Here is a 142,183-nt window from a genome sequence, read left to right as displayed (position 1 = left end):
ACTAGATAGAAGCCCTATGTCAAGGACCATATTGCTGAAAAACTCATATTGCTACAGAACAGAGATATGGAATACCTGTAAAACATGTCACATTAATCTTGAAGGACGCAATCCCAAATTAAAAACTGAATCTGCATTATAAATGCCAGTTTAACCCACATTGCGTTTGACCCTCGCAACATCCCGGTCATATCCACATCCTTCAGAATGTGCCAGAAACCTAAAGGAATCTCACGTGGGAAGACTACGCAAGAGTCATTTTGATGCAAACACAGACCATTAGCTACATGAGTAATATCTTACGGTCAAGGCATTTGCAGGCAAGAATGCATTGCCATCTCTGCTCCTGCCAGCTACAGACAGGAAGCCTAGGTCTCCGAAGGTCACTGTCCAAATCCCACTCACTGAACAAAAATTCAGAAAAACTAATAGAACTTTAGAAGTTCAGTGACGAAGTTGTTGCCCTAAAAATGGGCCAATATTCAGCTAATGATAATAATAATAATAATTTATTATTTTTACCCTGCCCATCTGGCTCGGTTTCTCCAGCCACTTTGGGCGGCTTCCAACAAAATATTAAAATACAAGAGATGAGGACAGGACGACTGAGGGAGCAATGTGACAAAGTGGTTCGAAACAACAAAAAGTACCTTGTTCTTTGCCAGACACGGCCATCTCGATGCCTGGCACTACCTAGGCTATCACAGCTGTGTCCATTCAACACCCACCCATCCCAGCTAGCTCCCACACTGTCCTGCACTGCTATAATTCATGTGGCCTCTCCAGATGGACATCCAGCCAGTCACAGTTCAAGTTAACTCACAAGTCAACCTGTGATGGCTTCATGCAGAACATGGGTGAAGGTCAGAAATCAAAGGATAAGGGAGCATTCAGGTTTCTGATTTGCTGATTGTGGCCACATACTGGCACTTAGCTGCCTTGAGAATAGGGATATAATAATAATAATAATAATAATAATAATAATAATAATAATAGAAATAGAAATAAATAATTTATACCCCGCCCATTTGGCTGGGTTTCCCCAGCCACTCTGGGAGGCTTCCAACAAAATATTTAAATTATAAAATGGGATGGGATGCCAACATCAGTTCAGGAGTGTGTGTGTATAGGTAAATGTTCCTCAAGGGGACAGATGGACATGCCCATAAATAGATCAAGTGGACTCAGGAAGGGGGAAAGAAGTGACCAAAGAAAGAAAGAATTTTCAAATGTCTAGATGTTCGAGATGAAGTCGTAGCACAGAGGTACAGCATCTGCTTTCCACACAGAAAGCCCCAGGTTCAACTTCCAGCATCTGCAAGTAAGGCTGGGAAGGAACCCTGCCTGAAACCCTGGAGAGACAGTTAAGTGTCGCAAACACTGAGGAATATGAATGAATGGTCTAACTCAATATAAGGCAGTGACAGGAGTGAGCCAGCAGTAAATCACACCGAACACATTGGAGTTAACTCTTTTATTAGCAAAAACAGGATCTGCACAGGTGTGCCAGGCCTAATCAGCCCAGCAATTCATCTCCGGCAGGTCTTGCCCCCAAGGAAGCGGCTGCGAAGACTGAAGGTCCCTGCCTCCCCACAGCTGCCTAAGGCCCCTCCTCTCCAGTTTTCCCCAAGCAATCTGAGACTGTGCCTGTGTGAAGTTAACTTTTCTGCCCTTTTCATGCCTCTCCTGGTTCTGGGAGACTGGGGGGGGGGCAGCTTGTCACAGCAGGAAGGGGAGACACCTGTGCCTCTTCACTAGCCAGACTCATCTCTGCTTCTGGGCCTCCCTTCTCTCCTACATCAGCTTCTGCCTGTGATTCTGGACTTCTCTCTGCCATAGACTCTCCCCACTCACTAAGCTGTGTTACCTCTTCAACTTCCAACACCACCTCCTCCCAGTCTTTTCCCTCTTCTCCATCTAACCACTCATCGTCATCCCACGCACAATTCCCTGGCTCTGAACCTTCTTCCATTGGGGCTACCCCCCAACACATTCCTCTACATCCAATCTGTCTGTGACATCCAGCTACCTATGTTTGGCCCAGTTGCTTTGCAAGACAATGAGACACACTCGTGTGTGTGTGTGTGTGTGTGTGTGTGTGTGTGTGTATTCATACAGAATAAATATGTGGTAGAGTGCCACATTCCTAGCTTGCCCATTTGCCCCACTCAAGAGTATTCCATTTATTCTCTCTCATTTGAAGCCCAACTTAGAAAAGAAATTATCTTCTGCAGGGATACTCTTATGTTCAGTTCCTTTCTCCACTCATAGCCAGACATCACAACCTAAAGGGCCCAAGGGCTGCAAATCGAAAAACCTTTTCCATCTCATGCTTGCTGGAACTGGGGGGGGGGGTGGTGTTACACCAATATTTAAACCAATTGGCAGCAGTTTCAGGACTGACAAAAAGAAGTACTTAGCGCAAAACTCGTAATTCACTTATGGAATTCCTTACCTCCAAAATGTGGTCATGACCACAAGCTTAGATCACTTTTTTAAAGGCTTAGACAAGGAGAACACTGCCAATGGATATTAGCCACAATAGCTAAATGGAAGCTGTTGTGTACTGAATACCAGATGCTGGGATCAAAGGGGGAAACAGGCCATCATGGTTGGCAACGTAATACTGCACTAAATGAGCTTTCAGTCTCACCCATAATGCTCCCTGTTAATAGACAACAGGGACAGGGAGGGCGCTATGAGAAACCAGCCATGGGGAAAGTTGTGTTTTCTTGGGATTATTCTATGCTGGCCCTCCAGCATCTATTTCCTCTTTCCCTGGTCATTTAGAGGAGCTCCTTATAGAGTCTTTTGATCTTCCCTAATATTGTTACTAGGCTCTTATATTAAGCGCTGGCAGTCTTAACATTGCTGCTGCATAAAAGGGCACCAAATATCTCTCTGGACAGGACAGATTGCTGCTGGAGGCTCTGGGATCACACATATATGATTTCCAGGACTTTGGAGGAAACTGTTTATGATACATTAAATGGATGCTTTTATATCTGTGTCCCACCTCGCATCTCCCCATACGTCTTCTTTGGCTGAGCAGGGGCAACACGTTCATCTGTAGCGTATTTAATCACTGGCCTGGGAATGGCATATGTGACAAGGAACTGCATGGCAGCGAGTTGGCGGAGGTGAGACAGAGGCCCCTCACTTCCAATCCTCTGCACTAAGCACAGAAATGCAGCAGGTTACTGCAGAAGGGACTAAACTTACAAAGCTGGTCTACAGGATAGCATCCACACTGCCTTGTCCTGCACAAACATTGCAGTTTGTTGCAGTCATCAGCACTCCTTTGAGTATCCCTGCTCTTGAAGGTTAGGCAGGTGACTACTGGAAATGAGGAAAAAAACTAAGAAAAAATATTTTTTTAAAAAAGGAAATGAGGTGCCACAACTGAAAAGGTCCTGTGAAAAACCCTCCCCAAAGAGGCACACCTAAGGCCCAAGTAAACACCTCTTTATTTTCCTGTGCCTTCCCCAATAGAGTTCTGTTGCCAGTTTTTTTTTTAATTCAAAATTATAACTGTTGCCAGTTTTAACTCTCCTAGTGTTTTGATGTTACTGTTGGTTTTTATTACTGTTTTTGGGATTACGTTGTTTAAAATCCAATAAAACACAATTCGATGTAAGGTGCCTTTGACAGCTAATTAGAAAGGTGGAATACAACATTTAATAAAATAAAATGTATTTATTTGGGGATTGTTCATCCGTCCTTTCCATTCCAAAGGTGGCTAAAATAAATTAAAAATGCTTGCCTAGTGCCTCCTCTCCAAGTCAAATGGTTTTAGACTTCATTAACCATCATTTAATTGGACAGGAGGTACTGGATAGGTTATGTCATCTTACTGCAAACCATCACAGTTCATTTTGATCCAAAAATACACTTTTTATTTTAATCTCACCACAAAAATACACAATGAAACCATGGAAACAAGGCACTGTTTATGCTTTAGGCACATCCCTACACACCAGTGCCTGGTCATTTTGCACTCCCAGTTGACTTTGATGAACACACCAGCTTGTTGGGTACAGGCAGCGCAGCCACAACCAGAAGGGTGCTAGCATAAATAAGAACCTCTCCCAAAGCCTGTCGCTGAAGTCATCCAGAGGTGTCTGAGCAAGGAGCACAGGACCCAGTCCACTGCCGTAATCCCAAATTATGAATCGGAGAGCCTTCAACCACACTCAAGGTGCAGAAAAGATTGTGCAGGAGTCTGTCATCGACGGGATAAGTCTTGATCAGAATGGTAGCCTTCAAGCTGAGCTACCCGGACATCCACAGCTCTGCAAGGGAACAGAGCAGAAATGCATACCACCTTTAAGGGCTGGAGGAGACCAAAGCAACACAGCCATACTGTCACAGAATAAATTGCCCATCAGACCAGGCAGCTGCAATTTGTTTGGAGCAGTGGGGAAGCACTCAGCAACCGCTCATAGCTGAAAGCAAAATGCCCTTTGCATTAAAAAGTGCCAACTTATCATGAATTCTAAGATATGCATAAATTAAGCAAATTCTATTTCCTGCATACTTTATTCTGCTTCTCTCACATATGAAAAGTGTCAAAAGAGCATGTGCGATGTCTAAATCCACTAAAAAAATAAATAAACATAAGCCACACTTCTGACTTTTGAGATTACTAGATATTTCCTACATGCTTTCAATTGTCACAGCTGTAAAGACTAGAAACATTGCAAAAATGAATACAGGCCATCAAAAAAAGCTGAATTCTGTGCTCTCTATTATTATTGATTGCTTAGAATCACTGAATATCCACTATCCTGTCCATACCAAGACTATAAAGTCTTGAGTTCTTGCCTGGTGCTAAAACATAAACAACCTCTTACAGATCCTTATGGAGAGACAGTGTGGTGTGATGGTTGCAACATTGCACTAAGACCAGAGAGACTCCAGCTCAAATTCCTACCCAGCCACAAAACTCACCAAATGACTTTAGGCCAGCCATCATTTCTCAGCCTAACTCACAGGATTGGTTGCGGGGACAGAATGGGTGAAGGGAAAAACTATACACATCACCCAAACTCTTTTGAAGGCGGGAAGAATATGTATCAAACAATATGAATTCTAACGACCTCTTTTCATAGGAGCTGCATCTAAAGCTGGGGTGGGTGGGAAGAAGACACATGCGGAGAATGTGTTGACACTGCAAAGGCACCAGGGATGACGACAAAGGAGACAACACTTCTAACGATCTGCTCTCAGGTATCCATTATGCTTCAAAGCCAAAGGAGAGGGGCACAGAAAGCCTGGCAGGACATCAGGCAACCGTTCTCAGCAGCTAGCAAAGACTTTGAAACAACAGCAATCCCAAGAGAGAATGCCTCTAGAGAGTTTGCAATGAGCAGTGACCCACCTCAGCTGGCTGCGCAGCAACTCCCTCTGGCCCCTTAGCACCTGTAACAGGGGGTCGTCCTCAAACTCTGTGCCATCCGAGTCTGCAAAACAGAAAAATTAACTCCACTTTAAGTGCTCTCTCCTTTCCCTACCAGTCAAGGCTGTGGAGCTCTCCAATAAATCTCTGCAGGGATGTTCCAAGCTGTCTGTTGTTTATTTGCTTAGAACCAAAAGATCTGTGCAAACCTGTAAAATAACCCACTTCCCAAGCGCTTACCAATTCCTCCTGCTCAATTCCCGCTTCCACATATTCCCCTGCTCTTGCTCCAGCCTTCTTCACCTTCTACCCCCTCCCATAGAGCCCACACAGTTCTCTCTCCTTCTGGGCTGTGCCTGTATTGTGCCTCTGGCTATGCCTGTACTTTGACTAAAGGCATGCGGCAAATAGCTCCTGTTACAGCACCAACACTAAGACACACAACATCTGTAGTTCTAGGTCTGTGCAAAAAAAACCCTCGCTGGTGTAGGTACCTTTAGACACCCTGTCTCTTGCTTACTCTGTTCCTTCTCTAGCCACATCTCCATTTCCATTCTACCCATTACTGATTTGGTCAATGTGTTTAGAATAGTTGCAAAATCGGAATTAAGCTCATGCTTGCCCAGTGGAAACTGAACAGAGCATCATCATTGCCCATTGCCGGTGACGGCCACCCGTCCAGACTCTGGTCCAGAGTCCAGGTCTAGGCTTCCTGTCCAGAGTTTATGAAATGTGAAGCCAGGCAGGAACATGCTTGCGCGGGTGAGACGAAATGGACCCTGCCATGAATGTTTAAAGCCCTCCATAAAATCCACATATCTGCCATTCCCTCAACTATCCTACCTTCAGCCTGCTCCAGCAGCTGAGCAGCCATGTTCAGGAGCTGGGGATGTGAGGGAGCAGAAACAGCTCTTGGCGGAGCTTCGTCCAGGCTTCGGCTCTTTGAATTCCTCTTTGGTTTGTCCCTATGAGGACCTGGAGAATCAGGTGGGGAGAAAAGTCTTTCGGCAATCACCTGGATGAGAGAGAAAGCTAGTTAAATCTCCTCCTGTCCTCCTGGGAAGGAAAGCAGAAGTGGAAGAGCCCATTTCAGATTCCCCCAAGCAGCTAAATGGAGCTGCTGGATGATGGTTCATCTTCCTTTTCTATAGTAAAGTCATTCCCACAACCCACTGGGAAATCTGCAAGTGTGCCACTTGATTACATTTGCTTATCTACATAAACTTTCTGAAAGTGCTTTTTTTCCCTGGCACAGTGGTCTTCAAGGGACCACATCACGTTACCTACTGAGAAACTCCTTAACATCTGCCAAGATGTCCATGCAGAGAAGGCCTGATGCTTGCCTGCTGTCTGAACCAACCTGGCTGCAGCCTCCAGTGCTTTGAGATAATGTTACAGCAGGCTACAAGTCAGTCTGGTTAGCCTGAAGGGAAGCAGTTGGGGAGCAGGCTGCTAAACCAAGTTTGATAACTGAAGGCATTAAAGTTTCCCATGCGAGCAAGAGGGACCAGAATCAGGCTTGAGCAGCACTAGAGAAAGGGACCCAAGAGCAAACCAAGTCCGAGCAAGAGATGTGTGTGTGGTGCATGCATTTGCAGCTCCTGGAATCCAGGTGCTGATGATGTTCCTCCTTCACCTTCAAAGGGGCAGAAGCCTCCCTAGGCTACCATGAAAGTGGAAGGAACAAACGAAAAAACTACCTGCAATAAAGAGAGGAGCACAAATACTCCTCTTCCAGCTTTAAACACATTGTCTCTCGCTCCCATGGCTGCCCCTCTACCCACCTGACCAAGCCCATCACAGGCATGCACTAGGGCAAACCCTTCATATGGGCCACTCGCCAGGCCGGTTGGGTCCCACTGTCACTCCTGTCTGAATTCACAGCACAGCCTGTGAATTTGTTTTCTCTCCAGCGGCTTTGCAGAAGGTCAATAATGATGAATAAGCCGTCAATTCAAAATTCAAATGAATTTTCTGTCTGCCAGAACTGATCGTCACTGCCTCCCACATGAAGGGCCTCACATAAACTTCCCTGGAACACAGTTTGATAACCACTGTTTCAGTGAAATATAATGTGGGGATACTTCACAATTTAGCATTAAATTTTTGTTAGCCATAAAGGAAGTGGGGGCAATTGGAACACATGGGGGGGGGAGCAGAGGGCAAGAAAAGTGTTAAGGATAGAAAGTGTCTGGGTAGAACTGGGGAGGGGCCTGCACTGAGTCAAGGAGCCCTGTCTGAGATTAATGGAAACCTCAGCCTAGTCCTTATTCCTAAATCTTTAGCAGTAGCTGCCAATAAAAGCATTCCCATTTGTCTCTGCAACCATGAGGACTAGAAAAATCATCCGGACTCAAGTGCTCACTATTCTGCATGATAAGCCTCTACATCACACTGTGATGACAGCCACAAAGATTGCCAGATCATATGTTTATACCTCTCCCAAGACGTGTTGAATAGAATCTTTTGTGCGACTGACTGGTGGCCCCCGGAAGTCTCTGACTGGTTTGGCTTGGCCCTGCTCGGTTCTGAATGCCTTCTGGTTCCCTCTGGGCTCAGTGTGCACTCTCTCTACAGAGTGGGCTGCCTGTTGATCCTGATGCAAAGTGCTCTGGCCCAAAAGCTTGCTGGTTCCTGCAGGCCTTGGTAGGGGAGGAGAGTCTCGGTATGCAGGGACATGATCCTCTTGCAGAGTTACTTCCTTCACTCCTTGCTCTCCCTTTGGTTCTGAACTTCCATCCAGTACAATCCCACTGCTGAAGGGAGCAGCTTCTATGAGCTGCATGGAGCTTTGTCCATTTTTCCCAGAGTCTGTGGGGCAGCAGGGATGATAATCACGGAGGGTGGATTTCACATGCAGCTCGGTTTCCAAAGTTGGCTGCACTCTTCCACCTTCACTCTTCCAACTTGCAGGTTCTGATGGCTTCTGGGCCGTTCTTTCTACCTGCACGGAACAACGATTGAAAAATATACATGACTCAGACTGCATCTACTGGACTTTCTGAGATGGAGTAGTGAGATGCTTAGAAGCAGATCCACTCCTCCCTGAATGCTTTGCCATACTGTATAGGATCAATACTATGATGGGAAAGTTGTTTACCTCATCAACTCCAAAACAATTGAAGTGGGGTGGGGTGGAATAGCCACAAGCATCTTGGAAGTTATAAAGATGAAGCGGCCTGAAACGGTGCATGAACTTTGCAAGGTTTCTTCCACTTCAGCTCTCAACTACAAGGTAGCAAGAGCTGTGGTCCTCTCATGCATCACACGCTGCCTATTGCTTCTGCTTCTCCATCCTGTTGTGCGCTGAAAGCATGGCTCCATCCCCTGCTTCCAAGGCTTTTGCCTTGCAGCTACACAGCACAGAACAATGGCAAACTTATTCACCTCAAACTCTTACCAGGCTAGAAGCACGGGTTGGCTGGATATGTGGACTCCTCCAAGCTAGAGGGGGCATCACAGCAACAGCCTGGCTCGCTTCCTCCATCTTTCGCCGCAGGCGCCACTGGAAAAGGATATCATCCTCTGGTTTTGAAGAAGAACGCGGCTGAGATCTTTGAGTGATATAGTAAGGGAAAGCATTCAGACTACCTAGGGAGGCACGGAGAGAGAGAGAGAGAGAGAGATGCACATGAAGTGTCTGCAGTGAACTTCTGAAAAAGATCTGCAAGATACAGGCATTGTCCATTGTCATTTTGGGATCATCATCTTTGAAAAAGTGTATATTGATTTGTCTCCTTTGGTGATGGCTTGTATCAGTCACTGGATCTTTTACAGAAGGGTGGAGGAAACCATGGCTCCACAGATGTTGAGTTCCCATCATACCTCACCACTGGCTATGCTAGCTAGGGATGACGGGACCTGGAGTCCAAAAGAGCCCATTCAACTCAACCAGCATATGATAAGGCATGTGTGCTTTTGAACAAGAATTGATTTAATATCAAGACAACATGAATTCTATGCCAGTAATTCTGTGACCTCTAGAAATTTAGCAATAAAAAATTTGTACAGTTGCTGTTTTGCCCAGTTTATTCAGCTGCTGTTACCCTGTCCATGCGAGATCCTGCTCAGCAACCCCTCTGGCCTTTTGAAAGTTACAAAGGATTGCCTGAAGGGTTAGCAATTTGTTTGTAAAGGAAAGGGGAGATTACTGGGATGCCCCTTACCAAATTCTGCCTTTGAGTGATGCACTGAAAGATAGGGCAGTCTAAAGATTTGTACTAAAGCAGCCATCATTCTTCATGAATTGCCAAATAAGAACATCCACACTGTTTAGGAGGCAATCAGACTTGCACTCAGCCAGCTACTAGTCCAGCCAACTTTCTTTTCCTCACTCCCCCCCCCAACAACACTCACTTTCTGTCATTGTCCACAACACTGGCATTCCTTCAAGACAGTTTCTTCAACCTTGGGCTTCAGATGCTGGGACTACAACTCCAATCACCCCTTACCAGTGTCTAAGCTGGCTGGGGCTGTTGAGATTGGAGTCCAGCAACATGTGGAGACCCCAGGTTGAAAAACACTGCCTTAAGAGGCAAGGTCCTGGATCTCATGTCTTACCTTGCAGATTGCCAAGGCCAAGGTGATGTGGAGCACGACCAGTCATGTCTGTGTCAGCATTTGTGATGGTGGACGTGGGGGTAGAGCTTGCATGCCTGGAGCTGCTCAACGGGGATGTGCTGCATGCAGAGAAACATACGAGGACAGGCAGGTTATTAGGAATGAAGGGCAGCTGAGGAGAGAACAGAAAGAGAAGCTGGAAGGCCCATTAAACATTGAGGAAGGGCAGCCTAGATGATGAGTGAAATACAAGGGAGGTTAGTACCTTCTGTGTAACAGCCTGGCTGCTCTCTCCTGGAGCTTAACAGTCTCAGGGTCCAGTGTGGGAGAATCCTGTGAGTCCCCCTACAAAAAAGCATACAAAGGAATGGGTCAGATAGGAGACTCTATAGCTGGGATGAGGGACTTGTGGCCCACCAGATGTTGTTGAACTCCAACTCCCATCAGCTCCAGCTCATGGGGCAAATGGTCAGAGATAATGGGAGTTGTAGTCCTACAAAATCCAGGGGGTCACACATTCCCCACCCGTGCTCTATAAGGAAAAGAATGTCAGGATTCTGGCAGCAGGGCAAGGGGAGAAGCTGCAGCACTTATGGAGTGCCTAGTGTTAGCAAGCTCATGACCAAAAAAATAGAAGATGGTCAATCCAATGGGACAAAGGTACTTTGATCCTCTGGTGCAGACAAAGTAGGGACAGAAAGCAGAAGAACACCAGTTAAAATGAAACAGTCACCAGCAATAAAAAGCAGGGAGCTACTGAGACAGAGGAAATTGAAAATGGTCTTCGGATCTGTCAAAGTAATCAGCCAAACCAGGACCAAGCAAGACTCCTGCAAATTCTGAAAATTTAAGGTCGCGTGGTTCTTAATAAAAGATCCAAATGGGAAACCAAAAACTAATCATCCTGCTGAGAAGTGCTATAGTGAACATCACAATTTTATCCACCCAGAGCACAGTCCTCAAAGCAGGGCCAACTTTACGTATATGATTTCCCCATTTATCATGTTTATATTCTTCAAGGAGACCAGGGCAGCCATGTGTGGTTATTCCATATTATCCTCACAACAATCCTGTGTAGAAGGCTAGGCTCTGAGATATGACTGGCTGAAGGTCATTCAATGAGTTTTATCACTGAGCAAGGAACCCATGCCTCCAGATTCTGTACAATATTCCTCAACCCTGAGGGTTGAGATTAACAGTGATCCGCAAAGATAACATAATTATATTATCTCCTTTTCTGATGGACAGAGTAGATCCCTCCCCACTCCTAGAGAGAACCTCCTTACTCACCGAGGGAGACTGGTCCAGAGCAGGACTGAAAAGAGACTGCCTCACTTCACTCTGGCTACTGTCTGCAAGGAGACACCTTCATTACAGATTTCTGACTCACACAGTTCAGACATCTTTGCAAAGAGCCTAATCTTTAGATCTTGGGTGGCTCTAGGCTCCCTCCCTCCTTCCCTTCCCCTGAAAAACTATGTGCTTGACTTTAAGTTATCTTCTAAATTATAGGTGAAGAACCCTGAAGAAGGCCAACATGAATCCACCCTTTGGATGGGTTGCTTGGTTGTGAGAAATGGGTGCTAAAACTACACAGAACTTCCAAGTAATAATGGGGGCCGTTAGAGCCCCCCATCTCACTTTGGATTGCTTTGATAACTTAAAGAAAATACCTTAGAGCATATGCAGAGTTATCTGATAACTACAGAGAAGAGGGGACAGATTTAAATACAGTGATTTTAAAAATCCTGGCACACTCCTATTATTTATTTTAGGCCCTCTTCCCAATTGATGCCAGATGGGCACCTGCAGACTGTGGCACAATGAGGAGGGCCTCTGAGATTATCTTACTGACCAGGCGGGTCTGTGTAGAAGGCATTCTCTCAGATAACCTAGTCCCAAGTTGGTCTCATATGTCTCTCTTATGGGACAAGCTAGGACAGGAGTGACCTGTGAGCATTACCCACCGCTGCTAAAAAGTTCTATTGCATAGGAATTAACAGGTAAGTGCTGGACAAAGACACAGCTCCAATGTGTGTGTCCATATCTAAATTTGCAAGTCTTCAAATCTGAAGTTTTTCCTACCAATAGCAACCACTCTTTTGGCTAGGGCAGGTACTGCTCCAACACAAATCCAATCTTTCCGCGTGCCCACTCATCCTGGTCTGCCTTGATAAAAGTGTTCCCCATATCGGCACCCTTCTTGTTGGACTCAAGTACCTGAAGTTGGCGATGTCTCCATCTTGGAGATGTTGCATTCAGGGGGAAATGAGTGGCCAAGCCACCAGAACTGTGTAGAGTGACCATTTGGTGCCCAGCGCTCCCTGCGGCTTGTGGGCTGCCCGTAACGAAATCGCTCCATATACCTGCCAAAGGATCAAAGGTGCCGCATCACAGACATGGACAAAGAACTTTACTCCAATGTAGTGATCACTCCCAAGCTAGACTAGAGACTCAGTACAGTGGTACCTTGGTTCTCAAATGTCTTGGTACGTAAGTGTTCCGGTTTTTGAATGTTTTTCGGAAGCCGAACATCCGATGCTGCTGTTGGCTATTGTTTCTGGGGTGCTTGCAACAATCAGAAGCTGCGCCCTGGTTTTCAAACATTTCGGAAGTCAAACTTACTTCCGGAACAGATTAAGTTGGTGCTTTTGTTTTTGCTATTTATTTTGCATTTTTGTTTTGGAGGCTTTTTCAGTTAATTTGTTTTTGTGACTGTGTGGAACCCAGTTCAGCTACTGGTTGATTGATTGATTTGAGTGTGTGACTGTGGAAATGGATAAAAGCCCCCCATCCAAACAATGACTATCATCAGTGCAGGTAAGATTTTTTTCAAAAAATTATCATCTACAGTACTGTCTTATTTATTTTATAGTACAGTACATTGATTATTGCTTCCATTTTATGGACCAATGGTCTCGTTAGATAGTAAAATTCATGTTAAATTGCTGTTTTAGGGATTGTTTTTAAAAGTCTGGAACGGATTAATCTGTTTTGCAATACTTTCTATGGGAATGTGCGCCTTGGTTTTGGAACGCTTTGGTTTTAGAACGGACTTCCGGAACGAATTAAGTTTGAGAACCAAGGTACCACTGTACTCTGAGACAAGCCAGTATGGGAATTTGCATCCTAAAAACAAACTTGACTGAGGGTATCAGATGTGTTCTTCTTCCAGGTAGTATTTGAACCCAGGAGTCCCATCCCCGCACAAGTCCAGTAAACTCTTGCTGCTATGCCCACCCACCTGAGAAGAAACCTTTAGCTAGCAGGCTTACCTGGCAATAACTGAATCGTTGTCTGAAATAGATTCTGGGGGCTTTGGCGAAGCCAGTGCCTTGGTCCCTGTTATCTGCTCTGAGGGAAGGCCCTTTGCTCCCTCGGGAGTCAGAGAGGAAGAACTGCGCTCAGTCGAGGGCCATGATTCATTGAAGGGGCTTGTGGAGTCGGACTCTGGGGGTTTCACCTCCTGGTAGCTGGACCCAGGAAGCAAACCTGGGGTTGGAGGACTCTGCGTTTCTGCCTTCTTGGGAGAGGTGGGGCAATTCTTGTGTCGTAAACGAGACGGGCTCAGAGCCTAGGAGCAGGAAAGTGAGTTTTCAGAGTTGGTGGGTCCAAAGGGCTGACATAAACCTTCCAGAAACATTCAAGCCAAGATGTAACACCACTGCCTCTTCCTATAGCTCCACTTGACAACTGTTTAGTTGTTACATTTTTATCCTACCCTTCCTCCAAAAAACTGAGGGCATCAAACGTGGTTTCCTACCCCCACATCCTTTTCCATCACAACAATCCTGCGAGGGAGGTTAAGCTAAGAAAGGATGAATGGCCTGCATCATGGTTGAGAAGGGATTTGAACTCCCAGCATTCTAATCAATATACTTCATTGGCTCTTTCCAGGCCTAGCTCAACCCCCAAGAAAACAGAAATTACCCAAAGAGGAGAATTCATGTTCCACTGGATAGCCAACACCATGGAATTTTTATCCAGCTCCCAAAAGGGACTGGTTCAATAGAGATCCAAAAGACCTGTTTGACTCTTCCTGCTAGCAGCTCTGCTCCATTTGATTCTTGTCTCCCCCCACCCCCCATCTCACCGTATATCGCTGCTCCTGCCTCAGTGGGTGTGCCTGGGAAGGGTGGTAATGGCTCCGCGAACAAGATTGCTCCAAAAAGGGGCTTCCCAGAGTGGAGAAAACAGCCATACTGCGGGCAAGCAAGGAATCCCAGTTAGTGAGCCCCTGCCCTGCCTAGATTGGGCACTTCTTAGCAGAAGAAAACCGTTTTCTTTCTCTAGCTCCCATACCTGGAATCCATTATTCTACACCCAGGTGTTCAGCTTTGATGGCTGTGGATGTGGTCTCCACACGCTTTCCTCATGGGATGATCGAAGGCTTCCCAAAGTTTGTGCTGTAAACAAAAGAAACAATAAATACATACATTTTGGCATAAGCTTTACTTCTTTTGCATAATTTATTTTGTTTCCAAATGTTCATAGGCTTTTCCTCCACCCTTCCCTTTTGTTTTTTATTGGTATATCTCTGGTAATCATGATTTAGCTGAAGGAGGGAAAGGGGGGCAAAAAGAAGGCATGAAAAATGGGGGCAAAAATATTAAGATGCAGTTTTGCCAACATAAGGATGGGCACTCAGAGAACTCAGGTCACTGCTTTTTCTAAGTGCTCAAAAGCCCTTCATATACAGTAGCTCAGTACAGTGGACGCTCAGGTTGCAAACGTGATCCGTACGGGAAGCACATTCGCAACCCACAGCGTTCGCAACCCGCAGTCCCGCTTCTGCGCATGCGCATAGTGCAATTTAGCGCTTATGCGCATACGCAAGCTCCAAAACCCGGAAGTAACCCATTCTGGTACTTCCGGGTTTGGCGCGGTGCAAACCCGAAATCGCACAACCCGAAGCGTCTGTAACCCGAGGTATGACTGTAATCTTTATAAACAATCATTTAAAGGTCAGCACTATTATTCCCACATTGCAGGTAAACTAGGGGACAAGAGGCTCAGAGATTGTGGTTCATCAATGGCTCCCGACAAACACATGGCTGAACTGAGAAGCTCTAGCTCATACTCATCATCACTATTACAATGGCTCTCAAATACAAAGTTGGCATGTGGACCTGGAAACTATTTCTCACCCCCTGTACCTTGCCACTGTCAACATGTAACTCAGGACAATTAAAAGATAAAGTCAAGGAGTCATGTTCAAAGTCTCACCCTCTTCTAATTCATGCCACTCTCTGCTTCCATCTGCCCATCTATGCCATCTCAAGTACCATCATGGAGTAAAGGCAGAATATAAATGAAATAAATTAACAGAAAATTATGTCCTGCTACTTCAACACCTGAAATTGCCTCCTTGCACATCATCAGTCTGCTCCTTGGACTACGCAGGCTCCAACCACCTTAACATTTCTCCACAGCCAGGAATTTGGCCACCGTTTGCCTGGCAAAGAAACCAACCACAATGTTCTCTCTTTGTTTTTTTTATAAGATATTTATTAAAGTTTTAAAAGTTTATATAACATAGAAAAAACAAAAAACAGAAAACAGAAACAGTAAAAATACAAAAAAAACACATACAACAACAAGTATAATTTCAATCCCTTATATTCATAAAACTTACTTTCCCGACCTCCTCATACCTCCCCTTTCTGTATTCCAATCTCTAATTAATTCAATTCAGCAAATCCTTCCCCTAATTTCTATATAATTTTTGACCTTTCCTTTCTTGATTACATAATCATTACAGCTTATAACCACTTAATTTCTGAATCAACATCGTTCTAACATTCAATAATTTTACAATGTTTCTTAAGATAGTCCTTAAATTTCTTCCAATCTTCTTCCGCCGTCTCTTTTCCCTGGTCTCGGATTCTGCCGGTCATTTCTGCCAGTCCCATATAGTCTATAACCTTCATCTGCCATTCCTCCACGGTGGGTAGATCTTCTGTCTTCCTATACTTTGCGATGAGTATTCTTGCTGCTGTTGTGGCATACATAAAAAATGTTCTGTCCTTCTTTGACACCAATTGGCCGACCATGCCCAGGAGAAAGGCCTCTGGTTTCTTCAGGAAAGTATATTTAAATACCTTTTTCATTTCATTATAAATCACTTCCCAGAAAGCCTTAATCCTTGGGCATGTCCACCAAAGGTGAAAGAATGTACCTTCATCAACCACAATGTTCTCAACTGTGGGAACGTTAAAGAAAGAAAGAAGAGCCCTGCACTGCAGAGGTGGGATAAAATCATCCTTCATACAAACTTAAGGCCTCACTCTATGGTATGTGTAGTCTATCTGTTAATCCAGCCCAGGGAACTTTATATAAATCCATTGACACAGAAGCAAAACAATTCCAAATTGTGACAAGATCCAGACCTGGGAAATGTTCTAGAGCAGCTAATCTGCTGCACGATATTATGAATTTCCAACTTAGCTGTGGTTCAGAGCAATGAATTATTTGCATAAATGAATTCTTTCCTTCCTGCAGCTAGGAAGGAAATTTCCATGGCACTTGTTTGCGCAGTGTGCAGTTGCCAAGGCAACAGTTTTTGTTCCCGCCCCCCCCCCCCGTGAAAGTACCCCATTCACTGACCCTGCCATACTATGAAACGATGAACAGCATGAATTCCATTGCTCTGGAATAAAATGTTATGACTCCAACTAACATCTGATCAAAAGGTGGAGTAATTCCTACTATAGCAAAACAGAGCAAGCAACTGGATTGGTTGGTATGGGATAGAATAGCCTTTAGGGCTATCACTGGAAGATCAGAGTTATGAAAATTGGACAGAATAATGAGGAAAGAAAATTCAACTCTTTAAGTGCACCCATCAATTGACAAATCTGTGAGAGCATCTCTGTGCTTTTAGAGCATCTTCCTGTGCTTCTCCCAGCAAGGCAGGTCTGAGATGTCCACCTGCAAAAATGAAGTTACACTGTAAGAAACGCTGTAGCCAAAGCGAGTTCTTTCTTACCGTATTTTTCACCCTATAGGACGCACCGTCCCATAAGGCGCACCTAGTTTTTTTGGGGGGGGGGAATAAAGGGGAAAAAATTATTTTCCCCCCCAGGCGCGGGGCTGGGGCGGGGGAGGCCAGAGCTTCCCCCAACCCCAGCCCCCAAACAGGCAGCTCTCTGCAAGCCGTGGGAGCCCAGCGCTGGCTCCTGCTGCTTGCGGAGAGGTCCGCAAAGCCTGGACGCGCTGAGCTCAGCACGCGCAGGCTTCGGCATGCAGGCAACTCTCCGCAAGCAGCGGGAGTGCTCCCGCTGTTTGCAGAGAGGTCCGCGAAGCCTGGAAAGCGAGAGGGGTCAGCGAAAGCCTGCATTCGCCCCATAGGACGCACACACATTTCCCCTTCATTTTTGGAGGGGGAAAAGTGCGTCCTATAGGGCGAAAAATACGGTATTTAGGCCCACACATCAGGCACAGCTGCAGTAAATGCTGGGAGGATAGTTCAGAGACTATCATTCAAACACAGAACAGTGAAAATCCGTTCATAGCAGAACCGCCAGCCTGAAATGGTTACCAAGACAGCCTGTTTTGCTAACTATTGTGACAATTTAACAGGCCGCTACTTGCAGCCAACACGTCAGATCTCACCAATGGCAATCTGTGGCCCTAGGGGCAGGTGGGGACAGTCCATTCCCCTGAGCCCTTCTGCCTGGAGGATAGAACTGTGCTGACTGTGCCAATCCTGAGTCCTCATTTTTTGCACTGGCCTGTGCCTTTAAAGCCACACTTGCTCCAACACAGTACTGAGAAGGAGGACAATGGAGCTTCCCAGCAGACACATGAAAACAAATTTCACTATGGCCAAACAAAGACAACCAACCATACCCTAGGCCAGGCAAGTCACACAGGTAGATCGTGATCTACCAATAGATCACTGGTAGATCAGTGGCTCCCAACAAAGAAGCTGAACAACTCTGGCTCCCCTACAAAAACCTCAACATTCTTGTCCTGCACCCCCCAAAAATGGGCCTTCCTCCTCCCTTTGACCTGAACCCCCCAAAAGGGGGTATCTCACTGCCAGTTTTTAACTGTGAGTAGATTGCAGTCTCTTGGGAGTTGGCCATCCCTGCCCTAGGCCAACCCCAACCTCTCTCACCACCAAAGGAATACAAGTGAATAGTAAAGAGAACCCACACAAGTGATGCTGACACAAAACCCCACACATACACTAAGTAGAATAGAAGCATTGCCACTCTACACCACCCCACTCACCATTCCCCCCTCCACCTCTTTTCCTTTTTTATTCCTAATATAACACTAATGTCTCAACAAATGAGACTGATCAGTAGAAAACGTAACTTGAAAAGTGAGACATAACACATACATTTGTAAACCAATATATTTTTAATAAAATATATATTTAAAAACAACAACAAAGGCCTCTGACATGCTAATGTCAGCAGATGAACAGGAAGCTGGTTGTACACATGTGAGGTACCGTATATGCTGACTGAAAGACCTCTGGACTTTGGTGCATTGAGAGGGCTCAGCCTCTCTAGGGGAAAATAATCCTTCTCTACACATTTGTTCCCAGAAGCAAATGCAGAATTGAAGGCATGGTGAAAATGAAATTCCTTACTTAGGCTGCATTCCTACATGAAGACATCTGAAGGCAGTCCTATATCGGGAAGCTTTTAATGTCACCATGGTTTGTGTGTGTTTTCATATATTCCGTTGGAAGCAGCGCAGGATGACTGGGCAACCCAGTCAGATGGATGGGACACAAGTACCGGTAATAAATTATTTTTTGTTGTTGTTGTTGTTGTTGTTGTTGTTGTTACACTTAGGGATCAAGCCTCAGTGACATCAAAGGGATTTACTTCTGAGTAGACATGTATAGGCTTGCACTGTTAGAGAATGTGCACACCACAACTGGGGTTGCCATAAGCAATTCAGGCCCGGGCTTCTATGCCTTATCAAACAGAATACAGTGGAACCTCGGGTTGCGAACATGATCCGTGTGGGAGGCACATTCGCAACCCGCAGCGCCGCGATTCGGTGCTTCTGCGCATGCGCAAAGTAACCCATTCCAGTACTTCCATGTTCGGCGTGGTCCGTAACCCTAAAATGCGCAACCTGCAGCGTTCGCAACCCAAGGTATGACTGTAGTGATTACAGCTAACAATACTAAATATGGTGTTACCAGAAAAATAGGGGTTCACTTTAGGGCCAGACCCCTTACCTGAGTCACAATGGACATATAACATATAGTGGAAAATTTGAAAGTTTTAGCCCTGCATAGGCACCTAAACACTGGCAAGGAATGGAAAGTATTTTTTCCATGCCAAACAACATTCTAACTGGACATCTCTTCCTGCCAAAGGACAAAAGGATTGTCCTCTTTATTTCTCCCCGACACTGCACTTGTACATGAAATTCAGCTGGCCAGGCCCATTTCTTTATAATGCTTGAGGAAGCATTAATGATTTTTTTTTAGTGGCTACAATCTAGCCCAAACGCTGCAAATGCAGAACAAAGACCATTAGCAAGCATGAATACTATCTCCTAAAACAACTTCACGTTGCATTAGCAGCAGATGACATACAGAAAGGGTGATCCAGTGACCGCTTCCATTACCGCTTTCCAATAGACTACCATGCACTTTGAGAAAGTACAGAAATGCTAGAATTCATTCTTCAAACTGTACTGGTGCATTATTTAGTTCTCTAATTCTTTAGTATGGCACATGTGAAGAGAGTCAATGAGAGACAGACAGCAGTCTAAATGGAAAAAGGTCAAAATGGATTTAGAATGCATTTGCAGTATACAAGAACAACACAATTTAGGGAACTCTCAGTGCAGTTTTCAGTAATAGTAATAATAGTAATAATAATAATAATAATAATAATAATAATAATAATAATAATAATTTATTTATACCCCACCCATCTGGCTGAGTTTCCCCAGCTACTCTGGGCAGCTACCAATCGAGTGTTAAAAACAATACAGCATTGAATATTAAAAACTTCCCTAAACAGGGCTGCCTTCAGATGTCTTTTAAAAATAAGACAGCTACTTATTTCATTGACATCTGATGGGAGGGCATTCCACAGGGCGGGCACCACTACTGAGAAGGCCTTCTGTCTGGTTCCCTGTAACCTCACTTCTCGCAATGAGGGTACCCAATGAGGGTACCACCAAAAGACCCTCGGCGCTGGATCTCAGTGTCCAGGCTGAACGATGGGGGTGGAGACACTCCTTCAGGTATACAGGACCGAAGCCCTTTAGGGCTTTAAGGGTCAGCACCAACACTTTGAATTGTGCTCGGAAACGTACTGGGAGCCAATGCAGATCTCTCAGGACCGGTGTTATGTGGTCCCGATAGGTGCCAGATATGTTGATTCAACATATTCTGCTGTTCTATTTTAAACTGTAGACTAGGGAACAGCAGAAGTGGCAAACACACACACACACACAAAAACTAAAGACTCCTCTGAGATCACTATGCAAAAACACCCCCACAATTATTTTTCTCATAATTTCTGCCACCATTCCAGTTTAGTGCTAAACCATGTTATTTGCAGAGCCTTGATGCAGCACTAGAGGGGTACCGGTAAATGGGAAACCAGGCAAGGATACAAGGACATAATCAGCTCCACTTCCAGGCAATCACTAGGTCCAGTTTGCAACAATTCCATTCACTTTTTTGTGTGTGGCTAAGAAAATTAAAGAACAGAAGCAGGCCCCTCTTTAAACTGCTAAGCACAGTAAACATGCACTTGAGTGGATTTCCATGGTCTTTCGGTGCCAAAAAGACAGATCAGATGAGTGTTTTGTATGCCTCAAAATAGGCCACTCATCTGCCACAAATCTCAAATAAGGTCTGGAGAGGAAGCAGCAAAGCCTTAAAACAGAAGCAAAGATTTAAATATCTTAATCCATGCTGCTGCTCAAAAAGTCTTCCCTGGCCCCAAAGATAATCCTCCTCTTGCAATACCCCCAGCAAGCACAGAGATTCTTCCTTGAATATTTGACACCACAGCACTTGACAAAACATGGGCGTGCATAATTCATAATTTAACCAAGCGGTGATAATTTAAGCAGACAGCTACGAGAGACCTGTCTAGCATTGAGAGTTAGCACAGAACTTCGCCATCTCTGCAGTGGTATGGAGGTTGCTTCATTAGCTGGAGATGTCAACTTCCCTTCCTTCTCCAGCACACCACCCATCCTGCTTTTCCACCTTGGCAAACCAAGATCCTACTTCACATTACCTACAGATATGGCAGGAGATATTGATTATTCTCACACAGGTCCTGGTGCTATGAGCAGTGCATCTCCGAACTGCAAGCTTGGGAGCCTCGTCATGTGCTGGCAAAAAGGGTTAAGGCTGCATCAATGTTCCTTCGCTTGGTTTCAAACTGGCATCTTTAGGTTGGCAGGTTTAAAGAATGCCACTGTGGGTTGGCACGTAAAGCAGGCTGGCTTTGCATTTTAATAGGGTGGCACAAAGGAAGAGAAAATCTTCAACCCAGATGGATTAAATAAATTGCTTGTGGCTTACTTTATGGCACCTGCTCAGGCTTGAATCGGTCTTCACTGAATGTAGATGTTCTTGCCTGTTTTCTGGCTTGTCCTGCTTTTTGGCATCAGAAGTCCCAGTTGTCAGCATTTACGGGATGAAAGAAAAGAATCCCAGCATTTTCTGTTACTGTTTTCTTTTCCCCCTTCCCCTTGTGCAATTACTGTAGCTGCTACATACACCAGGGGCTACTAATGCAAGTCAAGCCCCACTCAAGTTAATAAAAAAGGTCCACGTTTCAGTTGGTCAGGGAGACCATCATAAACACAGTCCTTTCCTCAAAAGGATCAAATTCAGTATCTACGATTTGTGGTTGAAAGTCCTCCACATTAGTATGTGACAGCTCTGCTTTTTTAACAAAAAAAATTCTTCATATTCCTCTTTACCAGATCCCCAAAATTACATGCATTCTTATACCATCCAAAGTTATGTAGTTTGCAACAGTTACACCAAAGATTAGTGATACTTTTTTAAAAACTCAGACACAGTATATTACTATCCCAATCATTTCTATAGTTAGGTCATGTTAGCTATGCAACTTAGCTTCTGAACCACACAATTCTTGCAATATGGGCATTTAAGTATTTTGTTTCTTATGTAAAAAAAGCAAAAAAAAGGTGTTATGGCCTTCCGGCTAAAAATTAAAATGAACCTATTAACCCAATAAGATTAGTGGGGGGGGGGTTAAAAGAAAAGTGCTTCATATATAGGTAAAGGGACCCTTGACCGTTAGATCCAGTTGCAGACAACTCTGGGGTTGCGGCGCTCATCTCGCTTTACTGGCCAAGGGAGCTGGCATACAGCTTCTGGGTCATGTGGCCAGCATGACTAAGCCGCTTCTGGCGAATCAGAGCAGCGCACGGAAACGCTGTTTACCTTCCTGCCGGAGTGGTACCTATCTAACTATCTGCACTTTGTCGTGCTTTCAAACTGCTAGGTTGGCAGGAGCAGGGACCAAACAACGGGAGCTCACCCCATCGTCGGGATTCAAACCACCGACCTTCTGATTGGCAAGCCCTAGGTTCTGTGGTTTATAGTCCTCTACTAATTAACTTACTAGATTTTAGTACAAATCAGAAACATCATTGGCATTAGAACAAGAAAGCTGAATATTATTTCTTTCCGTTGTTAAGGTTTCTAGAAGCTACAGGTCCTAAGATTATAATTCTGTGAGCACAAACACAAAGGGCCCTTGCCTTGCGTGAAATAAAACAAGTGCCACTGAATTTTCTATGTCTCCTGCAGAAGATCAGGATAGGACAAACCCAGAGCATAGTGAAGGACTGCTAGGAAAGAAAAAATATATTAACCATTGGAGGGGGACAGGTAAAGAAAGGGCTAAATGCAGAAATAACTAAGTACACCACCCTGGTCACTGAGACATTAAGAGACACGAATAGCAGCCTCTCCTAGGGCCTTCCCGAGAGATCAGGACATTACTCTAAAGAGATGAGAACATACGGATGTGCAATTCATACTCTCACCATAGGGCCCAACCTATCCTATTACACAGGAATGGGCAGGGACGCACCCCATCAGTTCTCTCTTGCACTGGCTCCCAGGACACTCCCTGCGTCTGCAGGTGAGGCCACAGCTGGCTCACTCTGCTGACAAGCCAGGTTGCATTGCTTTCACTTTGCCAGAAAGCGTCAGAGAAGGAAGGTAGGATTAAGATTTCCAAATAAAACCAGAGAGATCTGTATACTAGTGCAAAGAGGTCCATTAACAGATACAACAGCCATGCTCTACAGCCTCAGAAACTATAAGCCCTAGGAATAGCTAAACTAGGCACATATTATAGACTTACACTCCACCTTTCTAATAAATATGTATTACTCCCTGTTAGTAATGGGAGACTGCTGCACCTGGCAAGTATGCCTTGGTCCAATGTTGCAAATAAGGCCATAAAGGTTGCTAATCCATTGTGCTACACATACCACTGTAATGATACAATCCTAACCTTGTCTGCCTAGAAGTAAATTCCGTTGAACTCAATGGGGTTTATTTCCAGGTGAGAAAAATTGCAGGATTTCAGTCATTTGCAACATCCCACTAAGCTTGAAAAAGAACAATACTTCCCATTTGCCAAAAAGTTACATGGTTATGCGCTATTCCCCATAACGTAACCCCAATGTAAATTGAGTGTCACCTGTATTTCTAAACTAGCCGCAACCAATTAATTGTGGTCGAAAGGACAAAAATGTTTGCTCCTAACCTCAGCTCCATCTTCATGAGCTCTAAAAATGCCAGATGCTCAGAACTATGACTGAATTTCCAAGTGGCAACTTATTTGGAAGCAACACTGAATGAGCAACTGCAGTTTAGTACATATAACAGCTGATTGCAGAAATGAGTACTACTATTGTTACATATATATCTCGGTTTTTGAACTTAATCTGTTCTGGAAGACTGTTCGACTTCCGAAAAGTTCGGAAACCGAGAATCAATGCACTGGCTGCAAAGTCAATGGAATAAAATGAAAAATGTGCCTCGGAAGCTGTTTGGCTTCCGAAAATCGTTCAAAAATGGAAGCATTCACTTCCTGGTTGTCTGCATTCGGCTTCCGAATTGTTCGGCTTCCGAAGCATTTGAAAACCGAGGTTCCACTGTGTGTTTGTGTGTGTATAATATTTGTATACCACCCTTCATCCAAAGATCACAGAGTGATTTACAACATAAAAATACAAAGTGAGAACACAAAATGCATAATAAAACAAAAACAAACCAATAACCCCTTACCAGAAGAGTATGACAAAATAAAGGCATACACATAATGGTTTTGTGTTCCCAGGAGTAATAAACCTTATGAGTACAAACATACATGTGACCATTAAGAAGTCATAAAGTTAACTAACTGGAGGAGAAGAAAGATTCTGAAGGGGGGGCGGGTAACTTAAGTTACCAGTGGTAACTTATGAAGGACTATGAAAGGGAATAATGTTTCCTCTCTGTCTATTACCTGCCCACCCCAGGTTCAGATTACTGGTTATAAGTAGTGGTGCTTTGCTTCCAACATGAACTATTACAGTGATACCTCAGGTTACATACGCTTCAGGTTACAGACTCCGCTAACCCAGAACTAGTGCTTCAGGTTAAGAATTTTGCTTCAGGATGAGAACAGAAATCGTGCTCCGGCGGCGCAGTGGCAGCAGGAGGCCCCATTAGCTAAAGTGGTGCTTCAGGTTAAGAACAGTTTCAGGTTAAGAACGGACCTCCGGAACGAATTAAGTACTTGACCTGCGGTACCACTGTATTAGAAAAGAACAATTCTTGAAGACTGCAATCTAACACACTCTTACTTGAGGGTAACTGCCATTGAAATCAGTGTGACATGACTTCAGATAAGCATGAATATAGTCAACCTGTAAGATTGCCAAAGAAACAGGCAGAGGTAGTTGAGCTATTAAGGTGCAAGGAAGAAAACACCTTCAATGAACAGACAACCGCTCCTACATTTGTCATAAGAATTTTCACTCTTAGGTAGAATCTACATACATATTAAAAAATGTTGTGAAAATACTTTATTTTAAAACGTTTCGAAAAATACATTGAATTTTGCATAGCTTGCTCTCGCCATCTAGTGTCACATTTGTATATTGCACTTTATAACACATTTAAAGCGTTTTATTTGTAGTTGTGTAGCTAAGTTGGGACCCAACTAATTGCTCAGCTAACATCACAGAAGAAAGATAGCTGATGCACTGTGCTCAAACACATTTCATTATTACACATAGCACATGCAACTTGGCAACTACCCTCTTTTTCAGCATAGCATTTCATGATTAGCCAAAAGTTCATCACAATTTACAGCTCTATGCCACGCAATTACCTAGGATGCAGTAAGTGCTTTGATCTAGGCCATGGATGGCGACCAACTTGTTTGGGGCTTGAAAAACAAAACTCATTTCATTACAGGTTTCACCATCCACAGATTCACACTTCTGCAACCTGGAGAGGTAGAAATCTAGATCTTTTTAAAGAGAAAGCAGGGGTTTCCCATAATTTTAACAAAGCCTCACAAGTCATTTCAAAGTTTTGGAGCTGTGTCAGTCGCTCACTTCCAACTCAAAACCTGATCAGAGCCAATTTACAATTCGTGTAAATTGCTATATATATATATATATATATATATATATATATAATGATCCCACAACCCAAGGCAAATCTGAGGTACAGAAAGTTCAGCATCAACAAAAGTCACATAAAGCCAGAAGCCACAGGGGTCTTAAAGACCCATAACTACAAGAGTAAAAGCCTCTGATGAGCAAGAGGCTCCAAAGCAAACACATTCCAAACACTGGTTTAAAAATAGAGAGGTCCTGCAGATTATAGCCTGGAGCAATATTCAGATAATAACCAAATGTTTTCAATGTGTTTATCAAAGCACTGCAAAAAATGCAACCTAGGTGGGACCACTTTACATGTCACATCTTTAAGGATATGCATAAAAAAACAACAACATATGAATGCAACAAGCTTGTAAGCTTGTTTGCAAATACAAATAGGTACACATCAGAAGCAGCTGAAGCTCCCTCTTGAAAGTACATGCACAGGGACAAACCTAGGTCTGTTGCCAGGTAACGTGTGAAATGGCCTAAACTAAACGTGTTAAGTTTTGAGAATCATACCAAACGAATCCCAAACAAGCAAGTCTAGAAATTAATAAAGCTCTGGGATGGCGTCTTTCAATGCACAGCGCAATCTCTTCTGCTCTGCGGGAGTTAATTCCGGGATACTCTCCAACCTAAACTAGAATTCACAGGTAACGGGGCCTGCATTACTGAAAACAATATTCCCTGAACACAGGAAAATCTAGCAGCCACAGCTGAAGGGAAGAGAGCTGGCTTCATTTACTACACAAACACAAACAGATTAGGTTGCCCGTTCCACCACCACTCCTTTCCTTTTTCCCCCCCTGGCAGGGCCCAGCTCACGTGCCCTTAATAGGACTGATAGAAGCCAAACCTTAGCAGAGGAAGCTTCTTCCACCACTGAAATCTCCATGCCTGTTACTTTCTCCAACTATATAGGCAGTGCTTTTATTTCTAAATAAATGTTTAGGGGTACAGTGGTACCTCGGGTTACATACGCTTCAGGTTACAGACTCTGCTAACCCAGAAATAGTACCTCGGGTTAAGAACTTTGCTTCAGGATGAGAACAGAAATTGTGCAGCAGTGGTGCAGCAGCAGCAGGAGGCCCCATTAGCTAAAGTGGTGCTTCAGGTTAAGAACAGTTTCAGGTTAAGAACAGACCTCCAGAACGAATTAAGTACTTAACCTGAGGTACCACTGTACTCTCACTAGACTCAAGAATATCACCATTTTCTAGTTCAAATCGGGGAAAATAAGTACAGTAAATGGACAAAAGTACAAAGAGTCACAAAACGTTTAGGCCGGGTCCCCAGATGTTGTTGGACTACAACTCCCATCATCCCTGAGCTCTGGCCTTGCTAGCTAGGGGTGATGGGAGTTGTAGTTCAACAACATCTGGGGACCCACAGGTTGAGAAAGGCTGGTTTAGGGATATGCGTCTCCCCCCCACCCCCAGGGGAAAAAAACACTGTGTATAGGTGTGTTTTTCTCTGCCTCTAGCTGTTCACGGCTCAGCATTTTAGCAGCCCCTCCTCAGGGTCCCTTCCAGCTCTACGATGACACTGACAAGCCTAGGCTGCGACCCTAAACCCCATTACCAGGAAGTAAGCCTGCGTAGGATTACACCGCTAAAACACACTTACCTGACAGTGAACCCCAAGGAATACTCCTCTGCAGCAGTCCCTCGGGATTTTGCGCCTGGAGAGCGGCCCCGGATTCAGTGACCTCTGGCGCCCCTTCCCCGGGGCCTAAAGCCCTTCTTCCCGCTCAACCCGAGATGAGCTTGCCGCCTTGGCCGTCACCTAGCAACCGAAAGAGGAAGTCGCTGCCCGCGGAGGATGTCGGGTGCGCGGCTTTTTCATCGACCTGTCGGCTTCAGTACTACGATTCCCACAAAGCATTGCGCGCCGAGCCCTCCGGGAGGAGACTATACGCCTGGTGGATCCTCAGTTCCGGTCGGGCGCACAAACTACAAATACCGTCATGCTCTGGTACTACTTGATTGGGTGCGAGTCTCACCGGCGAAGCCAAGTGAGAGGGGGGGCAAATCCTCAAAAAGTATTGAAAAGCATTTAAAATACTCAATAAACTGAGGTTCTGCACCCCCCCCCACAGCAGAAGCCTGCGCCGCGTAAAGGCCTCTTTTTTGGGGGGGAAGGGATTTTTTACCCGTGATCTCCCCAAAAAAGCTCAACTGTTTGCCCCCCCAACAAAAATCCTGGTTACGCCCATGGTAAGTCCCATTACACTCAGCTCGACTTATTTTTAAGCGGGCGCTGCAAGTACGTGACAAGCTGCAATAGTGTCCTGAAATGTATTTGTAACACTAGGGCTGAGCAATTCTGAAAATTAGCACGTACGCTAGCTAGAGTAATCCTGTGGCCTGCTTACTTGGAAGCACTTCAGAAGTATTTAAAAGGGTTATCGGGAAACAAGTGCACTCTGGGCAGCGACCGAAATAAATCGGTTCATTCATTCATCGGGAAACAATTATTCTTCCCACCCACTGAGGCAAGGAGGACACAAATCATTAGAGTTGAATATTATTACTTTTAATTATTAAATGTTAGGAAACACTATTCTAGCACTAATACAGCCCTCCAGCAATGATACCGAAAATGCAGGTGAGCATTTCTAACAAAAGGCAGGGCGGGCATCTTGGAGGTGTAAGTTCTTCGTAAAGGTGTCTACAGGCACTCCGAGTGCCAACCATTTCTTGCCCCATAAAAATATGCATCTAGAGTTGCTGTTTCATAGGGTGGTGTCGAGCAAGAGTGGGAGAAGAATGCCTGCTGCAATGAGTGACAGTGTATTTTATGATGCTCAGGAACAAAGGATACTCCTTTCACACCTACATGGGCGCCCCTACAGCACTGTGAGCACCTGTAATTACCATTTCTTGGATCAGCAAAAATTCAAGCTGCAGACTAAGGTAGCAATCCAGAACTGGTGCTCCTGCTGGGGGCCAAGATGCTGTTAAGCTTGCGCATAAGGTAGCACTCTTCACAAGGATGCACGACCAAGGGGGGAGTGTGGGAAGCAGTCAGTCGGGTGGGCAGGGGGGAGTCCCCCTTTGATGAACTTTCCTTAGGTAAGCCTGAGAAAGTCCCACAGAACCAAAACTGTCGGTTTTCTCTGCCAGGCAGCAGCTGTTAAAAAACACACAGGAGCCCAAACTAAAGGGAGAAACTTGTCAGCAACCACAGGATGGGCATAATGGAAACTGGAATTTAGCTCACCACCATAAGCTGCACTTAAATAAATAAATAACCATAACACAATAGAACATAATAAAAAGGTAAAGGGACCCCTGACCATTAGGTCCAGTCGTGACCGACTCTGGGGTTGCGGAGCTCATCTCGCTTTATTGGCCGAGGGAGCTGGCGTACAGCTTCCGGGTCATATGGCCAGCATGACTAAGCCGCTTCTGGCGAACCAGAGCAGTGCACGGAAACGCCGTTTACCTTCCCGCCAGAGCGGTACCTATTTATCTACTTGCACTTTGACGTGCTTTCGAACTGCTAGGTTGGCAGGAGCTGGGACCGAGCAATGGGAGCTCACCCCGTCACGGGGATTCGAACCACCAACCTTCTGATCGGCAAGTCCTAGGCTCAGTGGTTTAACCCACAGCGCCACCCGCGTCCCTCTAGAACATAATACAATATCACAAATACAGCATGAATTATATTGCGAAACAATTGCAACCTATAAAACACTCTTAAGAAAGCAAAACGTAACAATTAAAGCAAAAGTCCTATTATATGATTAACAAATCAACACGGCATTTTTAATCTATAAAACAATATTAACAACACCAGTGAAAATTATTCTTAATTATTTACAGCAAAACAAGACAATAGAATTGAAAATTTGCAAACCTGACCCTAAATTTATTAAGCGGAAACAAGTTCCACTGAGTTCAATGAGAGTCACTACCCTAAAAATACTTATTACTGTCGTTTAGGATGCTTTGATTTTTAGGGAAAGCATTAGCAGCAGGGCCTCCATTAAGGACCTAGACCAGCATGGGGATATACAGAAGGGGACCCAGGTAGGGGTTCCACCAGGGACCCCTGACCGTTAGGTCCAGTCGTGGACGACTCTGGGGTTGCGGCACTCATCTCGCTTTATTGGCTGAGGGAGCCAGCATACAGCTTCCGGGTCATGTGGCCAGCATGACTAAGCCGCTTCTGGCGAACCACTTTACCTTCCCGCCGGAGCGGTACCTATTTATCTACTTGCACTTTGACGTGCTTTCAAACTGCTAGGTTGGCAGGAGCAGGGACCGAGCAACAGGAGCTCACCCCGTCAACGGGATTTGAATCACCAACCTTCTGATCGGCAAGCCCTGGGCTCTGTGGTTTAGACCACAGCACCACCCGCTTCCCACCAGACCTGGAGCCAGCCCTATTTTCCCTCCCTTCCATCCTAGCAATCAAGAGGCTTTCCTGCGGTGGGATCAGATTCTCCATACGGGTCAATTGTCAGCAACTGCTACTACTAACTCAGTATGCAAAAATGTGAAATGCGAAAACTTTGCAGAGAGGCTTAGGAAGTTTGGTGGTTCGAGCCCACCCAGGGGCAACAGCTGTGGGCAAGATTCCTGCATTGCACGGGGTTGGACCCTCAATGTCCCTTCCAACTGGACTGTTCTACAAAAAGAGCAACCATAAAAAAAATAAACTAAGCACTGTTAAGTTCATAAATACACTCTTCTCCACCAACCCCATGACTCCCAATCTTACACTGTGTCCTGCTCCTTAAAATACACACGCACAGAACGCAGAGATCAATTCAAAGAAGGGAAGCGGGCAGCCCATTGGCCGAAGCTTGCCGCCCCCGCCCCGCCCCCGGCAAAAAGTCGCCTACAACTCCCAGCATGCAGCGGGCCAGAGGCGGTTTTTCTGCATTCGTGCGAACTGGCATCAGGGAAGGAGCGATTGGCAGAGAGGTGGCTTCTGCTGTTGCTGCTGCGGGTGTTTTGCTGCTTCTTCGCTTGGGGGTGTCCGGGATCGCGCGAGGGCGGGGCGAAGGGGAGCAAGGGCAGAAAGGCCAGCAGCAAAGCAAAAAGCAAAGTCCTTTGGTCCGGAGAATCGGGGACCGGCTTCTGCCCTCTCTCCTGGAGGCAACGCGGTCCAGCGCAGGAGAAGCAGCTCCGAAACGTCAGCTGCAGCAGAACCGAAAGCCTTTCCGGCACCTTGGAGTTCGGGACGAGCCGGGCAGTGCAATGCTGCGCGTGTGTCTACTCGGGAGTAAGCCCCACTGAGTTCAGTAGGGCTTGTTCCCGGGCAAGAGCGCACAGGGCTGGCTGCCTGGCAAAATAAAAAAAAAAGATCCCAGAGATCCCGCTTCATCGATCACGTGAAGGGTCGGTAGAGAAAGAGGAAACTGCTGTAAGGTAAAAAGGTAAAGCTGCTGTAAACACGGAGGCCAGAAATGTGCGCAAGAGGCACAGTCTTGTGGCCCTTCTTTGCAAAATCCCATGCTTGTTAAAGGTACCCATCCTACCTTTAAGGTATTTTCAGTTTGCCTCCTTAGTTCATACAATATATCTTCCCATTTTGAACATTCGGTATCACTTGGTTGTAATGGCTAGAATCCTCTGTATCAAGTGAGACACAGGTTTATTTTTTCTCTTGCAGGGAACTGTGATTCTGGTAAACATGCTGCACACGAAGGTGAAAACGGAAAAGCCAGGTAGGGGGGCTCTGAAAACTGCCACAAAAGTCAGGGGAAAGCAGCAGCGGCCGAAAGGGCAGTGCAGAAGTGACCTCAGCATTGCAGCCCCACAGCACCCACTGGGCACGAGCTTGGGGACAGCCGCTATGGCGAGAGAAGAGATCCTATGTTGTACTGTAAAGTGGAGGGGGTGGGTAAATGCTTTCTGCCAGAATAATGATTTTCTTACCTGCGGACCTTCCCCAGATCTAGAGACGGCCAATGCTCGAAACCGCCTCGATGCTGTGCTGCAATGCCTACTGGAGAAGTCTGAGGTTGATCGGTAAGTATTGCCAGGTTCTTTTGGGTTCAGGAGTAGGCAATATGTATGCTTGCAATTTCTTATCTACCGTCGCCTAGAAGAAGAGGCCTTAGATTCCTTGTGGCGTGCTTTGTGACTAGCTCCTTCTCCTGCAAGGAGTACAGTGATACCTCAGGTTAAGTACTTAATTCGTTCCGGAGGTCCGTTCTTAACCTGAACCTGTTCTTAACCTGAAGCACCACTTTAGGGGCCTCCTGCTGTTGCTGCGCCGCCGCTGCATGATTTCTGTTCTCATCCTGAAGCAAAGTTCTTAACCCGAGGTAATATTTCTGGGTTAGCGGAGTCTGTAAGCTGAAGCGTATGTAACCCGAGGTACCACTGTAGTTGCTCCAAGAGGTGGGTCCTCAAGTGAGATGCCAGTTTTCCTCCCCGGACACGGCTGCTGACATCCTGTTCCCCTTTTTCCTGACTCATCTCCGCAGGGAGCAGATGGAAGAGGACTCTGGGAAGACTCCCTCAGATGTACTCAGCAAGTAAGACACTCAAGCATCCCCTAGTTGCCTTCGCTTGCCCTTGATCGCTGTGCCATGCCATAAAATCTTTAGGTGGGGAGGAGGCTGTTGCCAAGGGCCAGCTCCTAGATAGCTATAATAATATTGTAGCTATGTCTGCCAGCCAGGGAAAACTGGAGTGGGTGGAGGAGATTCCTGTATTGAAGTAGATGACCTTCAACACTAAAATTCTTTGATCCTGTGGTCCTGCCACTTTGGAACTAAGAATTGCCCTTCTAGATCAGACCAAGGTCCATTTTGTCTAGTATCCTGTTTCCGGGATCTTGGGCAGCAAACAACACCATTCCCTTTATTTCTGATTGTTGGCCTGAAGGTGCCAGAGTTGCCAGAATGGTACCACCCATGCACAAAAGTTAGACCTCTAGGCTTGCAGAAGTAAAATATATTTTAAAAACTCCTGTGGCAGTGCAGAATGGTAATCACCAAAGCTCATTGTTTATTCCCAGCAGTTTAGGGTTGGGTGGATGAGACTGATATTGTAGCCCTACTTACCTGGGAGTAAGCCCCATTGAATTCAGTAAATCCCCTATGACTGCACATACTTCCTGTGTTACACCGAATGTGAACAGGTGGGCAAGACTCTTGCCCAGGCATATGTTGAAACTGAGTAAAGGAAAGATTTCTCCTTTTCCCCCCCTTAGAAGCCCACCTCTGTTGAGAATCATGCGTTTAGACAGTTGGCTTTTGTTTCCCGCTTCTTCTCTGGGTTTCTTTCCTTTCTTTTCTCTCCAAAGTGTCTAGGACAGGGGTCAGCAACCTTTTTCAGCCATGGGCTGGTCCATCGTCCCTCAGACCATCTGGTGGGCCAGACTATATTTTGAATAAAAAATATGTACGAATTCCTATGCCCCACAAATAACCCAGAGATGCATTTTAAATAAAAGCACACATTCTACTCATGTAAAAACACCAGGCAGGCCCCACAAATAACCCAGAGATGCATTTTAAATAAAAGGACACATTCTACTCCTGTAAAAACATGCTGATTCCCAGACTGTCTGCAGGCTGGATTGAGAAGGCGATTGGGCCGCATCCGGCCCCCGGGCCTTAGGTTGCCTACCCCTGGTCTAGGAGAATGGAAGGAACCTGTGAAAATGAGCCCCACAGCTTTGCCCTAAATATCCTAATATGTTAGGGATATAACAATTTGCAGAAAATAAACAAACCTAGCTACTAGGTTTTGTGTGTCTGTATTTGCAAAGAGGGCTAATAGAAAAGATCTTAATTTGTAAAGTTGCCGTGGGATATTTATTTTTATATAAGGGCTTTAAAAATGGTCCCGACTTCTACTGAAACTCATGGGAGAGGAGTGTTCTTGGGGGCCCCCAAACCCTAAGAATGGTTAATCCTCTCCTGGGACCAGCTATCCTGGGGAGTAGGTTTTTCCCCCCTTTTTCTTCTTGCTGGTGAAGCTATTGCGTTCTGGGCAATTCCTAAATCCTCTTGCTTTGCGGTTTCAGGGACTCTTCTCCTACTGCCACAGGAAAGAGGTATGGTTCTTTACAGCGTCTTTCCCACCTGTTGATAACAATAGCATGGGAGATTTCAGATTTCGCCATTCTTAGCTCAGTTGGTAGAGCACGAGACTCTTAGTCTCAGGGTCGTGGGTTTGAGCCCCACACTGGGCAAAATATTCCTGCGTTGCAAGGGGTTGGACTAGATGACCATCGTGGTCCCTTCTTACAATTCTGCGAGTCTGTTATTCCACTGTACTCATTCACCGGAAAATGGCATTTAGGCAGTGTGGATTGGCCAGTTGATGCTCCTGAACTGGATTTCAAATGAGCAAGTTAAGTAAGCCTATCACTCAAAATACACCTCCTGGAGGTTCTCTAGCACAGGTCTCTCATGCTTGAAACTATTGCTGCTGCAAACATCGCACTGTTGGTTGTATCCTGTGTTAGTCCTACTCAGTAGATCCGTTGCCATTAATGGACATGACTAACTTAGGTCCATTAAGTTCAGTGGATCCTACTCTGAGCAAAACTGAATTAGCCCTGTGTTACTTCATGGGCTCGCACATTTTGGTTGTCTTTGTTGGCCAGCTGTTGCTTGTATTTGCCACCAACACCATCCACTGACATGCAGGGGGAACTTGAGGAAAGGTTGGGATCTTGTGCCTGAGCACACACTGAGACTGAGAAGCAGTGCACGTCCCTCCAGGTGTTGCTGAATGAACTACAGCTCCCAAAAAGCATGGCCAATGGCCTGGGATGATAAGAGTTGTAATTCAGCAACACCTGGAGGGCCAAATATTCCGGCTTTTAAGGCTTGCGCTACGCAGCATTCCCATCAGATTTTGTGTTTTTTATATTGTAATTTTATGCTGTCAACTGTGCAGTATACAAATTTTATAAATAATAGTAATAATAATAATAATAATCAGCCAGGGTTAGCGGCTTTTGGTTTTGGTTGCACAAGCGATGCTGTGGCTTGCCCCCAGGGCTTGGAAAGTGCCTCCAGGCCTTTCTGACACTTGTGCAGCGAGTCGGCTAGCTGCGCAGTTTCTAAACTGTGGCGTTGCTCTCAGGCCGTCCAGCCGGTTCTCTCACCACCGCCGCAAGAAGAGGAAAGAGACGGACGATGGATTGACGGAGGGTGGGCAGCAGAAACAGAGTGAGTAGAAACATTGGGCTGCTCCAGCAAGACTCCTCCGAAAGATGTGGTTGATCTCAGAGTTGGCCGAACCAGGATGTGGGTGGAGCCTATCCCCTCCTTGAAGCTGGCAATCCTTGAAGCCAGTGCAGGCCAGCTTATCCAAGCAAATGGGGCACTGCCCCATCAACCTCATTCTGCCCTTAGCCATTCCCTGCCTCCTTCCTTACAACTGGTAAGGTCATGGCTTTGTGTGTCATTGGCTCTGGCTCCACCTATTGTTACCAACACTGGCAATAATAATAATAATAATAATAATAATAATAAATGGACATGTCTTTAAGTTAACATCTTACATTAAAAACCTGACAATACCAAATTATCGAAGGTTTTTCACCAAAGCCAGACTAAACGTCTTTCCTTCTGCAGTGTTGGATGGCAGGTTGAGAGGAGTTCCCTACCAGGACAGACTTTGCTCGTGTGCTCAAGGCATTGATTCCCTAAAACATATTTTGCTGCACTGTGCGAAATATGAGCAAGCCAGGGCTGAACTGATACTACCCTTGCTGGTACCTTTCCCGGGAAAATCAGAGGCTCACTAGGTCAGGTTCCTATTGGAAGACCGGACAAACACTAGAACATTAGCAGTGGCGAAGTTTTTAATCAGTGGTTGCAAGAACCAATGATCCATATTTTGAAGTCTGAACAAAATGCTTGTTTAACCTGGAGGTAGGCTGTCTGAATTGTGCATTGCTTTGTAATGATTTGTTGGGTCTCTGGACCGTAATAAAGATTGATTGATAATAAATGGAGCCCTTAGTGGCTTCCGTGTAACCCCAAGAACTGGATGGCATTTTTAAAGGGCTGCTTTGCAGAGCTGTGTCTTGCTGCCTTGTCCCCCGCAGACACCTATGTCATCAAGCTGTTTGACCGGAGCGTCGACCTGGCTCAGTTCTCCGAGAGCACCCCGCTGTACCCCATCTGTCGGGCCTGGATGCGGAACAGCCCCATGGTCCGGGAGCAGGAGCGATCTCCCAGCCCGAATCTGCCTGTCCTACTGGAGGATGAGGAGGTACTAAATAAGAGGCCCTCGCTTAGGAAAGGGTGCGGCAGGGCCAGTCCTCTCATTGGGCAGAGTGAGCCCTTTGCCACAGGTGGCAGACAAGGGGGAGGTAGCAGACTGGTATTCCTCCCCCCATCCGCTGCTGCCGCCATCTTGTTTCAGTGTGGCAGGGCCTGGCAAAGGTGGCCCAGAAAACTCTTACAGCTTACTATTACCTCAAGGGATCTAGGAATGCCTGTGCTACTACCACCTAATCCAACATCAAAAAATATTACCACAAAACTTCAGAGGGGAAGGGTTGGCTGTGGTCGGTCTGCACTGACATTGGGCAGAATTCTACCCGGCTGCCATGAAAACAAAGCTCACTCTTTTTGATTAATACTCTTTTGTGTGTACTGGCCAGGTTCAACATGTTAGGCCGCACCTTGGCTCAGCAAGACCACACAAATTTGCAGGCCTCCCAGAGAGGAGCTCACAGCCGCTTTGCTTCTGAGTTTTAAATAACCAATAATTTGCTGCCACCTTACTCTGCCCAATGATGAGGCCAGCCCTGCAGTGTGGCATAGTGGTTAGAGGTTTGGGCTTGGCTCCTGGCTCAGAGATGGAAAGAAGATAAAGTTCCAGCCAGAGAGGAATGGCTGATGAAGGTGATGGACTATGCCGAAATGGCGAAACTGACTGGGAAAATCAGAAACCAGGAAGAGAAGAATTTTAAGAAGGAATGGGAAAAATTTATAATGTACTTAAGAGAACACTGTAGACAACTAAAAACTTTGGCAGGATTTGAGTGGTGCTTATAATGTACGAGAAACTATGGGAAAATAGATTATTATTCTTTTAACAAATTAGAGAAAATAAGATAAGCACATGAAGGGGGGAAAAGATTGACAGTGGTAACAATGGAAGGGCAGAGGGAAGTCAAGAGATTCAGAGGAGTCTAAATGAGGAGGTGAAAGATGTGTTTGAATTTAAATTTGTTATGTAAAACTTAATAAAAATATTTTTTAATAAAGAGGTTTGGAGTTGGACCTCAGAGACCAGGCTCAAATCCCTACTCAGCCCCCCACAGCACACAATCGTTGCCTAACCTACCTCCCAGATTACATTGTGATCATGAAATTGGAACATTCCCATGTATACTGCCTCAAGCTGGGAAACGGGTGGTGTATAAACATAGGAAATGAATGGGGGGGGCGGACTTCTCAGCGTGGCAAGTCCACAGTCGAAGAGATACTGAACCTGTGCCTCTCTTCTTTCCCTGTGCTTTTGATCCTAGGGCGCCGAAGGTCTGAATGGGAAGAGCCAGGATGTGTACAAGCTGCCGCCTCCTGCTCCCTGCCACACAAATGCCGCAGGGGAACCAGTAAACCTGCGTATCCCATCCCCGCTAGAGCCCGAAGACAAGGCGAAAGTAGCTGCTGACACGGTCAGAGCACCCCGAAGTAGGGAGGTGGGGGAGAAGGGAGAAAAGGAGTGTGGGAGCTCTGCTGATTTGAAGCAATTTATATTCAGGGACGTGGGTGGCGCTGTGGGTTAAACCACAGAGCCTAGGACTTGCCAATCAGAAGGTCGGCGGTTCGAATCCCCGTGATGGGGTGAGCTCCCGTTGCTCGGTCCCTGCTCCTGCCAACCTAGCAGTTCAAAAGCACGTCAAAGTGCAAGTAGTTAAATAGGTACCGCTCCAGCAGGAAGGTAAACGGCGTTTCCGTGCGCTGCTCTGGTTTGCCAGAAGCAGCTTAGTCATGCTGGCCACATGACCCGGAAGCTGTACGCCGGCTCCCTCAGCCAATAAAGCGAGAGGAGCGCCACAACCCCAGAGTCGGCCACGACTGGACCTAATGGTCAGTGGTCCCTTTACCTTTACCTATATTTATATTCAGTTCTTTTTTTCTGGGGGGACACAGGGGACGCATACCCCTAAACATTTTGTGAATCTAAGTTTGGCCTCTTTGAGGGGCAGTATTTCAATATGAGTAGGAAAATGAGAGTACCCCTAAACATTTTTTTTAGGGGGAAAAGCACTGTTTATATCTTGCTCTTCCTTCTGCAGGAGCCAAGAGCAGCAAACACATCCACAATAAAACAGTTTAAAAACATTCTAAAAACATTTGAAGGATCCAGTGAACTGTAGTGCTGAGAGCTGTCAGGAAACCCCAGTGGCGTAGCGTGGGGGGTGCAGGGGGGGCGGGCCGCACCGGGCGCAACATCTGGGGTTAGGGCAAATCCATGGGTTAGGGGGCGCAAATCCACGGGTTAGGGGGCGCAAATCCACGGGTTAGGGGGCGCAAATTACTTGCCTTGCCCCGGGTGCTGACAACCCACGCTACGCCACTGGGAAACCCCATTCCCCTCACAGAGCTGCAATTTCCAGGAAGAGGGTCTGACTGTGAAACCGCTTTGTGAATTGTAGCTCTGAGAGGGGAATTGGGAGAGGGGTCTCCTGACACCTCCCAGCATTAAATCACAGTTCCCAGGACTCTTTGGGGGGAAGGCGTGACTGTTTAAAGTGGCATGATACTGCTTTAAACGAATTGTGCAGATGGGGGCCTCAGCCTCACCTGCTGCAGAGTTAAAATCCGTGGCCAGGCTAGCCAGCCGCGAACTGCAATTCACCACAGCGTTCCCTCGGTTTCTGGAATACCTGGGGAAATTTGTAAGAGCTTGCAGTTTGCTCTAAGCAATATTGAGTGCTGTTGGGTTTTATTATTGAGACTGGGGACTGAACTCTTCTTTCTCCTTATTGTTGCACTAGTATGACATCTCAAAGTTGCAAGCTTCTTTTGAGCTATGTGGGAAAGCTGAGTATAAATAACTACAAAGGCTGAACAACCATCAACTAATGGTTACTGAACTAGAATTTTCTGGCAAGTTTGATTCTATTCACTAGGGGCTCTGTCAAGACCAGGGATTTCCCGCTGTTCACATTCTCTCTCTTCCCCTCCACCTTTTTTTTAACGTGTGTAGATAGAGTTGTCAACTGAGGGTGGCATTTTATCTGAAGTGGACAGCAGCCAATAAACATATAGGAAGCCTTATACCAACCAAAACATTGATCTCTGAAGCTTAGTATTGTCTGCTACTGGTGGCAGCTGCACTCGCATAAATACACAAATTTTACACGTGCAAATATTGAATGTATAGGCCATTTTAAACATTTTCTTTTAACAGGTAAAGATAATTATTTAAGGTCAATGGACTCTCAGCATGTTGACTGTGATTTCCGCAAGAAAATATATCTCTGCATTTTTATTTTCTCCAACTAAGGGGGTTACTGCATCTTCATTTCATTTGCTTCTTGGCCTTTGGATAGCTTTTGAGTCGATTGGGTTATTCTGCTTGCCAGGCCGCTGTGTCAGCCCTTCAGGGCTTTAGGCCAAGCAGAGTGCTGACGAAATCCCTTCTCTCTCGCTCTCCCCCCAACTCCAGGCTTCTGATGCCGTACCATCAATGTCCTCCCTCATCTACAAGAACATGGAGCGGTGGAAGAAGATCAGGCAAAGGTAGGATGCTCTGCTCTGGAAACAAGGAGGAGGAGGGCATGAGTCAGAGAACCTTTTGCAGCGGAGGCCGGTCCATTAAGGCAAATTGGGGCAATGCCCCACAAACAGCGCCAGATTCATTTATGACCATTGTCCTTTATTAAATGTGTTTAGCTCCCTTCCTTGGTAGATCTCGGGGTGGTTCGCGAGCATAAAAATACTAGATAAAAGCTCAAAATACATAATAAAAACAGGAATGAAATAAACCCATAACCGCCCCTCCCCAGCATGCCCACAAACACTTTTTCAGTGATTTAGGATGTTAGCCAAAGGCCTAGTTGAAGAGGAATGTTTTTGCCTGGCACCTAAAGGTGAATAATGGTGCCAGGCAATTTAGGGTGGTGCAAGCTGGTCTCCCACACAGGGCACCAAGCTGAAGGGATGCCAAACAACAACAACACCTACATATGGGTATATAAAAAAATCAACTGTACCAAAATGAATTATTCTGAAAATCAGAAATGGGGAGGGGGATTTTGTCCTCCCTCAGGGCACCATATTACCAAAGTCTGCCCTCAGCCCAGCCCCTTACCTGCCTCCCTCCTTACCTGCGGCCAGTCAAGGGAGCGTCCCTGGCTTCCTCTCCTTTGATTCCTGTAGAGCAGAAGAGCTTTCCAAACTCTGTGTCATGACACGTTAGTGCTTCAGTTGCCATGTGTAGGCGTGCTTGTGTGAATGCTCTTATAAGGGGTTAGTTTAACCTCCAGCTTGCTAGTAAAACTGAATTACCATGTCGTGAAACGACGCATGTCTAAAAAGTGTGTCGCTGACATGAGAAGTTTGAGAAGCTCTGCCGTAGAGCTTAGCAGGGAGGAAGTCGGAGACGAAACTAGAACTAGGTAGCTCCGCCCACCATAAGACTCTAGCACCACCTACCATTGGTCTCCCCGCCTTACACCCTACCAGCCTCAAGGGGCACCAGCGACCGCTGTTTGTGGGGATCGTGGGAAACAACTGATCTGAGAGAGCCATGGGTACAAAGAGATGTACAGGGCTGTGTGGCTGACTTGTGGCCTCCGCTATTCACAGGTGGAAAGAGGGATCACACAAGAACCAGCTGCGATACTCGGAGAGCATGAAGATTCTGAAGGAGATGTACGAGCGGCAGTGAGGGACACACCTGACCATGGCCAACAACCTTTTGTAAATCTCCCCTTCCCTGGAGTCCTTTGCCTTGGCATTAACTGGCTTCAGTTTTATGGAACAATAAACACAGTATTTGGAATAGGTCCACATATATGTGTGTATATATCCGTTCCTTGGAGCTGAGGAGGACCCACACAGGTAAACCAGGATGCTATGAATTGTCTAGAGGTGTTGATAATCTGTGTGAGGTTGGGCAGCTTCTTCAGACCCTAGACTTGATTCCTTTGTCCCCTTGGCTCCCCCACCCCCAGGCTGCCCAATGAATCCTCTTGAGGCAGAAAATAATATAAAGAGTTTTCTGCCTCAGCAAGGATCTTCCTTAGCCCTAGCACTTACCTGCACCCTCTGTTCTTCTGACTTGCACTTTGAGCTTACCCTCTTGGCCATGGGTAGGCAAACTAAGGCCCGGGGGCCGGATGTGGCCCAATCGCCTTCTCAATCTGGCCTGCGGACAGTCCGGGAATCAGTGTGTTTATACATGAGTAGAATGTGCCCTTTTATTTAAAATGCATCTCTGGGTTATTTGTGGGGCCTGCCTGGTGTTTTTATATGAGTAGAATGTGTGCTTTTATTTAAAATGCATCTCTGAGTTATTTGTGTGGCATAGGAATTTGTTCATATTTTTTTCCAAAATATAGTCCGGCCCCCCACAAGGTCTGAGGGACAGTGGACTAGCCCCCTGCTGAAAACGTTTGCTGACCCCTGTTCTTGGCTTTTCCTGAGTACCGGCTTTGTCCTATACCCCCTGGCTCACCTATAGGCGTGGTTGTGAGGGGAAAGAAGAGTTTCTTGGAGAAAAGGTTGGCTTTTTGTTGTTGTTTAGTCGTGTCCGATTCTTCGTGACCCCATGGACCAGAGAACGCTAGGCACTACTGTCTTCCACTGTCTCCCGCAGTTTGGACAAACTCATGCTGGTAGCTTCGAGAACACTGTCCAAACATCTCGTCCTCTGTCGTCCCCTTCTCCTTGTGCCCTCAATCTTTCCCAACACTAGGGTCTGAAAACTCCATGGACAAAGACAACAGGCATATAAAAGGTGGGCTAAAGTAAATGTAAAGGGACCCCTGACCATTAGGTCCAGTCGTGGCCGACTCTGGGGTTGCGGAGCTCATCTCGCTTTTGGCCGAGGGAGCCGGCGTACAGTCATGTGGCCAGCATGACTAAGCCGCATCTAGCGAACCAGAGCAGGGCACGGAAACGCCGTTTACCTTCTCGCTGGAGCAGTACCTATTTATCTACTTGCACTTTGACGTGCTTTCGAACTGCTAGGTTGGCAGGAGCAGGGACTGAGCAACGAGAGCTTACCCCCTCACGGGGATTTGAACCGCTGACCTTCTGATCGGCAAGTCCTAGGCTCTGTGGTTTAACCCACAGCGCCACCCGTGTCCCTAAAAGGTGGGCTAGAGACCTAATAATTATGAAAAGGAGGATGGTGAGAACAAAGTCCAGCTAAATCGCCTCTTGAGATTCATTTCACGGACCTGGGGGGGGGGGGAGAGGAATGGCCCTGTACAGCTGCCGTGCCAGGACTTGGCAGCTCCTGTCCTTTTTCTCAGCGATATCAGGCTGGCAGCAAAAATCCGCTCGGCGGGTCGCCAGAGGCTTGATAGGCAGAGCAACATTTGGGCCCGGTGAGTCAGTGGAGTGTGACACAGCCGGAGATCTCCAGAGTGGCTTTTTATGGGCTGGATTCGGAGAACACCCGTTGGTGCGAAGGACTGTGATGCAGTGGAAGAACACCTCCTTTGAGTGCAGGTTGCCCCAGGTTCAATTCCTGGCGTGCCCTTGTAGGGCTGGGAGAAAATAATGCCTGAAATCTTGGACAGCCTCTACCAGCCAGTGTGGAGAGCTAGGGACCTTGCTGGATGGGGCTCACCCAGCCTAGCAGCCTGTTCCTTATAGCAGCCGACCAGATGCCGAAGCCGGCAAGCAGGACCTGAGTTCAAGAGCACTCTCTTTTTCACCGCATCTTCCTGTGTTGCTGTGATGTTTGGTGGAGAGGGATGTAGCTCAGTGGTTGAGCACATTTTTACTATTAACATTATTTCCTGCCCTTCACCAGCAGGTCTCAAGAGCACATGTATGCAAATGGCCTCCCCAGCATCTCCAGGTAGGAGTGGGAAAGACGCCTCATTGAAGCACCAGAGAGCTGCTGCCGGTCAGTGCAGGCGATGCTGAGCTAGACTGAGCAGCGGTCCGCCTTGACCTTCAGGGACTTGGCTTACTCCCCGCCCCCTTTGGCAGTAGATAAGCAGAACAAAGAAAAGGAGTCTCTTACCATTTGCAGATATTAATGATCACAGTGAGAGAACAAAGAATCCATTCCTAGGAATGAAGGTGCTCCCAATTAAGGGATCCCCCCGCTTCCCCCCCTAGTCACCCATGTCAGTTCCTCGTCTTGCAACCATTGTCTTTCTGTGTTGCCACCCACTCTGTTCTCCTTGACCTTGGGCTGAGCGGATGGATGCTTACCAGTGAGAGAGAGTCTGTTAACTCTCTCCCAGTTCTTCTCCTAGCTGTTCACCACCCAGTTCTTCCCAACTTCTGTCTTCTGAACTATGTCCCTCTGCAAACCACTGTTCCAAATCTATACTGTCCCACTGCTCCTGGGAAGATTGAGGATCCTGATCCTCAGCACGGTCCCTGTCAGCTGCTTCCTATGCAGAACTATTGTTGTCCCTCTCCTTCACTGGTCAGCTCCTTTGGAAGGACTTCATACCACACCGAAGCCTTCCTCTGCTAGCTAGTATTGTCTACTACAGTTGACTCTCAACTTATGTTCCAGGGATAGAGCACAAAGCCAAAATCACGCATAGTCAAAGCACTTTGGGTGCAAAGGCAGATGGGATTGCCAATGTATTTTTTCCCAGATGCCTGCACCCTTATTTTTATTTTATTTTTTTATTGCCAAGTGCATAAAGCTGAATGTGCACAGGTTAAATGGGTGCAAGTTGCAGCTCTCCTGCAAATCAGGCATGCACAAACTATCCAAACTGTTGGGTCAATTTCGTTTTTCACTAGAACCTCGAGATCTGCCAACCAGAACCAGGTGCAAACAACATACAGTCAGGATTAAAGGACAAGGCTCACATCTTTCGCCTAGGAATTTGTCTCCAGAACTGAACTGAGCTCACACTCCTTTCGCACTCAAGCCCACAGCTGTCTTCATTTCATCCACTTAACTGTAGTGGGGAAAGACATACTGGGTTGCATCCACTATTAAGCAGTGTAGCCTCATAGACGTGAATGGACATCACTAACTTAGGTCCATTAATGCCATAGGAACATGGGAATCTGCCTTAAACAGAGATCAGTGGTCCATTCTAGCTCAGTGGCTCCCTGACTGGCAGTAACTCTCCAGGATTTCAATTGGAGGGTATGTGCTTCTGGCCCCACCCACCACTGTCATGTGACCTCTGGGAAGTTGCCCAGAAGGGAATACAATAGGGTTGCCATATTTCAAAAAGAGAAAATCCGGACACAAAAGTCATTGAGCTATTTTCGCAAGATCTCAACAAGAAAAAGAAGTTTCAAAGCTATTTTTAAGGAAATTTGCCTAAATCTACACTTCCAACATGGGTTTGCCGTATGTCCAGATTTCCCCGGATGTTTAAGCAATTTCTGCCCGGACACTGTTTCCGACAGCCGAATCCCGCAATGTCTGGAAAATTCTGGAAAATATAGCCCTCAGGCGGGTGGGGAACTTATCCCTATTCTTGAATGTGACGAAGCTGAAACCAGCTCCCTCACACACACACACACATAGATATATATATAGACTATTAGACAATTGTGTATCCTACCCTTACTCCAAGCAGCTGGGGATAGCTTACATGGGGTTCTCAGTTTACCTCTGAAGTTAGGCTGCCAGCCAACAGGCTCCATGACTGAGCAAATATTTCCCCTGGCGTTTTCCCACGTCCAAAGCCAACGCACTCTTGAGATGCACCACCGTGGATCTTTCTGTCTTTGCCTTGCTGAGAAGAGTCACAAGAACTGCTGTGTCATAGCAGCGAAGGTGACCAGGATACCAGGGGAAGAACTTAAGTTATAAGATTACACGTTGGGGACAGTCCAATGCCTTGTAGCTAGTGCATCAACATCATCATGTTACAGTGGTACCTCAGGTTAAGTACTTAATTCGTTCCAGAGATCCATTCTTAACCTGAAACTGTTCTTAACCTGAAACACCACTTTAGCTAATGGGGCCTCCTGCTGCCACCGCGCCGCCAGAGCACAATTTCTGTTCTCATCCTGAAGCAAAGTTCTTAACCTGAAGCACTATTTCTGGGTCAGCGGAGTCTGTAACCTGAAGCGTATGTAACCTGAAGCATATGTAACCCGAGGTACCATTGTATTATTATTATTATTCACCTTCTGCACTGTGGTTCAAGGCAATGCACAATAAAAAGGAAACAGCAGATGCATTTGAATTAAAACAAAAGAGACACATATCACTAAGTTACCCAGCCGGGAAAGCCATTCAGAACCAAACTGTTCAGTTGCTTCCAGAAAGTGCAGACCATGGGCACCTGTTATCATGATGTGACGTCAAACGCATGTGTGCCACTGGGCACCCACAATCTGGGGCACAAGTTAGCACCTCTGAGTGAGACCATTGGTCCATCCAGTTCAGTACTGTCTACTCTGACCGGCAGCAACCCTCCATGGTTTTTGAGGCAGTGATTCTTTCCCAGCCCTCCCTGATGAAGCCGAGATTTGAACCCAGGACCTTCTGCACGCAAAGCAGATGCTCCACCACTCCAGGAATTTTGTGCAGCGTCCAAATGACCTCCCCCTTCAAAACATCACCCCAGATTCCCCCATTTAATGTGGGTTTAATGTTTCTTCGGGAAATTCAGTAAGCAAAAGTAAATCCAGATTACATGGGGGAGCGGGGGAGCGGAATGGCATTTTGAAGGCGACGATATGTAGAGGCTGCAAAAAAAACTTGTGTGCATAAGCAGGGATGATCTAGGATTCTATAAATCCACAGCTAGCTTGCCCTGCAGAAATATCCCTGTATTAATGTAGCAGATCACAGTGCAATAAGGGCAGGGGTTACCAGTGTTTTCTGGGCCAGTAGCCACATTTGCAAAGCAGAGATACTGCAAAGCAGAGACACTACAACCTATTTTCTCTTGGTTACAATAGCGCACTTCTTTCAAGCCTAATTTCAATGGGGCGGGGAGATTCTGCGGGCACCACATTGGCAACCTCTGATTTTGGAAAAGGCAAAGCAGAGGAAACTTGTGGTTTTCCGTTTGGGTGGCTGCCAGCTTTTTCCCCCTTCTTTTAACTTGCTTTCTGAACCAAAGCTCATTAAGTTTTAACACAGGCAAGCACTGACAACTTGAAGAATGTGTCCCTTTTTATTCCGTTCTTTAGGAGTTACACACTGGTGCAGAGGGTTTTCTGTCCAAACTAGCTGTAATGGTACTTTTGACTCTGCTCGAGTGTTGTTCTCTTTATTTGCTATTTTGTGGTCACTGCCTTCGCTGAAAAAGTCTGTTTCTTAGGACACAGTGGCGCTAGAAAGAAAAGTCAAGTGTGAAAGATTTGTCATGTTTGCTTGGCGGAGCCACAGCCCACACCTCCACCTCCTTTGTTAGTGGGCAAGAAAGCCCTGTTGTTTTTAAGCCTCCAAATCTCTGTACCTGGGCCAGGGGACACTGCGAAGTCACACCCTCTTTCCCTGAGCTAACTAGCCTGCTCCTCATCCTTCTTGCCTGGCTAGAATACATCCTTGCACTCTGATAATACCTCTTGCTTGCCCAGATGGACGAGTAGAGCATATCCTCCAACTTTTCAATAATAAAAATAATAAAATAAAATACTACCCAGCCTATCTGACTAGGTTGCCCCAGCCACTCTGGGCAGCTTCCTATACATACATACATACATACATACATACATACATACATACATACACATAATAAAACATTTAACATTAAAAACCTATACAGGACTGCCTTCAGATATCTTCTAAAGGTTGTATAGCTACTTATCTCCTTGGCTCGGGGGGGTCGCATAACTCCACACCCTCCAACATTTCTCTGATGAAAATAGGGACGTCCCAAGGAAAGTGGGACATTCTGGGATCAAATCAGAAACCGGGACAGCTTCTGTAAATCCAGGAATTGTCCCTGGAAAAAACTTGGGAGGGCAAGAGAGCATGTGTGTGGATGTAGAAGCTAGCCTTCTATACAAAGTTAAATTTTATTTTCACTTTTCTGCCCACCTTTGCATCTAGATTTGCTCACTTACTGGCTTATGTACAGAGAGCTAGCCTGGCTGAACCAACCAATTATATCTTGGTTGTGGGAAGTGCATGAAGTCTTGTGTTTCCTCCTCAAATTGCTTGGGAAAATCTACAACACTTCCTCTTCCATCAATAAAGATTACCATCTAGTTTAGCAGTGTTAAAAAAAATAATACCATCCTTTGCAGCATTAACACAGAAACCTGGGACAAAGCTGTAGAGCTTTATCTGGGAGGCTGTAGGTGGCCTGCATGTAAAGTCCCTCTAAAAAGAATGACAATATGGCCCCCGGAAGGTTAATGTGGCCCTTGGGCTAAGGAAGAGATTCTCTCCACCTGCAGAGATTAGAGCTTCAAGGCCCTGTCTTCTTGACCATCATGGCGAAGTCAGTACAAACTAAGCAAATTAACAGATGTTAGTCTAAGGGTCCAGTAGTGATGTATGGAAGTGAGAGCTGGACCATAAAGAAGGCTGATTGCCGAAGAATTGATGCTTTTGAATTATGGTGCTGGAGGAGACTCTTGAGAGTCCCATGGACTGCAAGAAGATCAAACCTATCCATTCTGAAGGAAATCAGCCCTGAGCGCTCGCTGGAAGGACAGATCCTGAAGCTGAGGCTCCAATACTTTGGCCACCTCATGAGAAGAGAAGACTCCCTGGAAAAGACCCTGATGTTGGGAAAGATGGAGGGCACAAGGAGAAGGGGACGACGGAGGACGAGATGGTTGGATAGTGTTCTCGAAGCTACCAGCATGAGTTTGACCAAACTGCGGGAGGCAGTGGAAGACAGAAGTGCCTGGCGTGCTCTGGTCCATGGGGTCATGAAGAGTTGGACACGACTAAACAATGACAACAAGTCTAAGGGTGATGTGCTAGGCTGTTTAATATATAGATTTTATTGCATTAGCCGTGTGGCCATAGCACAACATACATAGAAATAACAGCATAACATAAAATGGGGGTGGGGAGGCAAAGGCAGACATCGTCCTGGGCAAATACCCAAAGGGGGGGGAAAGGAGATAACAGAAACAACAGGGGATCCAAAACACCGAATGACCGATAGTTCAAGAACAAAAAGACAAAAAACTGCCGAGGCTGGAGGAGGATCATCAAAGGGGTCCTTCAGCTCCCCGGATCCGTCCCAGCTCCACCGTCCTTGCACTACAAAGCTACCTGGAACCTCATCCGACTGTGCAGAGTATCGACTACAGCTGTGGTGCCGAAAAAGAAGCCAGTGCAGCCTTCCTCCTCATCACACTGAGCAGGAAGTTAGCTGTCATCTCGGTGATCCAACAATCAGAATCTTGCAAAAAGAGGGACACTATCCAGGGCTGGATTGGGAGATGAAGCTTGTTCATGAGAGGAGTTAAAAACCGAGATCTTTCATCTGTCCAGTTGGGACAGAAGAGCATTACATGTTCCATAGTCTCCAGGGCCGAGTCATTACAGTTGCATGTTCTGTTTGCGATGGGGACTCTGGAATAACGACCCTACAGAACTGCTGTAGGAAAACAGTTGAGACGGGCACAGGTAAAGGCCCTTCGCTTAGCCTCCGAAGAAATTGTGAAGCAGTATAGAGGGATTCCTTCAGGGGGAGGAATAGCTAGGGCTAGGCCTGAACACGGCCCTCTTGCATCGGCAGCTGTGTTAGAGAAGTCAAGTAGCTGTAACTTCTTTTTAATTGAAGGTAGGGCCGCCGGACTGATACACTCTAATTTAAGAACAGTTTTGCAATTCAGATTAGAAAGAGAGCGGAGTTTGAGGTTGATTGTAGTTTTCCAAGGGGAATTATGAATATCTCTTAGGATCAGGTTGGAAAAACCACCTCTAATTCGAGCATCCGATGCTAGTAGGTGGGAGCTATAGGAAATGGCTCGACACCATGCTCGTTTTACAATTGAGGGCTGGGCGAACTCAAGTCGTAGGGCTGCACCTGAGACGCATCTCGGGACACCGGAAAGAGATCTCAGAAACATATGAAGTGGGCGATCCAAATTACCTGATATTGCTGTAGTCCATACTTCACAGCCATATAATAGTTTAGGAACAACTTTAGCATTAAATATTTGAATTGCTGCTGGAAGGTGTTTGCCGCCCTTCTGGTGGTAAAATCGGACAATGGCATTGGAGGTCGTGGTTGCGGCGAAAAAGGCAGATTGTAGATGGGTAGTCCAGGAGAGATTATAAGTGAATATTAAGCCTAGATATTTAAAGGCTTTTACCTTTTCTAAGTAGCCACCTGTGATCTTAAGCGGCTCCAGCTTGAGTTTGCGAGAACGAGTGAAGTGAAGGACTTTTGATTTTTTATAATTAATATTAAGAGCTTCCGCCTTACAATAGGCGATAAATGCATTAACTGCATTTGCTAGGTCCGCAGCTGTTCTGGATAAGATGACAGCATCATCTGCATAGAAAAGGGAAGCAACGGGGTGACCTGCTAAGTGAGGTGGATACTTAGTTGCTAGCTTCAAAGGGGAAATTGCATCATGAAGATAGAGATTAAACAGTAAAGGGGCCAAGAGACAACCTTGTCGGACGCCCTTGGCCGTTGGGAATGGGGTGGTAAGGGAGCCGTTGGGACCACTTCGGACGCAAGCTGTGGTGTTTGAATAAAGGGAAATAATTAGGGAGAGGAGGTGTGGATCAATTCCCAGACGGGCAAGTTTGGACCATAATCTCTGCCTAGGAATGGAATCAAAGGTGCTAGGCTGTTTAAATACTAGACTACTCGCCACAGGGAGGCAAGGAGTTAGAGGCAGGCAGGCCAAAGAGGTGGAACACTTTCTCCTCCATGCTTACTAGAGAAAGTGAGTGGACTGACAAGAAAGCCCACTCCTCAGTACCAGGGCATAGAAATGTAGCAGGCAGCCATTGAAGCAGATTCTGTCCCCCATCTGCAAGGGCAAAGAGAGTAGTAACATTTTGCAACCTGGTAACTCTGGGGAACATATTGTTAGGATTTTTATTTATCCGAGCTGCTCCAGCGAGTGGTACTATTGTACTGTTTTGTGGACATCGTGTGAGTGTCTGAGAGAGCGTGAGAAAGGAAGTCTGTATTATCTCTCCCTGTACTGTTGGAAATTAGTTTCACTTCTGTATGTGTCGCAGTTTTCTGTACTGGTGTTCAAAGAGCACAGACGTGCTGATGGAGTCTTTGAGCATAGACTGTAAATAAAGTAGTTATAGAACTACGAATCTTTCTTCTGCCATGAAATACAGTGGTACCTCGGGTTACATGCGCTTCAGGTTACAGACGCTTCAGGTTACAGACTCCGCTAACCCAGAAATAGTACCTCGGGTTAAGAACTTTGCTTCAGGATGAGAACAGAAATCATGCTCTGGCGGCGCGGTGGCAGCAGGAGGCCCCATTAGCTAAAGTGGTGCTTCAGGTTAAGAACAGTTTCAGGTTAAGAATGGACCTCCGGAACGAATTAAGTACTTAACCCAAGGTACCACTGTACCAGAAGACTAGTGTGCTCTTCTCAGAAGAGAAAGGTCACTTATCACTGGTCTCTCTGGACTGAGGGTGATTTACAGCCAGGGAGGACCACCGGAGAGATGCTCTGAAGACTTGGGAAGGTGGTAGCCTTCTCGGGGCATGTTTCCAACACTTATTTCCATGGCTGAAATAAGGCCACACCTAGGAGATCCCTGCTGAATCACACCAAACTCCTGACATACCCAGTACCTGTAATAGCCATCCAGACAGAACCAGGGAGCCGCCCCTCAGCAGAATGTTCTAGTATCAGATGCACCCAATAAAGTTGGTACTGTAGCCAGCAAAAAACTTCTGCCATAACCAATTTCTTAAGACATGCCAACTGACATGACTGTTTTGCTGCAAAAGCCTAACACCACAAGACTCCTCTGCAAAAATAAATATATTTAATCCATCGGCACAACGGGTTAGGCAGCCCGCCAAGTTTCTGTCCTTTGTGGAATGCGTATTGCGTGTCTCCACCGGGACTACAGTGCCCACAGATGTTAAGACACGGTACATTTTAAGCACGTTTGCTACTTGCCTATACATGCGGAGACATCTGGAAATGTGGAAGGATTCACGCGTCTTAAACACTGCATGCAAAGCTGTTTTGTAATTAGAGTTTCAAAATCAAAAGCTTGAATGGCAATTAGGACGGAGGCAATAGGCCTTTGTTCTGGGCATTGAGGAGTAATTAAAGTGAGTCTGTTAAGCTTCAAGTTCACATGGCTGCAGCTGCACAAAACACAGCTTCATGGTGCTACATAAGCCAGAGTGTGAGATAAGCTCTGCTGAGAGTAAAGGTAAAGGGTAAAGGGACCCCTGACCATTAGGTCCAGTCGCGGATGACTCTGGGGTTGCGGCACTCATCTCGCTTTACTGGCCGAGGGAGCTGGTGTTTGTCCGCAGACAGCTTCCGGGTCATGTGGCCAGCATGACTAAGCCGCTTCTGGCGAACCAGAGCAGCGCACGGAAACGCCGCTTACCTTCCCACCAGAGTGGTACCTATTTATCTGCTTGCACTTTGACGTGCTTTCGAACTGCTAGGTTGGCAGGAGCAGGGACCGAGCAACGGGAGCTCACCCCGTTGCGGGGATTCAAACCACCAGCCTTCTGATCGGCAAGTCCTAGGCTCTGTGGTTTAACCCACAGCACCACCCGCAACCCACTCAAATTAATGGGTCTATGTTAGGTCCCATCTGCACTTTGCACTTCGAATCATCATAGCTTCTCCCAAAGAATTCTAGGAAGGGCAGTTTGCTAAGGGTGCCAAGAGTTGTTAGGAGACTCCTATTCACCTCACAGAGCTACAATTCCCAGGGGTTTAACAACCAAACCCTCTTGCCAGGTTCTACTGCAAATATTGGCATCACACAATGATGCTCTAGGCGTCCTCAACCAATTCAAAAGAAGTCATTGGGTCCAGATGACAGCCCTCAGAGCATTCTTAAGAGAAATCAAATGCGAAACTGCTGATCTAACAAGAACATGCAGCTTGTCGCTAATAATCAGCCTTTGTACCCGAAGAGTGGAAAGATTAAGTATTTGGGAAATATATTGGGATTTGGACTGTTGCAGACCAGTTAGTCTGACATCTGTCCTGGGAAAACTGGTGGAAAGCACCGAGAAAATAGAAGAACAAGCTTTGCTAGAGAAGAATCAGCATGGCTTCTGCAAAATAACTATCCTTTTTAGAGTGTTTTATGGATTTGCTAGGGAGAGGGCGCTTATGGCCATGTCTTGCTCCTTCACTTCCAAGATGTCCACTTGAAGGAATATGCTACTGGATAGGCCTGATCCTGCCGGGCTCTTATGCTCTAATCTGGAATACAGCAGTCAATGCCATGGTCAGTGATGTGGAAACTTGCTACCACCCACCTTCCCGGCTGGTGCCGCCTTAAGGTTCATTGCCCTCCCACGTCCAGTTGCAATCACACACTCAGAAGGCAGAAACATCATGTTTATTAGCAAGTATCAATGTGACATCTGTTTTTTAAGCAAGTACATGTACCCAAGTGGCATCTGTATTTATACAAAGCAAGGAGTCTGGCATAAACAGTGGTGCACAGAGTAAGCCTGCAACAGAAGGGTACTCCTAGCCAGAAGAAGAAAGGGCCCAATCTCTACTCCAGGAAGGTCCTACTGGAGTGTAGGGAAATTGCACTACAGGATCACCACCCTAGAGGCAATATATAGTCTCTGCTGCCAGAACCTCAGCAGGGAGGGGGCAGAGGGGAATGTCACTTCTGTGAAGAGTGAGCAGCCCTTGCAGCTACTAGCGAGGGGAGAGCAGGCCTGAGATGCTTGCTGGCTTCCGGTAAAAACTGAGAGCAAAAAGCCAAGCTAGGCTGCTTCCCTATTACTTTCCGGTGACGGCAGGCTTTTCCTGGCGGCTGATGGGGATGCTGCGCTCCACTCCAGGAAGAGCCTGGGTAGTCGGTGCCGTGATGGATAGCACCCCGTCGGGAGACAGGGCCGAGGTGATGGCTGCGGGGTCAACCCCCTTGGGGATCATGTAGCGGCGGTGGAACTCCCGGGAGATGTAGCCATGCTCATCCTATAAAGAGCAGAGACGCAAAAACAGGCAAGTGACTAAAGGGGGTCCAGAAACCAGCACTCTCGCCAATAAATTTATGTATTTATTTCAGAAAATTTATACACCGTTTGATTGTTTAAAAGGAAAAAGGTCAAAGCAGTTTACGGAAAGATAAACCAGTAACCCCAAGTAAAATTTTAGAACCCTACTTCTAGAGATAAAATACTAAAACACTGAAATCGTCTCAGCTTCCTAAGTATCTAGGTAAGCTTGTTTCAACGGGAATGGTTTTAGCAGGCACTGAAAGAGTGTGCAGTGAAGGCACCTCCTTGATGTCAACAGGCAGGGAGTTCCAAAGTTATTTTATTTATTAAATTGGTTAGTCGCTTTATATTGCCTGCCCAAGGCAACTCAAACAGGAAGTTCAGGCAGCAACACATGCCTTATTATTAATAATAATAATAATAATAATAATAATAATAATAATAATAATTTATTATTTATAACCCGCCCATCTGGCTGGGTTTCCCCAGCCACTCTGGGCGGCTTCCAACAGAATATTAAAATACAATAGTCTTTTAAACATTAAAAGCTTCCCTAAACAGGGCTGCCTTCAGATGTCTTTTATTTACAGATGCATGTAGTTTTTGCACATTTCAGGCAGGGCTTGTGGGGGGGGGGCAGGGCGGGATCTGTGGCCCTTCCAGATGTTGCTGAACTACAATTCCCTGCACCTCTGGCCATAAACCCTGTTGGTTGGGACCAATGCAAGCTGCAATTCCAACAACATCTGGAGGGCCACGGATTCTGCTCTGGACACTGGTGGTGCAGCAGCAGATGTTTTTCCAGGCAGTTCCAGCTACTGAGGTTTCCAAATCCCTGTGTACAGACTAAGTGGACTCCAGAGTTCAATAGGATTTGCTTCCGGGGTTGACTTAGGATGGCAGCTTTAATTTCCTGCTTTTGGATATGCCAGTGTTCTTCAACCTCGGGTCTTGGAAGTTGCTGAACCACAAACTCCATCATTCTCAGGCAGCTTAGCCAATGGCAGCTTAAGGATGGCAGGTGCCCAGATTTTGCTGAACGACAACTCCCAAGGTTGAAGAACACTGGCCTACGGCCACCACAGGGATCTTTTAGGTCAGGGCCACCCCACAAAGAACCCATGAAGCCACATACCGGCCGTTCCTCATGCTTGGCATGAACTTCGATGTAGTCCCCAATCACCTTCACGCTCATCTCTTCAGGTGAAAAATGCTTCACATCCAACAACACAGAGAACTTGTCTTTGTCCATCTTCACCTGGGTGGAAGGGGGAAAACAAAGTAAAAACTGGATTCAACAGACAGCATCTTCTGCAGGCCAGCTGTCCCTGCGCCCAGGGGTGCTGTTGTGGACAAGTCAACACCCTTTTACTGCTTTCTTCAACAAGCCACAGGGCAGGCACTAACACCACTGGGCATATTTAGCAAGGATGATTATAACTCATTGAACTTGTTAGTTGCCAGCTGAACAAAGTCTCCCAAAAAATAGATACTGAGAGCACAATAAACACAAGTACAGTTGTACCTCGGGTTAAGAACTTAATTCGTTCTGGAGGTCCGTTCTTAACCTGAAACTGTTCTTAACCTGAGGTACCACTTTAGCTAATGGGGCCTCCCACTGCCACTGCCACGTGATTTCTGTTCTCATCCTGAAGCAAAGTTCTTAACCCGACATACTATTTCTGGGTTAGCGGAGTCTGTAACCTGAAGCGTCTGTAACCTGTGGTACCACTGTACATTACAATAAAAACACGTCTACGGGGGGGACGGACATCCCCAATAACAGAAGCACAACTAATAGCAAACACCACCGCAGTCCATCAAAAGCCTGGGGAAGAAAGTAAGTGCTCTAGTAACATACGCAGCCAAAGCGCAGTGCTTGCTTTCCTCTTCCCTCACCATGCCTTCTTCCTTTTATATCATGCCTTACCAGACTGTGAACAACAACTGTCTTAATCCAGGGATCGGATGCCCAGGCCCAGGGGCCAAATGCTGCCCTCCAGGTCTGTATCTGGCCCCGAGACTCTACCCAGATCACACGCTTCTTCCAAGACCACACCCTCTTCGAGGGTTTGTGCCTGGGTGGAATACGTCATTGAATTCTGCTGAGGCTTCTCGTTTGTCTGGATGGAGGACCAAACAGGTATGCCAGGGTGTGCAGAGACTAGCTGACTGCATAAGGCAGAATTCACATTCGCTGCTCTGCTCATTCTCGGCTCTGGCCTCACCTACCAACACAAAAGGTTGTCCAGAAGGGAGCAGTGTCGTTGGGCTGACAAAAGTTCCCTGCCTCTGATATTATCTTTTAATATATGCACAGTGTTTAGGAAAGAAATTAGCCACTTTAATTGTTAAATAATAAGTTAGAGCCAACATGAAGCCGCTTTATGAGCACTGGGTAGCAGTTACAGAAACCAACGCAGCAACAACCCCTCCAGGCTAAACACAACCCTTTACGATATGGGCGAGAATGCTCTGTATTTTACACCCTTTTGTAGCTAGCTAAGAATATCATAGAATTGTAGAGTCGGGCCACGAGGGTTATCCAGTCCAACTCCCTGCAATGCAAGAATCTTTCGCCCAGTGTGGGATTCGAACCCAAGATCAAAGAGTTTCAGGCACTACCGACTGAGCTATCCCTCAGGGTCTTCTAGATTGGATCACTGTATATTTAGAGCCAGTGCGCCAAGAACACAGGAGCAATCTCCCTGCCAAGGGGTGTGATGAAGCACATTGGAAAAAGCAAGACAGAAAAAGCCAAAGTATCCCAGTCATGCATGGGGAGTTAAGTGGCGGCGGCAGCAGCAGCAGCAGCACAAGGCTGTGCTGAAATCTCCCCAAGGATGAATTCTAACAGTTGAGTCTTAATGCCACAGTCCTTAAAAGCACCCCTCGTTTCCCAGATCCGATTACATATTATTTAGTCATTATTATTTATGGAGCTGATGACTACAGCTCCTTTGCATGCAGAGAAAGACCCTGGTTCAACCCCCCCCCCCGGCACCTCCCGTTCTAAGCAGAAGGGACTTGGGGGTGGGGGAAATTCTTTGGATTCCCCACCAGTGTGGACAGCAGGAACAACAACCAATGTCCGACTGAGCGAGGAAGCATCTCTAATATAGGCAGCAACTATCTGGGGTGATGGAGGAGGTCCAAGGTTCAGTTCCCAACTCCTCCAGTTCGGGATCAGCTATCTGGCAGCAACGTGGGTCTCCCTGGGGACCCTGGAGAGCCACTGCTGGTCAGAGCAGCAGGTGCTGGCCTAGAGAGACAAATAATCTGATCTGGGGCAAGGCCACCTCTTATGCCCTCATGCTGGTAAGTAACTCCAGGCAGCTGTGGGCAGAGAGCCAACAAGACAGTGCGTCTTCTGTATAGCAAGAGTCCAGAGGGCGGGTTGAGCCCTGCATGCCAGCCCCTTCCCCGCAGGGCAAGACAACCCAGCTGGCATTGTCTCCCCACCCTGCTCCCCCATAGGGCCAGCTGGGGAGGCTGAAGAATGTTACCATAATAGGTAAGCACAGCCCGCCAGCCCCTTGGCACCCTTTCCTCTTCCAAGCGCGCACCTTCACCAATTGGCAACAGCAGCACCACTGCTTTAGAGTCCGCAGACCGCTTCCCCGCAGGAAGCGTCACATTCCCGACACGCAGGCATACCCATTCCCACGACGCAGGTCCAGACACCGAGCGCTACCCATCTTCGGGCATTTCTGCTCCCTTTTAATCCTAAGCAACCCCCTCAGCAGCCTCCGGTTAGGCGGGGGACCTGCTGCGCTGTTGCTCGGCCAAAAAAGCACTCTGCATATGGCCAGAGGCATCACGACATACATGGGGGGCGGGATTAGAAAACTAACTTTCCCCGTGATCTTTCTTTTCTTTTCTGGTGCAATTCCGCACAAAAGCCCCAGATGCGTTCAAAACTTAACGCAAGGCGCACCTACCTCCGAAAGCCCCGTGTCCGGCATCTGCGGCATCGCAGGCATCTGCAGGCTGGGCGTGCGCATGTAATAGGGGCTGAGCGTGGCCGGGAACAGGTCGCTCTCGAAGAGCCCTTCGCCGAACCTCTGGTCGAAAAGACGCGGCGGGAAGAGCGACGGGAAGGCCGAAGGGAAGCCCATGGGCCGCCGCATCCAGGGGTGGTGGATGGCGATGTCCATGGCGCGGAGAGGCGAAGGCGGGCGAGAAGTCGGAGACGCGCAAAACACAGACCGCGGGCAAGGGAGCGCACGCCCAGCCCGGCCCGCCGCGGCGCCTTTTATACCCGGCCGGCTCCGCCCCCTGGAAGCCGCTGGAACGCAGAAGAGCCTTCGGGACGGAGCGGGAAGCCCCGCGAAGCGCCCGGGTGGGCGGGGCCACTGAAAAGGGGCGGGGCCTGGCGCTCGCCTAGCCTCCAGGCTCACGTGGGAACCGATGGGCGGAGGCGCGGCTCAGCGGGGAAAGGCGTGTCTGGATCATCCATGCCATCAGGATTCTATTCTGGAAAGGAGGGAGCCGGGAAGGTTCTCTCGGCGTTTCCCCGGCTTTGAGCTCCCATCCAGCCCATTCCCACGTTGAACGACGGCCCTGCTGCGACGCCGCAAAGTGGGAGGGCAGTGTAACGGTAACGTCTGAATTGGGGACAGGTGGTTAGATGGGGGAGGGGGGAAAGGACATCGTTTCTATTCCCGTCGGTCGGTGCTGCCCCGCCCCTCCCGGCCCCATTTCAGACGTTACCTTTATACACGGGAGAAGCAAAACGATGGTGGGCCGGAAATACACCGAGGGAAGAAATGTGAGTCCTTGTTTCCCTTTGAAAGAGAGCGCGCGTTAACAGATCTTTTAAAGATTTGTCTCTGCTTTCACGACTCGCAGTGGAATAAAACTATCATAGGGGAAAGTACGCTATAATTTGAGATTTCCACAAACCCAGACATTTTTTGTATCATTTGGCATTCATTCCTTTGTCACATAGGCAGGACAACCTTCATTTTGGAGACAAACATGGACACAAGCCTGCCAAATCTGAACTTCACGACAGTCAAATAACACTAAATGTATTCTCTGGGTGTTGTTGTTCTTTAACTGTGAAAACAGTTTTTTCTTTCATGAATTGGACTTTGTTACTTAAGCTGCAGAAGTAAATGTACATATTCTATGTGCTGATGATTTTTTTCGTTAGTTGTCATAAGTTCTTTTGGTTTTTGTATACATTATAAAATGCAATAAAATATCTTTACAAAAAACAACCACTCTCCACATTTATGTCCCTAACACCGTTTCCTGCAACCCACATTCACTTGTTTCCTTCCCTTCCTCCTGGCTTTGCCTTCTAGCCTGATATAATCCTGGGAACTGTAATTTGTGAAGGGTGTTGGTGGGAATCGTAGCTCTACAGCCCCCGGGAGCCTTGGGGAGGGGGAAGCCATGCACTTTAAATATATGGTGTGTGTCAGTGACATGACCTAATAAAGGAGTTTGGAAATGTTCACAAAGCATTATTTTAATTTACGGCATTTAAAATGCTTATGCTGCCTTTCAGCGCAAGTGGAAGCATCCCTGTTGCGCCTGGCAACATGCAGATACTTGCTTGCCCTTCCTCAGCCCAAGGCAGAACCCTGAGCTCACTGGACCAACCCTGCAAGGACCAGGTGATGGATTGATGGAAGAGACAGCACATACCCAGCATGCTTAGCTGCTTCAGCAGCTTCTCCCTTTATGTAGCACTGCTTGCAAAGGACCTGGGGGGTTTCCTTCACAAAGCAGGACAATCCAGAATGCCAACTGGGGAAGGGATACAGGAAGCCCAGGAGGTCTGCTCCAAAAGATGTAAACATGCTTAACTCATTCATTTGACTTTGTTGTTTAGTTGTGTCCGACTCTTCGTGACCCCATGGACCAGAGCATGCCAGGCACTCCCGTCTTCCACTGCCTCCCGCAGTTTGGTCAAACTCATGCTGGTAGCTTCGAGAACACTGTCCACAACCCCATAATCCCTGTCTCATTGGCCAAGCTGGCTGGGCTGATGGGAGTTGGAGTCCAGCAGTACCCAGAGGGTCACAAATCACCCCACTTTGATTTAATGGGACATAGCATGCTAAAGGGACTGATTCACACCTCCACCTACTGCACAAGTCCTGTAGTTTCTCGACAGTACAGGTATTTCCCTCAAGTCACCATTTTGGGAAATATTTCGCACCTCTAATCCAAATCTCTGGGGGAGAACACACACGGCAAATTTCGCTCCTTTATAAGCAAAGGTAGTTGGAAAGAAGGGACTCTATATTATAGAGGAACAAGATTTGGAGGCTTTCACAAACAAGAGTCTTGTGGTTCAGCTTTTTCAATATGCAGCCTGGGATCTTGACATGTAGACCACACAACTGGTCAACACCTGGCTCACAGGTGAATGCAATAATAACCTTGGTTGGAAAGTACTATAATATAAAACAAGCCTGCAGGATCAGGCCTTCTGACTTGCTCGAACTTTTCTCCATGGTGTTTGGTCCACAAGTGTAGGAAACAGCTGAAAGATATACTAAATGGCATTCTAATGCACAGTTTACATACAGCAGTCATCTCTCCCTACCACAAGCACACTTTTCTTGCTGAGCATACAATGTTGCCTCCTATAGCAAGCCGTGGGATTGGGTTAGGGAGACACACCTTTCAAATGCCAAATCACCTTTGAAGCAGAAGGGATAGCAGCCCAGCTTCCTGCTCAAGGCCTTTATTAGGCTAATTGATGTGAGACTAGTAAAGCTGATTTGTTTCCCTGAAAAGTAATTTACAAAATTAACATTGTGGTATAATGAGCACAAAAGTTCCAATCTTTTGGCACTGTTAGCTGCTCTCAGTTTCAACTGGGAGAATTGTCAGTGTATACTTAAAACGTTCTTATTGAAATCCTTAGGATGTGCCCCTGACCTTAAGTATATTTATTTAGAAGGGGCTAATTATACATTACCTGCAAAAGAATGCAGCTGTGAAGCCCCAACACAATTTTTTAAAGTGAAAAAGCAGCCTGGGGAGAGGATAATTTAGAGTTGAGAAGCAGCAGGGGCAGGAAATATGTTAAAGGGGAGGGGATATTTTTTCCCTAGCCCAAGGAGATGATAAAAGCGTGTTCTATGAACTATGTTCTGTCTGCATATGTTTGGGAGGGGGACAAACATCACTACTTTATTACTCAACTTGTATCCCACCCTTCCTCCCAAAGGAAATCAATCTCAGAATAGTAATACAACACATTATAAACATAATGTTGTGCACATATTTAAAGCATTTAAAAAACTATTTTAAAAACATCTAAAACCAATTGCAGTAGTGGATAGATGTAGCAATACCTGATAATCAAATATCTGAGTAAACAGGAATGTCCTTGAGTTTCTCCTGAAAGCCAATACCAAGGGAGACAGATTCGCTGCTCCAGGGAGGCCATTCCACAAATGGGGAACGGTTTCAGAGAAACAGACCAGACAAGAAAGGAGGAGGAGTGCCGTTATATGTCAGGGATGTGTATAATACCTGTGAAGAGATCCAAGATTTAGAACCTCAAAGCCAAAGTGAGAGCATTTGGGTCAAAATTAAGGGAGAGAAGAATAACAGTGACCTCATTGTGGGAGTTTACTATAGATCCCCAAGCCAAACGGAGGACATAGATGATGCCTTCCTGGAACAGATGGCCAAGCATACAAAAGGAAGGGAGATAGTAGTAATGGGGGACTTCAATTACCCGGATATTTGTTGGATGTCAAACTCAGCCAAGAGCATAAGGTCAAACAGATTCCTCACTGGCCTTGCAGACAACTTCATTGTCCAGAAAGTGGGAGAAGCAACAAGAGGAACAGCCATTTTAGATCTGGTCCTAACCAATGTTGATGACCTGGTTAGTGGGGTAGAAGTGGAAGGATCATTAGGTGCGAGTGATCATGCTCTTCTGAAGTTTACTATACAGCGGAAAGGAGCAGCCAAGCATACTAGGACTCAATTTCTTGACTTTAAGAAAGCCGACTTCATAAAACTTAGGGAAGTGCTGGGTGAGATCCCATGGACAGTAATACTAAAAGGAAAGGGAGTTCATGATGGCTGGGAGTTTGTTAAGAGGGAGATAGTAAAAGCACAACTTCAGGCAATACTAATGAGACGGAAACATGGAAGGTACCTAAAGAAGCCAGGGTGGCTATCTAAATAACTTTTAACTGAGTTAAGATTAAAAAAGGATGTGTACAAAAAATGGAAAAGGGGGGAAACCACCAAAGAGGAATTCAAACAAATAGCCAGCACGTGTAGACACAAAGTCAGAAAAGCTAAAGCACAGAATGAACTCAGGCTTGCTAGAGAGGTTAAAAGCAACAAAAAAGGCTTTTATGGGTATGTTCGTAGCAAAAGGAAGAACAAAGAAACAGTGGGGTCACTCAGAGGAGAAGATGGTCAAATGCAAACAGGGGACACAGAAAGGGCTGAACTCCTCAATGCCTTCTTTGCCTCAGTCTTCTCCGATAAAGAAAACAATGCCCGACCTGAAGAATTTGGAGCAAATGATTCAGCAGAGGAAACACAGCCCAGAATAACTAAGGAGATAGTACAATAATACTTGGCTAGTTTAGATGTATTCAAGTCTCCAGGGCCAGATGAACTGCATCCAAGAGTATTAAAAGAACTGGCAGATGTGATCTCAGAACCACTGGCAGTCATCTTTGAGAATTCCTGGAGAACAGGCGAAGTCCCGGCAGACTGGAGGAGGGCAAATGTTGTCCCTATTTTCAAAAAGGGGAAAAGAGAGGACCCAAATAATTACCGCCCAGTCAGTCTGACATCAATACCAGGGAAGATTCTGGAGCAGATCATTAAGCAAACAATCTGTGAGCACCTAGAAAGGAATGCTGTGATCACCAATAGTCAGCATGGATTTCTGAAAAATAAGTCATGTCAGACTAACCTGATCTCGCTTTTTGACAGAATTACAAGCCTGGTAGATGAAGGGAATGCAGTGGATGTAGCCTACCTTGATTTCAGCAAGGCATTTGACAAGGTGCCCCATGATATTCTTGTAAAGAAGCTGGTAAAATGCAGTCTTGACTATGCTACCACTCAGTGGATTTGTAACTGGCTGACTGACCAAACCCAAAGGGTGCTCATCAATGGTTCCTCTTCATCCTGGAGAAGAGTGACTAGTGGGGTGCCACAGGGTTCTGTCTTGGGCCCGGTCTTATTCAACATCTTTATCAATGACTTGGATGATGGACTCAAGGGCATCCTGATCAAATTTGCAGATGACACCAAACTGGGAGGGGTGGCTAACACCCCAGAGGACAAGATCACACTTCAAAATGACCTTGACAGATTAGAGAACTGGGCCAAAACAAACAAGATGAATTTTAACAGGGAGAAATGTAAAGTATTGCACTTGGGCAAAAAAAATGAGAGGCACAAATACAAGATGGGTGACACCTGGCTTGAGAGCAGTACATGTGAAAAGGATCTAGGAGTCTTGGTTGACCACAAACTTGACATGAGCCAACAGTGTGACGCGGCAGCTAAAAAAGCCAATGCAATTCTGCGCTGCATCAATAGGAGTATAGCATCTAGATCAAGGGAAGTAATAGTGCCACTGTATTCTGCTCTGGTCAGACCTCACCTGGAGTACTGTGTCCAGTTCTGGGCACCACAGTTCAAGAAGGACACTGACAAACTGGAACGTGTCCAGAGGAGGGCAACCAAAATGGTCAAAGGCCTGGAAACGATGCCTTACGAGGAACGGCTAAGGGAGCTGGGCATGTTTAGCCTGGAGAAGAGGAGGTTAAGGGGTGATATGATAGCCATGTTCAAATATATAAAAGGATGTCACATAGAGGAGGGAGAAAGGCTGTTTTCTGCTGCTCCAGAGAAGCGGACACGGAGCAATGGATCCAAACTACAAGAAAGAAGATTCCACCTAAACATTAGGAAGAACTTCCTGACAGTAAGAGCTGTTTGACAGTGGAATTTGCTGCCAAGGAGTGTGGTGGAGTCTCCTTCTTTGGAGGTCTTTAAGCAGAGGCTTGACAACCATATGTCAGGAGTGCTCTGATGGTGTTTCCTGCTTGGCAGGGGGTTGGACTCAATGGCCCTTGTGGTCTCTTCCAACTCTATGATTCTATGATTCTATGACCATTGAGAAGGCCCTGTCATGGATAAATACTAAGTGGGCAGCAGCCAGAGGTCCTCTTCTGTCCATTGTAGGGCCTAAGATGGCTGGGGAGTTACTCCTTTCAGGACTGGGGTTCCAAGCCATTTAGGGCATTATATGCTAACACTTATTGATCTTGGTAGCTGGGTAACTTAATTGGTTCTACTTGAGGACAGAGACTCTTCCCCCACCCAGCTTTATGAGGCTATATAATGCATTTTGAAACCCAGAATATTGGAGTAGTGGGGCATGGCCTGACCATAAAAATAGTATTTTTAAAATGTGCAGAGTTGTTTCCAGTTTGTAGGGAATGTTCCATTTTGATTTAAGAAAAATGCATTAAAATGATTTATTTATAAAACAAATAGCTTAGAAGCAGCTTATTATCATACGAATATCCCATCTCTCCTCCAAGGAGCTCAGGGTGACACAGGGTTCCCCTCCTTCTTCATGTTATCCTCACAGCAACCCTGTGAGGCAGGTTAGGTGGAGAGACATCCAGGGACCTTGTGGATGAGTGGAGATTCAAACCCTGGTCTCCCTAGTCCAATGCTCTAACCACTAGGCCACACGTTTTTAGATAATGCCATATTGCAACCACCTTGTTCGCAAAGCTCGCTTGCTGTTTCCATCAGTCAGAACCTTGGCACGCACATATTCTCAAAGGATTTTAAAAGAGCTGCAGCACAATTTTCCGCAAGGAGTCCGACTGCTTGCCTCTGGGGCTAGGTGGGGCAGTTACCCCATGAGATCAGTGGTGCTCCAGTGGGATCTAAGCATTCAGAAGAACAGGGTAGCTCATAGTCAGACTATTGAGCTTGGGAAAGGGTGTGGACTGTTCCAAAGCGTCTTCTGGATTACATCAAAAGGCTGGAATGCTGCTCTCAACTCTTTTGGATAACAGGTGTGTTGCCGTTCCAGGTATAATCTCGACAAGACTTCTCCCTTCCCTGAAGAAAAAACAAGCAGGATTTTCTCTCTACTGCTAGCCCATTTCTCAGTTAAAAAAAAAAACACAAAAACACAGTTTTTATGCTACTCTTGTATCCTGTTCTGCAGTTAGCAGAAAGAGCAGAATACTTAAAAGCATCAAAGCAAAGCAGTAAAATAAGCTAAAAGCCAGATAATCATGAAAGCAGCACAGACCAGCCAAGGGGGTTAAAACTGCACCCAGAAAGCTTGGTGGTAGTGGAGGGGGTGGGTGAGGAGTCCTTCGCCTGGCGCTGCTAGGAAGAGACGCCAGACAAACCTCTCTAGGTTTTCTCGTTTGGCAGAGACAGTCCCCTAAACGTTGAAACGTAATGTCATTAATTGATGCAAATTGCTGCTGCGAGATGCAGTGATGGCTGCAGCTTTCAAATGGGATCAGGCGAATTTATGGAGCGTGGGCAGCTATACTGGGGGGGGGGCAGTATTAGACGTAATGTGCAAATGGAGCCTCCAGATGCAGAGGCAGTTTAGCCCCAAATACCAGGCATGAAGGAGAAGAGACAAGGGAATGCTGTCGGCTTCATTCCCCGCTGCTGTAGATCCTAGATCAGGGGTTGGGAATCCTTTTTTGTTCCAAGGTCTGTTTTTCCTTCTAGGACACCTTCGGGGATGGAAGGTTAGGTGCCAGGGGTAGGTGGAGCCAGAAACCCAAATGGGAAGAGCAAGGAATGTAATTTCTACCTCTGTTCAGCAGGCTACTTTCCACATGCTCATGTGCTACTCTATCCTGTATCCAAACAAGCAAGAGGTATTATCCAGCTTTAAAAGCACATTCCACTCTAGACAAAAACATGCTAGGAGGATGAAAAGCAGGGCTGGTGGGCTGATGCAAGGCCTGGTGAGAGTCCCAAGGACCAGATATAGAGAGGTCTGGAGTGCTACACGTGGCCCTGGGTCTGAGGTCCCCAACCAGGGTTCTTGATGAATTCTTGGTCTGATCCAGGTTGACTTGTCTTATGTTATGTAATGTAGATAAAGGACTGTATGGGCAATCTCTCCAGAATATATTTGTATTTCGAGTGATCTAACTCGGTTTCCCTCTTCCTGCCCCGTTCCTTCCTTTTCCCTATCTTTTGTTAAGCACTATGATGGCTGAGAACAGCCTTTAATTTCCTAGTCCTAATCTGTTGGGAGGAAGTGATATTGCTGGGTACCTTCTTTTGATGTTGGACATCAAGTGTTGAAGAAAGTGAGGCATTGGTAGAAGCGGCTAATGAATAATCTGCAGGTAGCTAGTAGCATGTGGTCAGTCGGGCAAGCCACAGGCTAACAGGTTAGCTATCTATAAATCAGATTATTTTGGGCCGAGTTCGGAGAAGCTCGTGCATGAACTGATGGCCATGGGGCTGTGCAATCTCAGGCAATCTATTATTATTAATAAAATAATAATAGTTATTATTATTTATACCCCGCCTTCCTGATTCAGAAAACTGGGCTCAGGGTGGCTAACAACAAATTTAAAACACTTAATTGATGCAACAAATAACAGCATAAAATACAGTATAAAATGTTGCTTGGTGTGTATATATTGCTTGCTGTTTAGAATAAATTCTTAAATCTTCTCACTCACTTGTGTTTTGTATTGCCTCTGAATCTTTTTTTTCCTAAAGAACCACCTTGCATTTGGCAAGACAAGGACTGAGGCAGAGCCAAAGTGGTGCAGTGGTTAAAGTGCTGGACTAGGACCTGGGAGACTAGGGTTTGAATCCCCATTCGGCCACGTAGCTCGTGGGTGATCTTGGGGCTCTCAGCCTAACCTACCTCATAGGGCCGTTGTGGGAATTAAGCAAGGAGGGGGAGAACCATGTACATTTGCCACCTTGAAATCCTCAAGAGAGAAAGGTGGGCTATAAATGAAATTTTAAAATGTCACGTGCTTTAAATGTATGTTGTATATGCAGCAGACAGACAGATAGCTGTTGATATGTAATGGTAATGAGATGAACTGAAATGACTTCCAAATCCCAGCCTCTCAAACAGCAGGAATTGCTTCCCAATAAAGAGAGGCGAACATAGACAAACTCCCCCTACTTCCATCCCTCATCTGATGGGTCTAGGACCCGGGAGACCAGAGTTCGAATACCTGGGACACGAACTTCATGGCCAAGTGGTACATTACTGTTTCACATACAGATGCAAGAACAGTATGTTTGCTCCATCCTTCCCATTTTAGAAATACAGATTTGTCTGTGAAGCGCTGGTTTCAATCTGAATTAGCAATTGGTTTGTCAAAGGGAGGTAAATTAAATCCAAAGCGAAATGTGTACAGCCTCCAACGCCAAAGCAACCCTGAGCAGGTTTCAAGGAAGGAATGGAAAAAAGGAGACGGGGTGAGGAGCTCCGGCAATCAGATGAAGAAGGCAAAGGAGGTGAAAAGCTAGAGAGGCTGCCAGTTCAGGTCAGACGAGATACCTCCATTCATTTGCACCCACCTTGGGTGGCATCTCTGCTCCACTTTTAACAACAAACTTCTCTGGAAGAGGGCGATGTGCAGCCTCAGTGGGTGTGCATTAGCCACACCTGATAGTTGGTATATTTGTGTCAGCAGCTCCAGAGATAACAAAGCAGGTGGAACCAAGAAAAATAAAAAGAGTAGCAATGATAAGAACAAAAAAAATTAAAAATGGAAAGACGAGAAAGAAGCAAACAAGATGGCCATACTGCAGCTTGCTGCTGGTTTATATTTTGTAGTAAATGGGTTGGATTTTCAATGGGACTTGTTCAGATAACTTAGCCTGATTCCACCCCAATGGCCTTATCAGCCAAATGACATTCGACAGGTAATATCTAGAAAGCTTCTTATTTTTTAACACAATCACTTTATCTCTAATACCTGGAAGCGCTTCGCCTGCCGATGTTCACCAGTCATGGAAAGAGAAATGAAAAGTGGCAGCATCTGTAGCACCTCAGAGCCCAACCCTAGCATTGTAGGGTGAGGATGAAACACTTTTTCCAACAGCTGGGCCTCCTACCTCACAAATCACTTGGCTCAACTGCTGCTCTTCACAGACTTTCTTGCTCCTAGACCAGGTCTGAGGAACTTTTGTGAACTCCTCTGCTGCGAGATGTGTCACGTATGAATGCAGGACAAGAGGAAACAAATGAGATTGGCTACAAGTGTTGGCACCCCCAGAGAGGTCTGCCTAGGTGAAAGCGTTTTCAGTCGTAAATATATTTTTTACTGCTTTTTATTTTTGTTGTACTGGATGCCATTCTCTATTGCTGATTTTATTCTGTTAGATTTTCATTTCCTATTACGTTTTACGTTTTAAGGTTTTAACTTGTCTGCCCATAGGACTTTTGTCGTCAGGTGGTATAGAAATATCGGAAACCAACAAAATCAAACTTTTGGCCTTCCAGGTGTTGCTGACCTACGACTCCCATCAACCCCAGGCAGCACGGACAGCAGCCATGGACGATGGGAGCTGCAGTTCAGCAACCTCTGGAGGGAGAGGTTCCCCATGCCTGTCCTAGGCACAACCATATGTCCCCCAGAGCTTCTACAGAATTGCTTCCAGAGGTTTACCTCTACCTAGAAAAACAAGTACTTAAAAAAATAACAAGGCAGAAACCATTCTGGGAGACTGGTTGTAATTAACATTCAGTGAGCTTTAGGTCCCCAACGTTGTACATACGGGCCTTCTGAAATCTCCGTTGGCATCCCATAACCTTCTATTCTCTCCTTGCTTTGTAAAATTGAGGTTGGATGGGCTTTTTCATTTTGTTTTGCTGGGGAAAGTCGCCTGCTTTTCATGTCTGTGTTGTCCTTGATGTGAGGCAGCGGGTACAAAATTCCACCTATTTTCCTTTTGTGATGCCCACAAGTTTCTGCTCAGATTTTTAAATGTCCCGCCCCCAAAAAAGGTTGGGGACACCTGCAATGAGTTCATGGCTGGAAGGAAGCCTGCGCCTCCCCCCTCCGCTTAGCACAATGGAAAAGGCCAGATAGTGACCTCATGCAAGGCAGGCCAACACCTGCTGTAGGCTACTTCATTGCTCCGCTGACATCACCGCCCTTCAGCTCTCGCCCCCTTCCCCACCCAGCCTGTGCAGGAGGGAGAAGGTACAGCAGGGCACGGCTGCCTAACCAGCAGGGAGGATCCCCCACCCCTTTCTGAGACACTAGACTGTAACCAGCCTGCTGGAATGACACAATTTAAATTGCAGAGCAAGCTACAGCGGCTCAGGGAAACATTGGGCTCATTGTTTCCTCCACTGTTTATCACACCATCCTACATCCCAATCAGCTGACGGAGGTGTAGGAGAAAGGCTCTCCTAGGACAGCAGCCAACTTTCCTCTTTTCATCGCCCCACGCCTGTCCCTTGAAAACAGCAATTCAGCATGCAGATTCCAAGTGAAGCTTTTTCTCTCTATGCAACTTTTCTCTCTATGCCAGGAGACCCTGATCTATTCCAGTGTCCACTGCATATTGCACTGGGGGAACACAGCACAGGCTTAAACTGCAGCAGTTGGGACTGCTCATTAAAGGAAGAATGAGGCCCTTGAAGTTGCCATCCTAAAAGAACAGGGAGGGAGAAACTGTGGCACGTTATGCGTTGTTGGGCTACATCTCCCTTTGCTGCATGCTGGCTAGGACTGATGGAAGGTGGAATTCATCCAGTTGCCCATCCTGTTATACACATTTTTACTCGGGGAGTAAGCACCATTGAACGCAATAGGATTTACTTCCAAGTAAACATGTTGCTGTTCAGCAACCATTGCAAAGGAGAGCAGAACTAGGCCCAGCAAGAAATCTAAAAATATATATGTAAAAATACTATCATTGTAGTAAACACACACATACACACCTTTTCATGGAAATCAACAGAGCTTAACAGGAATGGGGGAGCTATGGCCCTCCCAATGTTGCTGGACTACAACAATGCAAGAAGGGTAAGATAAAGGACCCCTGGATGGTTAAGTCCAGTCAAAGGCAACTGTGGAGTTGTGGCGCTCATCTCACTTTCAGGCCGAGGGAGGTGGCGTTTGTCCACAGACAGCTTTCCAGGTCATGTGGCCAGCATGACTAAACTGCTTCTGGTGCAATGGAACACCATGACGGAAGCCAGGGCACATGGAAACGCCATTTACCTTCCCGCCACAGCAGTACCTATTTATCTACTTGTGTTGGTATGCTTTCAAACTGCTAGATTGGCAGAAGCTGGAACAGAGCAATGGGAGCTTGTCACGCCGATTTGAACTGCCAACCTTCCGATCGGCAAGCCCAAGAGGCTGTTGTTTAGACCACAGTGCCTCCTGCGCTCCTAATGCAAGAAGTAGCACAGTAAGTCACACATAATGGAGAGCACACAGGAACACAGTTTTTTTAAAAACCTGATATAGATCTATCAGCGATCCCCTTCATGCAAATACTGTGTGCGACCCTGGTCACCACCATCTTTTCAAAGATGATTCTCTGGCAATTTTCTGGCTGCTTTTCTTAGGTTTCTGAATACACAGGAAGATGTAACGTGGAAGCAGCAGGCTTTAGAAAGCGTGACACCTACCTCGTAAAGCCTCCGTCGTTTTTGGGTTTGAATAAACGGTTGGATTGCCTAGGTGCGTGATGCTTTACAACAGGGATGAAGAACCTGTGACCCTCCAGACATTGATAAGGTTTCAGTTTCCATTGGCCTAGCCAGCATGGCAAACAACAGGAATGTTGGGAACTGAAGAGTCTGGAAACAGGGCGGTCCCTGGGGAGGGCGAATAATGACGACTGCCTTGCGCTCCATGCTTGGAGGGCCCCTGCCTGGCACTGGCAGCCCCAGCCCCACTGCTTCTTGTCAACCTGGCCAAGTTCTCTGCCCGATTTTTTCCTGGGACAAGGCAGGGAGGGAGGAGGTAGAGAACCATCCTGGCACTACTACTGCTAAAGCAGCATTCATATAAAAAAAACGGGGGAGGGGGAGGCCACCACTGCTAAATGGAAGTGGGGCAGGGGGAGATACATTGTGATTTCACTTGGGTCACACCTACCAGCCCCCACTACAACCGAAGGGATGTCCCTAGCTATACAAGGGTGTGCTGGAGAGATTTGTCTGAGGTAGGGGGAAAGACCCATAGTATATTATCATCTAACTAGATAGACTTGCTAAGTCAGAAATCACTTCTTTTGAATTAAACACAGTAATTTTACTTAGAAACCAAACACACACACACACACACACACACACACACAAAAGGGTGTTTTCTAGTGGGAAATTGTTAGTATTGCACAAGAGGCAGAAAAGTGAAGTTTTTTCTGGGAAGAATAAATCCCGGATGGCCAACCACTTGAGTCTAAGAATATCCTGCTATATGTTTAGTTACAGGCAGGTAACTAAAGAGGTATCTGAAGAAATGTGCATGCACACGAAAGCTAATACCAATAACAAACTTAGTTGGTCTCTAAGGTGCTACTGGAAGGATTTTTTTTATTTTGCTATATGTTTAGATATGTATAGTTTTTTTAAAAAGCCCAAATGTCCACAGAGAAATTATTCATTTTGCCCTTCTACTGTACCCCTGCCTCTCTGCTTTATGCAGCCGAGGACAGATGTTTAAAATTGTCGGCAAGGACTCCCATTGGTGCTAATGCAATGCCTAAGAGACTAGATGGGTCGCCGGCTTGATCTGGCAGGCTCTTCCAATGGTCTTATCCCCATTCTCACTTCTTCCCAATACCACCACACTGTGGGCAAGCAGATGTAGGCAACCCCAGGTTTATTAATCACCTCTGCCCCAGGTTGTGATCAGGGCATACTGAACAGAGGATTCTGCAAGGAGAGGCAGCCTCCCCGGAGTTCACTATGGCACAATCCCACTCTGGTTCCATAAAAGGGGAGAGTAGCATGCCACCCAGGGAGTCCATTGAAAAAAAATACAACCCTAAAAGCTCCACGCTGGTGACATCAAGGGAGGAGGGCTTGGTCATGGAGTGCCCAGGGGGATGGTGAAGGAGAGGTAGTCGCCAAGCTCGCCCCACTCTGCCCGGCGCGCCTGGAAGATGCTGATCCACGTGGTGAGCACAATCACCCAGAAAAGAAGCCCCATAGCTGAACGCTGGACATCTGGGATGGAAACAGATGGAAAACCATGAGCACAGTCACCTCCATTTAAGCATAGATCCTTATGCTACCTGGCACTGCCCAAATAGGTGGCCTGGGCTCTCCTCCTGGGGCAGCAGTGGGAAATCTTTGGCCTTCCGTAAGTTGTTGAACTATAACTCCCATCATTCTTGGTCACTGGTCATACTTGCTGGAACTGATGGAAGTTGTAGTTCAGCAACATGTGGAGGGACCCCACACCTGCCCTGCCCTCCCACTTCCTAGGATTTGCACCACAACTCACAGCGCTTTATCTGTAGTTGCTCAGTGTACGCCGGCACCAGAAAGGCCTCTCGGAAAAACCAGAAAACGTTCACCAGCCACAGGAAAGGCAGCAGAGCAAAGCCACCTGGAGAAACAAAGGAAAGAAAGGACTCATTTATATGTGTGTGTTTTTAAACCCCTTCACCTTTCCTATTTTAAAAGGGGCTGCAAAAATGAAAAAAAAGGTCTGTATTTTTCCAAAAGGTTCACTTTGCCTACTGAAAAAACAGCTGCCTACCGTCTAAGCAAGTTGGCAAAAACATAACATTTCTAATAAGCCACCAAAATGTACACACACCAGTTCTTACCGCAGTAGAAATTCACAAGTTCTATGCACCTGGGCGAAATAGTGCTTTTTAAAATAAAAAACAACTTTAAGCAATCATTATATGTGTGTGTGTGTGTGTGTGTGTGTGTGTGTGTGTGTGTGTGCATCTTCCATTTTTCCCTTTGTACATTGCATTCCCTCCACACTAAATATTTACGTACAGACTTCCCAACCTAGCACTCCATGGCATTCATAATAAACCCAAGGTGTGCTGCATCTCCATTTAATCATCCATCTTTCTTTTCACCCCTTTTACTTCTTAACTATAGTTGACTGGCTGCTCATGTGATCACCCCTACTGGTACATTAAATTTAGTTTCTTCTTCTTCTTCTTGAGGTACCCCCCAAAGCTTTCCCACTCGCCCCTTTATCCAGTTTTTTCCACCCAAATTTCTTATTTCGGCTGTCTTACTGGGAAGTAATGGAAATTCTGTCAATTGATAGTGGGGATTTCACTTTCTTTTCCAACATCTGGCGTATACTAGACGCAGAGAGAAATAAGCCGAGTGCCTTCTATTCTATTAACGTTTAATTGTGTGTCGTCGTCGTCCCCGCCCCAATGATCGTCAAGAGGAAGAGCCGGGTGTCAATAAATACCTAACCACCACCGATGCCTCTCGCTGGAACCAGCCACTCACCCAAGTAGTACTTCCTACAGAGGTTGAGCTTCTCCTCGTTGGAAACGCGCTCCAGGTTCATGGTGCGACTGGGGTCTAGGAGGAAGAGAGGGACCCTCGCAGTCAGGGCGGAGCTCAGGGCTAAGCCCCCCCAAACCCTCCTCTGGCTCGGAGGACAGGGCCCACCCCCACCCCCAAATTGTGGAGTGGGTGAGGCGCCCCTCCCCCAACGACTCACCCCTTCCTCTTCCTCCTCCTCCTCCTCCTCCTCCTGCAGAGCCGCTTCTGCTTCCCCAATGCGGAACTTGCGCGGTTCCTGGTCACCAGCTCGCCCCGCGGGCTGCTGGGAAAACGTCTCACCAAGCGCGGAGATAGGAAACGTCTAGAGCAGCGCGACGAGTAGTCGGTAGCGGGTATCCCTCGCTTGCTCTTCCGTTCGGTCCCCGCCGCACTCGAGTGTGCAAGGGTCCTTTTGATTTTTTTTCTCCCTCCCCCGAAAAAATAATAATCCAGAATGCCGTTGGACTGCATTATCCCAGCTTGCAAGTAGGTAGGTAGGTAGGTAGGCAGGGGCGCGCTTGCGAGAAGTGTTGCCCTCGTGACCGCTTTGCCAGGAACGGCTTGGATTGCCCCCCCCCCCCCGCCCAGCGCGAAGTCTTCGTCAACGAGAAGCGCTCCCTCCGCGGGTTGCACCTATTGCAATGTTCCTGTTTCCCCAAGGTCTTTGGTGGTGGGCGGGAGTATGCTTCTCCCATAGATTTTTAAAGGGGGAAATACAATGGAGAACTTTCCATTGACATGCATAGGGAAAGGCACAAACCCATGTGTAAATCAAACACGGTTTTTAACCCTTCTCCAAAATAATTGTGATTGGAAGCGGGGGCAACCATTCCTAGCCCCGAGGTGGTGCCAAACGCTGAAACCTCCGGGGATGAATAAAAAGACAAGGACCTCGAGGAGCAGGCAGAGCCCCCTGAATCCAGTATCAAGGATCCCCTTGAGGGGCCCTCCACGCTGACATCTATTGAATCCAGCACTCCGTTGCAAGCAGGACTTTTAACTCCAGGGACCTGCATGCAGATGCATTGCGCTTTTCCTAAGGCTCACTTTTTTTATTTATATTTGTGTAGGGTTTTTTATATATATCACTATACATATATATATATATATATATATATATATATATAGTGATATATATAAAAAACCCCTACACAATAAGACCCGAGTTAATTAGAGCGCGAACTCTCATCTCTGCTGATCATTTTTGCTTGAGGGACAGCAGCCTGCTCAATTCCTAAATTTCCCTAGTTTGCAAGCTGCGGCATTCCGACCTCCGAAGACGAGATCACAGCGTTCAGATGCGACGCGCTTGTCTACAATTTTAAGTCTATGTTCAAAACAACGCCCTGTCGCAGCGCATGCTGGGATATACTTATTTGCTGCGGATAATGGGGAGCAGGGGCCAAGAGCTTGCTGGGAGTTGTAGTTCCTTAAAGCCCTACCAACCTTGCCAACAAAGGTCCGTATAGTTAAAGCTATGGTTTTCCCAGTAGTGATGTATGGAAGTGAGAGCTGTACCATAAAGAAGGCTGATCGCCGAAGAATGGATGCTTTTGAATTATGGTGCTGGAGGAGACGCTTGAGAGTCCCATGAACTGCAAGAAGATCAAACCTATCCATTCTGAAGGAAATCAGCCCTGAGTGCTCACTGGAAGGACAGATCCTGAAGCTGAGGCTCCAATACTTTGGCCACCTCATGAGAAGAGAAGACTCCATGGAAAAGCCCCTGATGTTGGGAAAGATTGAGGGCACAAGGAGAAGGGGATGACAGAGGACGAGATGGCTGGACAGTGTTCTCGAAGCTACCAGCATGAGTTTGACCAAGCTGCGGGAGGCAGTGGAAGACAGGAGCGCCTGGCGTGCTCTGGTCCATGGGGTCACGTAGAAAGGGACGACTAAACAACAACAAAGCCCTACTGCCTCAACCCGCCAGATGGCGAAGTAGCGACACGAGCAGCTCTTCCTTGCTGTATTTTGTGATTTTAAAGGTAAAACGCTGTGCAGGGCCAAAGCTGCTTCTTGCTATGCCACGTTTTTGCTGACAAAGAGGAGGCGAAACCTGAACACCCATTGCCTTTTCTCCAGCTTCTGCCTCACAATCAGATTTCAGATAGGAAGTATGTTCCTGAGCACGTGTAAAGTGCACTTCCCCATAGACTTGCCACCTGCTCCTTATTGATGCACGTTAGATGCAAGGTACATCATAATTTTGAGAATGAATTATACTACAAGCAAAGTATGGTTAAGGTAACACATCGTTTTCTAAAGTCTCATAGTTAAGTTCCTTATGAGGGACCTCTTTAGGGCGTAACCCGCATTCCCCACCCCACAGCCACGCCAGGCATCAGACATTGGCAGGGCCTGTTCCTTAACTACTTAACTCTCTCCCACACCCAAGATCTAGAAAAGCAGCCTTTGTATCCGCCCCCCCCCCCCCAATCTCTGTAGGGCACTTTTTTGGCTGCTGGGCCAGATCTTTCCCTCTTCAACCCTGGCAGTCCAGGCAAGTGATGCTGCACTTTGAAGTCCACGTTGCAAGGACTTCTCTAAGCTCCTAGTTCTTCATTTGAAATCCTGCTCTTACCTGCCCTCACACCTGAAGTCAGATATGTCAGGTGTTGGGTGTGCGTGTGTGGCCTGCACAAAAGAGCTTCTCAGGCCAAATGGGGAGGTCGCCAATGAGCTGGAGGTACCCCACCTGACTGTTCTAAGTGCTTTCTACGGGAACTCAGCAAACAAATAACATAAGGGGCTCTATAAATGGTTCTATTTTTATTTTCTTGGCCACTCTTCTGGAAAGGAGTAGGCCATTAGATATGGATCTATGTGGGCTCCACCATTAATGTGTGCAGTACAAACGCATAACCAACATGGGTGGTGGACCACTATATTTTTGAGGAGCTCATATGTAAAGCTCTGGAACATGTAAGACAGCCTGTGCCTTTGCATTTTGGAATCAAAGAGTTTTGATATGAAATCACTAGATGGTTGCAGTCTCCGTTTCCAGATGGATGGGCTTTGTTGTTTACATGCAAACACACTCCCCGCCCCCTCCTTCAGGCTGCAACGGAAGCCATGTGACAGTCTTGTGTCAAAATTGCGTTTTATTTAAAATTATACCAACAAGAATCCAACCCTTTACCGTCTGAGTTGACTGAGCATCTTAAATAAAAAAGTGCATAGAAAATAAACAGGTTTAGAAATTTGTACAAATATTTACATCCTCCTGGGTTTGATGTTTTTTTTTTGTTTTGTTTTTTAACTTTAAAACAGAAAGCCTTAGCGGGAAAAGAAAGAGAATCACAAAAGTTAGAAGTACAAAATTAAAGAAAAAGTTGTTCTCACCCCACAAGGGAGAGGGAAAGAAAATCAGGTCTACGAAGCAGACGGGCACAGATAAGGGACCAGGGGGGACTACCCTTCCCACTCTTGCCCCATATCTCTGCTTGCCATAATTTCAAGCCACAGACAGGTCCACTGCCAAGAGCATCCCCTCTTCCCAGACAAAACGGGCATCACTGATGCTCCTGGGAGATGAGCCATTTCCAAGCCTCAGGGAACTAAGGGGACGTGTCAGTCCTGCAGCAACCCACTTGGAAAGCTACAGTGAGGTGAGTAAGCTCCCGACATGCCTCTTGGTGTCCCCCCTCACTGACGCCAGGCTGGGAGAAAGGTACAGAGCTGAGGAATCAGGTCACGGGTCAAAAAAATGCCTCTCAGTTGAGAAAACGGCGGCAGCGCTTGGCCCCGCAGTTGCAAGGGAGCTTGCTGCCAGCGTCCTCAATGGGGAATTTGTAGTCGTAGGTGAGCTCTTCGCCCCGAAAGATGCGCCGCAGGGCAAAGATGACGATGTGCTTCTGGCCCTCCACATGGATGACCCGTGAGTAGCAGTTGGGCTCGCAGGAGTGGTTGATGAAGCGGGCGGCGTTGCCGTGCATCGTGGCATCCACCACGTCAAAGTCGTCAATGCGGAACATGTAGCAGCCTATGCCCTGTTGGGATGGGAAAAATAGAGCTCAGATTAGTGAGACGATTTGGGGAGTCCAGCTCCTCCCTCCTCCGCTGGTCCTGTTAATAATAATAATTGTTGTTGTTGTTTTATTATTTATACCAGGCATAGGCAAACTCGGCCCTCCAGATGTTTTGGGACTACAACTCCCATCATCCCTGGCCACTTGTCCTGTTAGCTAGGGTTGATGGGAGTTGTAGTCCCAAAACATCTGGAGGGCCGAGTTTGCCTATGCCTGATTTATACCCTGTCCTCAACTCAATCATGGACTCCCTGCTCCCTTGACCATCAGCTCAGTAGAGAATGAGACTCTCAATTTCAGGGTCGTGGGTTTGAGCCCCACGTTGGGCAAAAGATTCCTGCATTGCAGTGGATTGGACCAGAAGACCCTCGAGATCCCTTCCAACTCTACAATTCTCATGATTCAGTACCTTGCTGTCATAGTACTTTTCGCGCTTGTCTGTCAGCACCGAGCGGATCACGATGCCAGAGTATTCGATCACCATCTCGCCTGCATCAATATTCCGCTTGCAGAACAGGCCCCGGCCGTGGATGGCTGACCTGGAGTGGGGAGAAAGGTACAGATCAGCATTAAGAGAGTTAACAAGGCAGGCCAAAGATGGGCCAGGCACTGGGTACTCTCTGTTTCTTTTTCAGGTTCATCCTGGAGGCGAGCGTGGAGCAGGGAGCTTCTCTGCACAATGTGGCCTCTTTAGGAAGGCCATGGCCAAGGATTCAAGCAAGCAGCAGCTGCTGCCCTTGTTACCTGTACACGCCCACAGCTTCCTTGGAGGTTTTCTTCAGGTGCCGAAACCGCATGGCCATGGGTAGCTCCAGGCTGGTGGCTCGCCTAAGGAAGAAGCGGAGGCCAGACTAGACTTAGAAGCTTATGCCAAAAGAGAGAGTGGCTGCCTTGACAGTAAAAATGGATTCAAGATGGACAGATTCCCAGCAAGAATCACAAGGACGAAAATCAGATGTTTAGGGTGCAGCACGACAGTTTTAAAAGTGATGGGAGAAGGAAACTTGAGTAGCAGCAGCACCACATCATGGAACAAACTGTGGGAATGGACAGTAAAGTTTCCCTTCTGGAGGGAGGAATGCCTGAAACGTAGGAAACTGTCTTATGCATCAGTCTATTTAGCTCAATATTGCTCACACTGATTGGCAGCAGCTCTCCAGGATTTCAGAAAAGGGTCTCTTCCCGCCCTAGCTGGAGATGTCTTGAGATTGAACTGGGAACCTGCATGCAAAACCGATGCTCTATCACTGAGCTATGGCCCTCCCCAGGATATTCTCTGCGGGGAGCAGAAGTGGTATGTGAGCTCTCCTGTTTTTTGGGTCAATGCTAATTTGGGCTATTTGCTGCCTTCCTGAGTGTGCTCTCTGGTGCACAGAAGAGGACTAGGCTCACTGGGCTTCCTTGGCAGCAAAAAAGCTGGTGCTGGAAAGCAGGTAATCACCTTTATTACATAAACCTGGCTAGAGAGCCGAAAGACAACTGACTACAAGCAAGAAATGCATTTTAATCAAGTAGAAATGAGATCTGGGCAAGGAAACGTGGGCCCCTACTTCTAAGTGCTTTGGAGAAAAAGGATCCCCTTGGAAATTTTATAACTCATGAGCTTCACAGGCTGAAGAGGAGAAGCGTCTGTTTTTAAAAGCTTCCCTGGCAGTACACACAGCATGGGTATTATCTAATCAGATTCATATTACCAAATGCTGAGTTTTCACAGCCTACCATATGAAGGGACAAAGTCAAGATTGACCAGCTTCAGGACAGCAGAAGCCAGGCGTCTTCTTACCTGGTGGACTTGAGCTGCACTTCATCCTCCTCTTCGTCATAAGGGCCTCCCTCAGGAAGCACACGATGTTGCGATGCCAGGAAGTTGAACATATCAAAAGTGCATTTCCTGCAAAAGAAGTGGAAGGCTGCCCATCTCAGAAGGCCTCTGGATTCCCTGCTCTTCTCTCTTTTAAACGCTATCTGTAACACTATCTGCATTTCCACCTACTCAAGAAAGAACTCCTTTTGCCGCAATACAACCCAGGCAAGGATGCAATTTAGGAATAAGGGGTGAATCGGTGACCCACCATATGTTTCTGGACTACAAATCCCATCAGCTGCAAATGACATGAGATCATGGGAACTGTAACGGATGGACTGGGCAGCCAAATTCTGCCCCAACTGGTCTCAATTATAGGTCATTCCTGTTTTGTGCAGATATTATTATTATTATTATTATTATTATTATTATTATTTGTCTGCATTTAAATTGTACGCATTTTGTATGCACTTTTGCAGTAGTTTCAGTGTGTAAAAATGCACAGAAATTCACATTTTATCTAAAAGAACACAAAATAAATATTTTGATTACTTTTTTATTTTTTATTCAATTTGTATACCGCCCTATACCCATAGATCTCAGGGCAGTTCACAACAAATTATACAAATTAATGCATCTGTATCAATCTTTTCAATGCATTCATCTGTAAAATATGCATTTTGAACTCTTCTTTTACGTAAAATATATATGATTGCACACACTTTTTGCACACTGCAATTGCCCTGCAAAATCCAGAGAGGTGTGTGATCCAACTGGTATATTGTAAACTGCCCTGTGATCCATGGATAAAGGGTGGTAGAGAAATTTGCAGTCCACTCCTACTTCCCAGAGAGAAAGCAAGGCCATTCCTCACCTGACGTAGACTTCAGCTCGGGCGCAGCCATGAGGGTTGAGCGGAAGCTCCTCCTCCTCGCCTTCATGCTGGTGGTACCGGAACTTGTATTTGTGGCAGGCCTTGGCACCATACAGCTGTTCCACCAGAAAGATGACGGCATCGTGGTGCATCCCCAACAGCCGCACCCCGTTCATCCCTGTCAGGAAAGTCAATAATACCTAAGATTCAGCACCCAGTCACCCTTTCAGTACAAGAGAACCAGTCCTATCCCAAAGCCTCCGAACAGAGCCCCAGAAACCTCCTCCCCAACGAAAATCACGACATTTTGCTTTCTTGATGTGCTTTTCCCACTTCTGCTTTTCTACATCATCTGCTCTCTTATTTATTTGGAACATACAACCTCTGTACTGCTCCTATGCTTATAGTCTTCCCTCTTTTGGAGCAGCTATTCTGGGCAGTTTTCTGCTCCCAGAGATTGTTCCCCTTTCTATTGTCTTTAGGCCTTGAACTGAAAAAGCCAAAAGACTGGTAGGCTAGCCTGGCAGCTGCAAAGTAACTTCCAACCAGAACAGAACAACCTATAAACCAAGTAAGAGTCCTGCCGGATCTGGCCTAAGGCCCTTCTAGTCCAACATCCACAGCAGCCAACCAGATGCCCATCGGAAGCCTTCAAACAGGACCTTATTACCTGCAAAGGAGAGGTGCTTGAGCCGGGCATTGGTGCGGGCCTCCTGAATCTTCTCAATCACTGCTTTCCAGGCACCTAAACATGGAGAAGGCAACCGTGATTTACTCTGTAAGAGGCAGGCATCTGACCCAAAGCAAAATAATTATCGGAATGGTATCACTGGGTAAAGGAGGTCCAAGGTGCTGCTGTTCCCCAGAGTCTCTTATGGCTTCCCTGAGCAAGGCATAATACAACTCCTGCTTGTACCCGGGAGAAAAATAATCCCCCAGTTGTCTGTGGAGTGTGTCCCTCTTTCCAGCAGCATCAGCAGCACAACTATAGCCAGCCAGCTGAGAGGCTAGAGGTCCAAAGGAACGTTACCACCGATGCGATTCTCTCCTTCTCACCATCTATGCTGTCAGCCTGCACATTGAAGCCGTCCTCGCTGGTGATCTCAAAGCACAGGTGGGGCTGCGTTTTGCGGGGCATCTCATTCTCTTTGTCCTCCTGCTTCAGATTGTCCTCGTCTGAGCTGGAGAGATCCCCTGGGAGGGGAGAAAAAGGGGGGGGGGGAAGAGCAGGAGGCCCAGGCGTATTAGCTCTGCTGTCGTGGAGTCGTCATCTGTGAGAAAGGGCTTAATTCACAGGAAGGAATAGACTTACAGCAGGGTTAAAATAAAAACCCAAGCTCACAAAGCAGAGACCTGTCAGGTCCAGGATTTACTTTCTAAACTCTGGTATGCAGGCTGGAACGCTGCAGTCCGTATCTTTAGTCACATTTAAGAGTAGCCCCATTGAAATTAATGTACATGACTAGACAGATCCATTCATTGTGAAGGGTCTACATTGAGCAGCGCTTGGGTACAACCCACTTTCTGTATAGAAACTGATTTACAGCATTCATATTCCGTGCCTTTGTTACAGTCTCCCAGAGCAGCTTACAAAAAGCAATTGTATATACAACACCATTTATTTTATTTTTATTTATTGCACAAATTTATATATTGCTTAACATAAAATGCACCAAAGCCTTGTACGACATAACAAATATAAAATTGAGAATAAAATTATATTATGCTGATCAATGGTGCAGACAGCTGGGGAGGGACTTCACACCAGAGAAACCTGGTGTGAATAAAATCTGATGTGCAATGTAGAGATTAGAGATACACATCTCTAAAAGGAACTTGAAAGGGGTAGCTGCCCATGCCATTAAAAACAAATGAACAAGAGATACATAGCTGTTTAATCCTTTATTATATTTCTATCCTGTCTCTTCCTTCAAGTTTGCCCCACCCCCAATCTCCACAACTACCCTGTGAGGAAGGTTAAGGGGAGAGAAAATGACTTGCAGCAAGTTACAGGGATGAGTGAGGATTTGAACTCAAGTCTCCCTGGTCTTAATCCTACACACTCAGCCACCACACCACCCTGGCTCTTAGTACCACGTGCACAGCGATTCGCCCCATAAAGCAAATGTGGACATTTAATCCCTGGTTCTGTATGCCCGGAGCCAGCCCACAGCCTCCCAGCTAAGTACCAACCACCCCTATTTTGAAGGCAGAGCGGGGCAGGCAAGAGATCCCAGTACCTGCATATCTATGCCAGACTGGCTCCAGCAGAGCCTCTTGGTTTGGTTCCGGCGTTCCAGGATGGGAATGTAACGCTGCGAAGGAGGGAGAATGGTCCATCGGAGACCTGCGGGGGCATGAAAGAAAGAAGGTCTGTTTTAAAAACCCTGCGGCAGGCAAGGAACAGGATTCCGCAGCCTCCAACCGCACACTCACAGCTCACTCTCGCCGACAGCGCCTGCCTCCTCTTTGAGCGCATCCAGGTCAAGGACACCCTTGGCTGTGGGGGTCTTCATCCGCACCCTTCCCATGCTGCAGGGGAAGAAGGCCTTGTGAACACGGGCACAAACAAAACACACAGCTTGGGGGCTACCCAGAAGGATCCAGAGAAGCCATGCTTGGCCTGAAGGACAAACCCACAAAGGACCACCCCTTCTCCTTAGCCCTCCCATGCTTAAGAGTGTGGAGATCACATGCTTGCACTTACCCTGAGCCTGCCGTGCTGCCAGAAATGCAGTTATTCACCAAGTGATCCGGCGTGACGGTGGGCGACACGGGCAGTGGCTCCTCTTCGTTGGTGCCGTCCACCTTGGCCTTCTTGAGAGGCATGCTTCCAACGAAGGTGGAGACCCTCTTGACCCGGATGGCCGGCCGGGGGCCCGGCAAGGACACCAAGCCAGGGATGCTGAGCACGCCGGAATTCACAGCCACTGGCTGAAGCAGACATGTCTGTGGGATCCCCAGCGAGGGCGTCACCAGAGCCGGGGTGCCCAGTGCCAGCTGGCCCCCGCCAACGGCTTGAGGGGCAGCGCCCACAACGTTCATCATGGGTACCATGCTGAGCACCGGGCCCCGGATGGTCCACGTGGGTAAAGGGCTAGAAGTGAGGCCCAGGGGCGCTCGCAATATGACCGTGCCAAGGTTGGGCACGGGCGCAGGGGCTGGCGCCGCTGGGCTTGGCACGGCCTTGCAGCCGGAGGCCTGCTCCCCGTCCGGGGTGCTCAAGGCGCCTTCCTCCCCCTGCACTTTCATGCACACTTGTCCCAGCTTGTTCACGAGGATGATTCTGGAGCCGGGCAGCTGCCCCTCGGGTCCCAGCAGTTTGACCTCAGCGGTGCCTGGCACCTGGGCACAAGCCAGGGTCGGGGCCAGGTCTGGAGCGGGGCTGGGGCGGGCTGCCTCGGTGCCGTTGAGGCTGGCAGAGGTAGGGGGTGCTGGTGGCGGCGAGGCCGCCTGGTTGAGGCAGGAGGAGAGCGGGGCCTTGCTCTCCGGCGTGTCCATATTCTTCAGGACGAAGTCCACAATGTCCGAGGGCAGGTCCTCCGGTGCAGGAGCAGGGCCAGCCAGCTCCCGTTCAACTCTGGGCTCCGCTTGCTTGCCCTTGGCCGGAGGGTGGCCCCCTGCCCCGTCCGCCTCGCTGTCGGTCCCGTCGTCGATGCCGTCGAGCTGGTGGATGTGGGGCAGAGGGAGGTCCAGTGGGTACGGAGGCAGGGGCGGCTCCCGGGTGACCACCGTGCGGGGGAAGCGGAAGTAGCGGCTGGCCTCCCCTTCCTCCTCGCTCTCGCCGTCGCCCAGGCCGTCCAGCTGGGGCAGCTCCAGGCTGGGCGAGGGGCAGGCTCGCGGCACGCCCAGCTCCTCCTCCTGGAAAGGCTCGTCCAGGAGGCTGTCGTCAAACTCCAGGTCGGAGACGTTGAGCTCGAAAGCCAGCTCTGGCGGGACGGGCGGGGGCGAGGGAGGGGGTGAGGTAGGTAGGGGGCGCTGCCCGTCAGAGGTAGAAGTATGCCTGAAGCCACTCCCCGCCAGGGGGTTGTCCGGGAGAGGCGGCATGGCCCTGAGAGAGGTGCTGGGGGGACTAGTCCTGTTGCTAGCAGCGGCTTGTGGCGGGAGGGGGGAGCGGCGGGCGTGGGGGACGCTGCTGGGAGACAGGGGGCTGAGGCGCTGCGTGCGGCGTGGAGGGGGGAAGTCGGGGTCGCCCACCGTCAAGATGTGGTGGGACATGGATGATGCGCTCCCTGTGGTGGAGGGAACAGGAAGAGCACGTCAATAGGGGGTGGGAAGCAAAACAGGCAGATGCACAAATGCACTAGCCACACAGGGGACAACTCGCCTCCCTCCCCGATGAGATAACTTGCAGCTTTTTAGGAACCTAGTAGACAGCGTCTTCCTATGTTTGGAGTCAGAGCACTCTGTCTGTCTAGCTCAGTATTGGGATGGGGAAGGCCGGGGGTCTGAATGCCACCTTCCAGGCCTCTCTCTCTGGCTCTGGGAACACTCCTCAGGCAACACATGGATGGCCATTTGTTATGGATGCAGGGGGTTGGACTTGATGACCCTCGGGGTCCCCTTTCAACTCTACAATTCTATCACTGGCCCCATTCCACACCCAGAGTGCTTTTGCCCAGCTGGAATGTGCCCTTAGACTCTGGTAAGGCCTCTGGATAGAAAGAGGTGTTTGTGTATGTAGAAACCGGCCTACTGAACAAAGGCAAAATTGCTCTGCCCATATTTGCCTCTGCCCCCCAACCCCAGTTGTGTGGTCTTCGGAAAGTTGCCCAGAAAGGAATGTAGCCATTGCAGTTCCTCACCCCTGGTCTACGCTGACTGGCCAGGGCTTCCCAGGGTCTACCTCAAACACCCTCTCTATCAGCCAACCACTCAGACACAACAATATCACAACCCACATGCAAAGGACTGCAGCGGAGCACAGGCGTGTCAGAACCTCTCCCCATCTCTGAAGCACCAACGGGCTCATGCCCCATTCTCCCTGCACTCGCTAATGCTCCTCTCCTGCTTCTCCTGTTCCATTAGCCTTGTTTCAAAGCAAGAATTGGCCTTGGAGCATCCAGCTGCTGGCCTCCGTTTCAGACCCTCTTGCCTCTGTGCTGCCTACGTGGCCTTGAAGCTACTCACCAGGAGAAGGCAGCGGGCGGGATGACACCCCACTTATGGGTCGTCGAGTAGGGGAGTAGTTGGGCACTTTGATGCGAGCTCCAGTGAGAGACCTGTGTTTGGAGGCTGCAGACTCCGGGGGTGGCAGAGGCCCTGGGTTCTGCGCGGGTGAGTGGCGCTCCAGCGGCGGCAGGGGAGGGGGCGCATCCTGAAGGTGCTCATTCCCAAGTTTAGGATCTGAAAACATAAAAAGGCACATGACAAGAGACCAAGCATGGCAATGGAGCGCCCAGAAGCGGGCAACCCTTACTGTGGGCTTTGTGCTGAGAAAAGACAGCACAAAACCAAGAAAACTGCCTTATTCCAGAACAGATTATTTGCCCATTTGGTCTACACGGGCTGAAGACCTGTACTCTTATATACATTTGCTCTTATTTTTCTCTCCCAGCACCGCCCCCCCCCCACTTATGGGAGTTGGAGCCCATAAACTTTGAAAGGCGACAGGCCCCAACCCAAACCTTGGTTATCAAACAAAAGGAGCTTCCTGCACTCAATCGGAAGCCGTGCCGGATGTTCGGCTTCTGAAAATCATTCAAAAACTGGAACAATCACTTCCAGTTTTTGATCGTTCGGGAGCCGAAACGTACAAGTTCCAAGGCATTTGGCAACCAAGGTATGACTGTATTCTGGTTTTGAGCAGAAAGGATGGACTAGTAAGCTCCAATAAAGGGTGGTTATTTGCCCCAGAGAAGTAGCTTAACCACTAAACTGACTTAAAGGGTTTGACTTTAAACCTCTTTGTCAGGCCAAGCTGGATGCAGAGCGTCCCCCCACAACATGCAGGTGGGCAGGAAAACGTATCGCCACCCTGACTTCCTACTGCAGATGGAGAAGATGACGGTATCCAAAAGCCAGCCCAGCTGCACATCCCAGATCCCCTTACCGGCAGGGGCAGCTGGGCTGTGCACTATCGTGTGGTTCTCCTCCTGCACTCCCGAGGCATCAGGCTCCTCTTGACTCAGCTTCGGCCGGTACTCCAGGACGCGACACTTGTACCAGCACTGCTTGCGGGCGTCCACCGTGCTCCAGTAAATGCGGGAACACCTGGGGGGTGGAAGGAACACAAAGGCAGTCCCATCAGAATCGCCTTCTGGCTGCCATGGGGCTGCTTGCTCAAAGCAGTGGCGCAGGATTGCTGGGAGGAAAGCAAGGAGTCTAACAGTAAGTGGAACCAATGATTGGCAGAGCCAGCTAAGTTTTGCACCTGCCCCAACTTAGTTGTACATGGTTAACGCCGAGGCAAAGGTGCAAGAAGCAAGACAGCCAGAGCCACCCTTTGGACTGGTTGCAAGTAAGGCCACAGGTGGGCCAGGAGACCTCAAGGTGAAGGTTGGTGAGGCAGTGCCCCATTTGCCCCAATGGACCAGCCCCCATTGCAACCAAGTGGCCTCCTATCCTTGGTGGCAAATGCCTAGCGGTTAGGGCATTTGAATTAAGGATGGGGAACCTGTGGCCCTCCAGAAGTTATTGAACTACAACACCCATCATCCTTGACCACTGGTCACGCTGGCTGGGGATATTAGGAGTTGGAGCCTGAGGCCACAGGTTTTAGATGGTTCACCATGGGTGGAGCAGATTATCCATAAACAGATAACAAGCCCTGCCCCAAGGTTTTGCAAAACCGATTTGTGAATGTTTGTTGGCACATTCCAGGAGATACTTCAGCCTTCCCCAACCTGGTGGGCTCCAGATGTTTCAGATGGCATATCCCTTCAGCTGTGCTGGTCGGGGACCGATGGGAGTTGGTCCAAAACATCCGGCAACCACCAGGTTGGGGAAGAGAGAGCGCAATTCACACAACTTCAGAGAAGAAGAAAAAGAACTTCTCTCGTCTCTGCATCCCTGACCAGCAGAGGAAGCAAGCACCAGAGATTTTCATGTGACATTTGATTTGCTTTTGCCAGATGGACGCCAAGTGGGCAGTTCCAGAAAGCAAACGTTTAAAGAGCCAGAGGGAAGAAAAGGCACACAACCAGGAAAACATTTTCAGAGGCTGTGTAAAGAGTAGCTATCTTTGTGCATCACAGTCCATAATTGCGGGGCACTGGCATAACGAGAATGGCTGTCAACCTTCCTATGAACACCTCAGAAGTGGAAACAGACATGTTGGCACCCAGGCCTCAGGTAGAGACATGCCTTGCCCTTTTAAAGAAAGGGAAAGGGATACCTGCTGAAAAACAAGTTTCCCAGGTTGTGTGTGCTACTGCAGAGGATCACTAGGATCTTTTGTCCTTTTTCAAAGGCAGGGAAACTCTTCCCAAGTCTGGCAAAATCCTGCAGAATTAAATGGGAGACACTTCCATGGCTCTTGCTAGACAGAACACAGCAAGAAGCAAATGAGAGAAGACTGTGGAGAGGGCAAAGGAGAAAGGTGGCTTTCTGGTTCTGGTTGCTATGGAGCTTTTAAAGAATCTACATGGCAGCTGATCAAACCAAGGCCCATCCTTCTGCACAGTTGCAAGAGTGGATTCTGACAGCTGGGGAATATGTTGAGTGCCAATGTGGTGTGATGACTATAGAGTTTTGGGTCTAGGACCTTGCAGACCAGAGTGTAAATCTCCACTAGGCCATGAAGCTGGGTGTCTCCAACTCCCACTCTAATCTACTTCAGAGAGTTGTCGTGAGGATAACAAGGAGAACCATGTCCTCCAAGTTGAGCTCTCTGGAGAAAAGTTGGGGAATAAATGTTGTAACAGCAAATTTGAAAGATGTTAGCTATTTAGCAGCTTACTGGGTAGGGACCTGAAAGCCAGCCTTCACCAACTCCCAGCATCTGGCTGGGAGTTGTAGTTAAAAACATCTGGAGGGCACCAGGTTGGCAAAGGCTGCTGTGACCCATGTAGCTGCATTATGCTACAAATCTCGTATGTCGTTACAGGTGACTACGCAATATCTGATTGGCTGCTGTGAGATGCAGAGCATCCTGAACTGCATCCTACACAGCCCTCATTCACATTAAAGGGGGGGGGGACAGATCATTTACAAGCATTTTCTAATTGGTAAAATTAAAAAAATGGGAGGGAAGGAAAAGAGTGGTTGCAAATAATCCCCCATGCCATGTGTGCAGATACCTAAACACACCACACTGTGCATTAGTCCACCTGGAATAACGACCACACTCTGGTTTCACACACTCGCCATCACCGTAGCAGGTGATGCTTTAACCATAAGAAACGTGCTGAAAGCTCCCAAGGAGATGAGGAGGATAAAGTCCCTCCCTTCTCTTGAGCCACCCTGCCAAGAGGATGGCGTAAACGGTAAGCTAATCCATGCTAAGATAGTATCTGCTTCAGCATCTATTCAGTAGAATCCTTCATGCCAGATAAAATGAACGGGTTTAGACTAAAATAAGGATCAAAATGATTTTTTAAAACATGTATTTCTATTATTTCACTATCCCATAATTATTATAAATGGGAAACTGTATGACAATCCTTTTAAGGAAGGCAAATGGTGGGCAATTTTTCCTCTGGAGAGGTTACTTGAGGGATGCAGAGTGCTGCAAACATCCACACAGCAGCAACCACAGTGGAAAAGTTTTCTGATACCATTAATTTAAAACTGTATTAAGAGAAGAGCGACATTAACACACACCTCCCTTCCTATTAAACACTCAAAATGTTCAGTACATAAACCACCAAGGGATGCTTCAGACACAAAGTGCATTTTCAATTCTTGATAGTCTCTCTCAAGATCCATCCATACCCAAATATGTGGAGTGTGAATGCAACAAACCAGTGCTTGCAAAAGCAGGCACCACACAAGTAAGATCCAGGAGCCAGGACTGAGTGCAGCTCCCTGGAAAGAGTGCAATTAGCTTCAACGGTGTGGACAGTCAATGCAGCAGCCTGTCTAAAGGCCACCCAGGACACCTAAGCCCTTTTTCACATGGGTGAAATCCAGGATTCCTGGGCACACAGTGAAGGCAGCCGGATCTACTTCCACGGGTTGAGTGCTCTTGGATTTTGACTGCCTAAAAAGGAGCTCAGGGTCTTTCGACCTCATAATCAAATGCAACAGGCAAGCATTGTTTGCTCAGTAAATGTGATTTTAGTATGATCAGAGGAAAACGTGGTCTCAATTCGATTTTGGAAACTGGGTCTTTGCTCTTCCTGACTGACCAGATCAGAGCTGAAGGAACGGCCCCAAATGCTGTGGGGACTCCTAAAGCTGGCAGAGAATTTTGAAGCAGTGTGGCACAGAAGCAGTTGCCCAGTCCTTTTCTTCTGGGTACCCCCTGCCAAAAGCCATCTCGTATCCATACACCCCCCCCAATAATGGCTCCCCTGGTGACGATCCGCAGGACAGCTAGCATGGGATTGTTCTTCCTTTATCACTTAAGGTGGGTGTGAGGCTGCTACCAACTTTAACGCGGATACTCACTGGTAGCCTACGGGAAAGAGGCGTCCCTCACACTCAGACAGATCTGTCAGCATCCCCAAGCTGTCGATCTTCATGGAGCCTGGAAGCAGAAACACACTGAGCAGAGAGCCAGAAACAGAGCAAAATTGAGGGTAACGGAAAGGCAGTTGCCTCAGGATGTGGGTTAGAGAGGCTATTACGGATGGCAGAGCATGAGAGAGAGAAAAACCTATCAGACCTAATGGATACAATCCACTGGGGACAGTTCTGCTGCAGAAGCCTCTGTTTCAACAGAGTTTGTACCTGAGGGTGTCCCAATGGACGGCATCCCATGGTAATTAGTGCATGAGCAAAGGGAAAGGATAAAGAATAGTTGCTTAGATTTTCTGCCTTTTAAGCACCTCTGGAGAGGCTAAATGAGGGCATCCTACACTCTGTCTACAAGGGAACCAAGAAAGTTAGTTTCTGGGTTCCCAAAATGGGCCTAGCCAAGATGCAGGAACTCAAGGTGTATGCACGAAGACAGGGGTTGGTTTAGCTGGCATTGGCACTATGGGACAGGATGCAATCTAAGATATAGTTCAGAGGGGACAAATGTTTCTCCACCCCAATGGTTTCAGAGTTTACTTTTTCCCTTGTAGATGAGGCCCTCCCTCCCTCTCTCTCCCTGCTCCCATTAAGTATTAACAACAAGCTTATTTGCTGGTGTTTGAGATAACCAGCGCAGACACTGCCAGAACAGAGACGTGACAGATACAAGGAGCAAAGAGCGGTGATGAATCCATTTCCAGTTGCAGATCCTTCCGCTCCATTCTGAAGCAAGCTGGTCCCTCCTATTCCCTGCATGTTCAACTGCAGAACCACCCACTTGCTAGAGGAGAAAATCCCATCTACTCTGGACCACAGTGTTTGCATAGCAAAGTGCTGCTCTCCTGCCCTGTCCCCATATAATTACCTATCATCATGTTGATGGTGTCTGGCTCCAGGCCCACCATGAACTTCCTCTTAAAGCTGATGCCCTCAAAGTCAACGTAGACACGGCGCAAGACATCAAACCCATCTTCAGCAACTATCTCCTAAAAAGGCAGACAACATGGCCAAGGGACCCTCTTAAATTCAATTTGCAGTGACCAAGCATCAGAAGACAAAACTCTGCAAAATTACATGTACGTATGTTTGGGCTGCTGGGGGACAACGGCATAACTCTGGTTTTCAAGATGCCAGGCCTAACAGAACTGTCCCACCCACGACCCACTCATCCCAGAGGCGACAGGAAGCCTGATGGTGCCCTCCCCACTTACCGTCCCATCCAGGAGGTCAACGTGCTTCTGGCAGAAGACTTTCTTGTCATCCTGGAAGGTGCACTGGCAGAGGCGAGCACACATGAAGTGGTAGTTGCTGATGCACGCGGAGAGGCAGCAGCCAACCGTGGCCCCCGTACGTTGACAGTGTTCACAGCGCTAAGGGGTGGGGTGAGACAGGCATGTCAAAGGTGTGGAAGGAACGCCACTGCAGCAGGGCAAGGGATAAAGTGTGTGGCACTAAGTGTGTGGCATCAGTCTGCATTCATTTCTGACCAAGATGTAATTTGGGGGGGCATTTATACACACATTATAGAGACAAACATGCACTCTGAACACCCCATTCCTTCCTCTCTTTTCCTCATCATCAAGATTACCCTACACATCAATGCAATCAGATGCAGAGAGCAGCCATGTTGACGATGCAGTCTTGCTGGGACTTTCTAGTTGATTGATAAGATCTGTAGTAATACCCAAGCGCTGTTCTCACAGCAGTGAACACTTGGAAGGAGCTTTCAGCTCCACCCTGGGCAGGGTGGGGAGAGGAGTTTTGATTCTTAATTTGAGTGGAGGCTCTATGTATGAAGCAGGTACAGGGAACATACGATCCGGCTGACGAAAAAGACTGGACAGCTGTTAAACCATCACGCCCACATCGCTATTCATATGCTGTGTGCAATTGTGGAGATTCAATTACTGGAGCAAAATTCAGCATACCAAGAATCTCAGAGATCGCCTTTTAAAGAAAGGTTTTGAGCAGCAGTGACTGCAAATTAAGGTTGAAATATGGGCAGCACCTGGTGAAGCCAGAGTGGATCTCAGTGGGTCACTTCAGGAGCAGGCTAGTTTGGTGATCTACAGCAGGGGTGGGAGGCCTTGGGTTCAAGAACAAATGCCCCCCGGCCTCTCTATCTGGCCCACAGAACCCCCCTTGGCTCTGCCCCCATCTCCCCTGATTCCAACCCTCACAAGGCTCCCTTCCCATGCCCTCCTCCTTGAATACTTTTGCCTGGCTGGAATGTGTCTTTGAATTGTGGCAATGTGGACCGATAAAAGTTTCCCCGCTCCTATTCAGCAGTGCCTTTCTTATCTTATCTTATCCTATTCAGCAGTGCCTTTCTTTATCTGTGATAAAGTGCAGTGTTTTCAGGACCCTCGCTCACAGTGGGAATTCTACTGAGGCCACAAGAGGGGCTGGATTTAGGTTTGATGAGGCCCTAAGCTACTGAAATTAATGGGGCCCTTTATATGTCCAGCTGTCCTTTGTCAACAACAAATTGTCGCTGTTTTTGTGCGTTAAATACATGTTATATGGTAATTTATGGACCTAATAGGTCCACACACAACACAAAACACGCTTGCTGTATGTAGGTTTTATTTTATTTGTTTGTTATCTTATATTTTGGATATGTACATCCAGGTTTTTTTCCCTTTAAATTTTTTTGGGGCCCCCAAGAGAGTGGGGCCCTAAGCAATAGCTTGTTTAGCTTATACGTAAATCCGGCACTGGCCACAAGGAGGGTCTGGTCCTATCCCCTCTTCTACAGAGCTGAATGGAGAGAAGCCCAACTCACCATTTGCCGACCCCGGGCTACGGCAGCATGCACGTTCTTCAGGGAGCCATCGTTCTCCTCAAAGACCTCGGCTGACCAGATGGCACAGTTGACGTGCGTCCACTCGTTCTGGCCGATGTACAGCAGCCTCCCTGCGTCCTGGAGGGCAGGAAGAGAGCTCACGTTGAAGAGGGAGGGGGGAAGCAACACCTCAAGGTCTAGCCACGAGGAAGGGATTTGCAAGGGGTTCACATGGTCACCTCCCGGACACAAGACAGGATCCAGGGGTTATAAATTTCCTGGCCCTGTCCAATCCTCCACTTAAGCTACCTCCTCCACACCAAAGACAACAAACAAACAAAACCACCCTACAAAGCCAGTGGATTTGGTTCTCCCACACTTCTTCCCTTATTCTCTCAATATAGCCTCAGAAAGGTGCAGCTAGGACACTTTCCATCGGTAAGATACTAGCTACATAGTTCCAGGCTACATAGTACCAGACGGTGTGCCTGAGAATGGCAGTCACTAGAGCAGGGGTTTGCTGCTGTTGTTGTTTAGTGGTTTAGTCATGTCCGACTCTTTGTGACCCCATGGACCTTTTTATACCTACCGCCCACTAATGCATCTTTCTTGATGGTAAAATTTCCTCACCGCCCAACAGTGCTCGATGGAAGGAGTATTCAGCTTGTGCCATAGAACCCCCTACCACCCACCTAGAATCCTGAAATGCCCACTAGTGGGCGGTAGGGACCAGGTTGAGAACTCCTGCACTAGAGGAACAACAGCAGCAGCAGGAGGGCTCTATCGTGCACACATTCTGCTTTTGGGCTTCCCAACTGGCCACTGTGGGGAACAGGGATGCCAGGATGCACAAGGCATTGGGTCTGATCCAGAATGGTCCTTCCTATGTTTTTCTCAAAGTAGAAAGGTGTACTCTTACCTTGGAAGGAGCATCTCCATACTGGAGGCACAAGGCACACTGTCTCTTGTCCTCAGGGTCATCCAACGGCTGCTGCAGCACGGCATGTTCTGAGTCTTTCCCAGCTACAGGGAGAGAAGGAAAGTGGTTAGGCACTGAGTTCCAGCCGCTGGACAGCAAGAAGCCCTCGCCTCCACAACATCCCTCCAGAGAGCATCTTCCAGAAAGCACACAGAGATCTTCTTTGCAGAGCATGAGTGGGGAATCTCTGGCCCTCTGGATATCGCTGGACTCCAATTCCCATCACACATCCCCAGCGGCCATGCTGGAGATTAGGAGTCCAACAACAACTGGAGGGTCACAGGTTTCCCACCTTTGACGTAGAGCAGTTGGCGAAACTTGGGTCTCCAAAAACAGCGGGACTACAATTCCCATCATCCCTGACGGCTGGTCCTGCTAGCTAGGGATGGTGGGAATTGTAGTCCAAAAGCAGCTGGAGGCCCAAGTTTGGGAAACCCTGATGTAGAGGGAGCCAGGAGAGAAAGAAGGAAATACAGCGTGATAAGCCTCAAGCATAGTGCACATGGCTTTGCATGCATAACATCCCAGGTTCAATCTCCAGCATCTCCAGGTACAGCTAAGAGAGACCCATTTTCTACCTGGAGGTTCACTATCAGTCAGTGTAGACAATATAGAGCTAGTTGGACCAATGCCCTGACTTGGTATAAGGCAGCTTCTTATGTTCCCTTCTAGCAGGAGAACTGCAGCAGCCAAAGTTATCCTGGGCAATTGTAAAAACCAAGGGAGTCTGCATGTAGAGAGGCAGCTTCTACTCCATGAAAACCAGGCATAGGCAAACTCGGCCCTCCAGATGTTTTGGGACTACAACTTCCATCATCCCTAGCTAACAGGACCAGTGGTCAGGAATGATGGGAGTTGTAGTCCCAAAAACATCCTGAGGGCTGAGTTTGCCTATGCCTGATGAAACCCAAAATCTCACCTGTCTTTTCAGACCCAGCAGAAGCCAGGTGGCTGTTGGCAGCCGGGATGACCTCCTCAGGCTGCCTCCACTGAGCATAGATGTGGTCAGAGGAGGGAGGCAGAACAGCGTTAGGAAGCATGCCACTGTTGGGGAGAAAAGAAGAAGTTGTCAGGGGCTGCAGAAGCTCTGGTTCTAAGGAAACCCCACTTCAGAGTTTGAAACAGGCCGCAGGAATAGATATAGAACAGGCTTGAAGCCAGCGGCTGAAATGCAACAATAAAAATAAAAAGGGGAGGTGGTAAGAAAAGAACAGGATCTAAAGCCAATTGTGGGAGCTGTGAACAGATAAAAAGTCTTGCCACTGGGAGACACAGGGCCAAGTCTGCCACATCCCCATGAATTTACTGTGATCTCACCCTCTTATCTCTCATCTGCACCTATGATGGATTAGACTGTGGTGAGACTACAGATTTCCAGTGTCACTTTACCAAGCAAAAAGTGTGACAAAAAGGAAGAGGAGACCAGGCTGTGTATATTCCACGCCCTTAACCAATTCAAATTCCCACTCTGTTCACTCGGAGTAGCAGCAAATTTCAAGGAAAACAGATTATGTTGGGCCTGGATGGTTTTTGTAGTTTGTACACAGCTCCTATTTTGAGCCCCTCTACAGACTCCCAAAATGCCGTTGGAACTTCCATACTGAATTGCACACAACGGTCCATAGTGCGTCTGAATCCTCCAATTCCCCCCCCCCACCCAAAAAAAAAGCACCAGAGAGGCCCTGTATGGACACCTTTGGTGAGGGGGAGGCATGACTTTGGCGCTTTCAGCTACTGAGCACTCACTTGGGAAGGGTGCTGCTGCGGGTCCAGTGCTTTACATCTTGAGCATCAAACCAGCTGAAGAACTTTTCCATCAGCTGGAAAGATAAAAAGCAGGCAATCACAAGGCTGCTCAGGGAGAGAGGCTGTGCTGAATTGCAGGGGAGGAAGTGCTCCCAAGCCACGCACCCCCACCCCCAAATTCCCACTCAAGTTAGTTTTACTTTAGGTCAATCCAGACCACACATCCCTCCTCCCCACCAAACCCACATCGTACAGAGTTACCTCGATGTAGAGTGCCTTTGCCATAAGGCCAGTCTGGTCTTCCTCCGTGTGCCCCAGCAGGACCCCCACCATGTCCTCATTGAAGCTATGCTGCAAAGAGAGAAAGCAGCTCAGCCGAGGTCAGAGGCCTTGCTCCCGTTCCAGCCTGGAATCCCTGCTCCCAACACTCACCACGGACGAGTAGTGACCCTGTTCAAACAGCTTGTTGACAGTGCGCAGGTCACAGGGCCGCAGGTGAACCTTCACGCCGTCGTCCGGGCAGCACTGGCAAAGGACAGAGAAAAATGGGGCACTGCCACCTGTTCTGCACCCTCCACCCCACCCCTGCCTACAGCATGCAAAGAACTCTGTGACATAAAGGTCCTGTGTTGCAAGAAATCAAAACATTTTCCATAAGCTCTAAGATTCTACCCCCCCTTTATCTTCTCCCCCCCAAATTTCATATCCTTTATTATTTTATTCACATAATATACATTCTTTACAACAAACAACTCCAAAATAAGCAGACAACTCCAAAATAAAATCATATGTAACAAAACCGTAAATCTCATGTTTTCATTTACACTGATATCCTCTCCGACACCTTTACTTGATATTTCTTGCTGCTTTCTGCTTTCCTTATAGAATCTTTATAAAAATTTAAATCTCTTAAATCTTATACCAATCTTTAACAATTTCAATTAATCCCTTCACTTCCCTCCCCCACAGCCCAGTACTTCCCTTCACCTGTGTGCGATCTTCTTTACCTAGTATTATTTTTGTTATTGTTGCGTTATTCACTTTATTTGTTATTCCATCCGTAATATATTATTATCCTATCTCCTTGCACCTTTTAAACTTTTGCAAATTAATTTTTAAACTCCAGCACCGACTTTTTTCATGTATTCCTTAATGGATTCCCACTCTTTATTAATTTTTTGATTAGAGTAGCCTCTAATTGATGCTGTTAATTTTGCCATCTCCGCGAATTCAAGAAATTTGGTTCTCCATTCTAATAATTCTGGTATTTTTTCAGTTTTTCCATTTTTTGCCACTACGATTCTGTCTGCTGCGGTTGTGTAAAGGAATACATTCCTTTTATCCTTAGGGATGTCACTCGATATTACAACCCCCCCCCCTTTATCATGGTAAGCAACCTACAGACTCAAATATCATGGAAAGCTGGAGTCATAGAATGGAAGGGACCACGAGGGTAATCTAATCTAACCTCCTGCAACGCAGGAATCTTTTCGCCCAACACGAGGCTCAAACTCACGACTCTGAGCATCTGAGATTAAGAGTCTTATGCTCTACCGACTGAGCTATCCCAGCATTTTCCCACCTAGCCAAGGAATGGGCAACCAGATCAAAAGATAAAGGAAGGAGTGAGACTGTGTTTGAAGAGTGCTGGACACGGATGCGTCCAACCCAGCCAGACCCAAAGTGTGCCTGCGAATGGGGCCAAGATAAATCTCCTTCAGCAGGGCAGCCAGATCAGGAACCGTGATTTTAAAAGCACAACTCCCTGCTGTTACGCATGCCCTGGAGAAAACATACCTGTGTGCACTGAAGCAGCGGGGTGGCACACTTGGAACTCATCAGCCCCTGAAGCACCTGCCGGAGACCCTTGCGCAACTCCAAGGTGAGGACTTCCCGCCACTTGGCCTTGTCACTGCCGCAGCAGGGCCGGCAAGCGTATATGACACTCTCGGGTAAGTTGGACAAGATCTCATAGCCTTCATCTATAAGAGAGGGGGGTGGGAACACATCAGAGATGTCCAATCTTAGCCCAAAGACTGTCATGCCGTTCTCAGGCCACCCTGTGCGCACACCAATGCTAGCAAGATGGGCAGGCGTATGCCATCAAGGGCAAGACCTAGCCAGAAGGTCAAAAAGGGGAGCATATCATAGGCAATTTAACAGAGGCTGCAACTTGCATTCGCCTCTCAATTGCCTGTGTTGTCTTCTCCTGACTCTGCCACAACTCTCCCCCACATTATTTCTCCTCCCCGCCATTTGAGATGTAAGCAGGTAGGCAGATGTGAAGGAGGGAGAGGGATCTGTGATGCAGCAGCAGTTAAGGTCATGTTACTCTGGGTTCAGAACAAACCTGAGAGTCCCTCACACTTGGCATGAACCCAGTGGTCACACTTGGCACACTGCATCATCTTGCTCTCGTAGTCATTGTCTTCATAGCAGTGCAAGCAGATTGGGCAGTAGTTACCTGGATGGGAAAAGAGGGAGGCAGAGAACAAGCTAATGGAATCTTCTTCTGCAAGTCAGGTGAGATTCAAAGCCCTCTCTGAGCCCTCCCAAAATGAGCTGTGTATTCGTTCCCCCTTTATTTATTTGCTCCGTATATATCTGACACCTTCTGAGTCCAAAATCAGGTAAGCTAATCAGTATAAAACAATGAATTGCAGTATAAACAGCAGCATCAATCTATGCTTTGGAAAGTTGTTTGCCTGTTCGCTATGCATCAGGACACCTCTTCATATACTGCATCCAAATTTGACATGATGGCTCCTGAGATCAAGGAGCAGGTTTCTGTCTATGATTGGATACAATTTTGAGTTAAGACTGAAGCTTTCAAAACGGCACAGATCTTAAACACCAATTTCAAAACTCCACTGACGTTCTGGTTTCTTAGAATCCAGGTACAACATAAAAAACTCAAAACAGGACAGCATCTACATCAACTGCATATTTTTTAAAAAACAAAATAAAAATGTAGAATTTCTAAAAGTCCAGGGAAAACAAAAACCTATTTGCCTGCCATCTGAACATCACCAGAATAGACACCTGGCAAGCCTCCTTGGGGAAGCCATGGCAAAGGTGAGGGGCCAACCCCCCAAAAAGGCTTTCTCTCTCCCCCCCAGTAGTTGCCCATTAAATCCCAAAAGAGGAGAGGCCCCTGGAAGAGAAGTTTCAGATGACAATGTAAATGAATGGGTGAACTAGTAGGAAAGAAAGAGTACAACAACTATTTGGGTCGCAGTGCTGTGTAAGGCTTTGCTGTCTAGGGCTAAGGAAGACACGCACTGTGTGAGCAAAATATGTGAACTTGTTTGTGGAATGTCAGCCCCTCGCAATGCCTTACCTGGCACAGCTCAAACTGAAACCCATGGCATTTTCCAGGCAATCCCGCTATGCTCACCTTTATCGTAGAGCACAGAGCAGGCAGAGCACAAGCTGTAGTCACTAGACCACTCTGTGTCCCAGTTCTTCCCTGGAGCTGTCCCGCAACTCTTACAGCGGATGCAGGCCGAACAGATCTGAATAGGGAGAGGATGAAGGAGACAGGTTAGCAGCTGCAACACAAGCGAGGGAAGGGTCTGCTGAACTAGAGGGGTGCCAGGAATCTGCAAGACACTTACCCAGCCCTTCCTCTTACGGAAAGGTTTAGTGGGGTAGTTGGGCCCAAGGCAAGCCAGGTGATAGCAGTTCCTGCAGCGCTCACACTCCAGCAGTTGCTGCGGCAGGTTGAGGAACAAGGGGAGGGAAAGTAGGCCATTACGCACGTTTTTGGGGCAGGAATTCATTGCAACTAATCACAGGTACAACAGAAATCCCAGTGAGAAATGCAAAGAAGACAGGCAGGAGAGAACAAAGCAAAGCAGGTGTATATGTCTCTGCTTTTACAGAGGTGATCAAAATGCAGAGAGCAGGCCATGGCTCTTGGTTTCACATGTAGGAACCTACCCGGGAAATCAGGTTCTTGGGATCCTTTCAAACCTGGCATGAGATATCATGACAAAGATGCTTCTCCTTACCATCCTTGTCCAAACTTCTCCCCATGATGTTGTGATATAACTTCGCCTGCCTTTAATGCGTAAAATCTTGGGGTCATGCATTCTTCTCATTCCTGTTCTTTAGACAACCAAGACACTGCCCAACTCTCCTTGTTCCTCTTTAAAACACTTAGATATACCCTTTCCTTTGCTCACACTCTAGTTCAGGGGTGACAGGGGTGTCTTTTTCTTCTTTTTTTAAATGCCCAGGGTTACATTGCTTTGTGGGTAATCTCTTGGGACCTGCATTCCTGAAGTGCTGAGGCCACCCCTTCCATCTCCAGCTGTGTTTTGTGTAGGGATCACCAGAGCACGGGAGGGGTGTGCAGCCCCTGTAAGCAGCCATGTTTACTTCCACAGACCCTCCCCTTGCACAGATCCCACACGGGGGTAAAAACACTCCGCCTTACCTTGGATGCCTTGTTTTTGCGACCGCAGACGTGGCAGAATTTGCAGCGGCGACAACACCAGCTTTCCTCTTGCTCGGGCAACGGCTGTTCATCCTCCTCCAGGCAGAAGGTGTGGAAGGGGTCGCAGCACACCTGGCAGAACACAAGCTGCAAAGCATATGATGGGCAGATGCATTAGATGCGCTTTGGTACACGGAAGCCGGAAACTCTCTGCAAGTTAGAAGCAACCCCAATGTCCCCCACCCTGTTCTAGGTACAGAACAAGGCCTGGTCTATTTGCTATGCATTTGTATCCCAATTAGGCATGATGGTTCCTGAGATCAAGGAGCAGGTTTTTATCTATGTTTGGAGACCTCAAGTGCCCCCCTCCCCAACCTTCTGAATGGAGCTCGCAATCCGTTCCCTTCACCCCACACAACTGAGATTCTGGAAATCCCAGAATCCAGGTATCCTCACCCCATTTCTCAAGACCTACCTGATGGAACCCCTTGCTAGCACAGAGCAGGCACACCACCTGCGTGGTGACCGGCACTGAGGTGAGGATGCTGAGGCCACCCATCAGCCAGACGTTCTCCAGGTCACAGTCCTCCTACAAGATACACAAGTGGGGGGGGGGCAGAGGGATAGCTGTGAAAAGAGCTACATGGAGCAAATCTCTCAACTGAAAGGGATTGGAGATCATCAAGCCCAGATGTGGGGAACCTGTGGCTCTTTTAAGCGTTACTGGATTGAAACTCCCATCATTCTTAGCCTTTGGCCACAAATGGCTGGGGTTGCCAAGACCTGTGGCCACTGCATCGCTTTAAGCTCACTGCAGCCTCCTCTCCTCTCTCTTCCCACCCTGCTGGCACAAAAGCAGTGCTCCCAAGCAGCTAGGAAAGCCAGAGCATTTCTGGCAGTACCATCAAGTTAGACATAGCTGTGCTCTTCAAAGTACAATGGGTATGTGTAATTTGTGAATGAGGGGTAGGTTGGGGGCAGATTTTAGGGCGTTCTGGCTCATTTGCAGTTGGCTGAGCTTGAATCGCACTAGCAGAAAGCAGATATTAAAAAAGGCGTTACATCAGATTAAGGCTTTGATTATTATTATTTTTGCAGGAAGATGTGCAGGGGTGCCCAAAAGAGCATTTTGTGGCCCATTATTTGTCTCGTGTTTCAATATCATCATTTCAAAGATGCATCTCTCAAACAAGATACTCCCCACCCCGCACCTTGAAATCAACTCTGAGCCTGTGGATGCCATCTGTGGATTTCTGCTTCCCGTTCCAGCCGTTGGAGACAGATGGGAGTGTGCCAGAGGATGGGACATCCTATGGAAGGAAGGGGCAGAGAGGCAAGTGAACAGAGTCCAGCAGGAAATGCAATGTGTGGCCATTTTCCTAAACAGGGTGAAAGTACAGACCAAGAGGAAAAGGAAACAGGAGGTTGTGTCCCAGGCTAGTTCTACACAAGAGTGTATCTGCTGAGATTAATGGGCATGACCAACTAGGTCCACCAATTTCAATGGGTCTATTGCAAGCAAATCTTAGCTGGATACAAACCACGATTTCTATGTCCCTCCAGTCGTTGCTGGACTCTAACTCCAGCATAGCCAATGGTACGGATGGTGAGACAGCTGGAGGGCTTCTAGTCCTGGAAGAGGTTATTCTGAAGGAAGGCATGGTTGGCTAGCTGGCTGAACCCTGAATAGCAACACCCCACAATTCTGGGTGTTTTTCTGCAGCTCCAATTTGCATTTATAGGCTGCTTTCCTCATGCTCAAAGCTAGTGATATACCAAAAGAAGAATATTTTTAAAAAAAAACCAGCAAGGAAACACCAAAACTGAAAAACCTCTCATCAAACCTCAGCAGGCATCAAATAAAGTCTGGACTGTCTATGGGTTACCTCAGCAGCCTAGAGACTTCTGAAAGATGCAAGTTTTTAAAGACCTGCTTTGGAGATTCGGTTTTGGCCCTCGAAGTCATGGCCACTTCCCAAAGACAACAACTTGAATATTGGGAACGAACACATACACACACTCAAAAGGCACAAGGGTCATACTGAGCCCTTTTTTACACTAAATATTTGGGCTGAGTTGTCCCCCGCTGCCCAAAAAGGGCTATAATGGTGGAATACAATGTGGCTCACAATAAAACTGCTGCATTTTAAAAAACAAATGTGAGATAGTCCCTGCCCACTCTGACTTAATCCTTGCCCAAGCCTCACCTTCTCTGGCCTTTTTCTGGCCTTCAGCTGCACCACAGGCTGGAGGGGGGTCCTGCGGGGCCGACTCTGCTCCTCAGAGTCCATGGGAAGCAGATCTGGAAATGAAAGCAGGAACTGTCGGTCAACCAGCTCTTTTCTTCCCTGTCAGCTTTGATCAGTCCTAAACTGGATAAGGTCCTATTCTTGTCCTCGAAAGCACAGCAACTCAGCTACCTTTCCCACAAGGCTGAGGAACCTTTGGCTCTCCGCAAGCTGCTTGGACTGAAGCTCCCATCCACCCTGGTCAGCAAGACCAATGGCCAGGGATGGGGAAAGGTGTAGTCCAACATAATCTAGAGCAGTGTTTCTCAACCCTGGGTCCCCAGTTATTGTTGGGCTACAACTCCCATCATCTCTGACCACTGGTGCTGATAGCTAGGAATGATGGGAGTTGTAGTGCAACAACAGGAGGGGACCCAAGCTTGAGAAACACTGATTTAGAGGGTCAAAGGTTCCCCCATCCCCAGCATGCTTGGGAATTACCATGAGTAGTGGCAGGCAAGAACTCCTGCCTGACACATCCCCGGAGCATTCGTTCCCCACTGAGACAGAAGAGGTGGGCAGGGTTCAGCTAAGCCCATTAAATGGGGTAGGGTGGCTCACACAGCCACAGAACAACAAAGGCTGCTTCACACACAGCCAAAATCATCCAGAAAAGTTAACTTGATGTGGTGCAAGTCCAGCAAGGCACACTGAGCCCGCCACACGAATGTCATGGGAAGTTGCAATGAGCATGCAGCAACATTGTTCCTTTGTAGGATTGATGCACAGGGCTATCTACACGCAGGATTAATGCAAAGCAGCCTTGAATTCTCCCCCTCTCTCTCACCTGAGTCCCGGGAGGATTTCCGGCGATGCGTGGCCGAGCCAGACACCGTCTCTTTTTCCGAGTCAGAGGATTCAAAGATGTCATAGGAAGGCCTCTGCTTGACGCAGCGCCGGGCTGACTTGCGCTGCAGCAGGGAGTCTTGCTCCGCTGTCTCCGTGGCCCCCAGCATGACTTCCCAGGGGGCTGGGAACTCCTCTTGAGAATCCTCCGAATCCCAGGGGACAATGGGCTTCACTACCGTACGGCCTGGAGACAAAGGCATGGAGTGAGCAGTCTCAGAGGCGGGTGCTGTCTGGGAGGACCAGATTCTCCCATTCACCTCCACCCTGCCACACACTCTACAGAAGGGTTGCCATCATTGCAAGGGATGTGGGAGGGATAACCACTAGTACTGTGCACATCAGAGCAGGGCAAGGCTGGTGTCGTGTGGTGTAGGAGTTTTGAATGCTGGATCAGGAAGTTCAAGTCTGCACTCACTCATGAGGCTCCTTTCATGACCTTGGGCTTGTCACCATCTCTCAACCGCGCCAGGTTGTTGTGAGGAACAACCACGTATACCCTTCACCCTAGCCTTTGGCACTTGAGATAAATATTTTCAAGATCTACTCTATTATTGTGACTGCAATTTGTTTCAAGCTGTATTTTAAATGGTTGCTACCCGTTCTAGGACCTTAGGGTGAATGGTGGATAATTATTAATATTAATAGCAATAATAATAACTTTGAGCTCCCTGGAGGAAAGGCAGGATACAAATTTAACAAAAGAAATAACACCTCTCGTAACAGCTCTTAATTTGCTGAGCTCCCTGGGGGTCGGTGTTAGAAACTGAGATATGAAAGCTAGGGGCTAAGTGGTACCTTAAATGTAGGTTATGGGCGCAACAACAGAATGTCTAGGTGCGCTTTTTTATGACAAAAATACAGTGTTGAAAATGAATGAACGGCAGCTAAAATATTATGTTCATTTTTCACATGGTCTAGTCCTTCCCCTGCTCACTCCCCCTAATATTCTTAAGAGGGTCTCTTCTCCAGTCTTCAGAGAGTAGCTGGAAGTGGAGAGGCAGAAAAAGGTCTTCCTTTCCTTCCACTCTGCAGTTTTAATCTGAAATCTTAGGCGCAGTACTGCGCCCAGAGCTCAGAAACTGCTCATGCTGAATAAATTCCCTGTCGCAAAATGCGCCTCGAACAATGGGAGTTTCAAACACTGCTTGGGGTGCAAAACAGCAATACCATCCAGGATTTCACTTGTGGCAAAACCTTTTTAATAAGCTCACTTACCTTACAGAAGTCTTATCTTTCCCTCTTCTTCAATTGCTCATTTATTTCTCCCCTCCCTCCCAACAATCTGGTTCTGAGAGTATCTCTGTGTCCCTCCTGATATAATGTTTTTGCTGTGCCTCCACCCTACCTTTCTCAATAGGCAGGCAAAATTGATTCTTTTCCCCCAGGGAGAATCTGGCAGTCTCCTCAACTACCTCATTTCCAATACAAAGGCTAGTTAAGCATTCACCTGGCCAGGACTGGGTCTGGGCCATTGTTCCAGTCACAAGGCTTTCAAGGCAGCTTGAGTTTTCCCAGCAAAACCTCCCTACAAACTCCAGAAGGGGAGCTGTGATGCAGCACAAGACTCTTCAGACCTACTCACAAGTAAGTTCTGAGCTTACACCCATTTAAATGCACAAGGGGATTGCAACCCAGGTTGGTTGCAGCAACCATTTTTAAAAAAAATAAAAATTGCATCTTAAAATCTAACAGTCTGAAAGACCACAGTACTCAAAGCAAACAGTCATGAAACTTTAGCTGCAGGGAATCTGTCTTCTTAGCCTTACAAAACTCTTTCTGGGTGTCTTTGCTATATTAAGTCATCACCCCCAAATCCCTTCTTTTTTCCATTGCACCCCTTCCCTTACATTGCATGTGAAATTCATTACAAACTCCAGAGATCAACACTTTTTCTTGGGTGTTAGTAAAGACCCCTGCCTCAGTTTCCATATTAGATGCAGTGATGGGGCAGGGAAGGAACAGACACAGGTCAGGGAAAGGGGGAGTCCCCCTTGCAGGCCTTCCATGTTGAGGCTGAAATTTATAGCTGCCTTCCCTCCCCCCCCCCACGCTGAGTACAGAGAGGTCAGGAGTCTTGGCTTCCGCTGCTACAGCCATCTTTCTGCCCAGAGCTGATCCAATAAAACCCGGCCCACCTCCTTGCTTTTCCCTCCCTCCCTCCCTTCCTGCCACCCACCCCCACCCCCAAATCGCAGCCTTCTTCCCAAGATCATCTGCTCACATAATCAGTGCTTCTTCAGTCTGCAGGCAAGAAATGCCATCTCCCACACCTACACCAGGCAGGGCTCCTGCTTGGTTCAACCTGGAATGGCTTCCCTGGGAGAACCAGGCCCCACCTCTTCCTGAGGCAAGCCCACTTCCCCCTCCCCATGTCCAAGCAGGGAAGAGATCACATTCCCCCAATCCTCAAATCCATTGTCCGGAACTATCTGTTGTGGTTTGCAGGGCTCCACCTATCTTTGTCCTTGACCAGCAAATTCCACCCAGTCTGTCTGTGCTTCCTCTACGCACTTTCAAAACCTAGCAGCCTCCATTGCCCCCAGCAAAAAGTAGAAGGGAGAGAAGGAGGAAGGGGGCAGATTACCCTCTACATTATAGCACAATGGTTCTCAACCTGTTTGAATGATGGGATTGCTCTCCTTACAGCCATCTCATTTTATGGCTGTGTTTACTCCATACATTTAAAGCACAACCCCTCAAAAGAAAAGGAATCTTAGGGACTGCAGTTTGTTAAGGGTGCTGGGCATTGAAAGGGGTGAACTACAGTTCCCAGGATTCTTTTTTTTGGGGGGGGGACATAACGTGCTTTAAATATATGGTGTACATGAAGTCTTTTAAGAGGACAGGTCCCTGCCCTGAGAAGCTTACACTCTATTATTCAGAAACAGGGTGGGAAACAGAGGCAAGAGAAGGAAGGGGAAGTGGAGGGGAAGGAGAAAATGTGATCATCTGAATTAAGAAATTATTTTAGAGAAGGTTTAGTTATAGTAGGCAATAGGAACTGGGGTTAGGGAGGGGGATTGCTGCTAAAGGAGCAGTTGACATCACAGCTTGGTGTGCTTCCTTCCTTTGTATATACACAAAAAGAAGGCCATTCAAACAAAGCCTTTATCATGGAACGGACTCCCTCAGAACTCCCTCCCTCTGTTTTTAAACAGAGGTTGGGTGGTTATCTGTTATGGATGCTTTACATATTTCGTATAACACTTTAGTTGAGATTACAGTTGTAACTCAGCTCCCAAACGCCTTGGGAGTTGAACGTTCCGGCTCCCGAACAATCGAAAACCAGAAGTGACTGTTCCGGTTTGCGAACGTTCTTTTAGAAGCCGAACGTCCGATGGTGCTTCCACAGCTTCTGATTGGCTGCAGGACCTTCCTGCAGCCAATCAGAAGCCACGCTTTGGAAGTCGAACGTTTCGGAAGTCGAACGGACTTCCGGAATGAATTCTGTTCTACTTCCAAGGTACGACTGCACTGCATTGGGCTAGTTGACCCTTGGGGATCCCTCTCAATTGTACAGTTCTATGTAGATAGCCTACTTTGGGCTCTAAATCACTAAGCCCTTGGTTCACATACTATCTCTTGCCTCACTACATGGACTTAGGCCCCTCATGCCATCTGCAATATGGTGCTGATCATGCTACCCTACCTCACAAGGTTGTTGTTAAAGAATGATCACAAGGTAACAGATGCAAAGCACTTGGAAAGCAGTATACAAACGCTAGATAAAGGAGAACAGCATTTTAATGGTCATTTGTCAGAGAGTTAAAAATTTCCACATTGGCAGAGGGTCCCACAGAAATCTGCCCTGAGACAGAGTACAAGAAGGGTCAGGAAGAGCTTGTGGCTAGACATGGTGGAAGAAGGAAGGTCCGCCCCCTTTTGGAGATTTGATAGCTGTGGTTTTCCTCACAAGCGAAGGCTAAGAGTCACTGCAGGTCAGGTTCCAGTGCCCCCACATTGATAGCACAGAGCAGTATAGCAGCCCCAAGGTTGCAAAGTTGTCCCCCCTCTCCGCCCTGCCTCTCAAATCCCTCATTTGAGAAAACAAAAGGTCAGGGGATGTGATAATGTCTTTCTCTTTCTCTCGGGGTCCCTTGCGCTGTTGGCAAGGAGCTGTATTGGTGCCCATCCCCCAGGGGGAAAAATCACTTTATTACAATAGCCACATTAGAAATTACTACATTTTATGAGAGCCAAGAACTCAAAAGCATCCAGAATGAGGACAGGGTGAAGAGAAAAGGCACATAAACTTGCACGTCCTCATGCTGTGGACGGGGAGGCTGCTGCGTTTTATTTCTTACTTTAAAAGGCGACCGGATGATGAAATGAAATAATAATAATCACGGTTCAAGGACACATTCCAAGACCAGCACCTGAAACTTCCAGGGGAAGAGGACTCAACATCACTGCCCTCCCCAGCGTTTCCCATCTGCTGCTGTCAGCCTCCTCTGGAGGAGAGATGAGGGAGATAGCTGTAAACAATCTAGCCTGGTGAGAAGACCCTCTCCTCATTTCAGATAGGCTGCTGGGGCTTTTTGGAATGCAGTAAGACTAGCAGTGGAACTTCCACCATCACTGCCCTCCCCAACACTTCCTTTTCGTCGCAGGAAGCCACTCCCTGGAAGTCAGAGGAAGGATCCAGGTGCAAGTCATCTAGCCTGGCAAGAAGACCACTCCCTCCCTCTCTGAACGCATTCAAGCCTCAACCAGAGCCAGGGCTTTTTCGGCCGTGGCCCCGATCTGGTGGAACGCTCTGTCACAAGAGATTAGGGCCCTGCGGGACTTGACATCTTTCCGCAGGGCCTGAAAGACAGAGCTGTTCCACCAGGCCTTTGGCCAAAGCACAGTCTGACCCCCTCCTTCTGTAATCCTCATAGAACTCTAGCCCTATGGTTGCCATTAATTTGATTCTGAATTGATTTTAGAATGTATTTCAATTAATTGTCTGTGATTTTATGTAAATTGTGCTATTTTTACTGTTGTTAGCCGCTCTGAGCCCAGCTTTGGCTAGGGAGGGCGGGATATAAATAATTTTTTTTATTATTATCATCATTATTATTATTAGGACTGTGGAGTGAACCAAGATCAGCCCCTACAACTTTCTGCTCTGAACATTTAAGTCTAGATCATTCCTTCTGTCATATTGAATTTATTCTGTTCGCTAAAATTGTCGGTTTTTGTCCTGTTTGGATTTACTGGTGACTTCCCCTTATGCTTGTATTCTGAATGTTTGTTGTAGGCCACTTTGGGCACACAGCTCACGGTGGAAAAGACGGCCAGTGTGGTGTTGTGGTCAGAGTGTTGGACTAGTACCTGGGAGAACCACGGTTCAATTCCCTACCCAGTCATAAAGATTGCTGGGTGACCTTGGGCTGCCTCAGCCTACCTCACAGGGTTGTTGCGGGGATTTAATGAGAACGGGGAGAACCATGCATGTATGCCACCTTGAGGCTCCTTGGAGGAAAGGCAGAATATAAATGCAATAAATAAAATATCAGTTCCAGCCAGGCAAAAGCACTCAAGCAGGGCTTGGAGCAGAGCCAGCAAAGGCTGGAGCCAGCAGTTAGTGGGAGAATCTTGTGGGTCAGGAGGAATGGCCACTTTTGGCTCGTGGGACTGAGATTCCCCACCCCGATCTAGGAAAAACAGCACTTTTCAGTAGAATGACACCTGCAGACAGTACACACAGGAGTCAATTGAGACTTGGGGGCAGCACACACACTAAGCTTTAAAGCACATTCCTCTCAAAGAATTCTGGGCACTGTAGTTTATTAAGGGCTGCTGGGAATTGCAATTCTGTGAGGGGTAAACTGCAGTCCCCAGAATCCTTTGAGGGAAAGAATGTGCTTTACAGTTATAGTGTGCATACAGCCAAAGTCATGAGTAAGTTAAGCTGTTGTCTACTCAATGGAGGATGATAGCTCAGCAGAAGATCACCTACTTTACAGAAGGTGACTGGGTCAACCCTTGTTGTCACCAGTTAGAGGGATCAGAAAAACCTATTCCTGAGACCCTGGAGTAGACTACGTGGTGCCCTTCAGATCCTTTGGACCACAACTCCTACCAGTCCCACTAGGGATGACCAATGGTCAGGGATGCTATAGACCAGCAATATCTGGAGAGCACCAGGTTGGAGAAAGCCAGAGTAAACAAGTACCTTTGCCTTTGTATAATGCTGCTTCCTATGTTCCATATGATTAGAAGTGCCTTACTTTGCAAGGAGACCCCTATCTCAGTAGTAGAGAGGGTGTGTTTTTTTAATAGATCTGACAATACCCACAGGAATGATCAGGAAAAAAGAAAAAAGGTTACCAGCCTGCAGAGCTTTCGATCTCTCACAGTGGGACATGCCCCAGTCCTGCGGTGGACCTCAGCAGGAGAGGAGCCAAGGAGTTGGGTTGCCCATCCCACTAGTGTCTCAGTTTACATATTCCTTCCCGGTGGTGTGAATGGAAGAGGCAACCCATCCCGGGGTCCTCTCCTCCATTGCAAGGTAAAGGCAGATTCCAAACGGGAACTCAAATATGAATTTAAGGAAAGAGCCACTGTTATGGAAATGTTGTAATTTAATAAAAGTCCAGCACACTTTTTGGATGTTAGTATCCTATTTAAAAAATGGAGCAAAGCATTGCAGGTCTCTCTCTTTCTCTCTCTCTTATATGCCCTGAGCTCTTGGGACTGGACAGGCTACAAATCTAAATCAGCCAAATGAAAAGCCGGTCCCTAAAATGAACAGAGTGGCTAAGGAGCAAATCATCAAGAGCCGGGTTGCTACTGTGCTTGGATGCCATCTGCACAGGTTTCCACAGGGCACAGAAGGCAGCTAAGCTGCAAAAGGAGCCCCAATATATCACTGTGGCCACATGAACTCTTCCTTCCTTTCTTTCTGTCTTTCTTTCTGTCTTTCTGTCTTTCTTTCTTTCTTTCTTTCTTTCTGTCTTTCTTTCTTTCTTTCTTTCTTTCTTTCTTTCTTTCTTTCTCTCTTTCTTTCTTTCACACGCACATACACACAACTCTGATACTCCTGAACAAGCAGCACTAGAGGCTTATTGAAGGATGCTTTGGAACCTCCTACACGCTGAAGGTCGAAACAAGGACGCTACCTCTGTTCCAAACCGAATGAGGCACATCCCAGTGAGAGAGATCAAAAGCAGCTACAGCGCTATGGAAGAAGTATCCACTGGCACCAAGTGAGGTTGGAGCCACCTGAACAGAGCACCTCGAGTTCTGCACAAGTGCAATGAAGCCACGGGATATAGGATGGACCTGCTAGCACAAATCCTGTACACAGATGGTTACGTTCAAGTCAGTTCTACTCAGAGCACACCTGCTGAAATTAACAGACCTAAGTTAGACATGCCCATTAAATTCCAGTGGGTTCATTCTGATTAATATTCTGTTTATTTTCTGTATACACAAGATGTGTTCCTGACTTCACAGTTTTAAAAGTATACTGGTAAATGATGCATGAAAACCATTTTTTTAAGGGAACGCCCCAAATCCCCTGGAAGCAGGCAGAGTGTCTTACATTTGTGGGAGAAGAACTCCTCCCTTCAATGCAGTTACCACAGCTTGTGAATTGGACTTGTAAAGAAGACTACAGATGTCACTAGACTACGATTTCTTTTTACTACGAACCTTTAGTTGTATGCTAGCTGTGGAGAAGAGGGGAAAGCCTCCTCTCTGCAGCCAGCACAGAAATAAATGCAGCCCACTAGACTCTTAGCAGGCTACTAAAAATATTTCCTTCCGCCAAGTGCCCTGATGGTGGAGGGACAGGGAGATCTGCCCCTTCTCTGGCAATCTGGGGCTACCTGGAGAGTCATTAAACGCAAGACTGGCACTACACACCCCATTCTTTTTTCTCTCTCTCCCCACCCCCCAATATCCACAAGGTTCAACCTTTCTTCCCAGTCTCTGAAAGAGGCTTAGACACCGAATTTCAACTTCTCCACAAAACAGAGCTTGTTTAACAACGTGTAACAATTTAATACGTGAATTTGCAAAATATAACCCACCAATACACAATGTGAAGGACAATAAGTAAGTAGTAGCAGAAGAATTAAGTCCATTTGCACACACACCCCACTTTTCCACAGAAAGGTTTTGCCCAAAGCGGCTTACAGGAAGATAAAACAAACATAGCTGGTCATATCGATAAAAACAGTTAAAGATATATCAAAACACACAGTTTCAAAATGCACAGATAACGACAATGAAAACAGCAGCCCCGGACTAACACAAAACTTTACAAGTGACGGACCACTAAACATTAAAAGCCTGTTAGAACAAGAATATGTCTTTTAAGTGCTGAATGTCATCATCCAATCCATCACGATGTAGAAACCAGTGCTTATTGCATTTCACGGTTGGGTATTCAGTACAGAACTCCTACACCCAACCCCTACTTCACTGTATATGTGGGACTGGACCCAAAAGGTTTACACACAGGTAGAAATATGTTCACAGAGCCCTTGGACCAGAAGATTTCAGTATGCAGGATAGTACGCACCCCAGAAATGATCTCTTTCAGCTTCTGCCTTCTGGAAGAAGGTATAGGGTTATAAAGACCATGACTAGCCGCCTGAGAAACAGTTTCTACGCAAACGGTTCTAAACGCAGCATAAGGAGTCTCTATAGTATATTGTATTTTAAAATGGGGTTTCAGAGTTTTTAGGGGTTTTTGAATGTCTTATGTAGATTTTTCAATTTCATTGTTCTGTATGGGACAATGACAATAAAGATATCATATCGTATCGTAACGACACCAGGGAAGAGGCCACACATAATCACACAGCCAACTCACAGCAGCACATGATCAGTCCACCCATGTACAGCCACTCAATCGTTACCTTTCTTAGAGAGCCGCTCCACCCGCCGCGCCTCGATCTTGTCACACTTCCGATACCTGCCAGTTAGCCAGACATGACATGGTCAGAGCAAAGAAATCAGCCACAAAGAAATTCTTATCTGGCCCACCAGCGCAGGAGGAGCTGAAGGAGCTTTGGCCCACCCCACCCCACCAAGGCAGCAAAGGGTCAGGCCCACAGTACGTGGTCTTGCTCAAAGAAGATAGAAGACTGTGGAGCTAGACACCAGCAGTGATGGAAAGCTGGCCAAATACTCCTCAGTGGGGAAGAAAGCCCCATCTGAGAAAGGAAAGGCTCCTTTCTTGCCAGTGGCATTCATTTGTTTGTAAGATTTGTATGCTGCAATTTCATTGAAAATATCAAAGCAGTTTACAGCATATATAATAAAATACATGTGGTTTTTTAAATTAACCCCCCCAACGCACACAGCTATCAATTACAGAAGATGTATTCTTAATTGTCTGCATAAGCCTAGTAGCAAGGAGAAGTTTAAGCTAATGCCTGAAGGTTAAAACAGAAGGTGCCTGCTGAATCTCTGCTGGAAGAGCTTTCCACAGGACTGGGGTTGTTTTATATTATTATTATTATTATTATTATTATTATTATTATTATTATTATTATTATTCTGCCCTTCATCATAAGATCTCAGGGCAGTTCCCAGAATAAAATGCAGGATACAAACAAGTAAAACAAAACAACAAAGCAATAACATGTACAAATGCATGGTGTAGCCCATAGTAACTCAGGTCCTTCTTTTAAAATAACGTACTTCTAATCTCCGCGGCTATGGGAAACAGTAGGAGCCTCCAGATTTACTAATATTTTGTGGGAGGGATTGGTGTGCACAATTTAGAAGTGGATTAAAGTGCTCTGCAGCCCTAGGGGCAACTAATCCACTTTTTTATTTTAAAAATTCAGACAAGTTCATCGAGCACTGGGGAAAGTTCACGGATTATCTGAAAAGCATATGCTAGTGGGATTTAAAGAGGCTTTGTGATAGTTAAAGATGTATTGTAAAAAAGAAATAGAAATGAAAGGATAATATTAATTGGCAATATTAAATATAGAAAATGCGTAAAAATAGAAAATATGGATGATTGGTGGAGGAGCTGGTGGAAGTACAAAAACTGGAAATTTGTGAACATTGTTGTGATGATGAATTTGGAAAAGGGAAAATGTAATAAAAATTATTATTAAAAAAAATCAGACTTTTTGGAGTGAGGGAAGTGATGGGAAAATGCATCATGGAATAAGATGCACAAACCACTCCACAAGCAGATCAGGATGGTTGCTCATTGTCATATAACCTCCCCACAAGCAAATCAGGACATGTGCTCTATAAATAGGTTCCTGGGGGAGCCTACTGCCCGTACAACATATAGCCATCCTCTCACCTTCTTGCATGACAGAACAGACTCGGCTCAGAAACCTCTTCTGCATAGCTATTAAAAACACAGGAGTCCCATCCTCCTTGACACCTGTCCACCCTTCTGAGGATGACTCAAGCTAAGAGAGGGGGATGCAGCTTCCCAAGGCTGTGGCACATCTCCAGGTTCCCCATCCCCCCCAAAAAGTTGCTAGTCCCTGCTTTCTACCACTGCTGTTTAGATGCCTCAAGTTGAGATTAAACCAAACAGCTCACCTTTGCCAGAACTACCTGCATGCAAGAAGGTGAAGCTGTTGAGTTCACCATGATTGGTAGGTGAGGTGTGAGGAACCTTTTTCAGGCTGAGGATTGCGTTCCCTAATGGAATTTCAAGAGAAATGAATGGGAGCCACTACCAAATATAGTGCAAGGGAAGAATAAGGATGAGGGCAGAAAACACTGCCCAAATAATCCTGATTCCGGATGGGCACCACCATTTTATTTCTGTTCTTCCACTCGATTTGGACACCCTTTTATTTTAAGAATCCTGCGTAAGCTGCTTTTATAATTCCTATAAAGTGGGACGTAAGTATGCTAAATAAACAAACCACCCAACCACTTCCAGACTTCACTGGAATTGGCACGTGGTTGGGCAAATATGCACCTGTGCTCCCCAATCCAACAAGAGACATGCTGCTGTAGTATGCAGATCGCCATTGTCAAAATGGGGCAAACATCTACACACTTACAGGCCTATCTTCCCTGCCTTAAGGCTTGGGAACTTGTTTTGCAAGTAGTGGCTGCCAAGGCATTGAGCAGGCAAGATTCTGCAGCCAAAACCGAGCTCTGCACGGGAGCTGCGCAACTCCAGCATCTACCTAACCTCAGCCACAAAACCACTGGACGTCACCTATTTTCTTGGCTGGGCAGAGAACTCTTTGGTCATAGCTCCCAGTTCCCAAGCAGCACAGAAGAGAGAAGCCGGAGGGCAAAATTCAGCAAAGAACTGGGAGCCCCCCAGGACATACTCACACGCAGCACTGCTTCTTGGTGTTTGGCCCGCCAAACTTCGGCTTGTCTAGGCAGTTGATGCACTCCCCACAGTCCTGCAGCTTCAGGCAGCCTTTGCACTTCCCACAGCGCGTCATTCTGTTCTTCTTGCCGTGGTGGTGGTGGTGGTGGTGGGAGACGTGGCGACGCACAGGGGGTGGCGCGGCCTTGACGGCGGTATCTGCCTTCACTTGCTTCTGGTGGCCGCTTTCGCTCTCTGAGGCTGAGGAGGTCTCTGCGGAAGGGAAAGTTCAAAAAGATGACCGGAATGCAGCTCCATCTTGAGGCCCCTGAGAGCATCTCTGTACGTCACCCAAATATTTCTATGGGCGCAAGGAAAGCTCGGTGCAGCCAATGTAAAAAGGACCAGGCCACAAAAGGGATCTGATTCACTTATTAGGTCAGAGAATCATAGGGTCATCAAGTTGGCAGGGACCTCTGGGGTCATCTAGTCCAACCCCCAACTAAGCTAAAGCATCCATGACAGGTGGCCATCCAACCTCTGCTAGAAACCTCCAAGGAAGGAGAGTCCACAACCTCCCAAGGGAGACCGTTCCACTGGTGAACAGCTTTCCAAAGAGTCAGACTTTTAATTAGGTAAGACTGTGTGGTATTGGCAAGAAGGGAACTCAGCCCGTATAAAGGCTCCTGCATTTTCACTTTGAAACTAAAGGCTTAAGTATGAAATTGCTCCTCCCAAAGAAAGTACAGGCAACTCCTCGTTTACGTGCCTCTGATTGATGCCTAACTGCACAACTGCACGGAAGTGAATTTAAAAATGACAAAACAGGCCTAGAAGAGCCCAGAAGGGGCAAAAAAGGCACGGAAACAGCACCCAGCAATCCCAGGAGCCTTTGCACCAACCTCTGAGGCCTGAAGAAAGCTGGAGTTTGAACAATGAAGTTTGGAGTGAGGAACCGTTCACACGGAAGTCCCCTCCCATGGGGCTTCTGTTGGAGGAGGCCCTGTCCCTCACCTCCATCAACTGGGCCTGAGCAATACAGTCGTACCTTGGTTGTCGAATTCATTCTGGAAGTCCGTTGAACTACCGAAAACGTTCAACAACCAAGGCACGGCTTCCAATTGGCTGCAGGAGCTTCATGCACCCAATCGGAAGCTGCGGGAGCCATGCCAGACATTCGGCTTCCAAATAATGTTCGCAAACTGGAACACTCACTTCCGGGAGCCAAAAGGTTTGAGTCGGAAGTCATTCGGGATCCAAGCTACAACTGTATCTGGTTTTCAACATTGTGGTATATCACCAGCCAAACATTGTGATATACTGATATACCATAATGTCTGAAATAAGGATGGGGCTATGTAGAAGCAATGGCTTGGCTTCACTTTTTTTTTCACATTGTGATTTTTGCATAGCACAGACACATATACATCATAAGTCGTGATATATTGCCAGGTCAAAAATTATGAAACTGGCATCACAATACGGACTTCGAACTGGTTTTGGATGCTATAACACCCAGCCCTAACACACATCATGATTTGCAATATATTGCCAGGTGAAAAATTATGAAAGCGATAGAACGATACGGAATTCAAACTGGTTTTGGACGATATAGTTTTATATTGCCCAGCTCTGCCATCAGTCCTAGCCAAAACCAGTGTCCCCTGAATATGGCATGATGGCAGTGCTCTCCAGGATCTGTGCAGAGCTAACACTGGTTTTCCAGTCTTCCTTATAGCTCCCCTGATTATTCCACCGAGGATCAATAAACATCTTTGCCACATAGCTACAGAAGGAGGTACCACATATTAGTGTGCCCATTAATAGCCCTGTGATCTTGCAGCTCAAGGCTCAAGTTATCATGCTCACCCTTTAAAAAGAGGCCACAGAGCGTAAAGAAAAGAATGCTTCAAGCTGGCACCCCCACACAACCACTCACCCTCTACTGTGGGCGATGCAGCGATCTCCTCCCTCTCCCGCAGAGGCAGGGCACTGAGGCGCGGCACATCCTCTGGCACCATGGCACGAGACTGCCCCAGGGCCACTGAGGCATGCCGACACACGTGCTTGATCCGAGGGCCCTGAACGGGGGACTCTTGGCCCTGCAAGGGAAGAGAATTAGGATCGGACATGGGCATGAATGGTAAACAGCAGGGCCGGCCCTGAAAAACCACCCCCAGTTCTCAGTGAACCTGTACCACCCGGCGCTTGCCAGGAGTACAGAAAAGGACTGCACTGCTAAAAGCCACTGGCAGGCCAGGCCAAGAAAGGCAATCTGCGCAGAGGATACCTGTGTCTACATAGGATCCATTGCTCTAGAAACCAGAATCATCGTCACTAACCGGAGTTCAGCTACACCACTGTATATACATGCAAATAGTTACCTGCTTCCTGTCCTCTTTCCTGTCCTCTTCTGCCACTTTGAGTTCAGTAGTCACCTCCTGCTTAACGGGAACCTTTGGAGTCTCAAAGAGCTCAGTATTGACTGTTTGACACCCCTATAGAGAAGAGACACACAGATGAAAGGTAGTTAGTTGGTTAGTTAGCATTTGAGACTCTTTTTGCGTATACCAAATGTCCCAAGCAACACTGGCCACTCCCCATCATAATGGCAGCTCTCAGCCTGCAAATGTGTTTGTGGAAACTGATCTGTAATGCCAGTTGCACAAACACAGAACATGCCCATATGTATGGTGCTGTCCAGATATTGCTGAGACTCCAACTCCCATCAGCCCCAGCCAGCATGGTCAATGGTCAGGGATGCTGGGAGACATAGTCCACAACTTCTGGAGGGCACCATGTTGGCTAACTTATGGAGACACAACTGCATTGCAAAGCACTGGACACACCCTCTGAACAGTCCAATGGCTGGTACTAAAAATTCAGACTCTCTTTAAAAAGCAAAACAAAGATGACACTGGAAACCCACAGTCTTGGCTCCCTAAAAGTGAAGGCCATTTGCGTGGGACTCGTGAAAACAAGAGGTGCTTCAGTGGGAGCTGTGTGACTTCTACTCTCAGTATAGCTATTGTATCTCAATCACCATCTTCAGCCTCAGCCTCTCTCTCTCCCTCCTTCTTCCCCTGAGGGTCATCTAGTCCATTGCTGTGCATTACTGGTCTATTTCAGGGTTCTTGGCTTTTCTTCCCCAACACACACACAAAAATCAAAAGCTATGGGGGGGGACCCCAAACATTAATTATACAACCAGAAACAAAGCTTTCAAAATGGAAGCACATGCATTTATGCACAATTGCTCTTTATGTTAATGTAATAAAATCAAAGGGTGCTTTCTGAATGCAAAATGGAGAATTTCACTTACCTAGAAATTTTGGTTGTTCAAAGAATATGAGGTTTAGCTTATTTAAACACAACTCCAGACTCTTTAGACACAGATTTAAGTAGAAAAGGTATTCCCAAGTAAGAGTCAAGCACAGAACATAATCTACAATGCAGAATTCAGCATCCAGAAACTCTCTGCTTTCAGACTTTTAAAAGCTAGTGTTACAATCCTAAGATTACAATCAGAGGCTTGAAGGTGTGTGGTCAATGCCTGATCAGATCTCAGGTGTGTGTGTGTTTTGTGGAGACCATTTCAGCTGCGAGTTTTGGAAGACATGCTCCCTACCTTACAGGCCTTTTTCCACCTGCCCTGGGAAGGCGGGGCCTTGACTGACTCGTTACAAAAGCTGAGGCTGTTGAACAGACTCTTTGGCTGGAGTATTATTTAGCAGGTTTTGTGGGGAAGGGAGGTTTGCTGCCGTTATCGATATTAATTTTTCATTTCTTTATTTTAGATCTTATGATTTACGTGGAAATTGTTCAATGTGTACTTTTTGATGTTCCATTAATTGTTTATGACTTCTGTTATATTTGTAGTTATGAAATGTTTTCATGTTGCAAGCCGCCTCGAGCACTGTTTTAACTTTGGGAAAGCGACATACACATAAAACGATCAATTGATGGTGGGAAAGAGATGTAGATTTTGCTGTGGCCAGGGGCTGGCTTTCAGTACCCTGCCTGACTTCCAGCCCTGACAAGCAGACGTGAAGTTATGCAAAACAAGTAGATCTGCTTAATCTGCATAATCTAAACAGGTCACCATTTTCCTTGCAAAGGACTTTTGATTACTTTAGCACATTGCCCTGGATGTGGCCATGCCATGTGTTGGTCTTTCTTAGAACTGCTGTGCACATCTTTTTTTGTCTGGGAGAAGGGCCAAAGCTTGGTGGCAGAGCAGAGAGTAGAAATAAAAGGGAAGTTCTCGCGATGGAGGGATGTAAGAAGTGGATTCCCCCAAGGATCAGTATTTTTGCTTGTTTATAAATCACCTGCATTTAGGGATGAGCAATGAGGTGGCCAAGTTCTCTGATGACACCCTAGTGTGCAACATGGTGAGGGACTGCGAGGAGCTCCCAAAGGATGCACCCAAGCTAGGTGAATGGGCATTAAGATGGCAAATGTGATTCAATGAAACAAGGGCAAAGTAGCACACGCTTGGGTAAAAAAAATCACATACAGTGGTACCTTGGGTTACATACGCTTCAGGTTCTAGACTCCGCTAACCCAGAAATAGTACCTTGGGTTAAGAACTTTGCTTCAGGATGAGAACAGAAATGGTGCTCTGACAGTGTGGCAGCAGCAGGAGGCCCCATTAGCTAAAGTGGTGCTTCAGGTTAAGAACAGTTTCAGGTTAAGTATGGACCTCCGGAATGAATTAAGTACTTAACCCGAGGTACCACCATATATGGGGTAAGGGGGTTCTGAACCGGCAGTGAATAAAAGGAAAAGGGTTACTGGAGCCATGGTGAATAGCTCGATACAAATGCAGTCCCAACATGCAGTAGTGTGGAAAAGGCAAATTCCATGTTAGGGAAAGGGATTGAAAATAAAACTGCCAATATAATAATGCTGTCATACAAATCTATATAGCGTGCCTGCACTCAGGATTACTGCATATGGTTCCAGTTACCACACCTCAAAAAGGATATCATAGGGCATGGAAAAGTTAAATCAAAATGATCCCGAGGCTGGAGCAACTCACCTATGAGAAGGGCTGGGTGAAATAAGATTTCAATTTTGCGATGTATCACTAGTCAAACACCGCGATATTGTGATACACCGCGATGTTGAAAAGCAAAGGGAGGAACAAGCTGCTTTGGGTGGGGCCCCACGATGCACTGGGGTGAAGCCGCCTCAGCAGGAATGTCAGCAGTTTCACCCCGGGGTGGGTCTTCTGGGCCCCCGGCCAATGCAGCTTGTTCCTCCTTGTGGGTGCTGGTGGCAGTGTAACTCAGGAGCGATGGCGGTTTCACCCACGATATACCGCCAGGTGAAGGCACCACCACACTCTGGCCCTCAAATAAGTCCTGGGCGATGTATCAACTATACCTATGAGGAAAGGTTACAATATTTGGGACTTTTAGTTGAGAAAGGGTAAGTTTTTCTCCTTCCCTCATAATACTGGAATCCAGCGTCATTCATTGAAGCAGCATGTTGGAAGAATCCAGATAGGAAAAAAGGACATGCTTCTTCACACAGAGCGGAGTTTAACTATGGAATCTCCTGCCCCAAGATCTAGTCATAGCCAGTGCTCGAAACTCCCATTGTTCTAGGCACATTTTGCGACAGGGGATTTCATCAGTGCGAGCGGTTTCTGAGCTCTGGGTGCAGTACTGCGCCTAAGATTTCAGATTAAAACTGCAGTGTGGAAGAAAGGAGGACCTTTTTCTGCCTCACCACTTTCAGCTAATCTCTGAAGACTGGAGAAGAGACCCTCTTAAGAATATTAGGGGGGTGGGCAAGGGAAGAACTAGGCCATGTGAAAAATGAACATAACATTTTAGCTGCAGTTCATTCATTTTCAGCTTTGTATTCCTGTTATAAAAAGTACACCTAGACATTCCGTTGTTGCACCCATAACCTAGGTTTAAGGTGCCACTTAGCTTCTAGCTTTCATATCTCAGTTTCTAACACTGGTCATGGCCCACCAGTTTGGATGACAACTTGGTGGAAGACAGGTCTACCAATGGCTACCAACAACAGGATCAGAGGCTGTATTCCTCTCTGAACCTACCTGTTCCTGGAAGGCATAAGTGGGACCTGGTGTTGCTCTCAGGTCCCGCCTGGCCATTGTGAGAACAGGTTGTTGGACTGGATGACCCTTTGGTCTCATCCAGAAAGATTCTTAGGTCATAGCCTTATTTGGCTGGCCCAATTATCACAACTTCTTTTAATGCAGGGATGGAGAACCTGTGGTCCTTCCAATGTCGTGACCGCTGGCCATGCTGCATGCAGCTGATTCAATAACACAGTTGGTTAGAGCATGGTCTGATGATGCCTAGGTTGCAGGCTCAATTACAGTATGGGACAGCAGCATATTCCTGCATTTCAGGCCGTTGGACTAGAGGATCCTCAGGGTCCCCTCCAATTCTATGATTCTAAGTACCCCATCTCTGTTTTAATGGAAAAAATGACCTATGTGGACCCTTATACAGGGTTAAGGTTAAGTTTACCCACAACGTCTCTTGATGAACAGTACACAGTACCACAGTGGGGCATGGAGCTTAAAAACAAAACAGATGAAGCAAAATCATTAACCAAGGCCCCAAAGACCACCAACATTTTCTTCTACAAATACATAGCCTTGCCTATCATGCCAAAGCCTTGCCACTCCCACCCGAGGCTTCTCTTACCGGCGTCATTTTGAAGTGCTTCTGCTGATCGATCTTGTACAGCTGCACCTTGGCACGAGTGAGCAAGCTGTATACCTTATCCATGCTTGACAGCTGGGTAATAAGGGGCTTTGGCTCCTCTGGAGGGGGCTTCAGTGCCTCCGAGCGCAGGCTAGCTGGCTCTCCCTCACTCTCTGAACTCTCAGCTGCCACCTCCTCCTCCTCCTCCTCCTCCTCCTCTTCCACTTCCACTTGGGCCGACGGAGGCAGAATCCTCCGGATGGCCACCTTGTGAACTACGCCAGGAGAATTGACATCCTCCATGGTGATCAGCTCTTTGCCCTGAGCCCCAAGTGGCCTAGAAACCTCTGGGAAGAGGGGCAGGGCAAGGTGGTTCGTCCTTCCCAACAGCTTCTTGCCACTGCGGGTCACCACTGGCTCGTAAGGGAGCAGGAGACCCTCTTGCTGCAGTGCGGGGAGGTCCCTCCTGAGCTCGGGGGACGCAGGCACTAGATCAGATTCCTCAGGAGACACCGTCAGAGATTCGTAGATCTTCAGGTGTGCCTCGCTGGGTGTGAACTGGGGGGCTCGCAGCAGCGGGGTCCGCTTGGCCGGGGGAGATGGGGTTGGCGCTGGAGTGCTGAGCAAAGGAGACGAATCTTCGCAAGGAAGATGGAAGAGCGCCTTGCCTGTATCCTTGGGGGGTGACGGGGGGCTCAGCGAGGTCCACCTGAATGTGGGCTCCCGAAGGATGGAACGGCGCTTCTCAGGTAGGGCAGGAATGGAGGAAGTTAGGAGGGGCACGCTGGGGGAAGGCGGGGGCGACAGGGCCCGAGAGGTATCTTTATCAGGGGAGCTAGGGGCTGGGGGAGTCAGCTGAAGGGGAGTCTCCAGCAACGGCAGCATGGGAGTCTCCTGCTTGTCTGCACAAGGCCCATCCGCTGCAGCGCTTTCCACGGGCTTGGCTGCCTTCTGCGGAACCTCGTCCATAAAGCGACGGGGGGTCCGGATGAGGCGCGACGAGCGGGCGCTCACCACGGGCATGATGAACTGGCGGATATTCTTCAGGAAGTTGGCCTTGTGACCTGGCACCTCTTCGAAGCCAGGCCCGCCAGGCTGCTGTGCAGCTGCTAGAGCCTCCTCCCTGGCTTTGGCCGGCAGGTGCTGAGAAGCCAAACGCTGGGCCCGCTGCGTAGCGGTCAGGGGAGGACGCCCGCGACCCCTTTTCAAACACTGCGCCCGCGTGGAAAGGGCAATGCTGGAAGTCCCCTCCTCGGAAACAACTCCTGACCCGTCACTCTGCGGGCAGGGCTGCTGGTGCTCTTGTTGGCCAGCTATCTCACTGGGCGAAGCAGGAACGCCACCTCCCGGTGCTGGAGCTTCTGGTTCTGGCTCAGAAGCCTCCAGCTCCAGGACAGGATCCTCTGACAGTTGCTCAGGTTCTTGGGCAATCACCTCCAGTTGTGGCTCTGGCTCTGGGGCAGCAAGTTCTGGCTGGGGCTCCGGCTCCGGCTCCGGCTCTGGGAAAAGGACTTCTGCCTGAGATTCTGGAGTAGAAGACTCCTCTTTCTGTTCCGGCTCTGGGGCAGACCCATCTGACTCTGACAAAGGTGCCTCTGACTCCGATACAGACCGGGAAGGAAGTGGGGAGATTCCCTTCCTCGGTACAACGCTCCACTTCCTCTTGCGGCCCCTCCTGTGCCCGGGAGTTTTTAGCCGGACGTGGGTCACCACCAGCTGGCCGGACTTGTGCCGCTTGGCCTTTGAGAAGAACTTCAGGATGAGTGGCGGCTTCTTCGGGGGCTCCTGGGGCGGAGGGGAGGGGCTGGCCGCTTGGCAAGGCGAGGGTGACCGAGGGCTGCTGCTGCTGCTGGGTTCCAGGGTGGAATCTGGAGCTTTGGTGCTTTGACAAGGAGGCTTGGGTCTCGCAACGAGCCTCTTTGTGAAAGAGCCCCGTGGCCGGCCTCGCGGCCTGGGCGACACAACGGAGTTGAGGTCCTTCTCCATTTGTGACGGGAGGGCAGGGGAGACGGAGGGTTTCGTGGGGTCGCCAGGCTCTGGGTCTGCTTCAGGCTGCTCAGGAAGCATGCCGCCAGCTTGGGGGCTGGAAGCCGACAGCCGATCTGTCCTTGCTGGAGACCCCTTGTTGCTCTGAAGCAGCTCAGCCAAAGCCTTCACCATCCGCTCCCGCTGGGATTCCACAGCTCTCTGCTTTGACAGCCGCTTGGAAAGGGTGTCCTCAGCAAGCCCCTTTTTTTTCCGACCACGTGCCGGCAGCACTGCGCCTGTAAGGAGAGAAGGAAACCTTGGCTGTCAAAATGCCTCTGGAGTTTCCAACCTACAAGGGCAGTGTGTACAGCACCAGGCCCTGGATATAACATGCTGGGAAGCGCACCTCCAGAGAGCAGAAGGATTCTCAATACTTCAACTTGCAGACAGTTTTGTCGAAACAGTTAAACACTTGGAGTGGTCACTTACAGTAAGCAAACAACTGCTTCCAGGTGAGCACATGTGGCACCACTGACAGCATGTGCACCGAGGCAGCACCAATAATTCCATACTAGCAGGAAAACATAGGACACTGAAGAAGGCATTTTCTTCGACCAATGATTAGTAACATGTATTCCCCACTTTTGAGGAGTCAAGAATTTTCAGCACCTATGCTCCAGAGCTCCCTGTCTGTTGATAGGACAGTCACTATCTTGTTATTGGTGCCTACTAAAAACTCCCTTTTGTTTAGGCAAGCCTAGCCAGACATATTTTTTATTTGTTTTTTTATGTCTACTTGTCCTTAAGCTGCAGATTTTATCCACATTTTGACTTTCTTTTAAAGTTTGTTGAATTTATCAATATATAAAGAAATTAATAAGAAAATGCTATTTTATATAAATTGCTTAGACTTCTTTCTTTTAAAATCAAGTGGTCTATACATTTTGTTAAATAAATGTTCTCTCAGATTCTCTTCAGTATTCCCCAGAATGCACCTATAGGGAAGCTGTGATAATACACATTTTTTAAAAATCTCAATCAACTCTTTGCAAGTCAGATGATGAACCAGTTAAACGTTCTTCCATCGGCTGGCAGCCCTTGTAGCAACGGAAAGCAAGAAGACACAATTTGCTAGGAACAAATGTGAAACTCCATATCTGGTAGGCATGCAACTGAGCTAAGTCAAACAGCATGACAAAAAGATGGGAAAAGAGCCGGGCTTCTCACCGCATATTAAATTTCTATGCCACCCTTCATCCAAGGATCACATGGTGGCTGTGTACGTTATGAAAACACAAAAATGCATAACATAGTAACAAAAAAAAAAAATTACCCACCCAGTTTAAAAGACCATAGTTGGCTTAATTAGCCAAAGGCTACCTTTGCTGCTGTTTTAGTTCAAATTTTGGATGCTGTTTTTATATTGTAACTGTTTCATTTTCTCACTTGTACTATGGCATTGGTAGATGTAGCTGTCTATTTTCACTACATGAAGTTGATCTCAGTGTTCCATGAGCTGAAGATCAAGACACACAAGCAGGGCAACTAATTAATATAATGAATTGCTTGCTTCGGACAGCTTTCTTGTAACAAAAAACACCACATCTAGACTCCCTGTGCCTGCTTTTTTTTGTAAGAGAGTCGCACATAATCTAAACATGCTATTAACATGTAACATGTAGTCTGGCCCTCTGTGCCAGTGCTGTGCTTTATTACTATTATTATTATTAGTTTAGTCTGGCTATGCTTGTTTCTGTTCAACAGAATTTCTTAATCGGTTTTTTATGTGTTGTTTTTCCATGTTGCTATTGCTGGGACTTAAATGTGTGTGCAGATGCTCCAGACCACTGTCAGATCAGCCAGAAAACCACCAAGAGGTACCTGCAATGGCACCCTTACCTCTTTTAAACCGTAAAGCAGCACGCAGCGAGCTCTGAGAGGCGTCATCTTCTGAATGGAAGCCCAGGAACTCCTTCTGCCAGGCAAGAGAGAAGGAACTGGAGTCACAAGTGAGGGTCATGTTCAAGGAAGAAACCACCCAGCCTTTTCCTTACAGCAGATCACCCATGTAAGCCAAGGTTAAACCCCTTTCTTCCAACACCGCTGCACAACTCTGGGGTGCCTCCCCATCGCCACCACTGCCCATACAATTCTTTGAAAATAAAGGGGGGGGGAGGATTTATTTACATTTCTAAGTCACACTTTATTCAATCAGATTCCAGGGTAGTGTACAATAGACAAAACACCTGGGCAGGGCTGTGTACAAAGTGTTAATGGCAGAGCAGCAAGACACATGTTCAAAAATACGCCCTGCAGAGTTACTTGGCATCATTCAGATTTGTTTGATGAGAAGTGTCACAGAGCTTATTCAAATGTATGGACATACGGACACCAAAACATGTGTACATCTACTGGGAATTGTGTGCAAAATGGCCAGTTTGCACTTCTCAGAGGAGCAGCAATCAAAGCTTTTTCCGTATGTGGCTGCTGTGAGTACTACAGGGCAAGTCAGTCATTTATTATTATTATTATTATTATTATTATTATTATTACTATTACTATTACTATTATTACTACTATTACTACTACTATTATTGAACTTCATCCAAGAATCCCTGAGCAGTTTACAATATGAAGACACAAAAATACACACCACAAGCAAAAAAAATACTCCCACTTTAAAAGGTCATAAGATGGTTTAATTAGCCAAAAGCCTAGGGAAGAGGGATGTTTTTGCCTAGCTCCTAAAGGTATCTTACAAAGGTGCCAGGTGAGCCTCCTTGGAGAGAGCACTCCACAAAGAAGGGTCTCAGATGATTGATCCATTCACAACTGACACACTGTGTACAAGAGTATCAGCCCAACACATGGGTAACTTTACATGGAAACCCAAGTGCTATGTAACAGTTTCCCCACATCTATACAAAGTAACCTCAAACCCACATCTGAGCACATAGTGGACTCATTTTTGGATGTGCAGAGAAAGTTCCTGGGCCTGCTGTCCCTCTCTTCTGAAAGGTGAGAGTCTGGGGTTCAGCAAAGACAAAAACCCCAGACATAGCCAAAAATTTATCCATGCTGGGGGACTGATTCTAAAGGTCCCAAAGAAATTTAGGGAACTCTCAGGCACTGCATGCAAGGCTGGAGGTAATGGCCGCTTAGTGACAGATGGTATGCAAAACGTACATCAGATTATGGATGCAGCAACTCCTGGAGAAGATCAACAGGGAAGCGTGAGAGCCATTATTCCTCTTTATTTACCTATTTTTCGTGGACTCTCACATTCTATTACATTTGCAGCTACAAAGTGGGTGGTTGCTTCAACAGCTTCTAAATTCGAATTCAAGTCCTTCTGCATCCCCCTGCAGCTGTGCTGCAAAGGGGAAGCATTACTGGTAGTAGACAGCTGCTGTAAGCTGTGGATATGCACTGCACATGCACCAAGATATGCTTTAGTCTATATCAGAGCTGTGGAACCTGTGGTCCTCTAGAAGTCGCTGGACTCCAACTCCCATCAGCACCACCCCAGCTAGTGGATGGTCGGAGATGATGGGATCTGTTGATCTAGCAATCACTGGAGAGTCAAAGGTTCCTCAATCCTGGGCTAGATGCTGCTATTCAGTGCTGATTTGGATATGGCATATGTGTAAACCTAGTAACACCGACCTAGCCAATGCTTCCTCCTTTCTCTCCACTGTGTGCATATAGTATAGCTATAATAAACTGTCAAAGGAAGGCCTACTATTCAGAATTTGCTCATTGTTCCAGAAAGAGTTTTCAGCACTTTTGCACCAAGAGAATTCAGCAGGATCATCTCAAAATGCACCACAGAACATGTGGTCTACTACTGCAGTAGAGAGCAACCAGCCAGGAAATGAAAGTTCCTTATAATTCTTGTGAGTTCTTCATTTTCTAACTGTTGCTCTTTGCTCAGTGCAATGAATGGTGTGAGACAGAACTCTGGGTTCCATTCCGAAATTCTCGGCATGTTTGAGCCAACAGGTGAGACCAAACCTGTGTTCAGCTAAGGCAGCAGGGCAGGTGGGGTAACTGTTATTTTACCCCATTCTTTAGTCAAAAAGAATGCCCCAGAGCAGCCTACAAATGTCAATGATAGCACCTGGTGTGATCTGGCCAAGAAACAGAAACCAGGATAGGACTATGCAGTTAGATGCAAACTTGCTTCTTAATTGAGAGATCAGCAGGGCAGGTGTAGTACCACTTCACCCCTATACTTTATGTCATGTCCAGTCCATTCCATTCCTGTGGGGAAACAGCTATACGTGGGGAATGAATTACAGTGAGGGCAAAACTTTCCCTTCATCCATACAGCTCAGACTAGTCTCACTTCTGGGCTGCAGGAAGAGGGAAAACAATATATTTTAATGCCCATCACCAGAAAAATAGAAACAGGGTTGCGATGAGGTAGAAAAGGTGCTCCCAGTTCCACATCCGTACATACTACAGTGTTGGCACTGCTACTGCAGCAATCATAGAACCATAGAGTTGGAAGAGACCACAAGGGCCATCGAGTCCAACCCCCTGCCAAGCAGGAAACACCATCAGAGCACTCCTGACATATGGTTGTCAAGCCTCTGCTTAAAGACCTCCAAAGAAGGAGACGCCACCACACTCCTTGGCAGCAAATTCCACTGTCGAACAGCTCTTACTGTCACGAAGTTCTTCCTAATGTTTAGGTGGAATCTTCTTTCTTGTAGTTTGGATCCGTTGCTCCGTGTCCACTTCTCTGGAGCAGCAGAAAACAACCTTTCTCCCTCCTCTATGTGACATCCTTTTATATATTTGAACATGGCTATCATATCACCCCTTAACCTCCTCTTCTGCAGGCTAAACATGCCCAGCTCCCTTAGCCGTTCCTCATAAGGCATCGTTTCCAGGCCTTTGACCATTTTGGTTGCCCTCCTCTGGACACGTTCCAGTTTGTCAGTGTCCTTCCTGAACTGTGGTGCCCAGAACTGGACACAGTACTCCAGGTGAGGTCTGACCAGAGCAGAATACAGTGGCACTATTACTTCCCTTGATCTAGATGCTATACTCCTATTGATGCAGCCCAAAATTGCATTGGCTTTTTTAGCTGCCGCGTCACACTGTTGGCTCATGTCAAGTTTGTGGTCAACCAAGACTCCTAGATCCTTTTCACATGTACTGCTCTCAAGCCAGGTGTCACCCATCTTGTATTTGTGCCTCTCATTTTTTTTTGCCCAAGTGCAATACTTTACATTTCTCCCTGTTAAAATTCATCTTGTTTGTTTTGGCCCAGTTCTCTAATCTGTCAAGGTCGTTTTGAAGTGTGATCCTGTCCTCTGGGGTGTTAGCCACCCCTCCCGGTTTGGTGTCATCTGCAACTTTGACCAGGATGCCCTTGAGTCCATCATCCAAGTCGCTGATAAAGATGTTGAATAAGACCGGGCCCAAGACAGAACCCTGTGGCACCCCACTAGTCACTCTTGGGGCGGGGCAGGGGGGGAACGGGACCAAACACTTTGTTTTGCTTTAGTCTGCAAGTGCATGCCTTATTTTTTGTGCAAACTGCAGCAATAGGAGCAAGTGGTGGTTTCAGCTTCTGGGAACTGGAGGTAGCAAACAGGGTTAGCAGAAGAACTGGAACTAGCAACCCTCTCCTCCGCCCCAAACCTGGTGGGCTTTCAGGTAGCGTCATTGGTCTCTCAATCTCATAGTAAAATCAGGTGGCTGAGAGTCTATCAGTTTAGGAAAGAAACAGGGCTACCAACAAAGAAGGCATCAGCGTCCACATACTTGGGGAAAACCATAGATAAAGGAAGACACAAGTTTGTGATCAAAATGACATTTTAGGTGAAGGGAAAGAAAAGAACCCAAACCACCTAACATGAACCTGTGAGCTTAAGAGGATCATTATGGCAGTTGAGCCTCTACATCAGTGTTTCCCAAACTTGGTTCTCCAGCTCTTTTTGGACTACAACTCCCATCATCCCTAGCTAGCAGGACCAGTAGCCAGGGATCATGGGAACTATAGTTCAAAAACAGTTGGAGACCTAAGTTTGGGAAACACTGCTCTACACACACACACACACACCCCTAAAGCAGAGATGGGGAGACTTTTTCAGCCTAAGGGCCACCATTTAAGGAAGAAATATAAATGGTGGGTGGAAACAGAGGCAAAATGGGCACTGCAACAACATTCTAGCCAGGCAAAAGCACTTGGGGGGCACAGCATGGCCAGTGAGGATTGTGGTCTGGGGAGAGTTCAGAGGGCAAGCTCGAGGGCCACATTTGGCCCCTGGGTGTAAGCTTCTAAGCCCTGGTCTAAGGAACCAGAATTCAGCCAGAAACACCCTCTTCAGGTGTTACTCATGCACACAGCAGGTCTCCCCTCGCCCCGGGCTGAGTTGTCCTTCTGCAACAACATGCTGTGTGCAGACACCAACTCACAGAGAAGGGCTCCATGCAACTAGGCTTCCCAATCATGCAGAGTCTCTGCATGCAAATAGGCACTTGCGGGTGATGTCTTCTGCTTTTAGACCTGCCCCACTCCAGCATCAACACCAGTATACCCTACACATAACTAAGACGGACTAGAGCTTGTGCAAGTCTTATCCAGGAAGTCCAGGGCTGAGAGAAGCTTGATATGCGGAATGTTCATGTGTCCATTGATAACAAACTGAGGATGGAGAGGGAAGACAACTGACCTGCCAAAGGCCTGACAGCTTACAGCAAGTATCCTGGAGAATTTGGGGGTGGGGGAGAAAGAAATAGGGAGGTGCCTTTCCTCTCTCGAGAACTGCGTTTTCTCCCTCTCACTATATAGCTAGAAAATACCAAGGTTTGGGTCCTAGTAATCCTTTAGTATGATACAGAAGAAAGCCTCAGCGATGGGAGGAGGGGAGCAGGGGCAGGGATCAAACCAAGGCCCCTCCACAAAGGTGTCCCCAAGGGCACCTCTTGGCTTTCTCCTATGTAAGTGAGTGGTTGCCATTAAATCCTACAGGAAGGTAGTAGGTAAGAGAGTCATTTCCTAATGGACAATCTTCTGGGACTGTATGCTAGGGGTGGGTGGGAGCAGCAACCAAAATAGGCATGTTAATGGATGTGACAGTAAGCTATGTTCTAGACACATGAAAGCTAGTGGTGTCTATACACCTATAGCTACCTCCACCCAAGCAGGCAAGATCCGCCATTAGGTACTTTAGGAAGGAATGAGGGAGGACTGATGAAAGGTGTGGCCTAGTGAGACTCTTGAAGGTCACACAGAGAAGGCTGTAGGGGGCACATCGGCCCCAAGGTTCCCTATCCTCACAATAAGGGCACCTCCAGACCTGGATGGCCAAGCACCCACTGGCAGGTTGGCAAGCCCTCCTTCCAGACAAGAAGCCCCACACATCCTAATACGAATCCCCCCCTACATGTGTCATTTATCAATATAAAACACTAGGGAGGCAACGTTTGATTAAAACTTTGGAAATGGAACCGAACAATCGCCTTAAAAAGGTGCCCCTGATTAAGAAAGTGAATTGTTTTAATATTACTTTAACACAAGTGTTCATAAAAATTGCAGATGACCATCACAATAGGGCAGTTCCAGAAGGGCAGCAAACACAGCAAAGAGCACTGTAGTACCTTAGACTAATCTAAGGTAGACATAAGCCTTCGTGGACTAGAATCCACTTTGTCAGATGTATGAAGCATTTTTTTTAATAATTGGTAGAGACGTATGTACATTTTTTGAGAGCAGTGGTAGGGAGCACTGAAGCCGGAAGGAAACAAAATGCATAAATAACAGACAGAGAAATTATGAAAAAACCTAAGTGAGTGACCATTACAAGACAAGGTTGGCAATAATGCAAAGCTCCTGGCACTAGTAAGCTGGGGGGGGGGGGCAAACGACAGTTCCTAGGATTCCTAGAATTGTTAAAAGTGGCATAAATGTGTTTTAAATGTATGGTGTGGCTGGGACCTTAAAGCACACAGAATCCCAATTATATTTCAGGCATCTGGTGAAGAGGATGCTAGTCGACAAAAGCATATGACATAATAAATGTTCCAGCCTTCAAGGTGCCATGAGATTCTTCCCAGTGGGAGAAAGAAAAATGCATTTTGGAACACCTGATGCAATGTATGCTCACACATCATCTAGAAACAGAAGACATCTGCTTATTGTTACAAACGATCGCTTGACCTCTTGCACGCCAGTTTCTGAGATTTATTTTTTTTAAATTTTAGAACACCTGTATCTTGCCTTCCTTCACGGAACTCAAAGCGATGTTTGTGGGGTTCCCTGGCCATCGTCCAGTTTAGCTTCAGTAAGGTGGCTGTGTTGTCATGTACCCCCATCAGACATGTACCCTGGGGTGGATCTTAATCCATTAACCAACCAAAACTCATCCAATTAATCAGCCAACATTTATTTGAATGGGTGGACAGCTTTACTGGGGGGAAACAGCTAACTCCATAGTTCATGATGTGAAGGTCACATTGTTCACAGATCACAGAGGACACGCAGGACTGGGTTCACAAAGGCTCTGCTGTCACAGAAGGCACAGGGATATTGCACACTTAAATGCAGTGTCGAAATCTTCTTGCACGCATGCAACTGGCACTCCAAGGGCAGGCAGCCTGTCAAAACTCCTTCCCTGATGGAACAATAGGGAGATTATGCAAAGATGCTTCCATATAGGTTATCGCTCATATGCATGCTCAAGCTGAGACACACTGCATAACACCTCCTGCTGAACGCTTGAACCCGGACTCAAGAACAGCAAGACGATGAACCAACCATCCTTATATTTTGAGGAGCAATCCTAGAGTGTATTTTTCCCTCTCTATCACTGATTTGTGATTCTGAAAAAAAAATTCAACAAATATGTCTCAAGCCAACTACTGCTCTCTAGAGCAGGGGTCAGCAAGGTTTACCTCACCTGGGCTGGTTCACTCCAGTGGAGAGCCCTTCGTGGGCCAGACTGCATGCGCACCCGCGATTTCCGGCGTCTGCATCTGTGCAGATGCGATTTCCGGCGTCTGCACAGAAGCGATTTCCAGCACTGCGGAAGAGAGTCCCTGCGCCGCGCCGGACTCACTGAGTGGGCGGCTCAGTTCGGGGGCAGCTTGTAGGCCGGTTAAACGACCCCCGTGGGCCGCTTGTGGCCCATGGGCCTTAGGTTGCCTACCCCTGCTCTAGAATGTCTTAATCCAGCCATGCCCTCCCTGACTTGTTGTGGATAATTGTCCATTGCAGACACAGAAAGTGGAGGAAACAGGAACTGATGAAACAGAGGCAAACAAGGGCCCTGTCTAGGTGTGCCAGTATTACACTTTTGGTAAAGGTTACTGAAGGGCTTCCGAGGTATGCGTGTTTTTTAAAGAATATTTTATTTCAACACAATAGCAAGCAGGGAAAGTGTTTCCTGACAGTTCCCATGTGTCTGTTACGATGGTTATCAAAGCAGCAGTAACTGGAGCTAGCTCTTACCTGGCTGCGAGGAAGAATGCCATTCAACCTCACATGGCCATTTCTGACACTGGTTACATTATGGACTGGTATACCAAACATCATTAACAGCTTACTGGAACACTATTATTATTATTATTATTATTATTATTATTATTATTATTCTTCCACAACAGCTCAAAGTGACTAACAACCCCTTCCCTCAATACATACATCAAAACCAAAGGGACAAAGATACATTAAAAACTTCCCTTCCACTCCAGGTGGTCATAGATAAAGTTAAAAACTGAAAGCCGGGTTAAAATGGAATGTTGTTACCTAAAGGTATCTAGTGATGTGCCAGGCGGGTCTCCCTGGGGAGAGCATTCCACAAATGGGGAGCTGCTACTGAAAAGCACCAGAGTAGCTGTTATCTGCACATCAGCTTTCCACAGCCTGGTGCCCTACTGATACTGTAGACTACAGTTCCTGTCAACTCCAGCCAGTTTGGATCACGCTCAGGGGAGATGGAATTTTTCAGTCCAAAATATTTGGAAGGAAAGACACCATGTTGGGGAAGGCCTGCAGTAGACACATGCACGGCTGTGACCCAAACTCTGTTCTAAGGACAACCCGATGGAACAGGTTTGAAAAACACCTGCAGCCAGATCGTCTGTGGCGAGTAAGAACTTTCCACACGTGTATAGCCATCTTGTGGAAATGCAAAACACAACTGGATCTGGCCAGGGCTCGTGCAATAACTGTTGCATGAACCAGAAATACAAAGATGACTGCATTTCACTCATGGCAAAGGGGTAGCCTGCATAAAGAAATGTAGGAGCTCAGTTGCCAGTGGTGGTGTTTTCTCCTTGAAAGTGCTGAGATATTAGCTATTTAACCAACCAAAGAAACAGAAAATAACTGCACCTAATGTGCTTCCGTATTCGACAAGGGAGAAATATGTGGGTACACACACCACCAGTTCTTTTATGGTTAGTATTTGGTTGGGTTTTTTCCCCCTTAGGTGAAGGTGGAATTCTTAGTACTCATATGGTAGGGATTACCTAAACTTGCAGGAGAAGCCGGTGATTTTATGCCCAGCTGTAGACACGATGGAGGGATCTGCTCTTCTCTGCACTGCCTGTAAATTAGAGGGTGTTTTAAAAGCGACCTCAGCTGTTATTCCCAGTTCACATCTCCTTTGTCATCAGGAAGCATGCAAGCCCCATGTACAGTGGAACCTCGGTTGTCAAACGCTTCGGAAGCCAAACAATTTGGAACCCGAACGCCGACAACCCGGAAGTGAATGCTTCCGTTTTTGAATGATTTTCGGAAGCCGAATGGCTTCCAAGGTACGTTTTTCATTTCTTTCCATTGACTTTGCAGCCAGCCCATTGATCCTTGGTTTTCAAACTTTTCGGAAACCGAACGGTCTTCTGGAATGGATTAAGTTTGAAAACCGAGGTTCCACTGTACGCTAAATATTGTGACCAATTCTTATTGCCATAAGCTTCCAAAGTTTCTTTTTACAGTAATTTGTCTGCTCAGGATCCCCTGCACATTGCAGAGGATTCTGGGGCCCATTCTATGGCACACTGCATTTATGCAAGGTGCCTGTTGCTCTAAATCTGAGCTGGGGAACCATTTTTTTAGCCAGAGACCTACATTCTCTTCTAGACAACCTGCCTAGGAGGCAGAACAATGAATACACATTTCCCCCTTTGTACAGTATGCTTGTTTCTTTACACTCACACTTCCCTCTCTATTCTCCACCCAGGCAAACAAGGGTCTTGTGCTCAGGGACACATTCCAAATTTGCAAAAAAACAAGAAACACCACACTCAAGGAGGGTGCCAGGCAAAGCCAGTGGGGGTGTGCACCCTGGGGACAGTCTCAAGAACCAGAGAGGCTTGGAGGGTCACATTTGACTCCTGGGCCTAAGGTTCCCCACCCCTGCTCTAAATGAACTGAGTGCACACACCAAGACATGTTGACTGGAACTGTGCTCTAGGATGCATCCAACACTCCCTTTGTGGCTGCATGCTTTACAAGACAATCGGTGTTTGTCAGAAACCTCTTACCAAGGAAACCTTAAAATGCCATCAGTGCTTTTTCTATGGATGAACCCAAACTGTGTAGCCCAACAAGTGCTGAGAACCACATATCAGTTTCCAGTGCCCACGTCAGGGGTGGCAACCTGTGGCCCTCCACAGGTTGTTGTGCTACAACTCCCATCATAACCTAGCTATTGGGCATACTGGCTGTGGTTGACAGAAGTGCAAATGCAGCAACATCTGGAGTGCTGCAGGTTCCCCATGTTGACCGAAGACAGCATCAGCCACTAGCAAGAGATGGATTTAATCACAAGGAAAGCTGATTACCCAAGTGATTTCACCAAGCCCTCTTCCAAAGGCTGAAGTCACTCCCTGCCAAGGTGATGGCCTTCCAGTATATTCTGCCCACCCAGTCAAAATCTATCAAGGTGTCAAAACATGCATCTCTGGTCACTAGTTGTCCATGTGTGCTTTCAGCCAAGTTTCTAGTGCTAAGGGCAGGTCAAGCAGAAGCTTTCTTACCTTGAGTAGCCCTCTTCCTTTCTCCTACAAACATTCCAAGTCTTCCTAGAAAATAGGCCATGTCACCCTAAGAGGCCCAATTTGTGCCAAATAGTTCTCAAACCTCTTAGCTTAGGGCGCTTTCAAAACTGGTCCCTTTTGCATCTTCTGGAAAACTAACTGCTAGGCACCTGCATACTTTTTTAATTTACTGGGGGACCAAAATCTGCCATCTAAAAATACCCATCCTGGGCTTTCCATTGAACAACAACAGAAAGGAGACAATCTGCAAAGGTCTAGTCAGACGAGATGCTTACAAAACAAAGGTGGTGGGCTCCTTTGGAAGGACAGAATATAAACTGAGTAGATAAAGCACAGTACAATCACATATTACATGCATTTAACTTGCACAATTTCAACCATACATGGTTGAAGATAGATAGCTGAAATCGCGCAAGTTAAATCCAAGCAAGGTGGAAAGTTAAAAGCTCTTTCGAACTGGATCCTCTGGGGGTAACCCAGTGTGAAAAAATAGCTTTTAAGACCTCTGCCTTGCTTGCGAGGCAAGGCCTGTTTGGTGTGCGAGCTATGGGAGTACTGGGGCAGGGAGAGTTATTTCTCTTGTCCCATCACCCAGTAGCCGCAAGGGTCTGGGTATGTGTAATTTTTATGTATACACAGAACCCTTGGAACCAAATCCTGATGTAAGATGTGATCACACTGTAAATACACTTCCATCTACAATGGACACTTCATAGGGCAGATGCGGGTTCACATGACAGAATGCTTCTTCATACACCAAAAAAAAAAGAGTCCGACCATGTACAAGACTCACATGCCAGGGAATAGGCAAGGCTTGAAACTGCCCCCACCCCCGCTGCCAAATACCCAAGTTCTCTATGTGGAAATATATTTGCATTTTGTTTTAATATAGAGATTTGATCAAGCTCCCTACCACCACCCAGCAGATTTACCAGCTGAGGGCAAAAAAGCAACTTGCAACTACCACAAATGAGTCTTCCTGCTTTCTTATGCTATTCCATAAATCAAAGACTGCACAGACTCTGAGACCAAGCACTGGCAATTTGTTTGTACTGTACCTGAAATGAGGCACACCTAAACAGCTGTCCCAGGACACACAACGAGTATGGACACAGGCCTGGGAGCACAGAAAAAAATCACCCCATTGCAATGCCAGTGTTTTTCTTGAAGGCACAACCCCCTGTGCTAGCAATATACATAAACGGCATCACTTTCACAGTTACGAAACAACAGGTAGTCATTGGCAACTTCATCCAGGCCAAAGACACTGAATTCTGGAAGCTAGGCTTTTCCCATTGGTGGCAGAGGTAGTCAGACCTATAGGATGCAAATCTTCCAAAGCAGAAACTGAAATCGTTCAAGAGAAAACCAGCATCTGAAATTCAGTTAACTACTAAGAGAAGAACAAAACTTAATAGTTTCTTAAATAAAGCCCAGATACCGGCTAGTCAGTCAGCCGATAACTTGTCCCTTACCTCAGTTTCACTCTCAGACTCTGCTAAATGTTTGTGTCCCATGTTGCACTGCAGCAAGATTTCAGGAGATTAACTTTTAACTCTCATTTGCAATCAGCTGAGGATAGGTGTACAATAGTGAAAGACAAGCAGCAGCCCAGCTCAGTCATAACTGCTTCCTTTCTTGACATTTCTTGACAATCCTTTCTAGCATATTTCTCCGGGGACTCGAAAGTCACCCAAACACCCATCCTCCCCACCTTAGAAAACCCTAAGAAAACTCCATTCTTCCAACACAAGCCTTCCATCACCCTCATATTGATTCCCCTTGTTCCCTGGTGAACAGCAACAATTTACCTCTATGCAGCTTGAAACCTTCGAAGAGTGAAGTTATTTTCCCAAATTGCTGGAAGAATCTCTGTATGGTGAAGGCCATCCCTGGTTAGGCTAGTTTCTCCCATGTGTCTAATGCTACAGGAGCAGGGAGGAGACAGCAGAGCAGGTGACTAAGCGCTGTCAGCTTTCTGCTTTCAAGGACCAAGGTAGGAACAAAAGCCCCATATGTCTGATCGCACCACACCCCTGCCTAGCCAGAGACAGGGCCATTCTGCCCAAACTGCCTTAAGTTTGAAAGCACCTATTGAAGAAGCTGTGTGCAAACAACAGGGAAGCTCAAAGGCAATCCCTCCTCTGTCTCTCCCCCCAAGGAGGGCAGCATCTGTTCACCATGGCTACCTGATAAAAGTGTTGCATGCAGCAATCCAAAGTGGGAGGCACAGCCTGCATAAAGGAGAAGCTGATCCTGACAGCTGAACAAAGCACCCCCTTATCGTCCAGGTCTGTTGACACAGAAGCACCCCTTCTGTGCTCAACAGGACTTGCTCCTGGACATGCCTGCAGCCTCAAATCCCACACTGCCAGTGGGCCGGTGCAGGGTCACCATGTGCCAGCAGACGAACTTACCTGCCCTGCAAGGAGGCCCAGCTCATCCTCACAAGCAAGCTAGACTCCCACCACCAGCGCTACCCTCACGCACACACCCCCAAAGCCAATTTCCTGTAGTGGGGGGGGGGAGAGCATCTAAGCTCAGCCCAGGAAGCACAAGCATGGGATTTAAGGCCAGCTTCCAGCCTCCAGCCCAGGAAGCAGGAAAAAGGAGAGGAGGAGGGGCGCAAACTCCAGGGATCCTGCCCTACTTTGCAGGTGAGCTCTGTGGCAGTGTTCGCATCAGCCACAACAAGCCTCCCCACCCCCACGACAATTAAGAAACTAAACCAACCACGAACACGCGCTCCTGTTGGAGAAATGCATCGATGAAGGGAGTGAAAAAGCAATGCGGTTCCAGCCCAAGTCTTGCCAGAGAAGAGGACGGCTCCAGCGCTTCTGCGCCCCCCCCCCTTGAACAGCTGAGCACCATCGCGCGGGTGCACTCGGCGCGACCCCACCCCACGGGGAGCGTGGGCTTCCGCAGCGCCTCCCGCGCCCCCTGTCAAGACGGGGCCCGCAGCCTCCCAGCCCCACCAGCTGCAGGGAATCTCACCGGCTCCTCTTCGCCCCCGCTGCTGCCGCCTCCGCTGCTGCTGCTGCTGCTGTCCCCCAGCAGGCCCTGCAGGCGGCGCCAGCTCCGGCTGAGGCCCAGGAGGATCCCCAGGGTGGTGTCCGTCGCGGCCCGCTCCCCGTCCCCAGGAGCGGCCCAGACCAGCAGGCGCGGCGCCAGCAGCGAGACCCTCGCGCGGCTGCCGGCCCCTGCGCCCCGCGCGCGGCACCCGCCGGGCCGGCCGGGGAAGCGGCCCCGCGCTTGCGAGGCCCCGGACGAGCCGCCGCTGCTGCCGCCGCCGCCTCCCGCCGAAGCCGCCGCCGCCGCCATCTTTAAACACTGAGAGGAGCCCAGGGGGGCCGGGCCGCCACAATAACAATCCTCCGCAGGAGCCTTCAAGCGCCGAGCGCGGGGCAGCCTGGGAGCCCGAGTCCCGCCGAGGGGAGCTGTGCAATGCGACGGGAGGGAGGGCGCGAGGGGAAGGGACCGCGCTTCCCGTCGGCCGCCGCGCCCCGGAAGTGGCCATCTGTCGCCGCCGCGCACCATGGGAAGGGAAGTCCGCCGCTGGGACGGAGCCCCGCCGCGTGATGCGAAGAGGGCGGAGGGGAGGGACTACGTCTCCCGTCAGGCACCGCGGCCGACACCCGAGCTAAGCTGCCCTCCGGCGTGGTGGGCGACTGAGGCGGCTGTAAATGGCTGCTCGCGCAAGGGGTGAAGAGCGGGGCGCGGGTCCGCTCGTGTGCCTGAGGGATAAAGAGTCGGGTTCAGCCCGGGCAATGAAGGCAGGAGCCGTGGGAGGCCTGAAAGAGCGAATGAGGAACGAGTCCATTTCGCGTTCGGGGCGAGAAGGAAGGCGCGGCGGCCGCGGCAAGACTACAGCTCCCAGTATGCAGCGCGATGCCCGGTCTCGTTTGGAATGCACCCTGGGAGTTGTAGTCGGGGTGGGGCTGGACGGCGCGGCCCATAGAATGCTGTTACAGAGAGAAATCCCCGAAGGGACGATGAATGAAGGGCGCCACTGCCCCAGCGAGCAGCCCTGAGGAATAGCGTCCTACAGCAGACAGAGCATCGCCGCGACCATTTAACGCGGTGGGGAGAGAAGAAACACAGACGGCTTCCCTCCATTTGACAGTGGAGAAGCCACGTTAAGCCGACAAGCCCCATCCCGCCCTGAACTTAAAAAGTTGCCGAAGTTTGGGGAGAATGAATGAATGAAGATCGCGCACGCGCACCCTGAACGCGACGAAGTAAAGAAGCTGCAGCGACGGGACGTACAAACCCAAACTCTGAATGCCTCTGCATGCGAGATTTGGGGCTGTGCGAGTGAGACACGGAACGCGCGCGAGTAGGTCCTGCGGGATAGAGTGAGGATTTGGGGAGGAAATGGTACAACAGCTCTCCCGCCCCGAAAAAGCAGATAAACCTGAAAAAGCAGGATCTTTATCACGTTGTTGGATATACAAAAGATTTCACGAACCAGGAACAGGAATGTTTACGAAGGTGCGGAGTGGAGGCTGAGGGAGAGACACTTTCAGTCTATTCATCCCTCCCAATTCCCTCGGGGAAACGCAAGTTTTTGGCCACTTTCGTGTTCAGGCTGAATGAAACATTTACAAGTGCATTTATGTTTCAAAGGATCAGCCAACTCCCAAACCGGTCTTCCCTCATGTTGAAACGTATCTCTCTCTCTCTCTCTAAGCCAAATAAGATGCCAGAATGCACTGCACCACTTGGGCTGCAAGTCAGGCTGCTCTTTAAAAATTGCTATTTTGTTTAAAAACAAAACATGTGTTTCTTTAAGGGGAAAAACAAACAAACCAGGGCGAAAGCTTCTAGCACACCTTGCTCCCTGATATGCTATGATACCAGGTATAGGGTGCTTAAAAACACAAAACCCAAGGAAGCATTAAAAAACAAAAACCAACCACCACCAGCCGTCTGAAGTCATACATTTCTTTCTGACACCCTAGGATGCTAACACATATTCTCCATCTCCACCAGCTGTCTGCGTAAACCAGAACCAGTGGCACAATCCTAGAGGATTACTCCCGGGCAAGCTTGTATATGAGATTGCAGCCCCAACTAGGGTTGCGTACCTAACATACATTTAAAGCACATGACTCCCCCCCCCAAAAAAATAATCCTGAGAACTGTAGATTTCCCCTCACAGAACTACCATTCCCAGCACCCTTAATAAACTACAGTTCCTAGGATACTTTGGAAGGCATGTGCTTTAAATATATGATGCAGATGCAGACTAGCTAGTTTACAGTTTCAGCAGAATCAGACTGCAGTTACCAGTCCAACACACTGTCGAACTGAAGGAGGGCAGGGAGCGTTTAAGCGTTTTGTTAATTTTTCTACCTGAGCAGAAAGTCTCCCACAATGTTTAAGGACACGTTTGCCATAATTTCTTGGGCTTCCTTTGTGTCATTTTTTTTTTTAACCTGGCTTTTTCCGATAGACCCAAGGTTGCTACACAATGTGCCAGTTACATTTTAATCCTTCTCTTGGAAATCACATTGTTACTGCTAAGTCTTAATAGACACATAGAATTACTCTTTGAACTTGCCCTCCGAAACACCTTATTTTATTTTTTATTTAAAATACTAATCAGTCTTCAGTTCTTTTCTAAATGGGATCAGAGCAGCTATCGGTCCATTACAATGCCGCTAAGCAAAACACTCATGTTTGTAGCTTCGCAAACACTATCCAGCCATCTCGTCTTCTGTCGTCCCCTTCTCCTTGTACCCTCCATCTTTCCCAACATCAGGGTTTTTTCCAGGGAGTCTTCTCTTCTCATGAGGTGGCCAAAGTATTGGAGCCTCAACTTCACGATCTGTCCTTCCAGTGAGCACTCAGGGCTGATTTCCTTCAGAATGGATAGGTTTGATCTTCTTGCAGTCCATGGGACTCTCAAGAGTCTCCTCCAGCACCATAATTCAAAAGCATCAATTCTTCGGCCATCAGCCTTCTTTATGGTCCAGCTCTCACTTCCATACATCACTAAAGCAAAACACTACAAATAATAAACAGATGCAACAATTTGGAAGTAAGAGTGCATAAGATTGCAGCCCTAGAGATAAAATCCCACAAATCTTTTCCCACCAGGGGGAAGAAAGGCATTCCTTTAAAATACTGATATTCTGCTTTTTCATCTCAAGGCAACTCCTTGATGGGAGTTGCAGTCCAAAACATCTGAAGGAAACTACATTAGTTGCCCCAGCTTAGTAAACATCTAGACTACCCTTTAGCATGAGACTTTGGGGGAGTTGTACACACTAAAAACAACAGACAGTAAAAACACTATAAACTGTTGAGGAGGCTCTCTCATTAACTGGAGAAGTTCACACAGGAGAAGGCAATTTGTAACACTGTATACTGCTTCTCGATCATTATGGTTCTCAAAGTAGTTTGCAAGAAGGAAAATGAAATATAGTAACTACTGAAACAATATAAAGCTTTGATAGGCATGAAACCAGCAAGCAAAGCAAGTAAAAAGAAAACAAAGCCCTAAGTGTGTCTGGAAATGGTGCAATTAAATAAATGTATTTAATTGCCTACCAAAGGATGGTTTGGGTATACTAACATAGCATCAAGGAGGCGGGTGTCAGAGATTAATGGTGTTCTTGAACTGTGACATTCACCTGGATATAGCCTACTGGGTGACAGTAAGAGTGACATCCATTGCCCCGCCTATTCTTTCATCTGGCCACATCCTCCACTGGCATGTGGCCCCCAGAAGGTTACCCATGAGGCAATGTGGCCCTTGGGCTGGGGGGGGGGGGAATCCCAGCACTGTGTGAGTCAGAGGACAGAGATTGTGGTATAAGTCACCTTATACAATCTAATCTAAATATTTGCAAAATGTATTTCCTTGGAAGTCAATGCCACTGAGTTCAATGGGAGCCACTCTGATTGTGCATTCTTCATATTTGTTCTCCTTCCCCTTTCTTGTTGTTAAAAGACGTCTTATTGTAAACTGTTCAAAGAGCTTTATTGTAGAACATAAATGTAGTAAATGAAGAAAAATAAGTATGGATCTCTAAAGGAGAGGTGTCGGGGCTTATTATGTGTCTGCAAACCACCATCAAACCAATGCGAGCGTGTGTATATGTGGGAGGGGGCAGACTAGCTGTGGTCACTCTTCTGCGAGGGAAGACCACTCTGCACATGCCCATGGACACTTTGAAATCACTTCACATGTTTTGAGGAAGACCCCTGGATTAAGAAGAAAGTTCAGGGCTGAGCTCAGATATAGGCCTCCATCTGCACTGTACAGTGAAAGTGGTATCAGAGCACTTTTAAGTGGTTGTGGCTTCCCCCAAATATTCCTGGAAAATGTAAAAGGTGCTAAGAGTTGCTAGGAGACCCCTGTCCCCACAGAGCTACATTTGGCATAATTCCCTTGGAAGAGGAATTGACTGTTAAGCTACTCTGATCATTGTAGCTCTGTGGAGAGTTGATATTCATCATCAACAACAACAGGCGTCTACTAACAGGCGTCTCAGCACCCTTAACAAACTACAGTTCTCAGGATTCTTTGCGGAGGGAGCCACGACTGTTTACAGTTGTATGATACTGTTTTAAATGTGTGGTGTCGACGAGGCCAAATATTGGGCCGAGTGTGGGAGAAGAACCATGTTTAGGACTTGGTAGGTATTGTGCCCTGCAGAGCTGGAGAGCTCACAGGAGTTTGGATTTCGCAGAAGAACCCAGGAATAAGTTTGAAACACCAGAGTGATCCGTTCTAGTGCTTCATTAAAGAGAAAGAAATAGAGTTACAGCAACAGCAATCTGCCAGCTCCGCTCCACTTATAAACAGCACCTGTGGGATGGACTCCACAGCAAGGAGATGACTTGTCTGATGATCGACTGTTCGCATCCAAACAAAGATACTCCCGTTCTTTGTCCAATAGAACAGCATATACTTCCCATGGGAAAACAGGTGGCCGATACCTCAAACATTACCGATGTAATGTTTTCTGGGCTCTACGCCCAACTTCCCAGGCCCACAGATAAGGGTACCATCCCAACAGGCCAATTAGTGGATATCAAAGCAAGTTGTGTATGAGCTAAGTGCTACAGCCACTACCAATTAAGGATGGGGTCATTTTGGCTATCAACATGGCAGAAGCAGAGCTTCCGGAACAGTCCACCTTTGGGTGAACAAAGTAGGCCTCAGTGCATAGGAGCCAACTCCAAGGGGCCAAAGTCCTTTTGCCCCCCCCTAAAATATTTGAGAGGGCCACTCCCACCACAAAGTTGACGGGCATTGCCATTCAAATGGTGTTCATGCACAGTGTCATGTGAGGGATTATGTGGGGTAGTGCTTTCTCTCTCCCCCCCCAATAATTTATTCAAATTTACACCCTTGCCTCAGCTTAGAAAGGAGATCCTATATCAATTGCTCAGTGACAAGGGCACGTGATTTCCATACAGAAGATGCCAAGCTCGATTGCAGGTATCTCCAGAAGGAAGAAATTCATAGGAAAGACTTCAGAGGAGATCTTGAAGTCAGGATGCTG

At 47.2% G+C, this 142,183-nt stretch overlaps 5 protein-coding genes across 13 annotated transcripts; 1 reads left to right on the top strand and 4 right to left on the bottom strand.

Annotated features, from left to right (window-relative positions):
* Positions 1-3,873: 3,873 nt before the first annotated feature.
* Positions 3,874-27,566, bottom strand: PROSER3 (proline and serine rich 3). 4 transcript variants are annotated; one of them, XM_083627309.1, is made up of 14 exons: positions 27,242-27,488; positions 19,530-19,704; positions 14,261-14,364; positions 14,052-14,160; positions 13,234-13,532; positions 12,179-12,324; positions 11,249-11,310; positions 10,224-10,303; positions 9,959-10,077; positions 8,799-8,989; positions 7,836-8,342; positions 6,242-6,413; positions 5,381-5,462; positions 3,874-4,292 (listed from the first exon to the last, which is right to left on the bottom strand). In XM_083627309.1, the coding sequence occupies exons 3-14, from the start codon at positions 14,269-14,271 to the stop codon at positions 4,226-4,228; spliced, it is 1,845 nt and encodes a 614-aa protein (XP_083483435.1). In that variant the 5' UTR covers positions 14,272-14,364; positions 19,530-19,704; positions 27,242-27,488; the 3' UTR covers positions 3,874-4,225. The 4 variants fall into 4 exon arrangements, with proteins under 4 accessions (XP_083483435.1, XP_083483436.1, XP_083483437.1 ...); XM_083627310.1 differs by lacking the exon at positions 19,530-19,704 and adding an exon at positions 15,313-15,413; XM_083627311.1 differs by lacking the exon at positions 27,242-27,488 and adding an exon at positions 21,489-23,631.
* A 2,896-nt stretch (positions 27,567-30,462) lies between these two features.
* Positions 30,463-40,582, top strand: LIN37 (lin-37 DREAM MuvB core complex component). Of its 6 annotated transcripts, none has more exons than XM_083627876.1 (10): positions 30,463-30,549; positions 31,241-31,295; positions 31,524-31,599; positions 32,061-32,111; positions 33,611-33,640; positions 34,681-34,766; positions 35,651-35,817; positions 37,085-37,234; positions 39,235-39,308; positions 40,377-40,582. In XM_083627876.1, exons 1-10 carry the CDS (start codon positions 30,478-30,480, stop codon positions 40,456-40,458), a joined length of 843 nt encoding a protein of 280 aa, XP_083484002.1. In that variant the 5' UTR covers positions 30,463-30,477; the 3' UTR covers positions 40,459-40,582. The 6 variants fall into 6 exon arrangements, with proteins under 6 accessions (XP_083484002.1, XP_083484003.1, XP_083484005.1 ...); XM_083627879.1 differs by having other exon boundaries at positions 30,490-31,004; XM_083627880.1 differs by having other exon boundaries at positions 30,498-30,996.
* An 11,600-nt stretch (positions 40,583-52,182) lies between these two features.
* On the bottom strand, positions 52,183-57,162 carry HSPB6 (heat shock protein family B (small) member 6). Its single transcript, XM_083628149.1, has 3 exons — positions 56,758-57,162; positions 53,952-54,074; positions 52,183-52,793 (listed from the first exon to the last, which is right to left on the bottom strand). The coding sequence occupies exons 1-3, from the start codon at positions 56,971-56,973 to the stop codon at positions 52,596-52,598; spliced, it is 537 nt and encodes a 178-aa protein (XP_083484275.1). The 5' UTR covers positions 56,974-57,162; the 3' UTR covers positions 52,183-52,595.
* A 13,480-nt stretch (positions 57,163-70,642) lies between these two features.
* PSENEN (presenilin enhancer, gamma-secretase subunit) lies at positions 70,643-72,429 on the bottom strand. Its single transcript, XM_083628233.1, has 3 exons — positions 72,273-72,429; positions 71,287-71,391; positions 70,643-71,006 (listed from the first exon to the last, which is right to left on the bottom strand). The coding sequence occupies exons 1-3, from the start codon at positions 72,331-72,333 to the stop codon at positions 70,867-70,869; spliced, it is 306 nt and encodes a 101-aa protein (XP_083484359.1). The 5' UTR covers positions 72,334-72,429; the 3' UTR covers positions 70,643-70,866.
* Positions 72,430-75,397: 2,968 nt separating this feature from the next.
* Positions 75,398-137,196, bottom strand: KMT2B (lysine methyltransferase 2B). The gene is given in 38 exon segments (XM_083626678.1): positions 75,398-76,303; positions 76,752-76,881; positions 77,087-77,170; positions 78,126-78,233; positions 79,021-79,198; positions 79,691-79,765; positions 80,077-80,214; positions 81,261-81,367; positions 81,457-81,552; positions 81,728-83,252; positions 84,151-84,366; positions 85,073-85,233; positions 88,573-88,651; positions 89,507-89,627; positions 89,853-90,011; positions 91,427-91,564; positions 92,346-92,449; positions 93,325-93,449; positions 94,152-94,225; positions 94,413-94,502; positions 94,584-94,676; positions 95,949-96,133; positions 96,502-96,615; positions 97,549-97,666; positions 97,769-97,864; positions 98,593-98,739; positions 99,068-99,181; positions 99,804-99,902; positions 100,800-100,894; positions 101,668-101,913; positions 110,585-110,640; positions 113,001-113,253; positions 114,920-115,082; positions 115,365-115,478; positions 119,676-121,939; positions 123,543-123,618; positions 136,659-137,036; positions 137,038-137,196. Coding segments are annotated over 38 exon segments (8,739 nt in total). The 5' UTR covers positions 137,182-137,196; the 3' UTR covers positions 75,398-76,027.
* Positions 137,197-142,183: the final 4,987 nt, after the last annotated feature.

This window comes from Podarcis filfolensis (genome assembly GCF_964270895.1).
Source record: "Podarcis filfolensis genome assembly, chromosome: 8".
Taxonomy (NCBI): domain Eukaryota; kingdom Metazoa; phylum Chordata; class Lepidosauria; order Squamata; family Lacertidae; genus Podarcis; species Podarcis filfolensis.
Note: the sequence above shows the minus strand (reverse complement) of the source record. Positions and strands in the feature narration are given on the sequence as shown.

Bases quoted from the DNA above. Each gene is read 5' to 3' on its own strand.
- PSENEN (XM_083628233.1), bottom strand. From the start codon at position 72,333: ATGAACCTGGAGCGCGTTTCCAACGAGGAGAAGCTCAACCTCTGTAGG. The intron at 71,392-72,272 runs GTGAGTGGCTGG...TTGTTTCTCCAG, and splicing joins CTGTAGGAAGTACTACTTGG to GTGGCTTTGCTCTGCTGCCT. The intron at 71,007-71,286 runs GTGAGTTGTGGT...TTTCCATCCCAG, and splicing joins GCAACTACAGATAAAGCGCT to ATGTCCAGCGTTCAGCTATG.
- HSPB6 (XM_083628149.1), bottom strand. From the start codon at position 56,973: ATGGACATCGCCATCCACCACCCCTGGATGCGGCGGCCCATGGGCTTC. The intron at 54,075-56,757 runs GTAGGTGCGCCT...CCTTCCACCCAG, and splicing joins CGGACACGGGGCTTTCGGAG to GTGAAGATGGACAAAGACAA. The intron at 52,794-53,951 runs GTATGTGGCTTC...TGCTCTTTATAG, and splicing joins CCAAGCATGAGGAACGGCCG to GATGAGCATGGCTACATCTC.
- PROSER3 (XM_083627308.1), bottom strand. The intron at 8,990-9,958 runs GTAAGACATGAG...GTGCCTCCCTAG, and splicing joins TGGCCTTGGCAATCTGCAAG to GTAGTCTGAATGCTTTCCCT. The intron at 8,343-8,798 runs GTAAGAGTTTGA...TGTTCCGTGCAG, and splicing joins CAACCCGTGCTTCTAGCCTG to GTAGAAAGAACGGCCCAGAA.
- LIN37 (XM_083627876.1), top strand. From the start codon at position 30,478: ATGCAGCGGGCCAGAGGCGGTTTTTCTGCATTCGTGCGAACTGGCATC. The intron at 32,112-33,610 runs GTAAGACACTCA...TTGCGGTTTCAG, and splicing joins CCCTCAGATGTACTCAGCAA to GGACTCTTCTCCTACTGCCA. The intron at 39,309-40,376 runs GTAGGATGCTCT...CGCTATTCACAG, and splicing joins TGGAAGAAGATCAGGCAAAG to GTGGAAAGAGGGATCACACA.